General features: G+C 37.9%; 3 protein-coding genes and 2 pseudogenes across 5 annotated transcripts in view; 4 read left to right on the forward strand and 1 right to left on the reverse strand.

The window, feature by feature from the left end:
* The window catches only part of LOC120226111 (T-cell-specific guanine nucleotide triphosphate-binding protein 2-like), a 13,425-nt gene extending 8,729 nt beyond the window's left edge, over positions 1-4,696 (reverse strand). The window contains exon 1 of the mRNA XM_039224315.1: positions 4,409-4,696. The gene's annotated coding sequence lies outside the window, so the exon portion shown is untranslated. The remainder of the gene's footprint in view (positions 1-4,408) is intronic.
* Positions 4,697-20,240: 15,544 nt separating this feature from the next.
* Positions 20,241-20,959, forward strand: LOC120226113 (annotated as a pseudogene).
* Positions 20,960-39,827: 18,868 nt separating this feature from the next.
* LOC120226114 lies at positions 39,828-55,893 on the forward strand (annotated as a pseudogene).
* A 16,507-nt stretch (positions 55,894-72,400) lies between these two features.
* On the forward strand, positions 72,401-89,257 carry LOC120226115 (T-cell-specific guanine nucleotide triphosphate-binding protein 2-like). Its single transcript, XM_039224316.1, has 4 exons — positions 72,401-72,593; positions 85,629-85,754; positions 86,380-86,488; positions 87,588-89,257. Exon 4 carries the CDS (start codon positions 87,607-87,609, stop codon positions 88,927-88,929), a length of 1,323 nt encoding a protein of 440 aa, XP_039080247.1. The 5' UTR covers positions 72,401-72,593; positions 85,629-85,754; positions 86,380-86,488; positions 87,588-87,606; the 3' UTR covers positions 88,930-89,257.
* A 24,705-nt stretch (positions 89,258-113,962) lies between these two features.
* LOC120226116 (immunity-related GTPase family M protein 1-like) overlaps positions 113,963-128,198 on the forward strand; it is a 33,480-nt gene continuing 19,244 nt past the window's right edge. For 2 of the 3 annotated variants that reach the window (XM_039224317.1, XM_039224319.1), the window contains exon 1: positions 113,963-114,137. The gene's annotated coding sequence lies outside the window, so the exon portion shown is untranslated. Of the gene's footprint in view, positions 114,138-115,554; positions 115,630-128,198 lie in introns of all 3 variants that reach the window. The other variant, XM_039224318.1, reaches the window with a different exon arrangement.

The following is a 128,198-nucleotide window of genomic DNA, read 5'->3' on the forward strand; positions in this document are numbered from 1 at the left end:
GAGAGAGAGAGAGCGAGAGAGAGAGAGCGTGAGCAGGGGAGGGTCAGAGAGAGAGGGCGACACAGAATCTGAAGCAGGCTCCAGGCTCTGAGCTATCTGCCAGCGCAGAGCCCAACGCGGGGCTCGAACCCACTAACTGTGAGATCATGACCTGAGCCGAAGTCGGCTGCTCAACTGACTAAGCCACACAGGTGCCCCTATGGGCAATTAATCTTTGCCAAGCAGAAAAGGATATCCATTTTAAAAAGCTAGTCTCTTCAACAAATGTTGGGAAAACTGAACAGCTACATGCAAGAGTCACATTGGATCACTTTCTTATACCATAAACAAAAATAAACTCGAGATGGATTAAGGTAAAACCTGAAACCATCAAAATCCTAGAAGAAAGCACAGGCAGTAATGACTCTGACATCAACGATAGCAACACTTCTTTAAATAGCTCTCTTGTGGCAAGGGAAATAAAAGCAAAAATAAAGTATTGGGACTACATGAAAGTAAAAAGCCTCTGCACAGCAAAGAAAACTATCAACAAAACTAAAAGGCAACCTAGTGAATGGAAGAAGATATTTGCAAATGAAATGTCTAAGGAATTAGTATACTGGGCCACCTGGGTGGCTCAGTCAGTTAAGCATGTGACTTTGGCTCAGGTCATGATTTCATGGTTCATGAGTTCAAGCCCCACAGATTGTCTGTACTGACAGCTCAGAGCCTGGAGCCTGCTTCAAATCCTCTATACCCTCCCTCTCTCTGTCCCTCCCCCATTCATGCTTTCTTTCTCTCTCTCTCAAAAATAAACATTAACAAAATTTAAAAATAAAAAAGGTATTAGTGTACGAAATATATAAGGAAGTGATACAATTCAATACTCAAAATACAAATAACCCAATTTAAAAATGGTCAGAAGACATGAAATTTCACCAAAAAAGACATTCATATGGCCAACACATACATAAAAAGATATTTAACATCACTCATCAGCAGGGAAATGCAAATCAAAATTATGATGAGATACCACTTCACACATGTCGGAATGGTAAAATGAACAACACAAGAAACAAAAGTGTTAGTGAGAATGGAGATAGAGGAATCCTGGTGCACATTTAGTGGGAATAAAAACTAGTGCAGCCACTGTGGAAAGCAGTATGGGGATTCCTCCAAAAGTTAAAAATAGAACTATCCTATGATCCAGTAATTGGACTATTGGGTATTTACCCCCAAAATGCAAAAAAACTAATTTGAAGGGATACATGCATCCCTGTTTATTACAGCATTATTTACAATAGCCAAATTATAGAAACTGCTCAAGCAGCTATCAATGGACACTGGTAGATGAATGAGATATCTAGGATATATCACATATATAATTTAGCCACACAAAAGTGAAATTGCCATTTGAAATACATGAATGGAGCTTGAAAGAATAATGCTGAGTGAAATAAACCAGTCAGAGATAGACAATTACCTCATGATTTTGCTCAATGTGGAATTTATGAAACGAAGTTAATGAGCAAAGGGGGGAAAAGAGACAGAGAGAGTCAAACCAAGAAATAGACTGTTGACCATAGAGAACAAACTAATGGTTAACAGAAGAGAAGTGAGAAGGGGGGATGGGTTAAATAGAAGATGGAGTTTAAGGAGTTCACTTGTGATGAACAACAGGTATTGCATGGAATTTTTGTACACCTGAAATTAATATTACACTATGTTAACTACTGGCATTAAAATTAAAAACTTAATAAAAAATAAAAATATCTTGGGAGAATAATTGGCTTTGATTCCTTGTGATGTGTGATTATTGATGTTATGGGTAATCTAAGCATAACTGTTAAGAACAAGAATATTGAATAAATGTGTAAATAAAAGTTTTGAAAAATTTAGGTGAACTTCTAAGGACCCTTGTCTGGCTCACATGGTAGACCATGCAAGTCTTGATGTTGGAGTCATACATACAAACATAGAGCTTACTTAAGAAAAATAAATTATTAGGTAAACCTGAATTTTTTAAAATATTTTTGAGGAAAAGAGAGGCAGAGCGTGACTTAGAAAGGGCAGGGAGAGAATGGGAGACACAGAATCATAAGCAGAATCTAGGCTCTGAGCTGTCAGCACAGAGCCCAACTTGAGGCTTGAACCCATAAATCCCAAGATTATGACTTGAGCTAAAGTCTGATGCTTAACTGACTAAGCCATCCAGGCACTCCAGGTAAACTTTAGTTTCCAAAATCTTTGATAAACTGAAATCTTAAAGTTCCACTGAGTTAGAGTAAGTAATAATTTCAGTTAAATTTGTTAAATATCTAGATAATTTCCAAAGAAGTTAAAGTAATGAAACATTATTTTCATTAACATAGACTAACATTTCTAAGCATAGGCTTCTCTAATTTTGGCTTCTTTAATAAAGATAAATGTAGGTCTGTTGATAAGCTTTTTTTGGCGTTCTTTAGTGAAAGTTTGTAATATTAAAAAGCACATTTCTAGAAATTATAAAATGTAATTATAAATTTGCCAATCTAAAGAATGGTGGTATAACACACTTAAAAAGTACTTACTACTTAGTTTTCACTAAAAATTGAAGTCTAAGAGTTAAGAACTCTAATTAATGTATGTGGCCAGAGTTACTAAAAATAAAAAATGAAACATCTCTGCATGAAGGAAAAGTAAAAAAAAAAAAAGTGTGTGTACTGGAGATGCACATTTTTTTGAGGTTAAAAAATTGTAAGAAAGTTGTGAGAAAGGAATCTTTGATAAGGAATTTTATGCATGGTCAGATTTGACTCATATTGGAATGGACAAATTTTATTACAAAGGTAAGCTGATGCAAAATTAGAATTTGGTTTCCTGTTTGTTAAAAGCACAAATTCAGGTTTGTGTGTGTGTGTGTGTGTGTGTGTTTTAACATTTGATCTACTTTTGATAATGTTTGTGAAAGTTTCTTTACCATTTAAAAGATCTTCCTAAAATACAAAGATCTTGTATTTTGTTTTATTTGTATAGATATATGTGTTCTAGAAATTATGTGAAATTTCTGGAAATTTGATATCCCCTAGTATAATGTCATTGCTTGTAATTAGTCTCTTACTTTCTGAAATTGCTGTAATCAAAATTGAGGCTCACGTTAAAAGAAATACACCAGAGTATTGGGAAAATGCGCCAGCTGACTTTCATGCAAAGGCAGCTAGCAAAAAAACCTATAAAGACAATGGCACACGTGGATAAAATCAATTCTGCTGCTACAAAAATGTCCTCATATTGTGAGATCTTTGCCATTCTGATGTTAGAGTAACAGCAACACTCTGCTTTTCAGTCACAGAAAATAAGATGGGTAACCAATGGTTGTAAGTTGAACACTCATGGCGTTAGGAAACACAGGACAGCTGCTTGATTCTTTCTGACTTCTGGGTAAGCTCCATTGTTTTTGTTTTTTTTCATTCCCTCAACCATTATAAGTGCATTTAAGATGACTCAAACTATGGCTAGACATTACTCAGGAGACTTCTATAATATTGTGGGAATAATCTACCAGCAATGTCTGACTTCTCAGGTCCATTATTCCGGAAAAAATATTTTTGCACCTAGAGGCCTCACATCTATTCCCTATGGACTTTGAACACCTGCAGCTGGTCTTTAATCAATTGCCACCAAATTGGGATTACCAATATGTTTTTTATTATATATGTGTTTTACAATTAGGTTGAAGCTTTCCCCTGCAGCAAGGCTGAAACCTGCACAGTGCCAAAGTAACTGTTAATAATTTCTTTTTCTCCTCCTCTCTTACTTTGAAAATATTATTTTCCTACAGTACAATGAAGTTCCTCTCTATTTGCTAGATAAGATGCTGCCTAATTCATGAATCATTAAATAAAGCCAATCAGCTCTTTACAGTTTTTGATTCGAATTTTTTTTTAAAAAACATAATATACATTGTTTCCCTGGTAAAAGATATTTAGACGTGAGATGATGGGTGTCTGACGGCAGCAATTCTTGGGGAAAGTACCTATCCACTGACACTCCTGACGTTCACATGAACCTCTTTCAATTAACAGGAATAGTTTGTTCTCCAACCGCTTTCTGAATATTTCCAAATAGTTAAATTCTCTAAATGGCTTACACTCATCCACCAGCCATCCTTCCCCTCATCCTTTCAAGTCCACAGTACCCAAAATCGAGCATCTAGTCTTCCTCACATTTAGACCACCAGATCTCTAGTTCTATTTTTATTTTTTTAAATTTTTATTTATTTTTAATAGTTTATTGTCAAGTTGGTTTCCATGTAACACCCAGTGCTCATCCCCACAAGTGCCCTCCTCCATGTCCATCTCCTCCTTCGCCTCCCCCCCACCCCCATCAGCCCTCAGTTTGTTCTCAGCATTTTAGATCAGTACTCAATCCAAAGTGACTTGTTACTTACCAGCTCCTGAAAGAAAAGAGACTTGGTGTCAGCGTTGAGCTCTGAAAGTGTCCACTGGCAGTGCAGGAAATGCTGAGTCTGAAGTGCTCACCCAGGAACACTCCTGTTCACAGACCGTCCTTGCACTGGAACAAGTCCTGTGTGCTGGTGTGGTCCCTGCAGAGATTAAAGAACTTACTGGTTTCCAAACATCTAAACGATGTATGAGGAGCTGGCAGGATTTAAACAATCTCTGGTATCTGCTCCACCCTCACATGAACCTGGCCAATAATAAACAAACAGCCATCACAGTGCAGAACCCTGCATTTCCAAGAACAGAAAGTGAAATCAAAATTCTGAGGGCCCCTTTTCCGTGAAACACAGCCATTTCCAAGAAATGAAACTGAAAGTCACCATGTCCATAGATTTTGTGTATTTTTGGCATCATAAGTGAGAGGAGGGCAGAGACACCCAGGCAGAAGGCTTGTCAGTGACCCCTGAGAGGACACTCTAACCAGGCCCCAGACACCAGGTCAGGAAGAATCTGAATCCAGAATCAGAGAACACAGGCCTGAGTCCTGGGAAAATGACACTCAGTCCCCTTCATTACTCTTGGACAGCCCAGACTCTATGGAGAGTGAAGTCTAAAAAGAATATATCTAGTTCTTGTCCCTGGTTCCTGGCAAAGAGCACCAAAAAACCTGGACATTGCCTGAGTGAGTGAGAGGAGTTGACTTTGTTATGCTAATTAAATGATTCCAGACAATTTCCTAGATAGCTTCAGGTCAGTGGCAGGTCACCAGAAAGACCAAGCATGTGAATAGAGTGTGCAGACTTTGGACCAGCTGGAACTCTTGGGAGGAGAAGGGGGATGGAGATTAAGACCCTCCCCCCACCAAGTGCAGCAGCTAGTGTGTGACTTGAGGGCAGTCTTCTGAAGGACTGAGCCCTGAAACCTGGGGAGTCTGCTAACTCTGGATGGTAAGTACAGGAATTAAAAGGCAGTGTACCCAGTTGAGGTGGAAACTGAATAGGGAGTAGCCGTGTGTCCTGGGGAGCCATATTTTGGCTTTATTTTATGTTTTTTTCATTTCTTTGCCGAATAGAAATCCACTATATAGTTTCTAATTCAACAGTTATAAGATGTATGCACCAGAGGGACCATGCCATTTTTTCAGGTCTATTTTATGCATATATGAGCAAACATGCACAATCTATTTCCTCTTGTTTACAAAAATGATAGCATTCCTACACAATGTCCTGAGCCTTGATTTTTTATTTGATATTGGGTTCCAGATGAGCACACTCAAAGCTCCTCCTATTAAACTATTGTACCTCTAAAATAACATAACAGTATATGTTAACTAACTGGGATTAAAACAAGAACTTAATGTAAATAAATAAATAAAGTAAAAACAGTAAAATAAAAATATTTTTGTTAATGTTTTTTCAAACAGACATCTGTTTTACTGATAATTAGGTCAAGAAATAAGACCTATGTGAACTATATCTCAATAAAACTGACATTTTTAAAAAGAAGACAAAGAAATGGGACCTGCCATCGGCCGAGTAAACTCTGGTGATGCTTTGCAGGTAGCAAGCCCTCCTCCAATGTAGTTTCTTCCTTTCCTTTTTTTTTTAAATTGAGGAATAAAATGTCATGTTAGTTTTAGGTGCACAACTTATTTAAAATATTTTTTTATTCTTCAGTTTATTTATTTTGAGACAGAGACAGAGACAGAGAGAGTGTGCAGGAGAGCAGAAGAAAGAGGGACAGAGAGAATCCCGAGCAGACTCCACACTGTCAGCATGAAGCCCAATGAGGGGCTTGAACTCACAAACCATGATATCATGTCCTGACCTGAAGCCAAGAGTCAAATGCTTAACCAACGGAACCACCCAGGTGTCCCCGGGTGCACAACATATTAATTCAACAATTCTATATATTACTCAAAGTTCACCACAATAAGTGCAGTCACCATCTGTCACTGTACAACATTATTACAATATGTTCCCTCTGTTGCACTATTCATCTCTGTGGCTTTTGTATTTTATAACAGGAAGTTTGTACCTCTCATTTTCTCTTTTTTATTTTACTTTACTCCCACCTACTCCTCTTCTGGAAACTACCAGTTCATTCTTTGTATTTCATAGTCTGTTTTGTTGATGTTCATTTGTTTGTACAGATTTTACATATAAGTAAATTTATATGGTATTTGCCTTTCTCTGACATATTTCGCTTAGTATAATACCTTCTAAGTCCATCTATGTTGTTTCTGATGCCAAGAATTCATTCTTTATGATTGAGAAATATTCCATTTACACATCGTCTATATCCATCTATCTATCAATGCACACTTGCATTGCTTCCATATATTGACTATTGTAAACAATGCTGCAATAAACATAGAGGTGCATATGTCTTTTTGAATTAGTGTTTTCTTTCTTTAAGTAAATTCCCAGGAGTAGAATGACTGGCTTATAACTCCATACACATTTCTGCAGTAGTAGCACCAATGTACAATCCTACAACAATACTTGATAGTTCCTTTTGTCTCACATCCTCACTAACACTTATTATTTTTTATCTTTCTAATAGTAGCCATTCAGACTGGTTAAGATACTGTCTCATCGATGTTTTGATCTAAATTTTCCTGATGATTATTGATGTTGAACATCTTCTCATATCTCTTGGTCATCCATATATTTTTGTTTGTTGTGAGTTGTCTATTCAGGTCCTCTGCCTTTTGAAAATTTGATTTTGTTTTTTTTTTGGTGTTGAGTTGTACAATTTCTTTATAGGTTTTCTATATTATCCCCTTATCAGATTTCCAAATATCATCTCTTATTTACTGTGTTGCTTTTTTGATTTGTTAATGGTCTCCTTCCCTGTGCAAAAGATTTTTATTTTGTTGTATTCATAATAGGGTTTTTTCCCTTTTGTTATCCTGCCTGGAGAGACATATTCATAAATATGTTGCTAAGGGAGATGACTAAGAGATTACTGCATATATTTTTTTAGGAGTTTTATGGTTTCAGGTCTCACATTTAAGTCCTTAAACCATTTTGAGTTTTGTGTATGGTTTAAAAAGTGGTCCACTTTCATTCATTTGCACGTAGTTACCCATGGTTTTCCTAAAACCATTGTTGAAAAAGCTGTCTTCTTCCTGTGGGAGCCCGACAGTGACCACAAGAAAGCGTGGTTAGGGACGCGGGGATGTGCCTGCACACGGGGCTCCCTGCCTGGGCAAAGCCTGCCTGCAAACAGGATGCTCTGCCAGGAGGCCTCCAGACAATATCCAAGTTTAATGGTCCGCTCGCAAACGAGGGAACATGCCCTCCTTAGAAGTAAGAAGAAGGCTGGAATTGTGGGCAGGCCTCTTAGTAAACATGTTGTGGTCGCTTCCTCCCTTTGCTCCCCCCAATCCTTGAAATGTGTTTGGCTACTTGCCCTTAATTGGTAAAGGAATGCATCTTGTAGATTTCAGTTTGTATCCAGTTACCGGGGTATAAAATAAACCGCAAGAGGGGCTTGGGTAGAGTTGTTCCTCCGGCCGGAGTTGTGTCTGTGTCTGTCCTTTGTGTGTGTCCTGTCTTTGTGTCATTTCGTTCGCTACACTTCCTTTGCATATTCTTACCTCCTTTACATTAATGGACCACATACATGTGGGTTTATTTATGGACTTTCAATTCTGTTCCATTTATTTTTTTATTATTTTAGAGAGAGACTGCATGAGCAGTAGAGTGGGGAGAAGGACGGAGAGAATCTTAAGTACGCTACATGCTGATCAATGCAGGGCTCAATCCCACAACACTGGGATCATGATCTGAGTTGAAAGCAAAAGTCAGACTCACAAATGACTGAGCCACGCAGGCACCATTGATTTTGTGTCTACTTTTGTGCCAGTACCGTACTGTTTTAATCACTATAACTTTGAATATAACTTGAATTTCAGAACTGGGATGCCTCCAGCTTTGTTTTTCTTTTTCAAGACTTTGGCTATTTGGGGTCTTTTGTGGTTCCACACAAATTTTTGGATTGCTTTTACCAGTTCTGTGAAAAATGCTGTTGGTATTTTGATAGGGATTGCATTAAATCTCTACATCCTTATGCATTATATGGGCATTTTGACAGTATTTGTTCTCCAAATCCATGAGCATGAATATCTTTCCATTTGTTTGTGTCATCCTCACTGTTTTTCATCAATATTTTATAGTTTTCAGGGTACAAGTCTTTCGCCTCTTTGGTTGTTTATTCCTAGGTATTTTTTTCTAATCTTTGGCACAATGGTAAATGGGATTTTTTTCATAATTTCTTTTTCTGCTACTTCATTATTACTTTACAGATATGCAGTGAGTTTTTGTACACTGATTTTGTATCCTAAGATCTTACCTAATTCACTGATGAGTGCTAGTAGGTTTTGGGTGGAATATTACGGTTTTTTAAATATATTATTTCATCTGTAAATCTTGAAAGTTTTTATTTATTGTTTAAAATTTTTTAATGTTTTATTTATTTCTGAGAGAGAGATCGAGAGAGAGAGAGAGAAAACGCCTGAGCAGGGGAGGATCAGAGAGAGGGGGATACAGAATCTGAAACAGGCTACAGGCTCTGAGACAGTTGTCAGCACAGAGCCTGATGCGGGGCTAGAACCCACCAACTGTGAGATTATGACCTGAGCTAAAGTCAGAGGCTTAATCGACTAAGCCACCCAGGCTCCCCAATATTGAAATTAAAATTTTTTTTAATGTTTATTTACTTTTGACAGACAGAGTGAGCAGGGGACGGGCAGAGAGACAGGGAGACACAGAATACGAAGCAGGCAACAGGCTCCTCGCTGTCAGCACAGAGCCCTACACAGGCTCGAACTAAGGAACCATGGGATCATTACCTGAAGAAAAGTCAGCTGCTTAACTGACTGAGCCACCCAGGAATCCCTGTAAACAGTGAAAGTTTTACTTCTTCCTTACCACTTTGGATGCCTTTTATTCATTTTTTATGTCTGAATGCTGTGGCTAAGACTTCCATTATTAGGCTGAATAAGAGTGGCGGGAATGAACACCTTTCTCTTGACTCCTGTAGTTTTTCACATTGAATATGATGTTACTTATGGTGTTTTCACAGCTAACATCATTATGTTGAAGTTTGTTCCTTCTAAACTTACTTTGTTGAGGGTTTTTATCATGAATAAATGTTTTGCTTTGTCAAATACTTTTGCTGAACCTATAAAAATCATTATATGATTTTTACCTTTTCTCTTGATGTGAACATGATGTATCATGTTGATTGATTTGTCTGAGTGATATGCAAATATTGAAGTACACTTGCATGCAGAAATAAATCCCACTTGATCATGGTGAACGAATTTGTAATAGATTGTTGGATTTGTCTTGCTAATAATTTGTTGAAAATTTTTGCATCTATGTTCATTAGACATATTGATTAGTAGTTCTCAGTTTTTGTAGTGTATTTCTCTGGTTTTGGTATCAGGGTGATGCTGGCTTCATAGAATGAACTTGGAAGTTTTTTTGTTACTCTTCTGCTTTTGGAATTGTTTAAGAACAGGTATTAACCCTTCTTTAAGTGATTGCTATATTTCACCTGTGAATCTTTCTAACCCTGGATTTTTGTTTGTTTTGAGTTTTTTGGATTACTGATTCAATTTCATTTCTGATAACAGGTCACTTCAGATTTTCTATTTTTTCCTGATTCAGTTTTGGAAGGTTACATGTTTCTAAGAATTTACCCACTTCCATTGGATCCATTATCCTTTGGATTTAGGTTATCCAATCTGTTGTGATATAATTTTTCATAATATTCTCTCACAATCCTCTGTATTACTGATGTGTCAGTTTCTTGCATTTCTAATTTTATTTATTTGAGTCCCCCCCCACCTTCTCTCATGAGTGTGGCCAGAGTTTTATCAATTTTTAGAATCTTTTTAAAGCACCAGCTCCTGGTTTTACTGATCTATTCTATTCATTTTATAATGTATTTTTTAAGTTTATTTATTTATTGAAAGAGAAAAGAGAAAGTGTGTGAGGGAGGGAGGGAGGGACAGAGAGAGAGAGGGAGAGAGAGAGAATCCCAAGCAAGCTCTGTACTAGCAGTGGGAATCCAACAAGGGGCATGAACCACACTGGTCTTTTCTATTTGTTTTTTTAATTTCTATTTCTTTATTTCTTCTGTAATCTTTGTAATGCTTCTTTCCTTCTACTGTTTTGAGGTTTGGTTTGTTCTTTTTCTAACATCTTTAGGTGTATGCTTGGTTTGTTTATTTGAATTTTTTCTTGCCTCCTAAGGTAGACTTGCATTACTATAAACTTAAATCTTTGAAATGCTTCTGCTGCATCCCAAAGATTTTGGACCATTTTGCCTTTATTTTTATTTATTGTTTAAATTCAAGTTAGTTAACACATAGGTCAGTAATAGTTTCAGGAGTAGAATCCACTGATTTATCACTTATATATAACACCTAGTGCTCATCCCAAAAAGTGCCCTCCTTAATGCCCATTACTGATATAGCCAGTCCCCCCCTTCCAACCTACTATCCAGCAACCCTCAGTTTGTTCTCTGTATTTAAGAGTCTCTGTTTTTACCTTATATTTCCTTCCCTTCCCTATGTTTATTGGGTGAAATCATACGGTATTTGTCTGTCTCTGAATGACTTATTTCACTTAGCATAACACATTCTAGTTGCATACACTTTGTTGCGAATGGCAAGATTTTACTCTTTTTCATTGCCCAGTGCTATTCCATTGCATATGTATACTATATTTTCTTTATTCATTTATCAGTCAATGGACATTATTGTTGATATTGTTGATAGTGCTAATGTAAACACTAGGGTGCACGCACCCTTTCAAATCAGCATTTTTATGTCCTTTGGATAAATACATAGTAGTGCAATTGCTAAGTGATAGGGTAGCTCTACTTTTAAGTTTTTGAGAAAACTCCACACTGTTTTCCAGAGTGGCTGCACCAGTTTGCATTCCCAAAAACAATACAAAAGTGTTTCCCTTTCTCCACATCCTCGCCAGCATCTGTTTTTTCCTAAGTTGTTAATTTTAGCAATTTGGACGGATGTGAAGTGGTAGTATCATATTGTGATTTTGATTTGTATTTCTATGATGATGAGTATATGAGCATCTTTTCATGTTTCTGTTAGCTATCTGGATGTCTTCTTTGGAAAAGAATTAACAAAACTAAAATGCAAACAACAGAATGGGAGAAGATATTTGAAAATCATATATCAGATAAAGGATTAGTATCCAAAATTTATAAAGAACTTATCAAATTCAATATCCCATAAAACAAATAATCCAGGGAAGAAATAGGCAGAAGACATTTTGTATTTATTTTTATTTGTCTCCATGTATCTTTCTTATTTCCTCTTTGATTTCTTGGTTGACTCATTCATTGTGTAGTAGCATGTTATTTAACCTCCATGTATTTGTGGCCCTTACAGGTTTTTCTTGTGATTGATTTCTGTTTTCATAGAATTGTGTTAAGAAAAGATGCATGGTATGAGTTTGAGCTTTTAAATTTGTTAAGTCTTATTTTCTGGCCTAATACGTGGGCTGTTCTGGAGAATGTTCCATGTGTGCTAGAATAGAATGTGTATTCCACTGTTTAGTGATGGAATATTCTAAATGTATCAGTTAGTCCATCTGGCCCAATGTGTCATTCATGCCACAATTTTCTTTGTGGTTTCCTCTTTGGATGCTTTGTCCATTGAGGTAAGTGGTCATTAAAGTACTCTACTACTATTATATTATTATCAAATAATTTCTTTATGTTTGTTATTAACAGTTTAATGTATTAGGGTGCTCACATGTTGGGTGCATAAATATTTATAATCTTCATATCTCCTTCTTGGATTGTTTTATGATTATTTGTTGTCTTTTTGCTTCTTATTAGTCTTAGGTGAAAGGTCTATTTTGTCTGATATAAATGTTAATACATCCGCTTTCTCTTTGCATGATTTGCATTATAAATGCTTTTTCATCCCTTCACTTTCTTTTTTTTCCCTTAGTTTATTGTCAAATTGGTTTCCATATAACACACAGTGCACATCCCAGCAGTGCCCTCCTCCAACCCATTACCCCCCTTTCCCTCTCTCCCACCCCCATAAGCCTTCAGTTTGTTCTCAGCATTCAAGAGTCTCTCATGGTTTGCCTCTCACCCTTTCCCCAATGATTTTCCCCTTCTTCTCCCCTATGGTCCTCCATTAAGTTCCTCCTAATCCACCTATACGTGCAAACATATGGTATCTGTTCTTCTTTGCCTGACTTATTTTGCTCAGCAAAACACCCTCAAGTTCCATCCATGTTGCTACACATGGCCAAATTTCATTCTTTCTCATTGCCATGTGGTATTCCATTGTATAGATAAACCACATCTTCTTGTTCCATTCGTCCGTTGATGGACACTTAGGCTCTTTCCATGTTTTGGCTATTGTTGAGAGTGCTGCTATGAACATTGGGGTCCATGTGCTCCTATGCATCAGCACTCCTGTATCCCTTGGGTAAATTCCTAGCAGTGATTTCGCTGGGTCTTAGGAGAGTTCTATTGTTAATTTTTTGAGGAACCTCCACACCGTTTTCCAGTTTACATTCCCACCAACAGTGTAAGACAGTGCCCGTTTCTCCACATCCTCGCCAGCATCTAGAGTCTCCTAACTTATTCATTTTAGCCACTCTGACCGGCATGAGGTGGTATCTCAGTGTGGTTTTGATTTGTATTTCCCTGATGATAAGGGACGCTGAGCATCGTTTCATGTGTGTGTTGGCCATCTGGATGTCCTCTTTGGAGAAGTGTCTGTTCATGTCTTCTGCCCATTTCTTCACTGGATTATTTGTTTGTTGGGTGTGGAGTTTGGTGAGTTCCTTATAGATTTTGGATACTAGCCCTTTATCTGATATGTCATTTGCAACTATCTTTTCCCATTCTGTCAGTTGCCTATTATTTTTCTTGATTGTTTCCTTTGCCATTCAGAAGCTTTTTATCTTTTTTTAAAAATGTTTTTATTTATTTCTAGGAGAGAGAGAGAGAGACAGCGTGAGCAGGGGAGGGTCAGAGAGAGAGGGAGACACAGAATCTGAAACAGGCTCCAGGCTCTGAGCTGGCAGTCAACACAGAGCCCGATGCGGGGCTCGAACCCATGAACTGCTAGATCATGACCTAAGTGAAAGTCGGACGCTTAACCGACTAAGCCACCCAGGCGCCCCCAGAAGCTTTTTATCTTGATGAAGTCCCAATAGTTAATTTTTGCTCATGATTCCCTTGTCTTTGAGGATGTGTCAAGAAGCTGCTGTGGCAGAGGTCAAGGAGGTTGTTTCCTGCTTTTTCCTCTAGGGTTTTGATGGTTTCCTGTCTCACATTCAGGTCCTTTATCCATTTTGAGTTTATTTTTGTGTACGGTATGAGAAAATGGTCTAGTTTCATTCTTCTGCATGTTGCTGTCCAGTTCTCCCAGCACCATCTGTTAAAGAGGCTGTCTTTTTTTCCATTGGATACTCTTTCCTGCTTTGTCAAAGATTAATAGACCATACATTTGTGGGTCTAATTCTGAGTTCTCTCTTCTATTCCATTGGTTTATGTGTCTGTTTTTGTGCCAATACCATACTGTCTTGATGATGGCAGCTTTGTAGTAGAGGCTAAAGTCTGGGATGGTGATGCCTCCCGTTTTGGTTTTCTTCTTCACTATTACTTTGGCTATTCGGAATCTTTTGTGGTTCCATAGAAATGTTAGGATAGTTTGTTCTAGTTTAGAGAAGAATGCTGGTGCAATTTTGATTGGGATTGCATTGAATGTGTAGATTAATTTGGGAAATAATGACATTTTAACAATATTGATTTTTCTGATCCATGAGCATGGAATGTTTTCCCATTTCTTTGTGTTTTCTTCCATTTCCTTCATAAGTTTTCTATAGTTTTCATCATATAGATCTCTTATATCTTTGGCTAGACTTACTTGTAGGTATTTTATGTTTTTTTGTGTGCAATTGTGAATGGGATCAGTTTCTTGATTTCTTTTTCTGTTGCTTCATTACTGGTGTATAAAAATGCAACCGATTTCTGTACGTTGATTTTGTACCCAGTAACTTTGCTGAATTCATGGATCAGTTCTAGTAGGCTTCTGGTGGAGTCTGTCAGGTTTTCTATGTAAAGTATGATGTCAGCTGCGAAAAGTGAAAGTTTGACTTTTTTTTTTTTTGCTTATTCTGATGCTGTTTATTTGCTTTTGTTGTCTGATGGCTGATGGTAGGACTTCCAGCACTCTGTTAAACAGTGGTGAGAGTGGACATCGCTGCCATGTTCCTGATCTCAGGGGGAAAACTCTTAGTTTTTCCCCATTGAGGATTATGTTAGCTGAGGGATTCTCATAGATGGCTGTTATGACGTTTAAGTAAGTTCCTTCTATCCCGACTTTCTCGAGGGTCTTTATTAAGAAGGGATGCTATATTTTGTCAAATGCTTTTTCTGCATCTATGACAGGATCATATGGTTTTTATCTTTTCTTTTTTTGTTAATGTAATGTATCACATTGATTGATTTGAGAATATTGAATCAGCCCTGTAATCCAGGAATGAATCCCACTTGATCATGGTGGATAATTCTTTTCATGTAGTGTTGAATTTGATTTGCAAGTATCTTGTTGAGGATTTTTGCATCTGTATTCATCAAGGATGTTGGCCTGTAGTTTTCTTTTTTTTCTGGGTCTCTGTCTGGCTTGGGAATCAAAGTCATGCTGGCTTCATAGAATAAGTCCAGAAGTTTTCCTTCAATTTTTATTTTTTGGAATAGTTTGAGAAAAATGGGTACTAACTCTGTTTTAAATGTCTCATAGAATTCCCCAGGGAAGCCATCTGGCCCAGGGCTCTTATTTGTTGGGAGATTTTTGATCACTGATTCAATTTCTTCACTAATTATGTGTCTGTTTGGATTATCTATCTCTTCCCATGTGAATTTTGGTAGTGCGTGTGTGTTTAGGAATTTGTCCATTTATTCTAAGCTGTTCAGCTTGTTGGCATATAATTGTTCATAGTATTCCCTGACAATTGCTTGTATTTCTGAGGGGTTGGTTGTAATAAGTCCGTTTTCATTCATGATTTTGTCTATTTTTGTGCTCTCTCTTTTCTTTTTGAGAAGACTGGCAAGAGGTTTGTCAATTTGTTTATAATTTTAAAAAACCAACTCCTGGTCATTTATCTGTTCAACTTTTTTTGGGTTCTATATTGTTTATTTCTGTCCTGAGTTTTATTATTTCTCTTCTTCTACTGGGTTTGAGGTGCTCTTGTTGCTTACCTTCTCGTTCCTTTAGGTACACTGTTAGATTTTGTACTTGCTTTTTTTCTAATTTCTTGAAACAGGCTTGGAGTGCAGTGGACTTTCCTCTTAGGACTGCCTTTGCTGCATCCCATAGAGTTTGAATTTTTGCATTTTCATTTTCATTTGTTTCCATATATTTTTAAATTTCTTCTCTAATTGCCTGATTGGCCCATTCGGTCTTTAGTAGGGTGTTCTTTAACCTCCATGTTTTTGGAGGTTTTCCAGACTTCTTCCTGTCGTTGATTTCAAGTTTCATAGTATTGTGATCTGAAAGTATGCATGGTATGATCCGTATTCTTATATATCTATTGAGGGCTACTTTATGTCCCAGTATGTGATCCATCTTGGAAAATGTCCCATGCACACCTGAGAAGAAAGTGAATTCCATGGCCTCAGGATGTAGAGTTCCAAATATATCTGTCAAATCCATCTGGTGCAATGTGTCGTTCAAGTCCATTGTTTCTTTAGTCATTTTCTGTCTAGTTGATCTATCCATTGCTGTAAATGGAGTCTTAAAGTCTCCTGCTATTAGCACATTCTTATCCATAAGAATTTTTCTGCTTGTGATGAATTGTTTTATGTATTTGTACAGGTGCTGCTGTATTCAGTGAGTAGGCATTTATAATTGTTAGCTCTTCCTGATGGATAGACCCTGTAATTATTATATAATGCCCTTCTTCATCCCTTGTTACTGTTTTTACTTTAAAGTCCAGTTTGTCTAATATAAGTATAGCTACTCCAGCTTTCTTTTGACTTCCAGTAGCATGATAGATATTTCTCCATCCCCTTACTTTCAATCTGAATGTGTCCTCAGGTCTAAATTGAGTTTCTTGTTGACAGCAAATATATGGATTTTGTTTTCTTTATCCATTCTGCTACCCTATGTCTTTTCATTGGAGCATTCAGCCCATTACATTCAGTGTTATTATTGAAAAATATGGGTTTAGAGTGGATGTTGTGATGGGATTTAGACAAGCTGGGAAAAGAACTCAAGGTCTCTAGCCCAGGTCCTGTGTTCTGGATGGCCTGGGACCTACAGAACTACTGATACCAGCCTTCCCTATCTCATACTAGGGGCAAAATTATAGGCAAGCAGAATACATATTATGCTCAGAGGCAAAGGAAACCCTTTTGTACAATCAAGTCAGTAAGCCTGGAACTCACCCCGGAGATTGTCTCCCTGGAGGCAGGATGGCAGTTGAGGCTTCCAGGAACCTCCACGTCCTCCATAAATAAGAACTTGGGTTATTTTGGAGAATAATCAAGAGAGGTCTTAAAGAAGGCTTTGAGTATAAGGGAAAGAGAAGGCTCTTAGGTATTCACATCCAGAATGTTTCCTCAAACTGAATCAGGTAGGACTTCATCTTTCCGACATCTAGCCAGTTTTGCCCATGTGTGCTCTGCCCCACTACCAAGTGATTCACCCTCTCACTGAATTCAGGGCACCTCTACCCCCTGCAGGAGGAGGCACCATCCTCACTGACCAATTCTATGATCTCAGAAGAAGTATCTCAGCATCCAGAAATCCCTCATCCCTTGTGGCTGGAGATTCGGCACTAACTAGGATTGTCCTCCATTCCTGTCCAAGCAGAAACATAGAATCACACTGTGGATTTAACTATTGGATCCCCCATCATTTCTTTGTAATCCAAGACTTGTTTCTTGTCTGTGAGACACTATTTCTTCATCTGTAACCAGGAATAATAAGACCTACTAACAGAACTTGGTAAGATTAATCATGAGTAGGTATGCATTAGACCAAGCCAGATAGACTCACAGATCATAATCTTCACAGACTGTGGTTAGAGTTGGCAGAAGTAAGAAGAATCAGAGGAATGTCTACTTCAGAGACCAGAGAGGATTCACCAAGAGGTTGCTGGGAGTCCTGCCTAGAGCTTTGTATTGATCATACCATGCAAAACCCTCACTGGAGTCCTAAGAGATGGTTAGCATGGCTTCCTTGCTTAACAGAATAGAACACTAGGGCTCAGTTTTCAATGTGAAAATGTTACATTGCCCCAGGGCTGAGTTGTCTGAAAACTCAGTAGGTAATCTTAGCGATTTCATCATTGGGAGGGTGAATCCAGGCCTTCTGTTTGATAAAGACACACAGAGAAATCTGAGGTGCAGTGATGCAACCAGTACCCACCTGTAGAGAAGAAAGCAGGTAGGGGTGGTGGAGGAAGAGAACAATAAGATACCACACAGGACCTGCAGGTCAACATGAAATTTGTCCTACATATAGAACTCCAGTCCTTCTGAGGCAGAAATCTGAGCAGTTGGGTGTAAGGACTTGTCTCCAGCAGCCTGAGGAGAGTGTATTGATGGTCTGGAAGAAAAACCCTCATGGAATATAAGTCCTCATGGGTCTCACAGGGAAAGTCCTCAGCCAAGGAGACAGTCATAAATTATAACATGTTTTAAAATTTGCATCTGTACACATAAAGATAGTAGATGTCTTAAGAGAAATTGACACAGAAAGCAGTCATAACTTGTGGGATTGTGAAAGCTCACCAGCTAGCACTGTGTGTGTAGCCCCCAGAAGGAGATTTCACTAGGTAATCCCAACCATTTTCTTTTCCAATCCTGTCTCATAAAATGCTTGCTATTCTACCATGGGACTCAACTTACAAGAAAAATGTTCAAGGGAGAACTTAAATATTTATAATAATAATAACAATCACAGTGACAAAGATAAATAATCATGTACAAATTTAAGTGATGACTTAAAAAATCAGGAGGATATTATTTTGACAGTTGTGTAACTTAGATGTTGAAGTGAATGAGGGACAGGGATTCCTTAGGCATGCAATTATTGGTGAAAGATATGGAAGATGTCTTGAGAGGGAAGAAATTGCATTTTTCACTGTTGTTAATCAAATTATCCTTGACTCTGTAGACATAAGCAGTGAGGATGTATGGATCCTCAGGACTGAAGGACATGGGGAGTTGGTGCAAGCTTGCTTCTGCCCTATGGTCATTCCCAGCAGGACATTTGACTCCTCTGTTTGGGAGGAGGTGTATCTGTACCTGATTGCCTCCTGACTGAACAATTCTCATGATGTTGTGCTGCTCAAGTCCACTCATGTGTATAACTTGCTTTGGTGCTGACTACTGGAATTACAGCTGGAGAGAATGCCTCAGTGGTCTCCTCTGAGCCCCTAAAATGTGAACATCTCTTGGATGAGCACCTCCGCTACTTCTGTTTTATACAATTTTATTGGGGTATAATTTACACATTCTACAACTTGCCTCTTTTAAGTTTTCTGTAACTGTTAATATATTCAGAAAGTTGTACACCTGTCATAATAAAATTTAGAACATATTCATTATCCAAAAGATATCCTGTACCTCTTGATTGCTATCTTTCTTTTCCCTCATACCATTTGCCCTACATATCTAGAAAATCCCCAGTATATTTTCAGTGCCTATGAATTTGCCTTTTCTGAACATTCCATATGAATAGTATCATACAATATGTGGTATTGTATGGGCTGTCTTCTTTCACTGAGCATAATGTTCTGGCTCATCTATGTTGTGGCAGATATTAGTATTTATTTTTTCTCTTGCCCAGTGCTGATCTCTTGTATGGATAGACCACTTTTGTTTATACACCTAGCAGTTGGTGGACAACTGTGTTAATTCCACCTGAGGGTTATTATAAATAATGCTGCTATGAACATTTGAATACAGGTTTTTTGTGTATGTTGTCACCTCTCTGGGGTATGTATCTAGCTAAGAGTATAGTTGCTGGGTCATTTGGTGACTCTTCCTAAATAATTTTATCTGTTTTATTTAAAAATAATTGACATACATCACTACTTATGTCATAAGTTTAGGAGATATAGCATGATGAATTGATTTACATATATTGTGAAATGTTTACCACAATAGGTTCAGGTAACATCCATCATCTCAACAAAAAGAAAAGGAAGAAGAGAAAAGAGAAAAAATCCTCCTTGTGATGAGAACTCTCAGTACTTATTCCCTTAACAACATTCCTATAAATCATAAAGCAGTGTCATCTATAGTCATCAGGTTGTACACTATATCGTTAGTACTTACTTATCTTATAACTAAAACCTTGTACCTTTTGACCATATCCTCCAAAAGCCTGTCTTCTCTGCCTCTGCCTCTCCACGTGTGTGATTTTTTTCTGATGAATTTATTTTATTATATTTTATTTTTAGATTCCACACATCAGTTAGACAACACAGTATTTGTCTCTGATTTATTTTACTTAGCAAAATGGGTTCAAAGTCCGTCCATGTTGTCATAAATGGGAGGATTTCCTCATTCTATGATTGACTAATATGTTTAAATTTTTTACAAACTCTCAAAGATTTTTGCAGAGACTTGCTGTTTCTGTTCTAAATGTCTTTGCAGTGAGTTGGGTGTGGATCTGAAACCCTCAGTCTGGGATACCAAGTCTGATGAATCCTCTGCTGCCCTGTGCACCTGGACCTTCTAACTTCTTTGCTATTCTTATATTTATAAGTCAGTCCACTGTTCAGCAACATGACAGAGTTTTCCTCATCCCTTCACACTTCATTACCTACATCCTTCACTTCTTTTATGCAATACAATATGGGTCAAAATGTCTTATCTAAAGTGGGTGCCATGAACATAGAAAAGGCTTTGGGAGAAGTGAAGTGATCTCTGTGGTCAGGGGGACCCTGGAAACAGTAGCCAGTGCTCCAGTGAGCATTGCTGTGACTGGGGACTCTGGCAATGGCTAGTCCTCTTTCATCAACATACTGTGGGAAATTGGGCATGAGGAGGAGTCCTTTGCTCCCACTTGAGTGGTAAGGAGCACCAGATCCCACTTGCTACTCTCCCACATTCCCACTGTGGTGCTATGGGAACTGCCAGGCACAGGGACTGCCACACTAAGCCCGGAGAAGTATCTGGAGGAGAGGTTTAGCCAGTACGACCTTTTTATCATCATTGCATCTGAACAGTTCAGCGTGAATCTTGTGAAGCTTGCCAAAACCATACAAGGCCTGGATAAGAGGTTCTACATCATCTGGACCAGGTTGGATAGAGACCTCAGTGCAAATGTCCTCTCAGAGGAATGAGGCCTGCAGACTATTTGGGAGAATATCCAGAAAACTCTCCAGAAGGAGGAAGTGTGTGAACCCATCATATACCTGGTCTCCATACTAGGGAAAGTAGCAGAAGTAAATATGTTACCTGACCTGAGTATCCTAAGGCCAGTGGGAAGAAACAGACAATAGAAATTGGGCAAAACATGTAGAATAAGATTATCCAAAGCAAACTCTGCTGTTCAGGTGAGAAGTGTGTGTCTCTGGTAACAACTGTCCCAGGACTGATAGAATGTGCTGTATAGGGAATATGTGGCCAATGGTATTGTACTAGTGGTGTATGGTGACAGAAGGTAGCTACACTTATGCAGTATGTATAGCAGCATGTATAGAGTTGTGGGCTTACCGTGTTGTAACATTGTGTGTCAACAACACTGCAATTAGAAAAAATTGTATCCCAGAACTTTGGACACAGGATCTGAAGCAGGTTCCAGGCTCTGAGCTGTCAGCACAGAGCCTGATGTGGGGCTCAATCCCACAAACAGTGAGATCATAACCTTAGTTGAAGTCAGAAGCTTAACTGACTGAGCCACTCAGGTGCCCCAAGGACTACTTATTAAAAAGTAAAATGAGGGAAGATCTGACTGTAGGGACATGTGGGAGGCCAGATGAAGTCTGTTTCCTTCCCTGATCTCCACATTGATCAATCCATCAACTAATGCAGGATCTAGAGGCCTCCTGCTACCCTTTTCCCTTGCATCAGACTCTGGCTCAGCTCCACCACTGACCAGGGCAGTCTTAATAACACCCTGGACCTAATTCCGCATGCATAAAATAAGCAACTAAAGAACTAAGCTATTCAAGGAGCCATAATGCACAAATGGTTTTGGTTATGTGACTCCTGGACAATTTTCTTGCTCACCTAGGTGGAGACTTGCAGGTCTGCTAAAGCAGATTGAGCTCAATCAAGGGCTTCAGCTGCCCCTAGGAGCCTGAGAGTTTACAGTTGGAACATACAGAGCCTCAGGGACATGACCTGAGATTGGCTAATATGTGAGTCCAGAATTCTGTCTCACACAGAGCAACCTCCTTATTGAGAACAGCTCTAAGTGGGCCAGGATGATGACAACTTGCCCACCTTTTATTACAAGCACCACTGAGACCCCCAATTCCTTTCCTCTTTCCTCAGTTGACTTCAGAAATGATGCGTACATTGTGTGTGTGGTATCAGATACTTTTACTATTGCAAGCAGATTCACCTCAGCCTGATCACTAGTCACCAGCCATTGTGTTTTTGTCAATATTATTTCAATTACAAGAGCTTTGTCTACTCAGGCTGCCATAACAAAGTGCCACAGTTTGGGTATCTTAAACATCAGAAGTTGATTTTCTGTTTTTGGGTTAGAAGTCCTAGATCAACATGTCTTCAGGGTTGGTTTCTTTTGAGTCCTCTGTCCTTGGTTTGCAGAGAGCCACCTTAGCCCTCTGTTCACAAAGTTTTTCCCTGTGTGTCTGCATATCTGTGTCTGATTTACCTCTTCTTATAAAGAATGGACCTTAGGGACCATAATAAAAGTCTCAATTTATGTATGTATGTATGTATTATTTAAATTTATTTATTTATTTTGAGAGAGAGAGAGAGAATGTGTGCCTGAGCAGGTAGAGAAAGAAGTGAGACAGAGAATCCCAAGCAGGCTCCACATTTAACACACAGCCCAATGTGGGGCTCTATCCCACAAAAGTTAGATCATGACCTTGGCCAATATCAAGAGTCAGATGCTTAATGGACTGAGCCAACTAGGTGCTCAAAAATCTTATTTTAACTTAATTACTTATCTCCAAACATAGTTACATTGTGAGACATTGGGGGCTAGGACTTCATCATACAAATTGGGGTGGGAATCAGGGGACACAGCTCAGCCCCAAATAAGCTTTGAGTTATTCTACCAGCCTGGAACACTGGGGAGAAAATGGGGCTGCCTCATTGTCACCTTAGGGTTTTGTTTCCTTGGGTCAATAGAATCCCTTACCAGCCACTTATCTGCTTCCCAGTTTTCCTTAATGTCTTTTTGCAGTCTTCTTGCCTGGTCTCTCTCTCTCTCTCTCCCTCTCTCTCTCTCTCTGTGTGTGTGTGTGTGTGTGTGTGTGTGTGTGTGTGTGTTTGTATCACTATTTGGAAAAGAGGCACATGAGGGAGCAGGAGGAAAACAAACCTTTAATTAGTGTCAGAGAGATAAAAATTACTACACTATCCCCACACCTAGATAAATGTCTGGCACCTAGCAGCCACTCAGTGATTTTCTACCTTGTTGAAAATTGTGTGCACAAAAGTAGGGGGCCATAAATAAAGAAAATTCAGAGAATAAGAGAAACTTCTTTGAAATATAAAATGTGAAAATCAGGGGGAAATACAGTACAAGACTTGGAAAATAAAATAATCCTCAAGAAAGTAAAAATAAAATTTAAAGCTCTTCTTAAGTGGCCTAAAGTGATCTCTGAAAATGGCTCACTATTCACTTACCTAGAAATCCCTACAAAATCTTGCACGTCAAGAGGTCCAAGTCAGCCTCTTCAGCAAGTGGTGCTAGAAAAACTGGACAGGAACTTGCAGAAAAATCAACCTGGACCACTTTCTTCCACCATACACAAAAATAAACTCAAAATGGATGAAAGACCTAAATATAAGACAGGAAGCCATCAAAATCCTTGAGGAGAAAGCAGGCAAGAACCTCTTTGACGTTATTCGCAGCAACTTCTCACTCAACACGTCTCCAGAGGCAAGGGAAACAAAAGCAAAAATGAACTACTGGGACCTCATAAAAAAAAAAAAAAAAGCACAAACTTCTGCACAGAAAAGGAAACAATCATCAAAACTAAAAGGCAACCAATGGAATGGGAGAAGCTATTTGCAAATGGTATATCAGATAAAAGGTTAGTATCCAAAATCTATAAAGAACTTATCAAACTCAACACCCAAAAAACAAATAATCCAGTGAAGAAATGGGTTAAAGACATGAACAGACACTTCTCCAAAGAAGACATCCAGATGACCAACAGACACATGAAATGGTACTCAACATCACTCATCATTAGAGAAATACAAATCAAAACCATAATGAGATACCACCTCACACCTGTCAGAATGGTTAACATTAACAACTCAGGCAACAACAGATGTTGGCGAGGATGCAGAGAAAGAGGATCGCTTTTGCACTGTTGGTGGGAATGCAAACTGGTGCAGCTACTCTGGGAAACAGTATGGAGGTTCCTCACAAAATTTAAAATAAAACTATCCTATGACTCAGTAATTGCACTACTAGGTATTTGTCCAAGGGATACAGGTATGCTGTTTCAAAGGGACACATGCACCCCAATGTTTATAGCAGCACGGTCAACAATAGCTGCTGGGAGCCTCACGGGCCTCGCTGGATGAAAGTCACAGCAAGGAAATGGCAGCGTTTGCACAGCTCCTGCCATGAGAAACCAAAACTGTTATCTCCTTCTGCTACTACTGGCTCATGTTGGAAATGAGCCTGCTGGTATTGACCAGGCCTCACAATATTCCAGATCAGACCGATATTCCCCACACAGATTGCTCATAAGGAAAAGCATATTCCTGCCTTTTCAAAAGAGACTTCAGATGAAAGCATTGTAGATGATTGTCGAAAGGCTCTTCCTATGGGCCTTGCAGATCCAAGACTTAGATAATAAAGGGGGCAAAGAACACAAGAGTTACAATTGATCCTGGCCCTGAGACAAAGAGCCTAATTTAGAGTTAAGGACAGATATCCACCCCCACCCAATTGTTTCTGCTTGTAGCACTGGCCCCCCAAGGCATTTGTGAATGACTTATTCTGGTTTTGAATATGCTGATTGCTCCTTGTGAAGGAACCTATTGAGGAACTTCTTTTGTGATTATGGGAGGAAAGGTGTTTTCTGAAAGATCTGTTTTTCTTAATACTCGTTAAACAAGCTATTGACCCCTGCTCACAAAGAAGTAACTTCACCCTTTTTATGCTAAAAACATTGTCTTGTATGCTAAAGATACCTTCTTTCCCCATAGGATAAGCATCTAAATCACCTACCTCAATCACTATTGATAAAGGTTATGCAGGAGTCTTCTACAAATCTATGTTCTGGGAAATTCTTACATATCAAAGAAGTTTGTCATCAGAAATCATTGTCTAAGGCAAATGCCACTTCTGTGCCCTTCCCCAAACACTTAATTATAAAATAACGTTGAGCCCCAGTCAGAAAGTAGATGCCTGCCTGGTGACCAGAAAGATTCTCGTGGCTCTCTCACCCCTCCCTCGCCAACATCGTCCATCCTTCAGGGACCCCTGGACCTGGCTGGAGCCGGCCTCTGACAAATAGCCAAAGTATGGGAAGAGCCCAAATGCCCATCAATGGATGAATGAATAAAGAAGATGTGGCACACACACAATGTAGTATTACTCAACAATCAAAAACCATAGTTTTTGCCATTTGCAACTATGTGGATAGAACTAGAGGGATTATGCTAAATGAAATTAATCAGAGAAAGAAAAATATCATATGACTTCACTCATACGAGGACTTTAAGATACAAAACAGATGAACTTAAGGGAAGGGAAGCAATGATAATATTAAAACAGGGAAGGGGACAAAACATAAGAGACTGTTAGATATGGAGAACAGAGGGTTACTGGAAGGGTGGTGGGAGGGGGGGTGGGCTAAATGGGTAAAGGGCAGTAATAATCTATTCCTGAAATTATTGTTGCACTATATGCTAACAAACTTGGATATAAATTTTTAAAAAAGAAATAAATTATATAAAAAAGAGATTCAAATCTTTATTTTCACTTAATGAACACGTGAAAGTGTCCAAGCCATCAAGTAAATGCATGTCTGAAAACCACCACGTGTCTGAAGGATGTCACTTTGCAAAAGCAATTTGTGCCATTCTGTCACTACAGTGGTGGAGTTGGTAGGTGTCTGCAGGTCAAACAGAGCATGTGGACACGGGGTCAGTGGCCCATAATGAGTGCTGAATTATTACTCCACATGTTTACAAATCCAGAGACTAATGCTGACCTTAAAGTTTTGGATGTACAATCTCTGGTCATTAAGCACATCCAAATGAACAAAACCCCCAGGATGAGGCATAGAACTTATAGGCCACATGGTCAGATCACCCATGATCTGAGCTCTTCCTGCCACATTCAGATGATCCTTACTGAAAAAAAGCATATTGTTCCTGAAGCAGAAGATGAGGTTACACAAAAGAAAAGATATCTCAGAAGAAACTAAAGAAATAAAAAATTATTGATGAGGAGTAAATTCTGCAAAAATAAATGCAAGGAAAAGTTAAAAATAATCATAATAACTCAAGTTTATAAATATGTCATTTTCCAGGCCTACTAGGTCCTGGCTGTGACTTTAGAATGTTTCTTTGATAAATAATGTTGCAGTGATGGAACAACTTCTCTCCACACCTCTGGGGGCATTAAGTGGGGGTTTTCCATACACCCTTCTATGCACTGACCCACTCCCTACTCCGTCTATGGAAGGTTTGATGGGTGACAGCCATTGGTTCTACTTATCTATTTGTAGGAGCTTCGAATCTAAGAACTTGAGTTCCTGGGACACTAAGGTGTCTCTCTTTCTCCTTCACCCAGACCAGCAGGAGGGAGACCAAGCTTGAAGGCAGTGGATAGCAAATTCTTTTTAATTCTCACATAAAGTTACTTAGTCATTATCAGCAATTACTTCAATGACCTACTTCTGCAAAACAAACTACCCCCAAACTTGGTGGCCTTAAACATGGAACAATTCACTACATCTTATAATTTCATGGCTCAGGAACTAAAACAAGGCTAGGCTGCTCCATCAAGCAACAGCAGTCAGGATGTGTTTAGCTGCAAACATCTAGTATAGAGGGTCCAAGACGTCCTCACTCATGTGTCTAGTGCTTTGGCTAGCATGACCAGGCCATCCTCAGCTAGCCCTGCTAACTGAGGCACTTACATTGGCCTCTCCAAAACCTCCCACATGGCAGAGCAGGGCTCTTAAAGAGACTATGTGAGAGATGCAGGTGAAAACTGCAAGACTTTAACGCTCCAACTTCAGAATTCCTAGAACATCTGACAACAGAAGGCACGAATGTGAGGCCAGATTCAAGGTGGTGAAGGGGAGGAAGGGAGAAGCAAAGAGCTTGCTGCCATGACAATTGGACGGAAATTTGGATAGGGTAGTATTTTGACTTCCTCTTAGCCCTACCAGTAGGATAAATGGGATCTGATGCAAGTAACAAATTGTGCTATTTTGGAGAATTAAAAAATATATATTCCACTATGTTACAATGCAAATGTCAAGACATATCTGATTCTAGAAGAAAGGAATTTACATTCTGTGGTTTTTTTTCTTAAATAGTTTATTGTCAAGTTGGTTTCCATATAACACCCAGTGGTATATGGAAGTGACTGTGCTATAAACACATCTATTATTGTTAATTGTACAGCTTGAAGATGAGCCTAAGATTTAAGGAATTTCCTGATTACAAAGTTGATGTAGCTGTGATTACAATAAGCACAGAAGGTCACTCAATGTTCTTATCACAAAGCTTGGAAGAAAATGCGATTTTCTATCAAACATCAAGTATTGTTTTAAATAGATTATTGAAAATTATCCAAAACTTTAATTGATGCAAAATCATGATATCTTGTTCTTTCAATGACCTGTTATCTGACTTGAGAAAGTAACTTTGTACAGTTAATTAGGGCCTGATTATTGAATGATTCAGTGAAACTGATAGGAGGCCAGAAAAACAAAACAAAACAAAACAAAACAAAACAAAACAAAACAAAACAAAACAAAACAAAAACCTGACGAGGAATGCATTTACTTTACACCCAATAAAACAGAACTCCAGACTTCAAGCTATTTTACAAAGCTGTAGTAATCAAGATAGTATGGTGCTGGGACAGAAATAGAAACAGATCAATGGAACTGAATAGAAAACCCAGAAATAAAGACACAATTATATGGACAATTAATCTTTGCCAAATCAGGAAAGAATATCCAATGGGGAAAAAGACAGTCTCTTCAACAAACAGGGTTGATAAAACTGGGCAGCAACATGCAAAAGAATGAATTTGGACCAATTTCACGCATCAGACACAAAATAAACTTAAAATGAATTTAGGACTTAAATCCATAAAATCCTAAAACCCTAAAATTTAGGCACAGGCAGTTTAATGTCTCAGACATTGGCTATAGCAACATTTTTCTATATGTGTATGTCTTCTGAGGCAAAAGAAATAAAAGCACAAAAATAAACTATTGATACTACATCAGACTAAAGGCTTCTACATAACAAAGGAAATAATCAACAAAATTAAAAGGCAACCTATTGAATGGGAGAAGATACTGGCAAATGAAAATTCCAATAAAGTGTTATTATCCAAAATACATAAAAACTAATATAACTGAACACCTCAAAAACAAATAATCCATTTAAAATATGGGCAGAAGACATATAGGCAGTAGAATTTAGTGATTCATCATGTACATATAACACCCAGTGCTCATACCAACAAGTGCCCCCCTTAATACCCATCATCAATTTAAACATCCCCCTGCCCACATTCCTTCCAGTAACCTTCAGTTTTTACTCTATAGTAAGGGACTATTTTATGGTTTGTCCCTCTCTCTCTATTTTTTTCTTCATTATGTTCATCTATTTCATTTCTTAAATTCCACATATGAGTGAAATCATATGATATCTGTCTTTCTCTGACTGACTTACATCGCTTAGCATAATACACTCTGGTTCCAACCACGTTGTTGCAAATGGCAAGATTTCATTCTTTTTGAATGTGGAGTAATATTCCATTGTGTATGTATACCACATTTTCTTTATCCATTTATCTGTTGATGGACTTTTGTCCTTCCATAATTTGGCTCCTTCTATAATTTGGCTCCTTCATAATTTGGCTATTGTTGATAGTGCTGCTATAAACATTGAGGTGCATGTGTTCTTTCGAATCAGCATTTTTTTTTTCCCTTTGGATAAATACCTAATAGTTCAATTTTTGGACCATAAGGTAGTTCTATTTTTAGTTTTTAGAGGAACCTCCATACTGTTCTCCAGAGTGGTTGCACTAGTTTGCATTCCTTCTAACAGTTTAAGAGGGTTCCCCGTTCTCTGCATCTTTGCCAACATTTGTTGTCTCTTGAGTTGTTAATTTTAGCCATTCTGATAGGTATGAGGTGATACCTCAGAGTAGTTTTGCTTTGTATTTCTCTAATGATGAGTGATGTTGAGCATCTTTTCATGTGTCTGTTAGTCACCTGGATGTCTTCTTTGAAAAAATTCTATTCATGACTTTTGGTCATTTCTTCACTGGATTATTTGGGGGTTTTTTGGGGGGTGTTGAGTTTGATAAGTTCTTTATAGGTTTTGGATACTAACCCTTTATTAGATATGTCATTTGCTGACATCTTCTCCCATTCTGAAGGTTGACTTTTAGTTTTGTTGATTGTTTCTTCTACTGTGCAGGTTTTTATGTTGATGAAGTCCCAATAGTTTATTTTTTCTTTTGTTCCTTTGCCTCAGGAAACATATCTAATTAGAAATTGCTGCAACTGGGGCGCCTGGGTGGCTTAGTCGGTTAAGCGTCCGACTTTCCCTTAGGTCATGATCTCGCGGTTCGTGGGTTCGAGCCCCGCGTCGGGCTCTGTGCTGACTGCCAGCTCAGAGCCTGGAGCCTGTTTCAGTCTGTCACTCCCTCTCTTTCTGACCCTCCCCTGCTCACACTGTCTCTCTCTCTCTCCTAGAAATAAATAAAACATTAAAAAAAATAAAGAAATTGCTGCAACTGATGTCAAAAAGTTTACTGCCTATATTCACTTTTAGGAGTTTGATGGTTTCCACTTTCACATTTAGGACCTTCTTCTATTTTGAATTTATTTTTGTGTATGATGTAAGAAAGTGGTCCAGTTTCATTCTTCTCCATGTCACTCTCCAGTTTTCCCAAAGCCATTTGTGGAAGAGACTTTTTTCCCCAGTGGATATTCTTTTCTGCTTTGCCAAAGATTAGTTGACCATATAGTTGTGACCATATAATCCTTTTCTGGGATTTCTATTCTGCTCCATTGATCTATCTGTGTTTTGTTTTGTTTTTTTTTTTTTTTTTGCCAGCACAATACTGTCTTGGTCACTAAAGCTTTGGAATATAGCTTGAAGTCCAGAAATCGTGATAGCTCCAGCTTTGCTTTTTTTCTTCAAAATTACTTTGGTTATTTGGGGTCTTTTGTGGTTCCATACAAATTATCAGATTGTTCTAGCTCTGTGAAAAATGCTGATGGCGTTTTGGCAGGGATTACATTAAATGTGTAGATTGCTATGGGTAATATAGACATTTTACCAATATTTGTTCTTCCAGTCCATGAGTACAGAATATTTTTCTATTTCATTGTATCTTCAGTTCCTTCATAAGTGTTTTATAGTTTGCAGAGAACAGATCTTCTACCTCTGATTAGGTTTATTAATATTTTATGGTTTTTGTTGCAATTTTGAATGGGATATATTCCTTGATTCTTCTTTTTGCCATTTCATTATTGGTATATAGATATGCAAAAGATTTCTGCACAATGATTTTTTATTCTGTGACTTTGTTGAATCTGTATATCAGTCTAGCATTCTTTTTTTTTTTTTTTAAATGTTTTATTTATTTCTAGGAGAGAGAGAGAGAGACAGCGTGAGCAGGGGAGGGTCAAAGAGAGAGGGAGTCACAGACTGAAACAGGCTCCAGGCTCTGAGCTGGCAGTCAGCACAGAGCCCGAAGCGGGGCTCGAACCCACGAACCGCGAGAACATGACCTAAGCGAAAGTCGGACGCTTAACCGACTAAGCCACCCAGGCGCCCCAGTCTAGCATTCTTTTTGATGCAGTCTTCTGAGTTTTCTATATAAAGTATCTTTCATCTGCAAAGTGAAAATTTGACTTCTTCTTCGTTGATTTCAATATCTTTTATTTCTTTTTGTTGTCTTATGGTTGAGGTTAGGGCTTCCAGGGCTATATTAAATAACAGTGGTGAGAGTGGACAACTTGTCTTGTTCCTTACTACAGTAGCTGTGAGTTTTTCATATATGGCGTCTATGGTGATGAGGTTTGTTCCCTCTAGGCCTACTTTGTGAGGGTTTTTATCAAGAATGGATGCCGTCCTTTGTCAAATAGTTTTTCTGCACCTACTGAGAGGATCATATAGTTCTTATCCTCTCTTTTATTAGTGTGGTGTATTACATTGATTTATGAATATTAAGCCACTTTGAAATCCAGGAATAAGTCCAAGTTGATTGTGATGAATAATTCCTTTAATGTGCTTTTGGATTAGATTTGCTAGTATTTGTTGAGAATTTTTACATGGATTTTCATTAAGGATTTTGGTCTGTAGCTCTCCTTTGTAGTGGGATCTTTTAGACAAGCTAACTCTATAATTTTATAGAAAAGGCAAAGAAAATAGAATAGACTAAACAATTTTTATTTAAAAAAATAAGTTGGAAAGCTCAGTTTATTCTTATCTGTTTTAAGACTTACTGGAAATTTTTCATAATTGGGACATTGTGGTATTGAAGAAGGGATAGACACTCAAAACAATGGAACAGAATAGAGAGGACAGAAATTAACCTAAATATGATCAAACCATTTTTGACAACTTGCTGAAGCAATTGAATGGATAAAGAAATTTCTTTTCAAGAATGTTACTTGAACACATCAGTAAGGAGTGAGGGGGAAGGGGAATAAACAAATTAGCCTATGAACATGAAAATGGTGGCCTATAGGGGCGCCTGGGTGGCTCTGTTGGTTAAATGTCCGACTTCGGCTCAGGTCATGATCTCATGGTTAGTAGGTTTGAGCCCCGAATTGGGCTCTGTGCTGACAGCTAGCTTAGAGCCTGGAGGCTGCTTCGAATTCTGTGCCTCCCTCTCTCTCTGACCCTCCCCTGCTCACGCTGTCTCTCTCCCTCTCTCTAATAAATTAAAAAAAAAAAGAAAATGGTGGCCTATAAAAGGGAGTAGTAAGGGAAACTGATGGTAAATCTTACCTCTCACCTCACACATTTGCCTGCATTCCTTTCCCCATATGTTCCAAGGACAGTGAGTTTGTGATGACAAATGTCTCTCTCCCAAGTTAAATTATCTATGGTGTGACTTCTACTAATTCCAGTGTTTCCATGTAGAACTTTCACAGTAACATATTTCTTTTATGTTAAATTGCCTTTATTTAGGACTTTGTATCCCCAAAAGATCCTTATTTTGAGGATAAAGGGAAATGCTTTTGAGTGATAGACCATAGGTCAGACAGCTGGAAAGCAACATAGCCATGCTCTCTGCCCACCCTCAGGCAAATATCCACTTGTCTACACAGCATCTCTACTCTGAGTTCAAACAGGCACCTCAAGTCTTACATTTTGTTTCTGAGTTCTTGATTCTTGACCACTTTCTTGATTTTACCATCAGGGCTACTCTCCTAGAGCCTTCTCATCTCCTTGAATACACACCTCTTGAATCTGTTACTCAGGACAAAACCTTATATCCCCCCCTCTTATATCTTGCTACAGGTAGTCAACAAACCCAGAAGGCCTGTTTTCAAAATGCATCCTGAATGTAGTCTCTTTTCACACCTTTTGTCTCTCTCACTCTTGACAAATCCACCACCATTTCTCACATGAGCCACTACATAAGCACCTTTAGGCATTCCCATAAGCCCCAGGTTCATCTGTCTAACTCCTTTCACAGCCTAAATTAAAGCATTTTGTTCCTTTAGGGATTTCCATCATAGTTAGAATAAAATATGAAGCAAATATCATGCCCTCTGGTGTCCTAATGTCACCTGGTCCCTGATTACTTCTAAGTCTTTCTTTCCTACTCTCCCATTGTACACACTATTGCATACTGGACCCCAGGGGTCCCCCAGCCAGTCAACGGACATCCAAATTTCTTGCATTTTCATGGCCTTAGTATTTGTTATTCCCTCAACCCGAGACACTAATCCTACATATATGCACAGTTTGTGTCTCTGCTCAGGTCTTCTGACAGGCCTTCCCTGGCCACCAATTTGAAATATCCTCCCTTTCCCTTTACGTTTATTTATTCTTCTTCATAATACAAGCAATACCTGACTGTATGTCACCTTTTAATTGCTCCACTATTTCTTGTATTTTTCTCCAAAGAAGTAAAGCTCAGTATGGGTAGGAACTCTGTTCCATTTAATCTCTGCAATGTCTCTACTGTTCATTTGGAAAGTACTCTGGCAATGGCTGAAGGCTGCTGAAGGAGTCCAGGATCTTTACATGTGTCTATTCAAATAATGCTGAATGAGCAAGTGAGAAAGTAAATGAATGAAGAGGACAGTATCATGAACCAAAGCCCTTGGCCATAACAATCTCATTATCGTGTCCCTTGATAACTTTCTGTTCTTTATTGTGTAGTTACTATTCTTGTCTTTTCTCAGATTAACACACTCTTGATTATTATTAGGTACACTGTGATATTGACAAGCACTGTCAAATGTGGATGAGGTGTAACTGGGGCTTTGGTTAAGATACCCAAGGAAAAATCCAGGAAAAGCAAGTGGTACAAATGCAGTCTGGATATGGGAAACTAAAAATGGTCTTAAAGCCCTAAAACTGAAACCACAGAAAAACCTTGAATAGCCAAGGCAAATTTGAAAAAAAAAAAGAACAAAGCTGTAGATATCACATTACAGATTTAAAGATATACCAGAAAGCATAATAATCAAAATAATATGGTACTGGCACAAAATAAACACAAGATCAATAGAATGGAATACAGAGGCAGAAATAAATGCACAATTAATTATTGCTCAATTAATTTATGCAATGGGAAAAAGACAATGTCTTCAACAAATGGTGTTGGGAAGATTGGTTAGCTCCATGAAAAAAATGAAAATGGACTACTTTCTCCAAAAAAACCACCCCAAACAACCAAATAAACTAAAAATATATTAAATACCTAAATGTAAGAACCTGAAGCCATAAAAATCCTGTAAGAAAGTTTGGGCAGTAATGCCTCTGACATTGGCCATAGCAACATTCTTTTTAATAGGTCTCCTGAGGCAAGACAAAATAAGAGAAAAATAAACTATTGGGATCATATCAAACAAAGCTTGTCCATAGTAAAGGAAATAATCAACAAGACGAAAGGAAACCTATTGAATGGCAGAATATATTTACAACTGACATATCTGATAAAGGGTTAGTATCCAAAATATAAAAGGAACTGATACAACTCAACACTCCAAAACCAAATAATACAGCTAAAATCTGGGCAAAAGACATGAACAGCTATTTCTCCAAAGAAGACATCCAGATAACCTACAGACACATGAAAATATGATCAACATCATTCATCATCAGCCAAATTAAAATTTGGCTACAATGAGATATCACCTCACACCTGTCAGAATGGCTAAAATCAAAAACAGAAAAAAACATAAAGCACTGATAAAGATGTGGAGAAAAGGGAACCCTCTTGCACAGTTGGTGGGACTATAAACTGGTGCAGCCGTTCTGGAAAACAATATGGCGATTTCTCAAAAGTTAAATATAGAGCTACCCTATGGTCCAGTACTGGATAGTTATCTAAAAACTACAAAAACACTAATTCAAACTAATTCAAAACACTATTCAAGGGATACATACACACCATGTTTAGCAGCATTATATATAAGAGTCAAATTATGGAAGCAGCCCAAGTTTCCATTGATGAATGGATAAAAGAAGTAGGATATATGTATATGGATATAGATAAGTAGATAGATAGATATAGATTTATAGATATAAAGATAATATAGTCATGAAATCGTGCCATTTGCAGCTATATGGATCTAGTAGAGAGTATAATGATAAGAGAAATAAGCCAGTCAGAGAAAGAAATACCATATAATTTCAATCATAAGTAGAATTTAAGAAACAAAAAAGAACAAAGAGGAAAAAAGGAGAGAGACACAAACCAAAAAACAGACTCTTAATTACAGAGAACAAACAGACTGCTACCTGAGAGGAGGTGGGTAAGGGGATGGGTGAAATTGGTGATGGGCATCAAGTAGTCCCCTTATCATGATGAGCACTGGGTGATGTGTGTGATTGCTGAATTACTATATTGTACACCTGAAATTAATATAGCAGCATATGTTAACTGGAATTAAAATAATAATAATAATTTAATAATAATAATAAAGACATCTATGTCTTTGGCCTATATTTAATCAGAACAATACTTAGTTTACAATAAATTGGGCATGTATACTATTCTGCTACAAGAAGGACTTGGACTGAGTGACTTTTATCCATTATACTCTTCAGGTCACTGAATGTAAACATAACTGGATTTAATTTCTCTTATTTCATTGAGATATAACTTAGGACTGTACTCTGAATTCTCAAAGAGATTGTGTCATTAAAAGTTTATTCTATCCCAATGTTCTATTAAAGTAAATATTTTATTTTATGCTTTCAATCTTAACATTTAGCTGTGATTGTTTTTAAGATTGTACATTAATAATTCCATAGAAAGTATCACTGTTTCTTCTTCTTCTTTTTTTTTTTTACAAATAGTTTATTGTCAAATTAGTTTCTACATAACACTCAGTGCTCATCCCCACAAGTGCCCTCCTCCATGCCTATCCCTTTTCCCCCCCACGCCCATCAGTGTTTCTTCTAACTACAGGAACCCTGATCTTGTTCTAACATTTTCCCCCCACAAATATCACATAAGATGCATTTCATCACTCCCACCTAACCTAAAAAGACTATTTACTCCCCCTGGCTTCAACTGTGCAATTATCCCTGACTCTTTCCCCCAAATTTATTTTCTTCCTTCAATCTGGGGACATGTTGGTAGAGAGTCTCTCCACCTTCTCCTATCTTGAACACGAAACAGTTTCAGAGAGAAGGGCATCTTTTGGTAGCATGTCGGGAATGCAGTTCAAGAAACTTGTGCTGAGTGCTTTTGATTTGCCTATGTTGCATAGGCTCTGAGATATGGATATAAAAACAAACCAACAAACCCACATATTAACAACAGTTACAAATCTGAGGTCACATTCTAAGATATGTGAATCAGGTTGATCACTATTTTTTTTATTACCAAATTTAATTTCTATTCTGAGTCCACATTCCATAATGGAATTCTGAGTATTCTCAGCATTCTCAGGCTTTCTCCATTCCTAACCCTCAGGATTGGGTCCAAGTTTTCAGAGACTGTGTAATGCCATCATATCCCCACGTGTTGTTTCCTGTCCATGTCTGCATCTCCCAGAATGTACATTCTGACCACAGACAACACAGGATACAGCCCATCATCTCTCATTTCACAATGAAAGTTCCCATCGCAGCTATTAATGTACTTCTCTGGTGGGGCAGTCATCCTAGAACACTCCTGAATCTTGAACAAGACAATCCTAGGCTTTCTTCTCTGTTGCACTCTATCTTCGTTTCACGCTGTGGCACACTCCCAAATTCCCAACCTTCAATCTGGCCTTTCCTCAGGGATTGCCCACTTGGCTGGTATCACAAACTATTATGTCACACAAAAGTTTATTCTGATGCTGGGGTTCAAGCCAGAGCTCCATGGCCCACTCTGGGTTATCGTGAAAGGCTGTCATGGAATAAATGAAGTCTAAGTGAGGCTTGAAGGATTAGTTGAAATGGGCTGGGCAAATGGAAGAAGGAAAAGCCTTCCAGGTCAGAAGACGATCATGAACAAAGACACAAAAGAATGAAGCAGCTAGGTACATCTGGGGGAACTGCAAGTAGACCTGTTACCGGAAAAAGAGTGCAAGATCACTTGCATGAGTGAGGGGAGGGGTTCACTAACTGATTCTTGAATAATCCATAAAGCTAAAGGAACTGTGCCATCTAGGGGGCACTACGTAGGGGAGTGAAACCTATAAAGCCTATAAATGATGATGACAGTGTGGATAGAGAAAACTGGGACCATCCCAGCCCTACCAGAAAGTTTGGTCACCCTACCCAGATAAGGGTTAATTAAACCAGTCTGTCAGTGGAAAGGAAAATGGGTTGTAGGGATGAGAGGTGGCAAGTAACAGTCCAATTGAAAAATGGTGAGCAGGGGAGGTACATATGTGTGATATATGAAACAGTTTGAATTGCCAAGGCATGGATACTTTTGGATGTGGTAAGAATGAGAAGGAGGGAGAAATCTGCCTTTGTCTTGGTGCTTTGATCAATGAATTATCAGACATAGGGGCTGGCAAAGAATAAGGTTTGGGAGCTGAGAGTATATAGACGGTGATGCATAGTTTAGTTCTGAGCAATGGCATACCCATACCTAACTCAGGTATATGTCTGTAAAAGTGTATGAAATGAACAAACTAGGTGACAAGCGTTGCTTTGTACTTATAACTGTCCAGAATATTCATTTGGATCAGTCTTTTGCTAGTTCCTGTACTAATGGCATTGTCATACACTTGCTTTGCTATTATTTTCAATATAATCCAGTACTGATCATCTCTTTCCTCTCCAGATCCATTCTCTGCCCTTCTCCACCCTGTTAGGCATCCTAACTGCCAAACCTACATGGACTGTGTCTGTGGAGCCTCCCTCCCTCTGGATGCAGTTAACCTTTGGTCATTAGTCAACACTGGCAGCATATTGAAGGGGAGAAGAATGATGGCAGAATTTGATCCTCTCTGGTCTGCTAGGTGACCTCCCTGTACTGCAGTCACTGCTGTCAGACAGCACACTGTATACAGCTGCCATCTCCAGGGGCCAAAATTCTACCTGCTCTTTCAGGCTTTATGAGAGTTGCTTGCTCTCTCTTCCTTATGAGTTGTTACTTGCTGTGAAGTCAACACTTTCTCTTGGTGGTCTCCCTCCATCATACCCATACATTTGAAATCACTCTGCTTATTACATTTTCCTCAATTAACCACATGACATTCCAGGGCACCATCACTTTATTACCTAGATCTTGACTAATACAAAGCTATATGACCTTTTAAGTTATTGATTGTTCTCTGCACCTGGTGAAGAGTGCTGTTAAGATAATCATCTTTGAAGCAGGGAGGTCTGCCTGGGAGTCATGGCCAGTAGGGTTCACAAAACAGTTCCAACCACACTCTCCATCTACACCAAATCATGATATGTCACTCTGAGCCAGATGTATTGCCATGGGTTCAGTGAGAGGAGGGAGAATAAAGGGTTTAATGAAGAGGAATTAATTCTAATGCATTAAGGGGAAAAGGAATTGTTTCAGACATATATGAAAATTTGAAACTGAAAAAATGTTTATACTCTGAACTCAGAAAACTTATGTAATGATTTTAACAAATATTTATTCTTCAAAGGGATAGTGCATTTAGATTGGGGCTGGGAAGATATCAAACTTTTAAAATTGCTTTCAAGGGACTAACTAACACTCCTTAAAATAGAGGAAAGTTTGGTGTTACATCTATTCATTTCTAGTGGAGAAAAATTGTATCCTAATGGAGGAGGACTCCAATGCAGCCTGACTTCCATTCAGGAATGAGCCTATTGGACTATTACTACATCAGTTTTCACTGGAGTAAATGTTTTCCTGAGGGTTGTCTTCATTTCCTTGGCATCTTGTTCAAGGGTGCATGTTTCCTTCATCAACCGGAAACACAGAATGACATGGTTACTGGAGAATTCAATACAGCTATAAAGGCTGAGTAATGCTTCATGAAAGAAGAAGTCATGAAAGTCAATCTCCAGTTCACATTATGGAGAAGGTACAGATCCAGGGACTTCATAATGGATAACTCCTCCAGTTATCCTCTCATTCTGGATCATCTGATAGATTCGTCATCCTTCCAAAGAGTCAGTGGCAGACAGTCAGACAGTACTCCAAATTATCTTCATCTTGGATAGGGTGTCCTGAAAACACTGCATGGTTATTGTCTTCTGTAGAGAGACTGACTTGTCATTAATTATCTTCTCATTGGTGTGGACAGGTTTTCCAGAAGACCATATCTCCTGATGTCAGAGAGACTCTTGTTCAAGGTGTCCCTAAGTTCCATGAAGTCATGTAATAAAGTGGTCAAGTCTAGAGGCCCAGACTATGATGAATTCACACACACATTCTTCTGGAGAATTTCCCAGAAAGTCTCCAAGATATCCTGTAGGAGTCCATTCTCCCAGAGAGCATTTGTACTGAGGTCCCTGCTCAGTTTGATTCAGATGACGCAGAGCCTCCTTACCAGGCTCTGGATGGTTTTGGCAAGGTTCACAAGATTCATGCTGAACTATTAGTATGCAATGATGATGATGAGGTCATATTGGCTAAACTGCAGCTCTTTAAGATAGTTCTCCAGATTTTGTGTGGCTGACCTTGGGCTGGGCATGTTCCACACTACCACATTGGCAAAATGAGAAGAAGAGTGGCAAGTGTGAGTCTCAGTGGTCCTTACAACCCCAGTAGGAGCTGAGGCCTCCTCCTCATGCACAATTCCCTGCTGTGCATTGACGAAGGAGGACATGTTGCTGGAGCCCTGATGAAGGAATACATGTTATTGCTGGAGCTTTCAGGGAATACAAGGTTTACTTGGGCCTTGGATGCTTTCTCCAGGGTCCCTCTGACCACTGAGACCACCTACAGAAACTTCCCTTCTCTCAAGGCCTTTTCAAAGTTCATGAAACCTGCTTTATATAAACCCTCTAGCCCATATGGTATTCCTTATTAGAGGTGAAGAATGTAGATAATGAGGTATGAGGGGACAGGGCCAGCTACATCACATTGCTTATTAGTGGAATAACTTGAAGAATAAGGTGGAGTTCGGAGGATTGGGTGCACAGGGAAACAGAAGAATCTTAATACTTACCATCAATCCCAGGGAATTAGAACCACACCTAACCACATCCAGAACATCATCAAGAAAGATGTTTTGATTACAGAGTGAGCAAAACCCTCATTCAGGAATATGTACAGTATTGAGGATAAGAACACTTCAGGCACCATTGAGAAATGCTCTGTAGCTGTGGTGTCAATGGTCAGTGACAAAGCAAGTTATGGGCATGAGGGACCTTGAGCAACAGATCATCCTGTGTTTGACTCAGTCAGGACTCAAGAAGAAGCAGGTCAGTCACCACCCAGATGGGTAAGAAGGACCACCCATGGGGAAGTCTGCAGGGGAGTGGTGAGCTTGTGCCAGCTGTCCACATCTTTCAGCCCTTAAGGCCTACCTGTCTTCATTGTATTTGTCTTTGGAATCAAGAATATTATATTGTAATTAATATTGAAAAGTTTATTTTCTTTCCTCTCGACTTTTTTTTTCATAAAAAGTTTGATATCTTTCAACACTAAGTACATATTGAAAGAATGCCTGTGTCTCCGTACATGATTATACATGAGTGTTTATCATTGTTGCTGTTGTGATTATAAGTATTAAGATCTTCCATGAATGTAGGTTTCACTTGTAGAATTACCATGCAGTGAGATTGGAAGCATTTTATAAGGCAGGATTAGGAAGAAGAATTGACTGGGATTATCCAGTGTGTTCTCCTCCTGCTTGGTAGACACAGAGTGCTTTTGGCTGTTGGGCTATCACAATACCATAATGTGGTAGGAACTCCTCCCTAAGGAGAAAGAAAAAAATGAAGAAGAGAGGAGAGAAGACTTCAAGCCCACTGATCATCTCTTTCCTCTCCAGATCCATTCTCTGCCCTTCTCCACCCTGTTAGGCATCCTAACTGCCAAACCTACATGAACTGTGTCTGTGGAGCCTCCCTCCCTCTGGATGCAGTTAACCTTTGGTCATTAGTCTGCTAAAAGTGAAAGTTTTACTTCTTCCTTGCCTATATAGATGCCTTTTATTTCATTTTGTTGCCTTATTGCTGATGTATGTTAAACAACAGTGGTGAGAGTAGACATCCTTGCTGTGTTTCTGATCTCAGGGGGAAAACCCTCAGTTCTTCCCCATTGAGGATTATATTAACTGTGGGCTTTTGATAAATAGTTTTTATGATGGTTAAGTAAATTCCTTCTATCCCGACTTCCTCGAGGATGTTTATTAAGAAGGGATGCTGTATTTCGTCAAATGTTTTTTCTGCATCTATTGACAGGATCATATGGTTTTTATCTTTCTTTTGTTAATGTGATGTATCACATTGATTGATTTGCGAATATTGAACCAGCCCGCAACCCAGGAATGAATCCTACTTGATCATAGTGAATAATTCTTCTTAAATGTTGTTGAATTCGATATGCTAGTATCTTATTGAGAATTTTTGCATCCTTATTAATCAGGGATACTGACTTATAGTTCTTTTTTTTTTGCTGGGTCTGTGTCTGGTTTGGGAATCAAAGTAACTCTGGCTTCATAGAATGAGTCTGGAAGTTTTTCTTCCATTTCTATTTTTTGGAATAGCTTGAGAAGAATGGGTATTAACTCCGATTTAAATGTCTGGTAGAATTCCCCAGGGAAGCCATCTGGTCCACGACTCTTATTTGTTGGCAGATTTGTGATAACTGATTCAACTCTTCACTAGTTATGGGTTTGTTCAGATTTTCTATTTCTTCCCCTTTGAGCTTTGGTAGTGTGTGGGTATTTAGGAATTTGTCCATTTCTTCTAGGTTGTCCAGATTTTTGTCATATAATTTTTCATAGCATTCCCTGATAATTGCTTGTATTTCTGAGGGATTGGTTGTAATAAATCCATTTTCATTAGTGATTTTATCTATTCAGGTCCTCTCTCTTTCTCATTTATTTTTTTGAGAAGCCTGGCTAGAGGTTTGTCAATTTTCTTTATTTGTTCCAAAAAGCCAACTCTTGGTTTCATTGATATGTTCAACTCTTTTTTGGATTTTATATTGTTTATATCTGCCCTGGTCTTTATTATTTCTCTTCTTCTGCTTGGTTTAGGGGTGTCTGCTGGTCTGATTCTAGTTCCTTTAGGTGTGATATTAGATTTTGTATTTGGGATTTTTCTTGTTTCTTGAGAGAGTCCTGGATTGCAATGTATTTTCCTCCTACGACTGCCTTTGCTGCATCCCAATGGATTTGGATTGCTGTATTTTCATTTTTTTTGGTTCTATATATTTCTTAATTTCTTTTTTAATTGGTTGGTTAACCCATTAATTCTTTTTTTCCCTTTTTAAAGAATGTTTTATTTATTTCTGAGAGAGAGAGAGAGACAGTGTGAGCAAGGGAGGGTCAGAGAGAGAGGGAGACACAGAATCTGAAGTGGGCTCCAGGCTCTGAGCTAGCTGTAAGCACAAAGCCTGATGCAGGGCTCTATCCCATGAACTGTGAGATTATGACCTGAGCTGAAGTCGGACGCTTAACCGACAGAGCCACCCAAGTGCTCCTCACCCCCCCCCCCATTCATTCTTTAGTAGGGTTTTCTTTAACCTCCATGCATTTGGAGGTTTTCCAGAGTTTTTTCTGTGGTTATTTCCAGTTTCATAGCATTGTGATCTTTAAGTGTGCATGGTATGGTCTCAATTCTTTTATATTTATTGAGGTCTGCTTTATGACCCACTATGTGATCTATCTTAAAGAATGTTTCATGTGCACTTGATAAGAAAATGAATTCCACTGCCTTAAGATGCAATGTTCTAAATATATCTGTCAAGCCCATCTGGTCCAATGTGTCAATCAGGGCCATTGTTGCTTTAGTGAATTTCTGTCTAGTTGATCTATCCATTGCTTTAAGTGGAGTATTAAAGTTCCCTGAAATTAGTACATTCTTATCAATAAGATTGCTTCTGTTTGGGGGTGCCTTGGTGGCTCAGTTGGTTGAATGGCCACCTTTAGCTCAGGTCTTGATCTCATGGTTGTGGATTCGAGCCCCATGTTGGGCTCAGTGCTGACAGCTCAGAGCCTGGAGTCTGCTTCAGATTCTGTGTCTCCCTCTCTCTGCCCCTTCCCCACTTATGCTCTGTCTCTCTATGTCTCTCAAAAAAAATAAATGTAAAAAAATTTTTAAAAAGATTGCTTATGTTTGTGATTAATTGTCTTATATATTTGGGTGAATTCCAAATTTGGTGCATAGACATTTATAATCGTTAGTTCTTCCTGATGGATAGACCCTGTAATTATGATAGAATGCCCTTCTTTATCTCTTGTTACTGCCTTTACTTTAAAGTCCGGTTTGTCTGATATAAGTATGGCTACTCCAGCTTTCTTTTGACTTCCAGTAGCATGATAGAAAGTTCTCTATCCCCTTTTTTCAATCTGAAGATGTCCCAAGGTCTAAAACAAGTTTCTTGTAGACAGCAAATAGATTGATTTTGGTTCTTTTTGTCTATTCTGCTACCCTATGTCTTTTGATTGGAGCATTAAGTCCATTTACATTCGGTGTTATTATTGTAAAGTATGGGTTTAGAGTCACTGTGTTCTCTGTAAGTTTCATTCTTGTAGTGATGTCTCTAGTCCTTTGTGGTCCTTGCAACATTTCCTTAATAGAGTCCCCCTTTGGATCTCTTGTAGAGCTGTTTTAGTGATGATGAATTCCTTCAGTTTTTGTTTGTTTGGAAAAACCTTTCTCTCTCCTTCTATTCTGAAAGACAGGCTTGCTGGATAAGGGATTCTTGGCTGCAATTTTTCCTGTTTGTCACATTGAAGATTGCCCTCCATTCCTGTCTGGTCTGCCAAGTTTCAGTAGATAGTATGCTACTACCCTTCTGGGTCTACTTTTGTATGTTAAGGAATGTTAATCCCTAGCTGCTTTCAGAATTCTCTCTTTATCCTTGTATTTTCCCAGTTTCACTAAGATATGTAGTGCAGAAGATTGGTTCAAGTTACATCTGAGGAGAGTTCTCTGTGCCTCTTGGATTTCAATCTCTATTTCCTTCCCCAGGTTGGGGAAATTCTCAGCTACGATTTGTTCAAGTACCCCTTTGGCCCCTTTCTCTCTCTCTTTCTGGAATTCCTATGATAGGAGTATTGTTCTGTTTGATTGCATCCCTCAGTTCTTGAATTCTCTTTTTGTGCTCCTGGATCAATTTCTCTCTCTTTTTCTTAGCTTCCTTTTCCCAAAATTTTATCTTCTATTTCACGTATTCTCCACTCTGCCTTTTCAGTCCGTGCTGTGGCCACCTCCATTTTATTTTGCACATCATTTCTAGCATTTTAAAATTTCTCATGACTATTTTTAATACCTTGATCTTTGCAGTAATGGAGTCTCTGCTTTCTTCTGTGCCTTTTCAACTCAGAGATTAATATTATGACTATTATTCTAAATTCTTATTCAGTTATGTTGCTTATATCTGTTTTGATCAGTTCTTTAGCTGTCACTTCTCCCTGGAATTTCATTTGAGGAGAATTCTTCTCTTTCATCATTTTGGCAGCTTTTTGTCTCTTGTAAGCTTAAAAGCCTGTCATGTGCTCTGCACCTGAGAGTACTGCTATAGTAATGGTGGCTAATACATTGTCTAGGGCCTGGGTGTTCAGCAGGTGTTTTTTGGAGAGTGTTACTTGCTTTCTGTTTTTGTGACGTTGGTTATTTTATTTTCCTACTTGTAGTGATGTTTTGGAGTCCCCACCGTGTGTCCTTGTTCCTTGAAGTAGCCCTGGAAAGAAAAACAGACAGACAAACAAAGAAGAAACCAAAACACGCAATGCAAAAACAAAAAAAAAAACCAAACAAGCAAACAGAGAAAAACAAAGACAAAAAACAAAACAAAACAAAAAAGACTATCTAAAAGCATACAACCAGAAACACCAGCTACAAATGAAGAGCAGGATGGAGGGAGGCAGTGTTGATGGAAGAGCATATACAAAGAGAGAAATAACAGGGATGGGGACAAAGAGAAAGTGAACACTCACTGATCACGCAGAGACTAAAAGGTTTAAACAGGGAAAGGAGAATAAGGAAGGTGGCTAGGAGAAAGAAACTAAAATTATGTTGTCCAAAGAAACTATATGGCTTGATTATTTCAGAGAGAGAGAGAGAGAGTAAAGTAACGAAGGATGTGTAGAACATGCATCAAGAGGATGAATTAAATATGTCTGTTAAAGCAAACCAGTAACCAGAGTAACCAGCCTAGAGGAGTGGAGAGATAAGAAAGAGAAAAGGGATAATATATCTGAATAACAAGAATTGACCTAGAATTAATCTAAATAATGCACAATGCTGGTCTGGAGGAGGAGGCTGTCTGGTTCAAAGCATCTATCCAGCTCCAGTAGATAAGCTCCAGTAGATAAGTGATATCTAGCATGGAGGGACATGGCATGGTGTAAGTGGGTTCTACCTCCACTGTGGCCACTGTGGTTTATTCCTGAGGCCCTGCCTCGGTGATTGTGGGTAGAAAAATGGCAACCCCTCAGGCCCTTCTTCATGGACCAGGTATCCCAAGTCATTCCTTTGGATCTGTCCTCACTGTGATGCAGGTCCAGACTAGGCTGGCTATCTCACTCCGCCATCTCCTATGCCCCACGTTTAGCTGTGTTTAAGCTCCCATTCCATGCGTATTAATGATGCTGCCTCAAATGTAATCCCATGAGCCACAGCATTTCAGGGCAGGGGACTGGTTCCTCCTGCTCCCGAATTTGTCTGTCAGGTACTGCTGAACCCGGAGGTGACTCCCTTTTCACCTAGGTGCAGGAGCAGGGCAGCCAGCCCCAGTCCAAAGAAAGCCCTGCAGTTGGAAGTGAAAGCCCTGCAGTTAGAGATGGGATAATAGGATCCCTCTCCATCCCAGTCCGAGGTAGTTCTCCTTTCCAGACACAGTCCTATGTTTCCCCAGCCACTCTTTCTCTTCCCTTTGTCTCTCTACAGAAGGGGATCCCTCCCCTCTGTGCCTCCGTGCTCTGGCCTGCTTTTATCTCCCCCAGTTTACAATCATGCACCTATGAGTATGTCTTCCTCCCAGACTCTTTGGGTTCAGAGTCCTTTGGCTTTAGCCCTTCTTTGTTTGAGAGATGCAGGAAGTACGGAACTCCCTACTTCTTTGCCACGTTGGCCCTCTCAAACTACATCTTCTTTATCCATTCATAAGTTGATGGATAGTTAGGCTCTTTCCATAATTTGGCTATTGTTGAAAATGCTGATATAAACATTGGGGTATATGTGCACTTATGCATCAGTACTCTTATATCCCTCGGATAAATTCCTAGTAGTGCTATTGTGGGTCTTAGGATAGTTTCATGTTTAATTTTTTGAGGAACTGCCACATTGCCTTCCAGAGTGGCTGTACCAGTTTACATTCCCACCAACAGTGCAAGTGGGTTCCCATTTCTCCACATCCTTGCCAGCATCTGTAGTTTTCTGAGCCACTCTGACTGGTGTGAGGTAGCATCTCACTGTGGTTTCTGATTTGTGTTTCCCTGATGATGAGTGATGTTGATCGTCTTTTCATGTGTCATCTGGATGTTTTCTTTGGAAAAGTATCTATTCATGTCTTCTGCCCATTTCTTCACTGGACTATTTGTTTTTCAGGTGTGGAATTTGGTAAGTTCTTTATAGATTTTGGATACTAACCCTTTATCTAATATGTCATTTGCGAATATCTTTTCCCATTCTGTCAGTTGCCTTTTAGTTTTATTGATTGTTTCCTTTGCAGTGCAGAAGACTTTTAGCTTGATGAAGTCCCAATAGTTCATTGTTTGCTTTTAATTCCTTTGCCTTTGGAGATGTGTCATGTAAGAAATTGCTGCGGCTGAGGTCAAAGACGTTGTTTCTTGCTTTCCTGTAGGGTATTGATGTTTTCCTGTCTCACATTTAGGTCTTTCATCCGTTATGAGTTTATTGTTTTATTTATTTTTGAGAGACAGAGTATGAGTGGGGCAGGAACAGAGAGAAAGAAGGGACAGAGGATCTGAAGAAGACTCCACACTGACAACAGCAATCCTGATATGGGACTTGAATTCATGAATGTGAGATCATCACTTGAGCCCAATTCAGATGGACACTTAAGTGAATGGCCACCAGGTGACCCTATCACTCTTACATTTTAAATTCACCAATAAAGAGTGAAACCCCAAAACCCTACACATCCCACCTTTAACCCCAAGAGAAACAGTACCCTAATTCAACATTTTTTTCCTCTCAACCTCATTGTGTGGCTTCATGCATTACATTGCCCCTCCAGCACCTGTGAGTAATACACTTTAGTTTTCAATGTTCCCTGATGATTTTTGCTGCAGTATGTCTTGCAATCATAATAAGAATCACAAGGGGGCAGTCCAGCCACAGTCTTGGCTCTGACTGGGGAAATATCTATATTAGCTAGCCACAGTATTAGGGGACCAAGTGAGTGCCCCAGTCATTTCCAGACACTAGCATCACTATCAATAGGCTGAGGCTGACATAAAAGAAGGGGTTCAGGTGCCAGGAATTATTGCTGCATCTCATGAAATGCTTGGTATAAAAGTATAAATTCATTTCTTGGCACTTTTAACCAAATAATTCCACTAGATTCCTTGCCCAGTGACCCTAGTTGCCAGCAGATAAGCTTGGCACATTTTTGTTAGATGAATGAAGCACAATATACTTTTTGTATATCCTTAACTTACTGCTGACAAATACATTAACTTTTCATTCTAAAACCTATTACCTGAAATGCTAAAGTGAGTTCCTCCACATGCCTGAGGATAGCAAGTAATGGTTAGGACAGAATATGAGGACCCTGAGGTGGGTGTGGGATGTCAGCACAACCCTACACTTTTTCACACCATTTCTGTGACCATGTATGGCTTATCCATGGACTTTGCACCTGTATGCTCACCTGAGCATCTGTGTTGGGTCTTGTTAAAGAGGGTGTCAAGACCTCACAGTCCCCACTTCCTGCCCCCCACTTCCTGCTCTTCTGGTTCATACCTTGCATCCTGGTGCTCTTTAGACATTCACACAGCACCTGACCAAGCCCTAGCCCCAGTGCCTTCCAGTGCATTACTGCATGCATGTTTCCCCACCAGGCCAGTTTGGGGCTAAGCAAGTTTATGAGAAGTTTCAGGGTCCTTCAGGAGTGGCCAATGTGCAAGTGTTTGTGTAGGTGAGCCTCCAGGACACTGAGGCTAGAGCACTAACTCAGAGGCTGAGAGAAACCATTAAAGATCAACCTGGGTTACAAGTGGCCCTCCATTTTCCTTTCTTTGCAGACCCCTCTCATGTTATTCCTCTGGTATTCCGCTCTCAAGTGTAGATGAAGGTTCCTTTCAGAAAGCAAGGTAGGCCCTTATGGAGGGAGCCCAGGGAGCAGGTTCAGCTAGAGAGAGCAGGGGTGCTTAGACACAGAAACAGAACTGTGAGCACGTCTTCCAAAGTCTTCTCAATGAGACCAGCAGTAAGAGATGCATTTCTTACTTTCACACAAAAACTCAGTACACACTGGACACACACACACACACACACACACACACACACATCCCCCACACTCATTGGAAACAGTGTTTCAACACACAATTGGTGTTTGTTCCACTCTCATTTGTTCTAGTCAGTTAACTTTTTCAAAAATCATATTCATAAAACACATTTCACCACCTAAGACACAGAGCGAAGACACTTGTTAGTGGATTTCTCATGCAGGGTGATATGCAGGTCACACCTTGTCTAATTATCCTGAGCACAAATCAGAGAGACTCACAGAGAAGTGGGACCCACCTTGTACCATATGTGGAGCCTGAAGCGACAAGGACTTTTGTCAGCACAAAACCCAATGTGGGTCAAAGTCCCAGGTGTGTTATTCATCTGATCATCATAGGGAAAGGCTAAGGGGAAATCAATATCCTGATTTATTCCAGGAAAGTATAACCAACCTCACATGCTCAATGTACATGGTGCTGAACAGGCCAGAACTAACCTGGGAATATGATGAGAGACACATTGCTTCCACACTGGAGGGCTGGATGGGCTTGGAGCAGACATGGAGATTGCATTCTGAGTTCAGTCTCTGAAGAATGTCTGAGAGGGTCCCTGTTTCAAATACTCACTAAAATGGATAATCCAGTCCTCAACCTCTCCTGCTTTGGTGACAGGCAATACCTTTCATGTCTTTGTGCTAACAGGGTTATTAGGCAAGTTGGGTTGTGGCCTTCTCACTTACCTGCTTTTTATTAACCACAACAAAGATCCCCATTTCTTTTTTCTTTTTTCTTTTTTTAATGTTTTATTTACTTTTGAGAGAGAGATAGAGACAACATGAGCAGGAGAGGGTCAGAGAGAGAGGGAGACACAGAATCTGAAGACAGGCTCCAGGCTCTGAGCTAGCTGTCAGCACAGAGTCCGACGCGGGGCTCGAACCCACAAACCGTGAGATTATGACCTGAGCTGAAGTCGGACGCTTAACCGACTGAGCCACCCAGGCGCCCCCAAAGATCCCCATTTCTGCCAGGGTACCTGGGTCTTGGAGGTATTTTTTACCTTACTACTGAGGGCTGTAATTGGCTATTTGTGTGTGTTCATCTGCAGCCACAGCTAGTTGTCAAGCTCATGTGTGAGCTTGCATCTTTTTCCTGCAGTTGTTTTTACCTGGAAATTCAGTCTATCTTGTCCCCTTGCTTCCTCCCTGAATGATTCTCAGTCTTTCTACCATCATACCACTGATTGTCTCTCTATGTCAGATAGAGAATATTTCTCTGATGTCCTCAAAATATGGCAATGGCAGGAGGGAGACTCATGACTGACTACACACAAATGAATATATATAGCAACACTCTGAAAATGATTGAAATATTTCTCTTTTTAAAAATCTTTTACTTTCTAAAAATCTTTTACTTTCTTGTGTAATACAATGATCACCTACACACTGAACAATCATCCCAAGAAATAGAACATTCTTAACAATTTATCTTTCCTTCTTTGCTCCTATTCACTCCAGTTCTGTCCATAGGCCTCAGGTAACAATTTCATAAAGTACACATTTATGATTCCTTTCTTTTATTGTATTATCACTTACATATACATACCTTAAGAATATATGACTTTCTTTTTCTTTTTTGAGAGAGAGAGAGAGAGAGAGCATGAGAAAAGGGCATAGGGAGAAAGAGAGAGGATCCTAAGCCAGCTCCATTGCCCAGCATAGAGCCCAATGAGGGACCCAGTGAGGGTCCCAAAGAGGGGCTTGATCTCACAACTCATGACCTGAGCTGAAATCTAGAATCAGACGCTTAACTAGCTGAGCCAACCAGGCATGCCTATTTCTTTTTTTTTTTTCTTTCTTTCTTTCTTTCTTTCTTTCTTTTTTTTTTTTTTTTACCAATAGTTTATTGTCAAATTAGTTTCCACATAACACTCTGCTCATCCCCACAAGTGCCCTCCTCCATGCCCATCCCTCCTCCCCTCCACATCCATCAGTCCTCAGTTTTTGTCAGCATTCAAGAGTCTCTCATGGTTTGCCTCTCTCCCTTTCCCCCACCATTTCCGCCCTTCTTCTCCCCCTTGTTCCTCCGTCAAGTTCCTCCTAATCCTCCTATACGTGCAAACATATGATATTTGTCCTTCTCTGCCTGACTTATTTCGCTCAGCATAACACCCTCAAGGTCCATCCATGTAGCTACACATGGCCAGATTTCATTGTTTCTCATTGCCATGGAGTATTCCATGGTATAGATAAACCACATCTTCTTGATCCATTCATCTGTTGATGGACACTTAGGCTCTTTCCATGTTTTAGCTATTGTGGAGAGTGCTGCTATGAACATTGGGGTACATGTGCTCCTATGCCTCAGCATTTATGTATCCCTTGGGTAAATTCCTAGCAGTGCTATTGCTGGGTCATAGGGGAGTTCTACTGTTAGTTTCCTGAGGAACCTCCACACTGTTTTCCAGAGGGGCTGTACCAGTTTACATTCCCACCAACAGTGTAGGAGGGTGCCCGTTTCCCCACATCCTCGCCAGCATCTAGAGTTCTCTGATTTGCTCATTTTAGCCACTCTGACTGGCATGAGGTGGTATCTCAGTGTGGTTTTGATTTGTATTTCCCTGATGAGGAGGGATGCTGAGCATCGTTTCATGTGTCTGTTGGCCATCTGGATGTCCTCTTTGGAGAAGTGTCTGTTCATATCTTCTCAGGCATGCCTATTTCTTAAGCTTTATTTAAGGGGTATTTTACTGGTTCTTGGTATTTATTTTCAACACTATGCTAAAAGATTAATTCCTTTCTGTATAACTATGGTTCATTCCTTTCAGTTCTGTGTAGCTCAATCTGTTCTCTGTCAATGGCTATCCTCTCTTTTTTCACAGTTAAGACTGCTGCTAGGAACACATGTCCACATGTCTCCTGCACAATTTTTCAGAGTGACTCTTCTGTATCCTTGGGAGTAGAAACCTGAGTTCTGAGGCACATGGTGTACAATTTATAAGATTCAGTGATATTGTTTCTTCAAAGTGATTGTACTGAATTACATTCCCAGTAGCCGGTTTCAGAGATTATATCAATCTTGCCAATACCTGATTTTATCTAACTTTTAAAATTTTCCAATTGAATTAATTTACATTTCATTTCATAGTGCACAGATGTGCATTTGCCTCATTACTAGTTAATCTGTGGTACTTTATCTGTTTTGTTTTGGGGTTTTTTTTGCACAAACATGTTTCTTTTTCTGAAAAAGTTCTGTTCATGTCTTTTGCCCACTTCCATACTGGATTGTTTCATTTTTCTTAGTGACTTCTGGAATTTTTAAAATATTTTTCTTCCCATTGATCCTTAGTTGACTACATTTGTGCAAGTAGCTTCTCGAGATCTGTGGAAATTTTTAAACTTTATTTTCACATATATTTTCATGAAGAGAAGCTTTTCTTTTTAATACAGTCAAAGGTGTCAATTTGGTCAGTCTCTTTTATGCAGCTGTCATCTGGGTACCTTTATACAGGTATCATCTTGTTTAAGAAATATTTTTCTAGGAACAGCTATATTTTATTCTAGTGTTCATTTGAAATTTTGGTCTTTAATCCATCTGGAGTTGATTATTCTAAGTGATGGACAGTAACCCCTGTCCATATGGAGAAATGGTTTGTCAGCTTCACTTACTAAGTAGTTCTTCATACCCCCACTGACATCTCCTACACTTTTCCCATGCAACAGAATTCCACACATGCCTGAATCCTATACAGGGCTTGTGTTCCTTTCTGTGGGTCAGATAGTCTATCCCTGTGCCAGCATCCAACTATCTTATATACTGGAGCATGAAATAAGTCTTACCTGATACAGCAAGTCATCCCATGTTCTTCTTCTAAAGAAACTTTGGTATTTTGCTCTTGATTGTTCATATGAATCGTAGAATCCAGGCTCCTTTCTCCCTCTCTGCATTCTTCTCCTGGCTGTCTTGCCAAATTTCCCCAGAGCCCCTCCTATTAGTTTTTGTTGTTCGTGAGATGTGACCTTATGACATGCAAGGTCATGCATGCACAAGGTGACAATGTGGCAGCCAGCAACAGGGCTTCTAAAAATGAAAGAAACAGATACACAGAGAAATGTTATAGTCCCTCTCCTTTCTGATGGGAAATGCATTTCTCATTCACTGGAAGTTTTGGAAACTCACTTGCAGACTTCCTCCCTGTCCTCAATGCTCCCATGGGAGTCTTGACCTCACAGAGGTCATTGGAGACCTGACTGTCATGGCTCCTAGTGTCTCTCTGCTATTCTCCTACTCCCTGAGTCACGTGAAGTCACAACACTCTTGTTTTTTTTCCTGGAACTGCTTGTTCTGTGGAGAAATGATGGTTTCACTTTCATGTCCTGTAAATGTGGGCCTTCAACTATCAGCCAAATTTTCTTGAGGGGGTGGCTCAAGTCAGAGGCTGGCATCCTTCCTGTTGTCTTTGCCCAGGCAGGACAGGAGCTCTCCAGCCCCTTGCTTACTGCAGTGACCTTAGGAGCCCTCAGTGGCTGCATTTCTCAGGGAGGACAGATCTGTGGAGTGTTCCTGTGCCAGGGGCTTCAGAGAGCACTTCACTATACACAGAATTTTCTGCTGTGTCAGAGGAAATATTCATGGTCTCTGACATCTGAAACCATTTTTCTCTACACAGCTGCTGAATGAGCAAAATGCACCTGCAATGAAGGAATATTGGCTTTGTACCTGGAGAGTTGAGGGGTAGGGCTGGATGGTAGAGAGCAAAGATTTCATCCAGCTGCTCATGCCACTCTTTGGAGAATAGAGAGCCTTTGTCTGAACCTGACTCCTTTTCTTCTTCTTCTTCTTCTAATTAGATCATTGTAAAAAAATTTGGGGTAAGGATAATATTTACTGCACATCTCCTGTGGGAAACTATGCTGTGTTTTAATGCAACTTTCCTTTCAATACCTTACAACAATTACAAAACTCTATGAGTTTTGTAACTGATAGCAATGGAAAATAAATCTCTTGTTGTGTATATATTTCTTCTATTCAGGCTATAACAAAATACCACAGACTGGATGGCTTATGAGCACATATTTATTACTCATATTTCTTATTTCCAAATATTAGGAAGACCCAGGTCAAAACACTAGTAGATTCAGTGTTCGATGAGAGCCCACTTCAAAGGTGAACATTCTTCCTGTCACCTCACATGGTAGAAGGAGTAAGCTAGCTCCATAGGGTCTCTTAAGTGGCACCAATCCATTCTGCAATATGGCACTGTCCAAAAATCTATTAGTATCACCACTTTGAGCTTGCACTTCATCTATGAATTTTGTGGAGGACACATTCAGTCTATACCAGTTAAATAGATAAAATCTGTCTGTGGAGATGCAAATGGATTCCCATCATCTCCTTAGAATATGGCACTCTTACTCTATTTTAAAATGCATTTCCATATCTTTGAGCTATAAATATCTCTTCTTTGAGATTCTCCATTAAACTAGTAATATCATCTGCTTCCTTCCTTGATTAGCAATGAGTTAAATAAAATGCTTAACACATATTCTTATTATACGTGTTTGAAGGTCATGATTTTCCCTCTTTTGACAACTGTCCTTGTGAGACATGTAGTGTAGGGGTGAGCAATGAGCATGCTCCTACTGGTATGATCACTAGTAGTCCCTGAGACAGCCTTATGGGTACCAGAATTTTTAAAATCACAGTTCCCTCACTCATAGTGAATTATAAAAGGCCCAATCAATAATATGCTAATGATTTCCACGAATTGCCATGATTTTACCCTATGTTTAAAACTGCAAATCTAAAGTAGGAAAATCAGAACTCTTATTTAATTCCTCTGCCACTTCCTGTCACATGAACTAACTCCTACTCAAATTCTTCCACGAGACAAAGTAGATGGACATTAAGCTGCCATGGAGAAATTATTACCATAAAGACTATGTGCTTGGCTATCCTTATAGAACATATATCCTGGCAGGCTTTTCTCTGGCTCCTGCCTCCCCCACAAGACAAGTCCTGCCCCTATTTGCTGCAGTGTAAGGAAAGTGAAGTATTTCTGCAATTCTTCTGTGCTTACCAATGTTCTTCCTGACTGATTCTTCCTACAAAATGGGAAAGCTTTGGGCTTTGTATTGAGGTGTCAAGCAAATGTAGACTGTCTGCATCAGTTTCTCATTGCTGAATATCCTATTAATACATTACTAGCTTAAAGACAACAACCCAGATTTTTTCATGTATATATCTAGAAGAGCGTTGTGCATAATGAATCATAAGGAGCTAAAATCAAAGGTGTCATTAGGGCTAAATCCTTCCAGAGGATCCAGACAGACATTTCTTTGTCTTCTCCAGATTTCAGAAGCTGTCTGAATTCTTTAGTTGAGTCCTACCTATATCTTTCTGGACCTTCATTTCAATTTCTGATTCCATCATCTCACTTCCTTTTCTGCATTCATCCTTGCCCCTCTCTATAAGTTTTCCTTTAACTATATCACCACATTAATCAGTAATGCAAGGGGTTCTTCTCTTCAGAAAGCCGTGCTAGAATTCAAGCAGCTGTTCAAGAGGACAAGGTAAAAGATGCAGCTGACATAATTCAGAAATCCCTTTTAAAAGCAGAGAATGCTTACCTACATGTGGCTATAATTGGAGAATCTGGAACTTGGAAGTCCAGTTTCATCTAGTCAATGAAAATACTTACTCATGAAAAGGAAGGATCTGCTAGTGTTGAAGTTGTGGAGACTATCATGAAGAAAACACACAATCAATACCCAAAACATCCCAATGTGACCTTCTGGCACTTGCCTTGAGGTGAAACATCCAATCCCTCCACATAAAATCTAGAAATAGTGATATTTGCTAACCATTACTTCTTCATCATCATTTCTTCCTCATGGCTTAACTTCAAGGATTCTTAGCTGGCCTCAAAAAATCAAGGATACAGGCAAGAGTTTCTACTTTGTTAGAACCAAGGTGGACAATAATTTATATATGAAGACTAAATCAAACCGAGGTCCTTCAAAAGGGACAGTGCTTCAGCAGATATGAGACAACTGCCTGGCTAATTTCAGCAGCATCAGAGTGTCAGAGCCATGCATCTTCTTGATTTCCCAAGACTGGAGGAGATACTGCTGGAGCTTTCTGTTCATAAGCACTACATCTTTGTCCTCTTGTTGCCTAGTTTGTCTATGTTTCCACTGAGATAAAGAGAGCTTTATTAAAAGAAAAGATCTCCCTAGATTCCCTGAAATCATCTGCTTTCAACTTCATCCCGTTCATGTCCTGCTTCAGCAACTTTGACTTGCTCCAGCAGGAGAAGTGTGCTTGAACCTATATCAAAGCCATTTTGGTCTGGATGAGAAGTCAGTCAAAGAGATTGCCAACAACCTGGGTATGTTTGTGGAAGAGATCAAGAGTGTCATTAAATCACTGAATTTATGGTTACTTGTGAAAGATGACAGAATAGCAGTCAAGGTCATGAAATGTACTGAATGCTATTGATCAATAAGTGGATGTCTCCCATGTACCCACTTCTAGTTTCTGAAAATCTACTTCTACATTATAGGTTCATCAGTACAATGTCTGATGTTGCCAAAATTCTCTTGCATAAGTCTTTAGAAAGCTTAAATCAAAGCAGCTGTCACAGAGATGTGTCAAAATGCCTAACTGCATTACAAATGGGTCTCAGGTCTTGTGTTCTGTCTGTGGAGTTTGGGTCATCTTCCACCCACCACCAAGGCCAAATCTTCACTAAAGTGGAGAGAATGTCACTCCACTGGAGAAAAATTATTACTCCACATTGGTATTCCACTGCTATGTGGAAAGGATTTGACCATTGACTCCCTCTTCACTTCCGGCACTATTTTGCTTAAATTGTGACAGAAATGCACCCCATACTTTTCATTAATCTTCATGTATTATTAGGTAGTTATCATTAGCTTGATTTACTTGGATAATAATCACTTGGTAACAATCAAGATAACTATTGTCCATTAGATTTTCATGAAAGACTTTCCCCAGTCATCACAAAACTAATGAAAACCCATGATAATGGGAACATGTCTAGATGAATAATTTATTATGTACTCAGGCACTACAGCAGGGAAGAGGTAGTTGAAAGAGGATTTGGGAAATGTTATATGATGTCATATTTCCAAATAATGCAGGAGAACAGGGTGAAGGGAACAAAGTCAAGGTTTACATTTCCAAGGCTTCATCAATACTAGATGGGCCAAAAGACAAGTAAACAGCATACAATGAGGGACGTGAGATAAGAGAGACTGAAGGTGTATTATGAAGGAGACTGCAAAGCAAAGATGAATTTAACTAGACAAATTAGAAGAATACTGTTTTTTCCTTCCACTCAAATTTCTACATCAGTCTATAACAGGATCTGGCAAACATGAACAATATCTGCCTCAGATTCAAGGACTGTTATTCTTGCTGTCACTGTAATTGAGACTTTTTCTACTTTTTTCCCCCATCACTGGTATAAGGTAGATGCTGTAGGGTGTAAGAGGTATACATGGGGGAGGGAGCTATCCTTCAGATCCTCCACTACTCTGACAGGTCTCCCCAGAGAGTGGTTGGCACAGACATAGAGGAAAGCACACAATCCTTTGATAACTCCTTGCTCCACCACTGATCATAAAAAGTCTTCTGTAGGACACAAGGGTGTCAGTAAAGGAGAAAGAAAGTGATGGGTTGTGCTACCTCATCCATAAGAGATATGTGAAATATTCAAAGAGAAGGAACTCTTGACCCTCATGAATGGCCACATTGCATTTAAATTTTTTCTTCCTTAGATTTTGATATGCATGCCCAGGGCAGAATTTACACACACAGGATCCAGGCTGCTTGTCGTCTTGCCACCAGATCTCATCTATCCTTATAAAAAGCACGGACACGAAGGAAATCCTTTTTCATCTTATCAACCAGATGTGGCCAGCACTAGGACTTACACAACCTTTGCCTCCTCTAGAAGTCATGACCTTTTCACGATCCATGGGACTTTTCCTTCCAGTTCCGTGGCCTTCTATTAAGGCAGCAAAAGACAAATCTGGTAAGTCTGAGTATTGGCCCCTTTGGGAAGACATTTGTTATAAGACAAGAGTTAGCAAATACTTAAATCTGTGGGGTTTTGTCTAAAGTTCCCTCATTTCCACACGAGTGAGGCAAATGGATCTTTCCCTGTGGGAAGAAAGAAGTCAGAAGAAGGTGGAGATAGGGGAACAAGTTTTAGTGCTTTGATTTTATCAGCCTCGTCCAAGGTGAACAAGTGTTCATGTGTCTGGCTGGGATTTATGAAAGGCCCAAAAGATTCCTCTGGCAGTGCAAAGTGTGAAAGAGGGGGTTGTTAAGAAGGTACAGAGGTATTAGGGTCTGAAGGGAAGACCTGTGAGGTATCTCTGTACACCAAGACCTGTGAACTCAGCTGATCGATGATTGTGAGAAATTTTGGGTCTTTATTATGTTAGCTTTCAAGAATCAGTCAGTCTCCATCTGAGTGGCCTTTTGAAGCTCCTCCAGAAGGTACTGTAATAGGAGCAATCACTATGGGCATTTGGGGTGGGTGCTGTCATTCAGCAGCCCTCACTACCATCTCCCTTTGCTTTAACACTTTTGTTCCCCATAAGACCTCCCCTTGGACACAAAACTCCCTTTCATGATGTAACTTTCTGAATAGTGACTTCAACCACCAGAGAATTGGTGTTGGTGAGAAAGGAAACCCCTTACCGCTGTTCTCAGTGCTTTTGTCTGAAGGCATTCTTCCTTCAGTCTTCTCACCAGCTGGGTTAGTGGTAAAACAGACCCTTTCCTTATTTCTGTCCAGTTCAGAAGGTATGGGATGACTTATTGGTTCTCTGAAATAGGACATCATTGGAAAAGGTAATGTGAAAAGTTCAGCTCCCAGCTCAGCTGAGCTTCTGTCTCTTACTGCAGCATTCCTTAGTCAATATAACAAGGGAGAGTTGAAATCACTTTTTGGGAGTCATCATCAAGAAAGAAGGAGGTAAACTTTAGTAGTCTGTTTTGGGAAACCTTTTGTCTTGTATAATTATAGTGACAGAGACCTATTATTGAAAGATAATTGAGGGCCAAGGTAATGCTATCATGATGACTCTCATTACACGCTGAAATGTGGAAATTTTACACCCACTTTTTCCTTTTTTAAATTTATATTTTAGGTAGTTAATAAATAGTGTAATATTGGCTACAGAAGCAGAATTCAGTGACTTATCCTTTACATACAAGGCCCAGTGCTCATCACAAGTGACATTCTCACTACCTAGTTAGACCATCTCCTACCACCTTCCATCATCAACCCTCAGTTTGTTCGCTATTGTTAAAACTCTTATGGTCTGTTTCCCTTTCTTCTCTCTCTCCCTTCATATATGTTCATCTGTTTTGTTTCATAAATTCCTTATAAGTGAAATCATATGAAATTTGTCTTTTTCTGATTGACTGCTTCCCTTAACATAATATACTCCAGCTCCATCCATGTTGTTGTACATGACAAGATTCCATTTTTTTGATGCCTGAGTAATATTCCATTGTATTATATATACCACCTCTTCTTTCTCCATTCATCATTTGATAGACATTTGGGCTCTTTCCATAATTTGGTTGTTGTTTCTAGTGTTGTCATAAACATTGGGGTGCATGGACCACTTCATATCTGTATTTTTTGATCTATTGTGTAAATACCTAATAGTGCAATTGCTGGATCATAGAGTGGGTCTATTTTTAGTTTTATGAGGAATCTCCATACTGTTTTCCACAGTGGCTGTACCGGTTTGCATTCTCACCAGTAGTGAAAGAAAATTCCCCTTTCTCAATATCCTTGTCAACACTTGTTTCTTGTGTTCTGATGGGTGTGAGGTAGTATCTCACCATGGCTTTGATTTGTATTTCCCGAATGATGAGTGATATTGAGCATCTTTTTATGTGTGTGGTAGCCATCTGGATGTCTTCTTTGCAAAAGTGTCTGTTCGTGTCCTCTCCCATTTCTTCATTGGATTCTTTGTTTTTGGGTGTTGAGTTTGAAAAGTTCTTTATAGATTTTTGATACTAACCCTTTATCAGATATGTGATTTGGAAATATCTTCTCCCATTCAGTCAGTTGCTCTTTAGTGCAGCTGATTGCTTCCTTTGGTGTGCAGAAGCTTTTAACTTGATGAGGTCCCAGTAGTTCATGTTCCCTTTTTTGTTTCCCTTGCTTCTGGAGACATGTCTAGTAAGAAGTTGCTGTGGCCAAGGTTAAAGAAGTTGCTGCCTGTGTTCTCCTGTAGAATTTTTATGGTTTCAGGTATCACATTTAGGTGTTTCATCCATGTTGAATTTACTTTTGTGTATGGTGTAAGAAAGTAGTCCACTTTCAATCTGCTGCATGTCACTGTCCAGTTTTTCTAGTACTGTATTTGGTTAAGAGACTGTATTTTTTTTCATTGGACACTCTTTCCTGATTTTTCAAAGACCATATAGTTGTGGATCCATTTCTGGGTTCTTTATTCTGTTCTATTGCTTGCTCTGTGTGTCTATTTTTGTGCCAGTACCATGTTGTCTTGCTGATTACAGCTTAAAGAACATATCAAACTCAACACCCCAAAAACAATCCAGTGAAGAAATGGGAAAAAGACATGAATAGACACTTTTCTTAAGAAGACATCTAGGTGGCAAACAGACACATGAAAACATGTTCAACATTTCTCATCACCAGAGAAATACAGATCAAAACTACAATGAGATACTGCCTCATACTTGAATGTGAGAATGGCTAAAATTAAAAACTCTGGAAACAACAGATGTTGATGAGGATGTGGAAAAAGGGGAACACTTTTGCACAGTTGGTGAGAATGCAAACTGGTGCAGCCACTGTGGAAAACAGTGTAGGTGTTTCTCAAAAAATTAAAACTACCATATGCCCAGCCATTGCATTACTAGGTATTTATCCAAAGGATACAGGAGTACTGATTAGAAGGGAGACATGCATCCACAAATTTATAGCAGCATTTGCAACAATAGCCAAATTATGGAAAGAGCCCAAATGTCTATTGACTGATGAATGGATAAAGAAGATGTGGTGTGCGTGTGCGTGTGTGTGTGTGTGTGTGTGTAATGAAATGCTACTTGGCCATCAGAAAGAATGAAATTTTGCCATTTGCAACAATGTGAATTGAACTAGAGCATATTATGCTAAGTGAAATAAGCCAGTCAGAGAAAGACAAATGTCATAATTTCACTCATATGTGGAATTTAGGAAACAAAACAGATGGATGTAGAGGAAAGGGAGGAAAAATTAAATAAAAAGAGAGAGGGAGGCAAATCATAGGAGGCTCATAAATACAGAGAACAAACAGGGTTTCTTCAGGCGAGGTGGGTGAGGGAAGGGGCTAAATGGGTGATTGGCATTAAGGAGGGCATTAGCTGCGATGAGCACTGGGTGTTGTGGGTAAGTGATGAATCACTGGGCTCTATTTCTGAAACCACACTGTGTTAACTAACTTGAATTTAAATAAATAGATTATGTATTCAAAAAGAAAAGATCATGAACAATACAAATTTGTGTTTAATCAAACTGAATGATTATTCTAACAAACTTTATCTCAACAGTTATTATATTTTATAGTATTATTGGCTTAATTGTAAAATTTCAGCCTCTTTATGTAACTTAAAGCACTGATATTAAGTTGAGTTAATTATTGCATGAAAAAAGAGGGAAAAACAGAAATGTATTCTTATATTTGTTCCTGAAAACAACAAGAATTTGTCAATCAAAACAAAAACAAAAACAAAGCCTGTGCAGAGTTATGTATATTGAATTCATATCCTGTGACTTTGCTGAATTCATGTCTTAGTTCTAGCAACTTTTTGGTGGTGCCTCCTGGGTTTTCATGACATAGAATATCATGTCATCTGCCAATATGAAAGTTTGACTTCTTCTTTGCCAATTTGTGTGCCTTTTATTTCATTTTGTTGTCTGATTATTGAGATTAAGACTTCCAGTACTATATTAAATAGTAATGGTGAGAGTGTGCATCCTTGTCTTGTTCCTGACTAAAGGGGAAAGGGTCTCAGTTTTTCCCCAATGAAGATAATATTAGTGTGGGTCTTTCATATATGGGCTTTATGATATTAATACATATCCCATCTATCTGTATTTGTTGAGGATTTTTATCAAGAATGCATGTTGAATAAGAACCATATGATCCTGGCAATAGATGTAGACATGGCAATAGATGCAGAAAAAATATTTGACAAAATATCACCAACTGTTTTCAAATACAGCGCAGATTGTTGAGTCATTTACTTAAAGTCACAGACCTGGGTAATGAGAGAGATGATGTTAGATTCCAGACTTTATTTTTGACTTTTTGTTTGAGCATCCAAACTAAAGCCACAGTTAAACCCCTATTCACATTTGAAGGTACCTATTTGGATCAAAATGTACTGAATACCTTAACTTCAGCTTAGATGCTGCACAGCCTAGGTGCCTCCCTGAGAACAGTAAGAATTTGTCAAAAACAAAAACAAAATAACACAATAAACCTCAAGAGTATACTAATCTGAGAAAAGTTAGAATATCTACACAATCAAGAATAGAAAACTTATGAAGGGCCAATATGTTGAGATTGTTATGGTCAAGGGCTTTGGCTCACAATCCAGTCCTCTTCATTCATTCACTTTTTCACTTTCCCATTTAGCATTAATTGAAAAGTCACAACATATAGATTCTGGGCTCCTTCAGGAGGCTTGAGCCACTATCTGAGTCTTTTCCAAATGAGTAGTAAGCGGGGCGCCTGGGTGGCTCAGTTGGTTAAGCATCGACTTTGGCTCAGGTCATGATCTCACAGTTCGTGGGTTCGAGCCCTGCATCAGGCTTTGTACTAACAGCTAGCTCAGACCCTGGAGCTTGTCTTCGGATTCTGTATCTCTCTGACCCTCCCCTGCTCATGCTGTATCTCTCTGACTCTCAAAAATAAAATTTAAAAACCCATAAAAAACAAATGAGCAGTAAGGATATTGCAGAGATTAAATGGAACAAAGGCCCTGCCCACACTGAGCTTTACTTGAGAGGGGTGAAATATAAGGAATAGTGGAGAAACGAAAAGATGACATAGAGTCAAGTTGTGCTGGTATGAAGAAGAGTAAAGCAGTGTATGTGGAAAGGAAAGATATTTCAAATTGATGGTCAGGGAAGACAGTTGAGCAGAGACACAAAATGTACATATGTGGAGGATTAGTGTTCCAGGTGGAGTGAACAGCAAATGCTAAGGCCATGAGAATTCAAGGAGCTTGCCATGTCCATTGACTGGCTGGGGGTGGTGGTCCTAGAGTGCAGAATGCAGTAGTGTGCACAATGGGAGAGTGATAAAAAAAAAGCTTAGAAGTAACCTGGGATCAAATGATGTAGGACACTGGAAGGCATGGTATTTGTCTCAAAATTTATTCTAATTGTGATGGAAACCACTGAAGGGAGAACATGCCCTAATTTAGGCTTTGGAAGGAGTTTGGCGGTAGATAATAATAGGGGCCAGTTGGGCAGGTCCAAAGAAGCTAATGGTGCTTATGTAGTTGTTCAAGTGAGAGATGGTGGTAGATTGGGCAAGAGCAAGAGAGACAGAGGATGTGAGAAGAGATTGGATTCATGATGCATTTTGAAACAGACCTGCCAGACTTCTTGACTAGCTGGGGGAAGATATGAGAGGTGGGGTATAAAAATCCTGCTGGGTTTTTCCTGAGCAATTGAGCAAAGAGAAATGCTATTCAAGGAGATGAGGAAGACTATAGGGGAGTACCCCTGGGGGTAAGGGTGAAGAGAGGAGTTAAGAATCAAGAACTCAGAAACAACTATAAGACTTGAGGTATCTGAACTTAGAGCAGAGATGCTGTGTGGACAGGTGGATATTTGTCTGAGGGTGAACAGAGAACATAGTTATGCTAATTTCTAGCTATGGGACTTTTGGCAAATCACTCCAAAGAATTTCACTTTATCTTCAGAATAGGGAGTGACTCACTCACTCAAGAACTTTGTGATAGAAAGTCTTAAATAAAGGCAATTTAACATTTACATAAAAGAAATATGGTACAGTGAAAGTGCACCATGAAGAGACTGGAATTATTAGGAGACACACCACAGGTAAATTAACTTGAGAGAGATAAATTGTCATTATAAAATTTCTTTCCATGGTATGTATAGGGAATGGAATGCAGGCACACCTGTGAGGCAAGATTTACCATCATTTCCCTTACTTTCCCCTTTTACTGGATACCTTTTTCCTGTCTATGGGCCAATTCGTACATTCTTTTTCTTCAGGCACACATTGGTGTCCACTTGTTCCAGCAAAAATTTTTAAACAAATTCCTTTCTCCATTCGACTTGCTGCAGCAAGTTGTCAAAAATGGTTTGATCACATTCAAGTCAATTTCTGTCCTCTCTATTCTGTTACATTGATGTGTATATCTATATTTTCTTCAATAACACAATGTTCCAATTACAGAGATTTTTTTATACATGTTAGAATAGAGTAAGAATAAGGTGTGAGCCTTCAAACTTTTTCTTTTTTTAAATTCTTTTGTCTATTCTGTTTTCCTTTCCTTTCCTATACAATTGTAGAATTAGCTTCTTTATATCTCTGAACAAAATTTAATCGGACTCTGATTGGGACTGTTTATAATATATAGATCACATTGGAGAAAATTGATCTCATCACATTATTGATGAACATCTATAGGATTTCCTTGTATTTGAATCTTCTTTTATATTTTCATCAGTGGTTTGTAATTTTCAGTATATAGCTCCTACTAATTTTTTGTTGTTTATGCCTAAGTATTTTATTTACTTAATGCTATTCATTTTTTTTAAATGTTTTATTTATTTCTAGGAGAGAGACAGAGAGAGACAGCGTGAGCAGGGGAGGGTCAGAAAGAGAGGGAGTCACAGATTCTGAAACAGGCTCCAGGTTCTGAGCTGGCAGTCAGCACAGAGCCCGAAGCGGGGCTTGAACCCACGAACCGCGAGATCATGACCTAAACGAAAGTCGGACGCTTAACCGACTAAGCCACCCAGGCGCCCCTACTTAATGCTATTCAATTATTAAAAGATCATCTTTACTCCATTGTATACTCTCCTCTCCTTTGTCATAAATAAAGTGCCTATATATACTTGGGTTTATTTCTGGGTACTTTATTATATTCCATAGGTCTATGTGTCTCCCATTATGCCAATACCATACTGTGTTGATTACTACAGCTTTGTAATATAGTTTGAAATCAGGAATTGTGATGTCTCCAGTTCATTCTTTGTCCAGATTGCTTTCACTACTCAAGTTCTTATGTGGTCTCTTACAAATCTTAGGATCATTTGTTCTGATTCTGTAGAAAATGCTAGTATTGAATTGAACCCATAGATTGCTTTGGGTAGTATGGACACTTTAACAATATCATTCTTTAAATGCATGAGCACAGAATATGTTACATTTATTTGTGTTTTCTTCACTTTCTTACATCAATGTCTTAGAGTTTTCACTGGACATGTCTTTCACCTTCTTGGTTAAAATTTTTTCTAGCTGTTTTGTTCTTTTTTTTTTTTTTTAAAGAAACCCAATACCTTTTGCTACTGTAACAGATGTATGATATTTATATTGAAGTGTAATTAACATATGGTGTTATATTAGTTTCAAGTGTACAATATAATGAGTCAACAATTCTATTCATTTCTCAGTACTCTCCACCATAGGTATCCTCCTACTCTTCTTTACCTATTTTACCAATCACGGAACTCATCTGCCTTCTGGCAACCAATAGTTGTTTTCTATATTTAGGAATTTCTCTTTTTTAAAATATATTTATTTTTTTGGTTTGTTTTCTTTGTTTAATTCCACATATGAGTGAAATCATATGGTGTTTGTTTTCCTCTAACTGATTTATTTCACTTTACCCTTTAGGTACATCCATGTTGTTCAAATGGCAAGATATCCTTCTTTGTGTGGCTCAGTAATAATCCAGTGTATGTGTTTGTGTGTGTGTGTGTTTGTGTGTTTGTGTGTGTGTGTGTGTGTGTTTTAAGAATGGTATTTTTGGGGCGCCTGGGTGGCTTAGTCGGTTAAGCGTCCGACTTTTGCTTAGGTCATGATCTCGCAGTTAGTGGGTTCGAGCCCCGCGTCAGGCTCTGTGCTGACTGCCAGCTCAGAGCCTGGAGCCTGTTTCAGAGTCTGTGACTCCCTCTCTCTCTGACCCTCCTCTGCTCATGCTCTCTCTCTCTCTCTCTCTTCTAGAAATAAATAAAACATTAAAAAAAAAGAATGATTTTTTTTGGACACAATTATAATTGGGATTGTGTTCTTAATTTGTCTTTCAATCAATTCATTTTTAGTGTACTTAAATGCAACAGATTTTTGTATACTCATTTTGTATATTGAAACTTTACTAAATTTGTGTATTGGTTCTAATAGTTTTTGGTGGTCCTTTTAGGGTTTACTTCTTCCTTTGTAATTTGGATGCCTGGTATAACTTCTTGCCTGATTGCTATGGCCAGAACTTCCAGTACTGTTTTGAATAGAATTGGTGTTAGTAGGCATCTTTGTCTTGCTCCTGGTATTATAGGATTTTGTATTTTCTCTGTTGAGTATAAAGCTAGTTGTGGGCTTGTCCTATATGGCTTTTATTATATTGAGTTCCCTTCCTTCTAAGCATAATTTGTAAAACACTATTATCATTAAAAGGCTGTTAATATCGTCAAATGCTTTTTTTGCTTCAATTGAGATTTTTTTGTTTTTATTACCATTATTATTTAATTCAAAAATTTAATCCAAAACAATTAGGCTAGAGAAATATATCAAAAGGCATAAAAATTGGAAAGGAGGAGATAAAGTTATCATTATTCATGGATAATATGATATCTTTTGGTAGAAAACCGAACAGAATGAATAAAAAATCTGTTACAAATGATACAGAATTTTAGTTTATTTCTGGTTATAAAATCAACATACAAAAAATAATTGCTTTTATTCAAATAAACAACAACCAATTACAATCCTACTTGAACAGTTATGACAAAACATGCTAATAAGGTGAAAATATTTATTATCTGATTTTCATAGAAAAAATTTCTTGACTCTTATTTTAGGTGATGGGGAAACATTAGAAAACAAAACACTTGAAACAAAATAAAACGAAACCAAAAAAAATCCTTGCCCTCATGGGAACATACATACCAGTGGATTCTAGAGGATGGCAACTATCTATTAGACAAAGAAAAAAAATTAAAAACCTACTTATCTATACAAAGTCTATGAAACCTAAAACAAAGTTTAAAAAAGGTATTCTAAGTATTCAGTACTACACAAAGAAAAGGTATTTGATCAATTTTCAAATTCCTGTCAGTCCTTAAGGAAATATCACCTTTTCATGATTAATTTCTGTGTGAAATCATTAATTACTTCCTATCAAAGGCCTCATTCCATTAATACTATTTATCTTATGCTAATCTCTTATGTTAATGTTAGTAATAGTTCCTTAATTTCAAGTTTGTCATCCATTAACTTTAAAAATGTACTTCTACCTTGTATTCCTGAATTCCCTTTCTCAATGAAACAAATTAGGACACTGATTAAATAAGTCATTGGAATATAGTCAATAATAAAAAAATCAAGCCATTTAAAATATCCATGATGTTTATAGTAATAAAATTTAAGTAAAACTTAAATATTTCCCCCTCTGATCTCCATAAATTAGATTTAAACTATGAGCAAGTTTTTTCAATCTTGACACTATTGACGTACTGGTCCAGATGTTTTCCTTTGCTGTGGGACCTTAACCATATGATTTTTATCCTTTATTCTGTTTATGTGGTATATTCTACACATTCATTTGCTCATGTGAAATTATACTTGCACCCTGGGGATAAATCTCACTTGATCCTGATGTATTATCCTGTTGATATACTGTTATATGTTCTTTTCTAGCAATTTGTTGAAAAAAATTGCATCTAAACTAATTAAGGGTACTGGCCTGTAATTTTGTTTTTTTAATTCTTGTAGTGTTACTGTCTGGCTTTAGTTCAAAGAATAAGTTTGAATGTGCTTCCTGCTATAAATTTTTTAGAAGAGTTTGAGAAAAGTTGGTATTCGTTATTTAAATGTTTGCTAGAACTATTCTTTATTTATTTAAAAACACTTTTTTAATGTTTATTCATTTTTGAGAGAGAGAGAGACAGACAGACAGACAGAGTGTGAGTAGGGCAGGAGCAGAGAGAGACGGAGACACAGAACTCGAAACGGGCTCCAGGCTTAGCACAGAGCCCGACGTGGGGCCTGAACTCTCAAACTATGAGATCATGACCTGAGCCAAAGCCAGATGCTTAACTGACTGAGCCCCCCTTCAACTATATTGAACTTCTATATTATTCAGTAAAGAACTATTCTTTATTTTGAGTCTTGAGTACTGATTCAATCTCCTTCATCATTATCTACATGTACATATCATTTTATTTGTCCCTGGGTTAGTCTTAATAGTTGTATGTTTCCAGGAATTTTGCTATTTCTTCTAGAAATTCCAATCTTCGGGCATATAAAATCCTTGGTATTTTTGTTTATCACTTGTTTCCAATTTATTTATTTACATATGCCTTATCTTTTTCCCTCAGTCTCACTTAAGATTTGTCAATTTTGTATACCTTTTTTTCAAAAGTAGCTCTTAGTTTATCAATAATTTCTATTGTTTTTATTGACTTTAATTCATTTCTTTCTGTTCTGATGTTGATTGCCTTCCTTTTTCTTGCTTGATTTTGGATTAGTACTATTTTTTTCTTTTTCTATTTCTTTGAGGTGTAAAGAAAGGATTTTTGGATACTTATTTTTTCTTAATATAAGGATTTATCATTCTACACTTCTGTCCTTGAATGGGTTCTTCTGCAACACATACATTTTGGTATGTTGTGTGTTATGTTTATTGAAGACATTTTTCATTTCCCTTTTAAGTTCCTGTTGGCCCATTGGTTGTTTAGGAGCATGTTGTTTAATATCCACATATCTGTGAATTTTCTTTTCAAAAACCTTCCTCTTGGTTTCATTGGTTACTTTGAATGTAAGCAGGTTAATGCTTCAATCATAGACACAGGATAAGAGAATGGATAAAAAACAAGACATCTATACACTGCCTAGAAGAGACTCATTTTATACTAAATACAGATAGAGATTGAAAGTGAGAAATGGAGGGGCGCCTGGGTGGCTCAGTCGGTTAAGCAGCCCACTTTGGCTCAGGTCATGATCTCACAGTTCATGGGTTTGAGCCCCACTTCGGACTCTGTGCTGACAGCTAGCTCAGAGCTTGGAAGCTGCTTCAGATTCTGTATCTCCCTCTCTCTGACCCTCCCCTGCTCACACTGTCTCTCTCTCTCTCAAAAAAAAAAAAAAAAAAACATTAAAAAAAAAAAAGAAAGTGAGAAATGGAGAGGCACCTGAGTGGCTCAGTCAGTTAAGCATCTAACTCTTGAATTTGGCTCAGGTCACGATCTCACGGTTTATGACCTCGAACCCTGCATTGGGCTTTGTGCTGACAGAGCAGAGCTTGCTTGGGATTCTCTCTCTCTCTCCCTTTCTCTTTGCCCTTTCCCCTCTAATGCTATCTCTCTCACACAAAATAAATAAATAAACATGTAAATAATTATTTAAAAAATGAAATTAACTCAGAAAGAGAAAGACACATATTATGTAATTTTACTTATATGTGGAATCTGAACAAGCACACAAACAGCAACAAAACAGACTGAAATATAGAGCACAAACTTGCAGAGGAGAGGTGGATGGGAGGCAAGGTAAAATAAATAAAGGAAATAAAAAAGGTACAAACTTGCATATATAAAGTACATAAGTCACAGAGATGAATAGTACAACAGAGAGAATATAGTCAATAATATTGTAACAGTGTTGTATGGTGACAGATGGTGACTACAGTTAATGTGGTGAGCTTCAAATAATGTGTAATTGTTGAATCAAAATGTTGTGCACCTGAAACTAATAAAACATTTTATGTTAATTATTCTTCAATCAAAAAAACATGGTGTGTGTGTGGGACAAATTTCATGTTGGAGGAGAGAGTTGCTACTTGTAGGGCATCACCAGAATTTACTTGTAGGGCATCTTCTTTTTTATTTTTTTTTTTAAATTTTTTTTTTAATGTTTTATTTATTTCTAGGAAAGAGAGAGAGAGACAGCGTGAGCAGGGGAGGGTCAGAGAGAGAGGGAGACACAGACTGAAACAGGCTCCAGGCTCTGAGCTGGCAGTCAGCACAGAGCCTGACGCGGGGCTCGAACCCACGAACCGCGAGATCATGACCCAAGTGAAAGTTGGACGCTTAACCGACTAAGCCACCCAGGCGCCCCTACATAAAAATATTTTAAACAGGAGGAGCTTTGAGTGTACTCCTCTGGAACAATTACCAAGTAGCAAATGGAGAACCCAGGGTGCAGGACATTGTATAGGAAATGTTCCCATTTTTGGGAAAAGGAGAAAACATATTGTTCAAATTGGCTCATACATTCATAACATGGACCTGTGAGGATGGCATGGACCCTTCCTGTACAGACACTTGAAATAGCCAATCTGTATGGAGGGACATATTATTGTATACATTTTATCCTTCTAGAGTTATAAACTATATAGCAGATTTATTTTCAAACAATAAGTGAAACAAATAAAAATTAAAGCCAGAATAAGACTGTCAAGGAGACAGGGCTACACCCTATTCAGTTTCTACTCCAACTGGGTATATTACCTTTTAGTTCCTGTACTAACTACCCAGAGTTAGCAGACCCCCCAGGGCTCTGTCCTTAGGAAGACTAACGTCACTTCAGACACCAGCTGTACTTGGGCAGATTCCCTAAATCACCTGACTACAGATTTGAAGTTTCCTATAATCCTCTCAGACTTGATGTTTATTTAAAATAATTCACAGAAGTAAGGAAAGCTTTATACTTACAAATATAGTTTTATTTAAAAGGATACACATAGGGTGAGTTCTGGGAGGGTGTACATAGCTTTCATGCCTCTCCTGCTGGAGGCCGAGCCGGCTCCAGCAGGTCCAGGGGTCCCTGAAGGATGGACGGTGTTGGCGAGAGAGAGAGTGAGAGAGCCCCGAGATTCTGATCACCAAGCAGGCATCTCTGTCCTCTCGGTTTTGGCGTCTTTATTTATAGGTTAAATGATAACATGACATCAGAAAAAGGAACTTTTACAATGGATAACTCTTTGTGATAAGATGCTTTGTAAAGTGTACAGAAGCAGGTTTTACAGAAATATTCTTGCAGAACTATTCCAATTATAGTGAGGTTAAGTAAATCTTACAATTAAAGAATTAGCAGGGTATTCTTAGTAAAAGACAGGATACATATTTGTTCTAAGTTAATAACGCTAAAGTTAGGTCATAGGTTAAATGTATAAGTGGGCTAAGAGTCATTCTGTCTAGCTCTCAAATGAATATTTTTGAGTTGGTTAATAAGTTGTTTCTGGAAACCTATTTGATGCTGAATGTGTGAACACCATGGAGGCCCTAAATGTGTCAGCCTCTTGTTTGTGGGTAATGTTTTAGCTACTCTTATCTATCCTCATCCTAGCCACCTGTGAGGGAGGGTGTTTGCAGAAAGTAGGCCTTGGGGAAGGGACTGCCATACATCACCAATTAGGAGAAGGTGTAAGTATTAAGTTCTGACCTTATCTGTACCTTAACTCTAAATTAGGCTCTTTGTCTCGGGGCCAGGCTCAATTGTAATTCTTGTGTTCTTTTTTTTTTTTTAATGTTTTATTTATTTCTAGGAGAGAGAGAGACAGCATGAGCAGGGGAGGGTCAGAGAGAGAGGGAGTCACAGACTGAAACAGGCTCCAGGCTCTGAGCTGGCAGTCAGCACAGCCCGACGCAGGGCCCGAACTCACGAACCACGAGATCATGACCTAAGCGAAAGTCAGACGCTTAACCGACTAAGCCACCCAGGCGCCCCGTAATTCTTGTGTTCTTAACCCCCTAAGTCTTGGATCTGCAAGGCCCGTAGGAGGAGCCCTTTGACAATCATCCATAGAGCTTTCATCTAAAATCTCTCTTGCAAAGGCAGGAATATGCTTTTCTTTATGAGGTATCTGTGTTCAGAATATTGGTCTGATATGGAATATTGTGAGGCCTGGTCAATACCAGCACAACATGAGCCAGTAGTAGCGGGAGATACCAGTTTTCATTTCTCATGGCAGGAGCTATGCAATCACTGCCATTTCCTTGCTGTGACTGCCATCCAGAGAGGCCGGTGCAGCTCCCGGCACTCTCCCCAAGGAATTAGGGCACATCACCATCCCAGAACTGTAATTAAGAAGCCCACTTGAGCATTGGTGTCCAGGGTTTTGATTGAGGTTTCATAATACGGACATGAATGATCAAATCATTGGCCACTTTTGTCACATTGATTGAACTCAATCTCCACCCCAGAGGTCCAGCTGGCCCAAAGTCCCCACTTTCTATTCACTTGGTTGGCCTTTCTGGTGACCAGACACTGAATTGAAGCTATCTAGGAACCTGCCAGGAGATATCATAATAATTAGCATAACAAAGTCAACTTCTATCACTCAGGGAATTCGCTGGTTTTTGAAACTCTGTGCCAAGAACCAGGGATAAAGACCAGATATAGTCTTTTTTAAAAATGTTTATTCATTTTGAGAGAAAGAGAGACCCACACACAGAGCATGAGTGGAGAAGGGGCAGAGAGAGAGGGAGACACAGAATCTGAAGCAGGCTCCAGGCTCTGAGCTGTCAGCATAGAGCCTGATGCGAGTCTCAAACTTACAAACCATGAGACCATGACCTGAGCTGATGTTGGATGCTTAACTGACTGAACCACCCAGGTGCCACTAGATGTAGTCTTTATTGGTCTTCAATACTCTAGAGTTTGGGCTGTCCATGGTTAAGAGGGGCCATGAGTATCATGTTCCCAGGACTCAGCTTGTATTCTGTGACTCTGAATTCAGATTCTGTCTGGCCTGGTGCCTGGGGTCTGGTTAGGGTGGCTTGCTGGGGTCACTGAGAAGCCTCCTGCCTGGGGTCATGTACTCTCCTTTCATTTGTCAGACCAAAAAATACACAAACCTGGTGGCCATGTTGTCTTCAATTTCACTTCCTAGCAATGGCTGTGTTTCTCAGAAGAGGAGCCTTCAGAATTTGATTTCACTTTCTGTTCCTGGAAATTCAGGGCTAATATGATGCTGCTTCTTTACTATTGGCCAGGTTCATGAGAGGGTGGAACAGAGACCAGGGACTATTTCAGTCCTGACAGCAACTCACACACAGTTCAGACCTTTTGGGGGACAGTCAGCTCTTTAATTTCTGCAGTGATTACACCAGCACACAGGTCCTCTTCCAGTGCAAGCCCAGTCTGTGCACAAGTGTTTCTGCTGTGGCCCGCAGGGAGCACTTCAACAGGACTCAACATTTCCTGCGCTGCCAGTGGACACATTCAGAGCTCAACACTGACACCAGGAGTTTCTTTTCTTTCAGAAGCTGGTAAGCAAGAAATCACTTTGCATTGAGAACAGACCTAAAAATAAAATTATAGACCTGTAGGACTAAGTGTGGGAGAGCCTGGATGCTCAGTTTTGGGTGCTGTGGACTTGAAAGTCTGAGGAGCAGGATGTCTGATGGATGACTATAAGCCATTGAGATAATTTAACTATTTGGACATATTCAGAGGGTGTTTGGAGAACAAACTTTATTCCTGTGAACTGCAGAAGGATTGTATGAATGTCAGGCATGTCAGTATAGATAGGGGCTTTCCCCAAGAGCTTCTGCCATCAGATACCCCTCATCTCATGCTAAATACCTTTTACTGGGTGAGAATGCATACTATCTGTCCGAAAAAACTATTCATTTTTTTTTTTTTCTGATGGTCCAGTCTCAGGGAGATTATTTACTTGATGGTCAGCATCTGTGAACATGCATTTAAACTTTTGAGAGGATTCAATGTATCAAGCATGTTATTTTTTTATAAGCAGCATAATTTTCAATGGTTAGAGTGCACTTTGAAGCCATGGTTCTCAAGACCCAAATAATCAAGCCACGGGATACTCTTGAATGCTGAGAACAAATTGAGGACTGATCGGAGGGAGGGGGGGGGTGTGAGAGGAGAGATGGGCATGGAGGAGGGCACTTGTGGGGATGAGCACTGGGTGTTATATGGAAACCAACTTGACAATAAACTATTTGTAAAAAAATAAAAATAAAAAATAAACATCTCCTACAGTGAAAAAAAAAAAGACCCAAATAATCAAAATCAAAGAAGTCAAAGAAAGACCCCACTGTAGGAGTCATCTTTTGAAGCCAAGTGGCTTGCTCAGTGACCTTATGTAGTTGTGTCTCAACTTCCCCAGAAGTGTTAATCCATATGCCCCATGTATGGACCCCTGGGTGGCTCAGTCAGTTAAGCATCTGGCTCTTGAATTGCCTTGAGGTCATGATCTCATAGTTCATGGCATAAGCCCTCATCTGGCTCTACATTGGCAGCTCTCTCTCTCTCAAAATAAATACATAAACATTAAAAAAATGATGAACATCATAGTATAGACAGCTGTTGCTCAGCTAAAAGATAATCAGAGGCTATTTATTGTCAATAAAATCTTTGGCCAGAGAGTCTAAGGATCTTTGTTGGGAACCTATTGTCTTAGCAATGAATTCTGCAATATCTTTAAGAGTTAAGGAAAGGTTTTGATCAAATTGTCATGTATGTGACTTAACTAGGGAAGTTTGGAACTGGCAAAGATAACAAATCCTGAGTCATGAATGTCTGCTGGTTGGTCTTTTCTAACTCAATAATCCAAGGGAGTTGAGCAATAGATATCTCACTTTTCTCTTAGACTAAAATAAAAGTCTATTTTACATTCTGGAGGTTAACCCCTTGTGAGCAAAGGGATCAGACATACAATTGAAGGCATTATATTTCCAGGATTATGACAGAGTAAAGGAAAGGAAAAGGAGAATATTTTTCACATTTAAAGTATGAACACTTGACCTGTTGTCTTGGGTGAAAGCAGTGTACCGTGATGTTAGATGTCACTACCTTGATGTTACTTATCTTCCTCATCAATTTGCTTTAGAGGTCTCTAGCATCTGTCCAGAACCAGGTGTCAAGGAAATCCTTCTTTAGTTGTGAGATGTGTACCCAAGACTCAGCACATTTTACTTTTGTAGCAATGTCAGTGGTTGGGAACATTTGGTGTGATCTCTTTCAATGGGGTTCAAAAGCTGTATTCTTCTGATGACATTTCCAGAATACCCAGTAACCATGATCTAGAATATAACCAACAGAATACTTTGAATTGGGATCTGGGAAGGCTTCTTTAACTTATTGATGTTAGTCTTGAGTGTAAAAATATTAGAGACTTTGCCATAGTTGATCATACTAGCATGAGACAACAAGAGATCAGCAGAAAGTTTCATTCCAGTAGATTGGTCTGTCAGTGCCTAATAGGGTACTGCAAACAGTCAGCAAGTCCAAAGGCAATAAATTAGGCTAGAGAAGTCCAGTAGGTTTGGCTATTTTAAGTTTTAAGTTTGAGGATCCCATTAGATCTCTCAACCTTGCCTGATGATTAAGGGTGATGGGTCCAGTGATCATTTCAAGAAGTTTGCAAGGTTTTTGTTGAGGTTGGTATGATTTGTCCAATGAAATTGCTGCCTCAATCACTGAAAATTGTGGAAGGTATATTCCAAGTAGAAAATACATTTTATAACAGTTTCTATGCCAGTGTGAGGGTATTAGCATTGCTGCAGGGGAAAGTTTGAACCAAACTGAAAAACATACATACAATAACAAGAACATATTAATGTTCCATACTAGGTGGCACTTAAATAAAACCAGCTACAGGTGTTAAAATCCAGAAGGAATAGGTATGATATCTCTGAGGGCAAAATTTATTTTTCCCATGATTCTAGACCTGACAGTCAGACATTGCTGGCAGACTGTTTAGACAATTTTATAGAAGTCTCTCCATTAATGTCTAGTCATAGTTTGACTTATTTTAAATGCACTATGATGAGTGAAGTAATGAAAAAACAAAAACAATGGAGTCCCTGGTAAAATCCCAGGAAACCAAATTATAATTTTGCACCCCTGGTAAACTCCCAGGGACTCAGGAAAAATCAAGTAGCTATCCTGTGCTTCCCAAAGCCCTGACTGTTCAATGTACAGCCATTTGTTTACCCATCTTCTCTGATTCATAAGGAGAGTGTTGCCATGTTACCTGACATCAGAATGGCAAAAATCTCACAATGAGGGGAATTTTTTGAGCAACAGAATGGATATTATCCACATATGCCACAACCTTTATAGATTCTGTTGTTGGATGCCTTTACATAAAAGTTGGATGGGGCATTTTCCTGATACTCTTCTTCAGTCCTTTTAGTGTGAACCTCTGTTTTGATGACAGCAATTTCAGAAGATAAGAGAGTAATTACAAGTGATAACATTAAACTAGGATACATCAAATTTCCAAGAATTTCACATAATTTATAGAACATTTATATACCTATACAAATACAACATAAAATACAAGATCCTTGTTTTCTATGACGATCTCTTAAATGTTACAGAATCTTTCATAATGTATTACCAAAACTAGATCAAATGTTCAAAAAGCAAAAGCTTTGTTTTTTTTTAACAGATAGGAAACCAAATTATAATTTTGCATCAGCTTACTTTTGTATTAGAATGTATTCATTCCAATATTAGTTCTGACGATGCACAAAATTATTTTCCAAAGATTCATTATTCAGTGTTTCTACAACTTCTTTTGCCTTTTTTAAAAAGTACATCTCTAGTCCACATATTTTTTTTTTGCCAAAAGCACATTTCCTACTTTTCTTTCATTCAGAGATGTTTCCATTTTTCTTAAAAAGAAAAGCTTTAACCACATACGTTAATTACAGTTCTGAACCCTTAGAAACTTTCTAGGAAAAGCAACTAGTAAGTACTTGTTAACTATGTTTATATCAGTATTTTTTAGATTGCAAAATTATGAATACATTTCATAATTTCTGGAAATGTGTTTTTTTATAGTACAATCTTTCATTAAGGCATACCAAAAGATTTAAATGAACCTACATTTTTTCTTAAGTTTTCCTGTAATAAAGAAGTCAAAGTAAAGGAAACCAATGTTTAGCAATTAATGTTTCATTATTTTATCTTACTTGGAAATGATCTTGATATTTAATGAATTTAACAAATTATTACTTAATTTAATTTATCAAAACTTTAAGGTTGTAATTAAACAAAAATATTTTTCAAACTCTATAAAATTTTGCCTAAAATATTGATAAAATTTATGTAAACATCTATTCAATATTAGATCTGTTCTTAACAATTAGCCTTAGATTACTCACAAAATAAGTAGACACCATGAGAAGTCAGTCATTTATTCTCCCAAACTATTTTTATTTTGTTATTTTAATTTTTAAAAAATTTAATTCCAGTATAGTTAACATAGAATATTGTATTAGTTTCAAGCATGCAATATAGTGATTCAACACTTTCATACAGCACCTGGTGCTCATCACAAGAAGTTCACTCCTTAGTACCCATCCACTAACCCACCTCCTCTCTGGTAACTATCAGTTTATTCTCTATAGTATAGTATAGTCTGTTAGTTTATGTCTCTCTCCTTTTTTTTCTTTGTTCATTTGTTTTGTTTATTAAATTCCACATATGATTTAAATCACATGGTTTTTGTGTTTCTCTGACTGGCTTGGCATTATACTTTCTTGCCCCATTGATGCCTTTACAAAACGCAAGATTTCATTCTTTTTTATGGTCAAATAACATTCCATTATATATATCTTGATATATGACTATATCTTCTTTATCCATCTATTTACCAATGGACTTTTAGTCAGTTTCCGTAATTTGGCTTTTTTTTTTTTTAATATTTTTTTATTTATTTCTAGAAGAGAGAGAAAGAGAGACGGCGTGAGCAGGTGAGGGTCAGAGAGAGAGGGAGACACAGACTCCGAAATTAGCTCCAGGCTCCGAGCTGGCAGTCAGCACAGAGCCCGATGCGGGGCTCGAACCCATGAACCGCGAGATCATGACCTAAACGAAAGTCAGACGCTTAACCGACTAAGCCACCCAGGCGCCCCCGTAATTTAGCTTTTAAAAGTAATGTTACAAAAACACAGGGGTGCATGTATCTCTTTGAATTAATGTTTCTGTATTTGTTGGGTAATACCCAGTAGTGCAATTACGAGATTGTAGGATAATTCTACTTTTAACTTTTTGAGAATTTTCCATATTGTTTTCCACTGTGCCTGGGCCAGTTTGCATTCCTATCAAGAGCACACCAGGGTTCCTTTTCGTACACATCCTCTCCCCAATTTTTTCCCTTGCATTTTTAATTTTAGCCTTTCTGACATGCATGGCATAGTATTTCATTGTGGTTTTGATCTTCATTTCTCAGATGATGAGTGATATTGAGCATCTTTTCATATCTCTGTAGGACATCTGGGTTTCTTCTTTTGAGAAACAGCTGTTCATATCTTCTGCTCATTTTTTAATTGGGATATTTGTCTTTTGTGTTTTCACTTGTATTAATTCCTTACATATTTGGGTAGTAATTCTTTATCACATACATGATGTCCAAATATCTTCTTAGTTGTCTTAAAGTTTTGTTAATTGTTTTCTTTGCTGTGCACAAGTTTTTAACTTTGATGTGGTCCCAATAGTTTATTTTCCTTTTGTTTCCTTTGCCTCAGGAAACCTCTCTGGAAAATGTTGCCATGGCTGGTGTCAGAGATGTTACTCCCTGTGCACTCTTCCATGGTTTCAGGCCTCACAGTTAGGTCCTTAATCCATTTTGAGTTTAATTTGTGTATGGCGTAAGAAAATGATCCAGTTTAATTCTTGGACATGTAGCTGTCCAGATTTCCCCACATCATTTGTTAAAGAGTCTGCCTCTTGGCTACTGTATATTCCTTCCTGTTTTGTTAAATATTAATTAATGATATAATTGTGGGTTTATTCCTGGGATTTCTTTTATGTTTCACTGATCTATATGTCTACTTTTATGCCAGTATCATACAGCTTTGATTGCTACAACTATGTAATATAATTAGAAGCCTGGAATTGTGATGCTTCTAGTTTCATTTTTCTCTCTCAAGATTCCTTTTGCTATTCTGGGTCTTTTGTTCCAAACAAATTTTAAAATTATTCATTCCATTTCTGTGAAAAACTGTTGGCATGTTTGTAGATATTGCATTGAACCTATAGTTTTCTTTGGGTAATAGAGACATTTAACAATATTAGTTATTCCAAACTATCAACATGGAATGGCTTTCCATTTCCTTGCTTCACCTTGAGTTTCTTTTATCCATATTTTATAGTTTTCAGAGTACAGGTGAAGTTTATTAACTATATTATTGTTTTCACTGCAATTGTAAATGGGATTGTTTTCCTAATTTCTCTTTCTGCTACTTTATTATTAGTGTATAGTAATGCAACAAAATTCTGTACATTGTTTTTTGTATCCTGTGACTTCACTGAATTCATGTATCTGTTCTAGTAGTTTTTGGTAGAGCTTTTAGGGTTTTCTGCAAATAGTATCATGTCATATCATCTGCAAAATAATGAAATTTGTACTTCTTCAATATTTATTCACAATTGGGATGTCTTTCATTTCTTTATATTGTCTACTGTGCTGAATAAAAGTGGTGAGAGTGGACATCCTTGCCTTGTTCCTGACCTTAGGAGAAATGTTCTCTTTTTCTCTCCAATGAATATGATGTTCACTAAGAGTTTTTCATATATGGTCTTTATTATGTTGAGGTATGATCCCTTTAGACCTTCTTTGTTGAGGATTTTGATGTTATACTTTGTCAATTTTTTTACATTTATTAACATGATCACATGGGTTGATTTATCCTTTACCTTAGCGATGTGATGTGTCACATTGATTGTTTTGTGAATATTGAAGTAATCTTGCGTCCTAGAAATAAATTCCACTTGATGGTTCTCCTAATCTATTAAAAAAACATTTTGTAGCAGAGATGACATCACCTTATTTATTTACTTTAGGTAAACACAAGCAGAATAAAAATGTTAATTTTAGTGCTCATAACTCTAAAGAAAATGTTTATTTTAATTAAACCAACAGCCTTAACATATCTTCAATATTGAATATTATTCCAGATTATATGAACTTAAAAAAAACACTTAGGTAAACTTGTTGGGATGAGCCACTGAGTGTTATATGTAAACAACTTGACAATAAGCTATTAAAAAAATAAATAAAACATTTAGGTAAGTTTCTATCTTTCTAAGAATTTTAGAGTGCTCAATCCTTACAAGTGCTTGCTTCAAATCAACTAAATAGAGCTCTATTACAACAAAACCCTCAGGAGGTAGAAAAGTATCACACATTTTATTACATATATATAGAAACACACTATGTTGAGTAACAGTAGCAAGAGTGGACATCCCTGTCATGTTTCTGGCCTTAGGGGGAAACTCTGTTTTTCCCCATAGAGGATGATATTAGCAGTGGGTCTTTCATATATGGCTTTTATGATCTTGAGGTATAATCTTTCTATTCCCACTTTTTAAAGGATTTTTATTAAGAAGGTGTGCTGTATTTTGTCAAATACTTTCTCTCCATCTTTGAGAGGGTCATGTGGTTCTTGTCCTTTCTTTTATTACTGTGATATATTACTTTGTTTCTTTTGTGGATATCGAACTGGCCCTGTATCCAAAGTGTAAACCCCACTTGATCTTGGTGAATAAGTCTTTTAATGTATAGTTGGATCTGTTTGGCTCATATCTTGTTGGGTATTTTTGCTTCCGTGTTCAGGAAAATTGGTCTGTAGTTATCCTTTTTAGTGGGGTCTTTGTCTGGTTTTGGAGTCAAGGTAATGCTGGCTTCAAAGAATGAGTTTGGAAGTTTTCCTTCCATCTCTACTTTTTGGAACAGCTTCAAAAGAATAGGTGTTAACTCTTCCTTAAATGTTTGGTAGAATTCTTCTGGAAAGCCATCTAGCTCTGGACTCTTGTTTTTGGGAGATTACTAATTTGACTTCTTTACTGGTTATAAGTCTGTTCAGATTTTCTATTTCTTTTTGTTTTAGATTTGGGAGTTTATGTTTCTAGGAATTTGTCCACTTCATTCATATTCCCCATTTTATTGGTGTATAATTGTTTATAATATTCTCTTATTATTGTTTGTATTTCTGCAATGTTGGTCATAATATCTCTTTCATTTTTTATTTTATTTATTTGGGTCCTTTCTTTTTTATTTTTGATCACACTGGCTAGGGGTTTATCAATTTTGTTAATTTGTTCAAAGAATCAGTTTCTGGCTTTTCACTGATCTGTTCTACTCTTTGTGGTTGTTGTTGGTTGGTTGGTTTTTGTTTGTTTTTTGTTGCTTTGGTTTGGTTTGGTTTAGATAGCATTGATTTCTACTTTAATCTTTATCATTTCCTTTCTTCTGCTAGGTTTGAGTTTTATTTGCTGTTCTTTTTCCCACTCTTTAAGGTGTAAGTTTAGGTTGTGTTTCTGAGAACTTTCTGGATTTCTATATACTTCCCTATTTATAACCACCTTTGATGTGTCCCAGAGGAGAGTTTTGATTACTGATTCAACTTCTTTACTGGTTATGGGTCTGTTCAAGTTTTTTATTTCTTCCTGTTTGAGTTTTCATAGTTTATATGTTTCTAGGAATTGGTCCATTTTTTTTTCCAGATTGCTCAATTTGTTGGCATATAAATGCTCATAATATTCTCTTATTATTTTTTGTATTTCTGTGGTGTTGGTTGTGATCTCCCCTCTTTCACTTGTGATTTTATTTATTTGAATCCTTTCCTTTTTCTTGTTGATCAATCCGGTTTATCAACTTTGTGAATTCTTCCAAAGAGGCAGCTCCTGATTTCCTTGATCTGTTCTACTTTTTAAAAATGTCTATATCATTGATTTCTGCTCTAATCATTGTTAATTCCCATCTTCTGTTTGTTTTTGGCTTTATTTGCTGTTATTTTCCCAGCTCTTTAAGGTATAAGGTAGGTTGTGTATTTGAGGTCTTTCTTCCTTCTTTAAGAAGGTCTGGATTGCTATATCCTTCACTATTATGCCTTTACTGCATCTCAGATGGTTTGGACTATCATGTTTTTATTTTCATTGGCTTCCATGTGTTTTTTAATTTCCTCTTTATTTTCTTTCTTAACCATTCATTCATTAGTAGGATGTTCTTTAATCTACATGTGTTTATGGTCTTTACAAACTTTTTCTTGTGGTTGATTTCTGGTTTCATAGCATTGTGGTCTGAAAATATGCAAGGTATGATCTCGATCCTTTTTGTACTTGTTGAGGGCTGATATGTGATATGTGATGCATTCTGGAGAATGTTCCATGTGCACTCGAGAAGAATGTGTATTTTGCTGCTTTAGGTTGAAATGTTTTTAATATATCTATTAAGGCCATCTGGTCCAGTGTGTCATTCAAAGCCATTGTTTCCTTATTGATTTTCTATCCATTGCTTTAAGTGGGGAGTTGAAGTCCCCTACTATTATGGTATTATTATCAATGGGTTTCTTTATGTTTGTGATTAATTGATTTATATATTTGGGTATTCCATGTGGGGCCATAAATATTTACAACTGTTAGATCTTCTTGGTGGGTAGATCCCTTAATTATGATATAATCCCCTTCTTCATGTCTTGTTACAATCTTTGTTTTAAAATCTAGTTTGTCTATATAAGTGTGACCACCCAGCCTTCCTTTGATAACACTTAGTGTGATAGATGGTTCTCCATCTCCTAACTTTCAATCTGCATGCGTTTTTAAGTCTTTAGAGGAGATTTTTAAGATTTGTGTTTATCCCTGGAATTTATCTTAAGGAAACTGTTCCAGAGTTTAGGCACAGCACCCATTTCTTGGCAGTATAATACTACATTTTTTGCAGTATAATAGACCTCTTTCCCTTTTCTCCCTTTACCTTCCAGCTATTTTGGGTGTGTTTATATTTTGAAGACAAGATAAGATGTGTAGCTTTAGAGAGAAGAGAAAAGATGCAGATTCCTCCAATAACTATTTCGGTTTCCTAAGATAAATAACTCACAAGCCCTTCAAGATAAGCAGGGGAAATTGGGGGGCTGGCAAAGGAATAATTGAACTTTGAATTGACTCTACAGCTGACTTCTGTTTATGGTTTCTGTCAAGGCATTTCAAACAAAGTATAACTTAGAGTGAGTATTCAAATAAAGGAGGATAGTAGAAAGCAAATAAGAATGACATCAGTCCTGTAGTCTTCTGTACTAGGTATTTCTTTTGTTGTTTTTTTCCGTTTCTTTTTTTACCAGCTTTTTGCAATGACACTTTCAGTGAAGTGAGTTTTGGAATTTTGACGCTTTGCTTTTAAGTGCACTTCTTAAATGATCTTATTTAGTTGTATGTTCCCTATAAAGGCCACTGTAATTCTATGTTGTAATTCCCCTGAGGGCTGGCAGCAGTTTGGAAGGACCCTAGCCATAAATGGAGTTAAACACTTCTGTCCAACCATATCTAGTTGCAAATAAGAGGCAACTCACACGTGTGTGTGTGTGTGTGTGTGGCCTTATTTTGTGATGCCCAACCTGAAAGTTACCAAGCCAACTTATTTGAGACACAAAACAAGCTTGTAGATTTTTATGGCTTCCAGAACCAAAATTCTTTTTTTTAAGTTTTTGCTTATATTCTAGTTATTTAAAAAACAGTGTAGTATTAGTGTACAATTTAGTGATTCAAAACTTGCATACAATACCCATTGCTCTTCACAAATGCACTCCTTAATCCCCATCCCTTTACCCACCTCCCCTCTGGTAACCATAAGTTTGTTCTCTATAGTTAGGAGTCTTTACTTGGTCTGCCTCTCTTTTTTGTCCCTGTGATCATTTGTTTTGTTTCTTAAGTTCTACAAATGATTGAAATCATATGGTATGTTTCTATATCTGACTGACCTATTTCTTGTAGCATAATACTCTCTATATCCCCATCCATGTCATTGCAAATGACATTGCAAGGGCTCTTTCCATAATTTGGCAATTATAGATAATGCTGCTATAAACATTGAGGTGAATGTATCCTTTGGAATTCAGATTTTTTAATTCCTTGAGTAATTAGCTAACACTGCCATTGCTGGATCATAGGGTAGTTCTTTTTTTTAACTTTGTGAGTAACCTCCATATTGTTTTCTAGAGTGTCTACACCAGTTTTCATTCTCACCAACAGAGTAAGAGGCAGAACCATAGATCTTAGAAATAACATACACAATGTGCTGGAGGTAAACCACTTAACATTTTAGAGTTTAAAGGATCTCATTTATTTTTGTTTGCTTATTTATTAATTTGTTTATTTACTACTTTACTTTAAGAGAATCCTTTACCACATGTACTTATTAACAGAAAACAACAGTACTGAGTTATTGAATTATAAACATAGCCAGTAGCCAAATAACTAGGGATTAGGGCAAGGATTGAAATAACAGACTTTAAAGAATGGAGACTGCAGACTGATTTCACATACATGGAGATCTGTAGCTACAACCAACAGTTCCCAACTTGGAATATAAGTTCAGACCAAAAAGGCAAGGGTTTAGAAGTTTACTGTGGACTATTCAATAAAATGCCCTCTACTCCTCACCATCAATTTCCATCATGGAATGGACTAAACCAGCAGATTCCATTAATAGAGACAGCAGATAAGAAATAGGTAACAGACAGAAAACAGTGGTAAATGGAGACTGTGGACTGTAAATTGGGGAAGAGATTCCAATGTGGACTTGTGGACTGAACCAAAGGCTAAGAACTGGTGCTCTGTCAGAACCTTCTGTAAGTGACATAGTGATCCTTCATCTGGGCTGGAAATCTCATTTGATCGAGCTATAATGCAAAAAAATAAAAAAATAAAAATACAAAACAAAACAAAAACCCAGAACTCAAACCAAGATAGTGTTACCAATGGTCCTTGAAAGAGATGAGAAAATCAGTGAACTTGAAAGAATTCATGGACTCCACACCTATGTTTCTCGTTGTCCACAAACCCAGTCAGAAGTTTGCTTTGGATCTAGACACTGTCGCCAAATCTATTGAAAAAAAATTCAACTAAGCAAATTCTAAAGACCTCATTAGGTCTTTATTAAATGATTTTGAATTGGGCAGTATGCCATAAGCAAATAGAAAGGAGTTCCATTATACTGCAGAAATGGAAAGTTGAAAAAAAAATTTTTAAGGTTAATTTATTTTTGAGAGAAGAAGGAAGAGAGAGAGAGAGAGAGAGAGAGAAGCTATTAGTAGGGAGGGGAAGGGCAGAGAGAGAGGGAGGCACAGAATTTGAAGCAGGCTCCAGGCTCTGAGCCATCAGCACAGAGCCTGATGCAGGGCTCAAACCCAGAAACTGGGAGATCATGAGCTGAGCCAGGACCTCATGACTCAAGCCGAATTTGGACCCTTAACTCACTGAGCCACCCAGGCGCCCCAGAAATGAAAAGATTTTTAAGAGAAGAGAGAAAACAGAAAAACAATTATTTGCAAAGAAACCATCGTCATAGGCAAGATTGCCTCTCTAAGGGGATAGAAGGGGATTTTTCAGTACAGTTTTCAGTGCTGACCAGGAAATTGCCCTGTTAACTTGTGAACGATTACATTACCAGGGATTGAAACTGCTGTTAAATATTAAGGCTTGGTTTGCTTCTTTGGGGCTTAGACTTAAGTGGCTCTACTATGGCCCTGTGGCTTTCATTTTAACACAACACTCCATCGAAATATGAATCTTATATATTTATACTGACTTCATTTTGAGTCCTAGTCACACCTCTCCCTACCAATTGTGTGTTCCGTCTTTGCTTCATCAGGCAGAGATCTGCCCTTGGATGAGGGCCCTCACCTTGAATCCTTTGCTAATAGTGGGTTTTCTTTCATCTATCTCTCAACTTCATCATTTACTTGATTTTTTTCTTCAAGCTCCATTTTTTCTATCTCTTTTAAAATATATTTTATTTAAAATTTGGTTAGTTAACATACAATGTAATATTGGTTTCAGGAATAGGATTCAGTGATTCAACACTTACATACAACACCTAGTGCTCATCACAAGTGCCATCCTTAGTACCCATCACTCATCTAGCCTACCCCCCCCACCTCCCTCCATAAGCCCTCAGTTTTTTCTCTATCATTAAGAGCCTATTGTGGTTTGTTTCCCTCTATCTCTTTTTTCTTCCCATATGTTCATTTGCTTATTTGGGTTTTTTTTAATGTTTATTTATTTTTAAGAGAGAGATGGACATGGATATTTGGACTCTTTCCATAGTTTGCTATTGTTGATAATTCTTCTACAAACTTTGGAGTGCATGTACCTCTTTGAATATTTATTTTTTATATTTTGTGTAAATACTTAATTTGAAAGTGGAAATGATTATAATGTCCTTGAAGTGTTGTTAAGAGGATAAGATGAGAAATATGTGTACAGAGGCACATCTAAAGTTTATTAGCATGGATTTCTCACATTCTTTTCCATTTATTCTTCAACTGCAGAAGACACACTTTTAGGTTGGAATACAAGCTCCTACGGATATCATAAAAAATACTCTACCCCTGCTACCCCTGCATTGCTGTTGCAACAGAATATACTAGAAAACAGAACTTCACATACAACATCAGGTGAGGTTTGGAACCTTAACAATAGGGCATGCCTTTTGTGTTGTTGAAATGTGATCAACACAGAGAATTTTGCTATCCACATCTGTTTGCCCTCACGACTCTGTCATTTAGTTCCCTTTTACTACATTTGTTCTTTGCCTCAATCAAGGATTGCCTCACCCTCCTGTGTATTTTTCCCCACATCCTTTGAGAATGCACAGGCATGAGACCACACCTGATAGCGTTAACTCTCACCTCAATGGCTCCTCCTTGAGACCTGGTTTGTAACATCTTCCACATTCAGTATTGCTCATTCTGCTTTGTGTGCTGCTTACTTCCCAAAGGGGTGGTGGGGTGATTTGTTCTCCACACAGCGAGGGGTTGACCTTGTACATGCCACACACTTAAGATTTCCATTCTTATGCATGTGACGAATATTCCTGCTGGGCAGTCAGAAGTTTTGGTGTCATCCTTTTTTAGTTGCTTAATAGCTGTCCCTTTCACCCTAGACAAGCTAGATTTCCACACTCCTCTCTTCTAAGAAGTATGTTTGCACTCCTCATTCGTATGTATACCAGTCTGTAGTTGGTGCACTTGCTCTGAATAATTTCCTCCCAAATTTGTTTTTGCCATCTTCTGTCCTCAGCTCCAGGCTGTGGCTCCCAGGAAGCCCCTGGAGAATGTGTCTGAGCCCTAACATTTAACCAAAGGACACCTCTGCAACACCACTGCCCAGACATCAGTGATGACCTAAGGTGACTTCTTTCCTGATCTAAATCTTCTGCTCTCAATCTCTGGGGGGGACAGTATACATATCTTTCACATTACCTTTAGTGCCGTGTATATGATTTCCTCTGATACCATATCTCCAAGTATAAGTCTCCAGTGATCACATAGGTCCGGGACTCCAGATCCAGCTCAGTTTAATTGGCATTAGAGAAGGTGGCAGAGAGACTTCTTTGTCATGGCTGACCTACATCCCATTCAGCTCCTGCTTCACTCCTTGCTACCATCATCTTTTCCATCAATGACACTCTATTGCAGTCAGTCTCCCAGTTCTCTCCTTGACTTGATTTCTGTCCTCTCTTCTACAAAGGCATGAAGAAGATGAAGGTTGGGGTCTCAGAACAATTGGGATGGTTCAAAGTAAGCCCCAGGTGGATAATTCAACATGGTTTTTTAGAACATGGGAATCCATACCACATACTATTTATGTTCCAGGAAAATCAGAGAGTGCTTTCAACTCCTTGTTTCATGAGTCACCATACCTTCTCGGTAAAAAACAAAACAAAAGAAAACAAAAAACACATTTGTAATCATTACAAGTTTCTATTTCCTAATGAAGATATAGAGTATATTTTCTGAGAAGTAAGGATGCGCTAATCCTTATTTAGCTGCCTTATATGAAAACCAAGGTCTATTACATGGTGATATTCGAGGTTATAAGAGGTGGGTTTTCTGGAGGGTCTTACAGCACAGTGAGAAAGGTATGGGGGCAAATCTGGTGAAGTCTTATTAGATTTAACATCATGAAAAAGTATTATTTTCATTACATTACACTTAAAGAAAGATGAGGTGAAACAAATAAAGAATAATGTGGGAAGGAAAGGTCAAATAGAAGAATCAGGCTTTGAAATTAGTCTGGAAAATGAAAAGAGTATTAAAGAAAAAGGATTTTTCAAGATAAGAAAAGAGCCTGAACAAGGGCAAACTTTACATCCAGGTGGACAGAGAAGGGCTCCTGGATGCAATGTGGTGGCCAGCACTGAGGTTCTCCCTGCCCATAATAGTACACCCCAAGTCACCTCTTGTTGTACTAACTCTTTTACTTTCCCTCCTCTCTCCTTCCTCTAGTGCCCTCTACTGTTCAGCAATGGGTCAGTCCTCCTCTATTACACCCTCTCCTAAAAACTGTGGTGATTTGGCCTCCAGCTTTGACAAGTTTTTTAAGGAATTCAAGACAGAAAGCAAAATCCTCTCTCAGGAAACCATCACATCGATTCAATCACACCTAAAGGAAGGCGACCTTCAGAGAGCAGTTTCTGCAATTAATGATGCATTGAGAGATATTGACAATGCTCCACTGAGCATTGCTGTGACTGGGGAGTCTGGGACAGGGAAGTCCAGCTTCATCAATGCCTTGCGGGGAGTGGGGCATGAGGATGAATTGGCTGCCCCCACTGGGGCAGTGGAGACAACCTTGAACAGAATTTCATACAGACACCCAAAGTTTCCCAATGTGACATTATGGGATCTGCCTGGCATGATGTCTATTAACTTAAAGCCACAGAAGTATCTGAAACAAATGAAATTTGGTGAGTATGACTTCTTTATTATCATCTCTTCTACACGCTTCACAATCAATGATGAGCATCTGGCTATGGCAATTAAAAAAATGAAGAAAAATTTCTACTTTGTCCGAACTAAAGTGGACAGCGATTTACATAATCTAAAACTGAGTAAACCCACCACATTCAATGAGCATGAAATCCTGCAAAAGATCCGCAATGACTGTGTGACACAGCTGCAGAATGCCAATATGGGTACAACTCAGGTCTTCTTGATCTCCAACTTTGATTTGTCGAGCTATGATTTCCAAAGCCTAGAGACTACCCTTCTGAGGGAGCTCCCAGCCCACAAGCGCCATATCTTCATGCAATATATGCCCAATGTCACTGAGGCTGCTATTGACAAGAAGAAGGATTCTCTGAAACAGAAGGTATGGCTGGAGGCCCTGAAGGCTGGAGCATCAGCCACCATCCCTTTAGTGGGCTTGATCAATGATAAAGACATGGAAAAGCTGGAGGAAACTTTAACCCTCTATAGGTCTTACTTTGGGCTGGATGATGCATCCTTGAAAACTGTGGCCAAGGACTTGAATGTGTCAGTGGAGAAACTCAAAGCAAACCTTGTGTCTCCCCATTTGCTGTCAATTGAGAAGGATGATGAATCCTTAGGGGGCAAACTGTTGAGATATGTGGAAATATTCTGTGCTGTTAGCGGAGGATTTATTGCCACTGGTATTTATTTTAAAAAGAGTTTCTACTTGCAAAATTATTTCCTTGAGACTGTAGCAAGTGATGCAAAAATTCTTCTTAAAAAAGAAATTTTTAAGGACTTGGAGGACTCTGGGAAAGCCTATCTACATCAGTATGTTGGGGATGAAAATGGGAAAAGTGAGGCAGCCATCTCCTGAATTATTATCAGTGTTGGTATGACACTTGTGCCTAAAAAGTTGACTTAGTGCCTCCCTGAAGCAATCCTGATCCATTGCCCTCAGGGAGTTCACAGACATTTCCATAACTCATTCTTGAACCAACTACCAACTTAATGACTATTATTTGATAGTGTGAGAAACCAGCTCTCAAGAATCCTTCTTTTACATGATCCTTCTTGGGAAAATGAAGGGCAAGAATCTGAAATTTTCTGTTTAGCAGAAAGAATAACTCTTTTTGTGGTGGTTACTTCATATTCAGCCCTGGTCTTTCTATTGACATAGTTTAAAAAAATAGCTGTGCACACAGTAGGTCCTTGTAAATGATTTTTTAAAATAAATGCATATAGAGGAGTCTGGGTGCTCAGTCAGTTAAGCTTCTGACTCTTGATTTTGGTTCAGGCCATGATCTCATGGTCATGAGATTGAGCCTGGTATCAGGCTCCATGCTGAGTGTAGATACTGCTTAAGATTATTTCTCCCTCTCTTTGCCTCATCTCTGTTCACCTGTATCTCTCTCCAAAAAATTAAATATTTTTTTAAAAAATGAAAATATTTTTTCTAAAATAAATAGATGATAAATAGATAGATAGATGCATACATACTCTATTTTGGTGTTTCTGACATTCTGTTATGAATGCATAAATTCTAATTGTTAAATATTATAAATGTTGACTAAAATCCTCCTTTCTAGGATTTTATTTAATTTATTTAAAAGCATAAAACATAATGAGCTGAACATGTGTCACAGCAATGAAAAAGGAACATTAGCTAAGGGAAACTTTTATCTGAGGTACTCTGTGAGAGGGATAAATGCTTAAGATGGGAACATAGTCCAAGTGTTTGCATACTGCAGGTCTAGATGCTCCTTGATTGTTAACATATATCTTTTGCCTGAATTTGAGAGGTTAGGAAATAAAAGACAAGATGATTGTGATAAAGGTAAGTAGAAATAATTTTTTAACCTATATGGTCCTTAAACATATCTAATTTCTCATTCTAGTAAGGGAAATGCTAATTAGAAATGGCATCTACACTAAGATATCAGTTAACCCCTATTAGACTATTAGGAGAAATTGCAAAGTTTGACATTCTGTGGGTGAAAGTGAAGAAAAATAGCTGCTGTCACACAATGTTAGTGAGTCCACAAAATGTTATGCCTACAATTTGGCAAATTAGGCCATCTTTAGGAAAATTATACACACATTACACTTTGCCCTAGTGATCCCACCTTGATGAGTCTGGGTCATAAAAACTGAGAATAGACTGGTGATTAGCAGAGGTTAGAAAGTGGGGTAAATGTATAATGCTGGTGAAAGAGTACATGCTTTCAGTTACAAGATGAATGTGTAAGTTAAAAATACTGTGTAGTCATGAAACGATGCTCAGCATCCCTCCTCATCAGGGAAATACAAATCAAAACCACACTGAGATACCACCTCACACCAGTCAGAGTGGCTAAAATGAGCAAATCAGAGAACTCGAGATGCTGGCGAGGATGTGGAGAAACGGGCACCCTCCTACACTGTTGGTGGGAATGTAAACTGGTACAGCCCCTCTGGAAAACAGTGTGGAGGTTCCTCAGGAAACTAACAATAGAACTCCCCTATGACCCAGCAATAGCACTGCTAGGAATTTACCCAAGGGATACAGAAATGCTGAGGCATAGGAGCACATGTACCCCAATGTTCATAGCAGCACTCTCCACAATAGCTAAAACATGGAAAGAGCCTAAGTGTCCATCAACAGATGAATGGATCAAGAAGATGTGGTTTATCTATACCATGGAATACTACATGGCAATGAGAAACAATGAAATCTGGCCATGTGTAGCAACATGGATGGACCTTGAGGGTGTTATGCTGAGCGAAATAAGTCAGGCAGAGAAGGACAAATATCATATGTTTGCACGTATAGGAGGATTAGGAGGAACTTGACGGAGGAACAAGGGGGAGAAGAAGGGCGGAAATGGTGGGGGAAAGGGAGAGAGGCAAACCATGAGAGACTCTTGAATGCTGACAAAAACTGAGGACTGATGGATGTGGGGGGGAGGGGGGGATGGGCATGGAGGAGGGCACTTTGGGGATGAGCACTGAGTGTTATGTGGAAACTAATTTGACAATAAACTATTTGTAAAAAAATAATAATAAAATAAAATAAAATAAAATGTTATTTAAAAAAATACTGTGTAGTAATGCTATACAATAATAATATTTGAAATTTGCTGAGAGTAGATCCTAAGCCTGGTCACCACACACATGCACAAAAGGTAAATATGTGAGGTGATGAGTGTATTAATTAACTTGATTGTGGTAATCATGTCACAAAATGTACAAATATATCAAATCATCACATTGTATACATTAAAGATGTATGGGTTTATTTGTCAATTTTATCTAAATAAAGCTGTGGGTCAAAGGAACAAAAAATCTGGAATATTACTAAAAGATATATACTTAGAATTATTAACAGCAGCACAATTTGAGATGATAATACATGAAATTCAAATATTCTTCAATAGAAAATGTTACAGCCACAAAATAGATGACTTGACAACTACACAAAGAAATGAGTAATATCCTATGTATTGCTATGCTGTCACCTCCAGGATATATTGTTCAATGCAAAAAGTAAGATGGAGAAGTATGTGTATAATGTTACTGATGATCTAAGACAGTTTAAAATATGAATATATATTTACACATACTCTTCAATTAAATATGAGAAAAGTTTGGAAATAAAATTTAATTATGTATAGAAGAAGTGATGGTCCTGGGTGGAGAGGCAGTGGTAAGGGCAAGATTTTACTTAATGCAAATTAATTTAGTTTAGGACACGCAAATGTTTTACAAAGATATATAATGCTACACTTAAATAAAAAAACCCAACATTTATAGAAACACAAAGTGAATCAAAACAAATTAATCTAAGTTTCTTGTTGGTATAATAAAGCAGAATTATTTTAAGATTTTATTTATTCATTTTTAAATTAAATAATTCCGCTATAATTAATATAATCTATTATATTAGTTTTGGTGTACAGTGTGAGGATTCAATGTCCTAGACTCTGGGTCTGGAGTTCTCACTTTTCCAGCGAGAGAGTGGATGTAGAATTAAAATGTGAGAAAGGCTAATGTCTGGGAGGAGACAAGAGCCCCAAGTAAGGGTCCTTGCTTTGTTCTTATTAGGATCAGAAGGCTTACAAACATTATGGACATGCAGAAAGAGACAATGAAACAGTGAATGTTAACTCATGTGTGTGAGGGAAAGGGGGTTTCAAAGATATCTGATGTTAAGGGTTTAGGTCTAATACAAAACAAAAACCGAGCCGGGCAGATGGCTGCTTATGGCAGGTGTGAGGCACCACATATGTTTATCTTGGCTTGTCTAGGGGTAAGACATATAGAGCATGCTACCTCAGGGTCAACAAGCCACTTTTCTTGTGCTAATAAGCTCTGCTCAGGACAACTTCTCCCTACTCCAGTGTATAGCCCTGTTTACCTGTTTAGCTATTCTGGTCCTTCCCTCCTGTGAAAGAAGCTCTCTGCTTTTGTGCTATGTTGGGGCGCTTCTGCCCTGATTACCACTCTTGAATGATTTCATCCTAAACCTTGTTAACCCATGTTAACCCATTGGTGCCAACTCAGAGAATTCCTAAGCTTATTCCCCACAATTCAACACTTCTGATCATTACTCAGTGCTTGTCACAGTAAGTGTTCTCTTATTCCCCATCACCTTTTTCACTCATCCACCCACCTCTTCTCTGGTGACTATCTGTTTGTTCTCTATAGTTAACAGTTTTTTGTTTGGCTCTCTCTCTCTCTCTCTTTTTTCCCCTATGATCATTTGTTTTGATTCTTAAATTCCACATGAGTGAAATCATATATTTGTCTTTCTACGACTGACTTATTCCTGTCTTGTTAATTTTAGCCATTCTGAATGGTGTATGGTGATATCTCATTGTAGTTTTGATTTGCATTTTCCTGATAATGAGTGATGGTGAGCATCTTTTCATATTTCTGTGTAATATTCCATTTTATATATACAGCAAATCTTCTTTGTCCATTCATCTTTGGATAGATACCTGAGCAGCTTCCATATATTGGCTTTTATAAATAATGACACAATAAAATAAGTGTGCATAAATCTTTTTGAATTAGAGTTTTCATTTTGTTTGGGTAAATACTTAGTAATGGAGCTATGGGATTGTATAATAATTCTTTTTTCTTAATGTTTTATTTATTTTGAGAGAGACAGAGAGTGTGAGCAGAGGAGGGGCAGAGAGGGTGAGAGAGAGAGAATCCCAAACAGGTTCCATGCTCAGTGTGGAGTCCAACGCAGAGCTTGATCTCACAGTCTGTGAGATCATGACCTGACCAACCAAAATCAAGAGTCGATTCCTTAACCAACAGAGCCACCTGGGCACCCCTGGATTGTATAATAATTCTGGGTACAATTTTTTAAGAACCTCCATACTGTGTTCCAGAGTAGCTGCACCAGCTTGCATTCCCACCATCTGTGTAAGAGTGTTCATTTCCTCCACATCCTCACCAACACTTGTTTGCTGTGTTTTTTATTTTAGCTCTTCTGAAAGGTGTGGGGTGATATCTACTTGTGGTTTTGATTACATTTCCTGATAATGAGTGATGTTGAGCATCTTTTCATGTGTCTGTTGGCTATCTGTATGTCTTCTTTGGAAAAATGTCTGTTCAAGTCTTCTGGTCATTTTTAAATTGTATTATTTGGGGTTTTATTTTGGTGATGAATTGAATCAGTTCCTTTTGTGTTCAGATATTATCACCTCATTGGATATGTCATTCGCAAATATCTTTAATACAGTAGATCATCTTTTTGTTTTGTTATTGTTTCCTTCAATGTAAAACTCTTTTTATTTTGATGTGGTTCCAATAGTTTATTTTTGCTTTCGATTCCCCTACCTCAGGAGCATATCTAGAAAAGTGTTGCTATGGCTAATGTCAGAAACATTACTGACTGTGATGTCTTCTAGGATATTTACGGTTTCAGGTCTCACATTTAGGTCTTTAATCCATTTTGGATTTACCTTTGTGTATTCCATAAATGGTCCAGTTTCATTCTTTTGCATGTTGTTATCCAGATTTCCCAGAACCATTGGTTGAAGAGATTGTCTTTCTCCCATTATATAAATTAACTGAAGATATAATTTTGGGTTTCTTTCTGGGCTATCTATTTTGTTCTATTGATCTTGTTTCTATTTTTGTGCCAGTACCATATTGTTTTGATTACTATACTTTCTAGTATATCTTAAAACCTGGAACTATGATATTTTCTTCTCTGTTCATTTTTTTTTTCACATTTGCTTTGGCTCTTCAGGGTCTTTTGTGGTTTAGGATTTTAGGATTATTTTAGATTTTTTTTTAAGAATTGTTTGTTGGAGGGTACCTGTGTGGCTCAGTTGTTTGGGCATTTGACTTCAGCTCAAGTCATGATCTCACAACTTGTGAGTTCGAGCCCGCATCAGGCTCTGTGCTGACAGCTCAGAGCCTGGAGCCTGTCTCTCTTTCTCTCTGCCCCATCCTCACTCACATTCTGTCTCTCTCTCTCTCTCTCAAAAATAAACAAATATTTAAAAAATTTAGAATTATTTGTTGGGATTTGGAATGGTCTTGCTTTGAATCTGTAGATTGCTTTGGGTAGTATCATTGTTTTAATTTTATAAAAATTTTCCAATCTATGAGGGGGGTATATCTTTCCATTTGTGTCATCTTCAATTTCTTTCATTGGTATTTTAAGTTTTCACATTATAAATCTTTAGCCTCCTTGGTTAAGCTTATTTATAGTTATTTTATTGTTTTTGGTGTAATGTAAATGGGATTTTTCCCCTAATTTCTCTTTCTGCTACTTTATTATCAGTGTATAGAAATGGGACAGCTTTCTGTATATTAATTTTGTATCTTGTGGCTTTACTGAATTAACAACCAGCTTCAGTAGATTTGGGTGGACTCTTTGGGTTGCTTTTTATACAATATCATGCCATCTGTACATTGTGAAAGTTTTACTACTTCTTTACCAATTTGGATGACTTTTTATTTTTTTCTGGTCTAATTGCTGTGGCTAGGACTTCCAGTAATATGTTGAATTAAAGTGCTTAGCATGGTTATCTTTGTTTGGTGTCTAATCTTAAGGGAAAAGCTCTCCATTTTTCAACATTCAGTATGAAGTTAGCTCTGGGGTTTTTTGATGCTCTTTATTATGTTGAGATATGTTCCCTCTAAACCTACTTTGTTGACGGTTTTTATCATGAATCGATGTTATATTTGGTCAAATGCCTTATCTGCATCTATTGACAAGATCCTATGGTTTTAATCCTTTCTTTTGTACACATGAAGTAACACATGATTGACCTGCGAATATTGAACCATTTCTGCATCTCCGGAATAAATCCCACTTATTATGGTAATTTAGTTTTCAATGCATTTTTGGATTGGGTTTGCCGATATTTCACATCTATATTCATCAGTGATATTGGCCTATAGTTTTATTTTCTTACGGTGTCTTTCTCTGTTTTTGCTTTCAGGGTAATGCTGCTTCATAGAATGAATTTGCAAGTTTTTCTTCCTCTTCTATTTTTTGGGAATTGTTTCCTAAGAATAGGTATTAACTCTTTTTAAAATATTTAATAGAATTCACCTGTGAAGGCACTTGGTCCTGGACTTTGTTGGGAATTTTTTGATTACTTATTCCATTTCATTGCTAGTAATCAGTCTGTTCAAATTTCCTTTTCATCCTGGATCAGTTTTGGGAGGTTATATGTTACTAGGAATTTATCCACTTCTGTTAAGTTGTCCTATCTGTTGGTCCATAATTTTCATAATATTATCTTACAATCCTTTGTGTTATGTGGTGTTGGTTGTTATTCCTCTTCTTTCATCTCTGATAGTGATCGTTTGAATATTTTCTGTATCTCTCTCTTTCTCTCTGAGGAGTCTAGCTAAATGTTTATCAATTTTGTTGATCTTTTCAAAGAACTAGCTTCTGGTTTCATTGATGTTTTCTATTGTTTATTGTTTTCTGTGTACTTTTTGTTTCTTTTTTTGTTTGTTTTTACTCTAATAATCATTTATTTTAAAATACATTTTAAAATATTATTTTCTAAATAATTGTTATTTCCTTCCTTATACTAGTGTTGAGTTTTGCTTGTTGTTCTTTTTCTAGCTTCTTTAGGTGTAAGATTAGGTTATCTATTTGAGATGTTTTTTGGTTCTTGACATACAATTATGTGGGAAATAAGTTAAAGAATTGTGAACATTTGTACCAATAGGTTAACACGGCTTAGGGTAGAAAGCAACCACAGGGCCAATGTGCCCAAGGATAGTCACTAAGTAAAACAAAGCAGAAAGCTGCCTCCACAGGACAAAAGCGCCCAAGGTTAGTTAGTGAAAAGGGTATCTTGTTAGCGTTGAGACAGCATGCTCCAGCAATCTTAAACTTTGGATATGACAGCTACTCAATTGTACAGAGAAACACTGTCCATCTGGCCTCTGGTGCCAGGATATCATTGTGCTTTAATCTCAAATTCAAATGCCACTTGCCCCCCAAGCCCTTTGCTTCTTACATACACAAGTTAATGGTCACTATCTTACTGTTTAATTCTGTATTTTCACCACGTATGTAAAACCTTGCGAGCTCAATAAATACAGACATTAAACCCCCGTTCTGGGCTCTTTTCTCCTCCTGGACATTAGTCTTTCTCGTTTTCATTTCTGTGTTCACTCTCTTGCTAGACAAAAGAGAGCTCCAGAGTCACAGTCTGTGCCACAACTGTATTGCTATAATCTTCCCTCTTAGAACAGATTTTGTTTCAGGGAGCTTGGGGGGCTCAGTCGGTTAAGCGTCCGACTTAGGCTCAGGTCATGATCTCACAGTTCATGGGGGTTCAAGCCCCACGTCGGGCTCTGTGCTGACAGCCAGCCAGAGCCTGGAGCCCGTTTCAGATTCTGTGTCTCCCTCTCTCTCTGACCCTCCCCTATTCACGCTCTCTCTCTCTCTGTCTCTCTGTTTCTCTCAGAAATAAATAAAACATTTTTTAAAAATTAAAAAAAAGGCCAGTTTTTGTTTCATCCCAAAGATTTTGGATCACTTTTTTTTTTTCATTTTCACTTCTCTCTGTGCATTTTTTGATTTTCTCTTTGATTTTTTTGGTTGACCCATCCACTGTTTAGTAGCTTGTTATTTAACCTCATTGTATTTGTATTCTTTCTAGATTGTTTTTCTCATAGTTGATTTCTAGTTACATAGTTTTGTGGTCAGAAAAGGTGGATGGTATAACTTCAGCCTTTTTGAATATGTTGAGAGTGTTTCATTGCCTAATATGTGATCTATTCAGGATAATGTTCCTTGTAAACTTGAAAAAAGTGTGTGTTTCTCTCCTTTAGGATGGAATCTCCTGAATATACCTGTTAAGTCCAACTGGTCCAGTGTGTCATTCAAAGCCATTGTTTCCTTGTTGTTTTTCCTGCTTAAATGATCTGCCTGTTGATGTCAGGGGATTGTTAAAGTCCCCCGCTATTATTGTATTGCCTTTGATTATTTTCTTTATGTGAATTAATAACTGCTTTACATATTTGGGTGCTTCCATTCTTGGGATTCTCTTTCTCTCTCTTTTTGTCTCTCCTCTGCTCTCCCTCTTTCTCAAAATAAACAAACATCAAAGAAATAAAGTAGTTGGTGTAAAGCATCACTGATTGTAAAAACTCATGAAGTTAAGCCATATTGGTTTTCAAAGCCAAGTGTTATGGGACTTGTCTTCCTAGTGCAGGTTTCCCATGTCTGGAGTGCCTGGTGTGGGGTCGGTTCCTCTTCTTTCCCTGTGTTTGTGGGGTCCTTCCAGCTTGTGGGTAACCTTACTGAGAGTTTTGTTCATGACTGCCTCTTTCCCCTTCCTACCATTTTCGATGTGCCCTCCTCTCTCTGATTAACTGTGAAGAGTCCTTGGGTCACTTTCTGAGTTACTTGCAATTAGGTGGCTGATATCTAGGTGTATCCATGGGAGGAAGTGAGCTTAGGATCCTCCCACAACATCACCTTCCCAGGCTCCTTGAGATGTTTTAAAGCAACAACAACAAAGCACTATAGAAATATAAAAAACTTTCAAGGAAGTGAAAGAAGAAAAATACAGAGGAGAGAAAAAATTGATGGCTAGTGAAAGAGGAAATAAAAGATAGCCAGCCATTCATGTAAAGACTGGCCCATGGATCCTACTGATTGGGTCAGATTGGAGTTCACAATTGAATAGTCTAGGAACTTTACTAGCTGCCTTATTACAAGCAGTTCCTTAACTCTTAAATATCAGTTCAGTTTTGTCTATAAACATGGTCATATTAATGAACACAGACTAGAAAGAGGGCATGGGAAAAGCTCCGTAAAAATAAGATATTATTTTGCTTCCTTTCAGAGATAGATGCAATTCAGGGGGTGGATGGGGAGATATGAAAAAAGCAAGTGAGTTACTTTAGGCCATCCTCATCTGTCAGGAATTTGTGAACTCTTATGGCTAGGGTTACCTTGGTGGTGATATGGGGACCGGGTGAGAAAAAGTAATAAATGGTGGAAGCAGTTAGGAATGTGTGATCATCAGTCAGGGATACCTCCAAATGTACCTTTCAGTAAGATGCCTTATTATGGGCTTCTGGAAAGTCAGGGAAAACAGGCCACTGTGACTTGTAGAACTGCAAGTGTTTATTGTTGTTGTGACATTGATATAGTTTTGATAAGACCTAGGCAATAAGTTATTGCCCTCTGAATTATGATTTCAGTGGGAACGAGAAAACTCTCTCCTCTCATTACATGAGTTCACCAAGCCTTTTAGGCTAAATTTACATCTTGTGAAAGCTAAATAAAAAATGTCAAATGATGAGTTGTCACATTGTATGTGTGAATTGATCCTTAATTCAGTTTCAGTTTATTCATTCTCTTAAGAAATATTTACTGAGTGTCTAGGTGGCAGATGTTAATTGTGTGGGAGACAGGTTAGCAAGAGAATGTTTTTGACCTCAAGGGGCTTCCATTCTTATAAGAGAGGGGGACTGTAAGTAAGGAACAAAAAGTGCATACTTCCAGACAGTGATAATGCTATAATTCTATCAGCAGATATGTAAGTAAAAACCTTGCAGACCAAAAGGAAGAGGGATGATATTAGAACACTGTCAAACAAAAATGTATTATAAGGCAAAGCTGTCCTTCAGAAATGAAGGAAAAATACTTTCCCAGACAGACTAAAGCTGAGAGAATTCATCACCAATGACCTTCCTTGTAAGAAATGCTAATAATTATCAAGATTCAATGAAAGGATGTTAATTGGAAACACAAAAATAAATTATAAATGTTACTGGCAAAGGTAATTATAATAAAATTTGGAAACTCTAATACTTAAATGGGAGTGTGTAATTACCTAACTCAAGTACAAAAATTAAAAGACAAAAATATTAAAATAACTAGAGCTAAAATAACTTATTAATGGATACACAATGTAAAAAGATATAAATAGTGAGATAAGAATATAAAATAGCAGAGGAGGAAAAAGTAGTTTTTTTTAAGACTAAAGGTAGTTCTTTCAGTTTAAAATAGATTATTATACATGTTTTATGTAAGCCTCAATGTAACACAAACAAAAGCCTATAGTAGACAAGTCTGGGAAGATGGCTGAAATGGAGAACCCTAAGCTCAACCTGTTTCACATTTATAATTATATATTACTCACATCCAATCAAGTAAACTAGAGAGCAACCCAAAGACTGGCAGAACAAACTGCACAAACAAATGTAAGAAGAAACTTCAAAGGAGTTTTCATAACAGGCAGAAATAGCAGCCATCAGCATCTGCAGGAGGCAGGGAACTGGGGGTGGGGAGAGGCAAAAGCAACAGGGCACCTACACAGAGAAAACGAATCTCCATAACATCTGGTCTTGAGAACAGAGGGGCTGAATTCCTTGAGTTTGTATGCGTAGCAGGACTTAGAACATTGAGTTTTAAAAATCAACTGACTCAGCACTAGCCAGGTTCCTGCTCTTAAAGAGTCAACAGTGACTCCAGAGGCAACACAGAATCAGCACTTTGCACAAGGCTTGGGGCAAAGGGAAGGGAGATCTGTTTATAAGTATTTTGGAACCTATTGGGGGACTTCTTCAGAAACAAAGGTGCTGACAGTTGCGATTTTCCTCCCCTGCTCCCCAGCATAGGCGCAGGGCCACCTGCCTGAGGAGTCACTGATCAAGCACTTGCCATCTAACCTGCTGGCAACGTGCACCACCAGGCCTAGAAAAGTGGCTCAATGCAAATTTCGCTAATGCCACATGTGCCCCACTGAGTCACTGCACACAAAGATGTGGCATGCCCTTGGCACCTGCTGTTGTCAAGCACCATGTCCCTGGGAGCTGCCACTAATGCAACTGCAACCTCATTCATCATTGCACTTGAGGATTCTAGCCTAGGACTAGCAGCTCTGTGCAAATTTAGTCAAATGTGGATGTCTAGCTGTCATTTGCCCCCAGACACTGCCTTGCTCCATGCCAGCTTCTGCATGCCTAGCCATGGCACACACGTTTATGCCACTACCCCCCTCACTGACCCCACAACTGCCCTGCTAAGGCATGCCATGATCTTAGCTGCTGCCCTGTTTAGGGAGGATCAAACCTGGAATTAGTCGTTCACTACAAATTTTGCTAAAACAACAGCCTCGACACTTAGTCTCCAGCATTATACTCCTTCAGAGTAGTCCTGCCTGGGTCTCTGTAACAGCACAGAAAGCAAGAACAGATCACAGAAGGCAGAAGTCTGAACTGAAAGGAAAAGTGACTCAGATTTAATCAAGATGCAAGCAACACACATAGGAAATTCCCATAATGTGCGATGTTCTGATGAACAGGGGTCACGGCATTGCAGGGTACTACAGGACCTCTTTTGCATAAAGCCACTACTTTCAAGAGCAAAGGATAATAGCTGAATTTCCTAATACAGAGAAACAGAGAGACAGACAAAATGAAGAAAAGGATAAATATGTTCCAAATGAAAAAAACAGGACAAAAATCACAGCAGGAGATCTAAGTGAAACTGAAATAAGTAGTACACTTGACAGAATTTAAACTAATGATTATATAGATATTCGTGGCTACAGGAAAGCGTGAAGGGCATGAGTGAGACTCTTGACAAAAAATATAAAAAATAACATATCAGAGATGAAGAACTTAATAAATGAAATTAAAAATACAATAGATGTCATAAATAGTAGGCAACATGAAACAGAGGAATGTATTAGTGACCTGAATAACAGAGTCATGGAAAGCAATCAAGCTGGACAGATGAGACTGAGATTAGACTTAGAAAACTGTGACTCCATTAAGCATAATAACATTTGTATTATAGGGATTCTAGAAGGAGAAGAGAGAGAAAGGGTGGCAGAAAATGTATTTGAAGAAATAATAGTTGAAAACTTTCCAAATCTGGGGAGGAAACAGAGAACCAAATTCAGGGAGCACAAAATTCCCTCAATAAAATGAAGCCAAGGTAACCCATACCAAGACACATAGTAACTAAGATGGAAAAAAAAAAAAAAAGATAAACAAATAATTCTTAAGGTATAAGAGAAAAGAAGACAATTACATTCAGAAGAAACCCCATAAGTCTATCACCTGATTTTTTCAGCAGAAACTGTCCATGCTAGAAGAGAGTTGCATGATGCTTTCAAAGGCTGAAAATTAAAAAAAATGCAGCCAATAATACATAGCAAGATTTCATTCAGAATAGAAAGATTAAGCATTTCTCAAACAAAAATTAAAAGTTCATGATCACTAAGGCAGCCCCACAAATAATATTAGAGAGGATGATTTGAGTGACAAGGAGAGATCATAAGTGAGAGTAAGAAGAGTAAAACAAAAACAAAAAAAGAAAACAAAACAGTAGTAAAAGTATTTCTGTAAAAATCAACCAGAGGACTCACAAGTAAAAGGTATATAATGTATGTGTAATGTCTTTCTCTGTGTGTGTAATGTATGTCTTCTCTTACTGACTTACTTTGCTTAGCATAATACCCTCTAGATCCATCCACAATGTTGCAAATGCCAAGATTACATTATTTTTGATTGCCAAGTAGTTTTCCATTGTGTGTGTGTGTGTGTGTGTGTGTGTGTGTGTGTGTGTGTGTGTGACATCTTCTTTATCCATTCATCTATTGTCAAGAGTCTCCTCTGGTTTGTTTCCTTCTCTTCTCCTATCCTCCCTTTCACATATGTTCGTCTGATTTGTTTCTTAAATTCCACATATGAGTGAAATCATATGGTATTTTTCTTTCACTGATTGCCTTATTTCACTTAACAGAATACATTCTAGCTCCATCACAAAATGGCAAGATTTCATGTTTTAAAAGCTGAGTAATATATATATACAGCATCCTCTTTATCCATTAATCAATCAACAGGCATTTGGGCTCTTGCCAAATATTGGCTATTGTTCATAATACTGCTATAAACATAGAATGCACTTACCTTTTCAAATCTTTATTTTTGAATTTTTTTGAGTAAATACTTAACAGTGTAAGTGCTGGATCATAGGGTAGTTCTATTTTTAATCTTTTGAGGCGTCTCTATAGGTTTCCTGGGTAGATGCACCAGTTTGGATTTTTAGTCTTTTAAGGAGCTTCTATACTGTTTTCCAGAGTAGATGCACCAGTTTGGATTCCCTCTAGTGGTGGGAGAGGGTTCTGCTTTCTCCACACACTCCAACACCTGCTGTTTTTTGTGTTGTTGACTTTAGTCATTCTGAGAGGTGTGGGGTGGTTTCTTATCATGGTTTTGATTTGTATTCTCTGAATGATGAGTGACGTTGAGCATCTTTTCATGTGTCTGTTAGCTATCTAGATGTCTTCTTTGGAAAAGTGTCTAGTCATGTTGTCTGCCCATTTCTTCAATGGGTTGTTTGATTTTTGGGTGTTGAGCCTGTTAAGATTATATTATAGATTTTAGATACTAACCCTTTATTATATACACACACACACACACACACATATATAAACAAATATTCTTTTATTCTGCCTCTCAGTTTTGTTATTTCCTTCATTCTGTAAAAAAGCTTTTTTTTCCATCTTAATGAAGTCGCAATAGTTCATGTTTGCTTTCATTTCCACTGCCTTCGGTGACGTGTTTAGTAAGAAGTTGCTGCGGCCAAAGTAAAATAATTTGCTGCCTCTGTTTTCCTCTAGGATTTTGATAGTTTCCTATCTCACATTAAAGTCTTTCATCCATTTTGAACTTATTTTTGTGTATAGCATAAGAATATGGTTCAGTGTCATTCTTCTGCATGACACTATCCAATTTTCCCAACACCATTTGCTAAAGAGACTGCCTTTTTTCTATTGGATATTCTTTGTTGTTTTGTCAAGGATTAGTTGATAATATGGACAGGGTTCCATTTCTGGGTTTTCTATTCTAATCCATTGATCTATGTGTCTGGTTTTGTGCCAGTATCACAGTCTTGATGATTACAGATTTTGTAGTATAGCTTGAAACCTGGAATTGCAGTTTTCAGGTTTTTTTTTTTTTCTTTTTCAGGATTGCTTTGGCTTTTTGGGCTCTTCTGTGGTTCCATGCAAATTTTAGGATTATTTATTCTAGCTCTGTGAAAAATACTGGTTTTAGTTTGGCAAAGATTGCATTAGATATCTAGATTGCTTTGGATACGATAGACATTTTAACAATGTTTGTTCTTCCAATCCATGAGCATGGAATATTTTCTCATTTCTTTACGTTTTCTTCAATTTCTTTCATAAGCATTCTATCATAACTTTTCAGCATACAGATCTCTTACCTCTATGGTTAGGTTTATTCCTAGGTATCTTATGATTTTTAGTGCAATTGTAAATGGGTTAGATTCCTTGATTTCTTTTTCTGTTACTTCATTATTGGTGTTTAGAAAAGCAACAGATTTCTGTGCATTGATATTATATCCTTTAGCTTCACTGAATTCATGTATCAATTCCAGAAAATTTTTGGTAGAGTCTTTTGGATTTTCCATGTAGAGTATCATGTCATCTGGGAAGAATGAATGTTTGCCAATTTGCTATGTTAAATAGTAATGGTGAGAGGGGACATCCTTGTCTTATTCCTGCTCTCCGTTTTTCCCTATTGAGGATGGTATTAGCTGTGGGTATTTCGTATGTGGTTTTTATGATGTTGAGGTATGTTCCATCTATCCCTACTCTGTTGAGGGTTTTTATCAAGAAGTCATGCTATATTTTGTCAAATGCTTTTTCTGCATTTATTAAAAGTATCATATGGTTCCTATCCTTTATTTTTTAAATGTAATGTATCACATTGATTGATTTGTGAATTTTGAACCAGCCCTGTAGCAAAGGAATAAATCCCACTTGATTGTGGTGAATTATTCTTGTAATGTACTGTTGAAATCAAATTGCTTCTATCTTATTGAAAATTTTTGCAACTGTGTTCATCAGGGTTATTGGCCTGTAATTCCCCTTTTCAGTGGGGTATTTATCTGAATCAAGATAATGTTGGCCTTATAGTATAAGTTTGGACTTTTTCCTTCTATTTCAATTTTTTTTAACAGATTGAGAAAAATAGTTATTAAGTCTTCTGTAAATTTCTGGTAGAATTCCCCTGGAAAGTCATCTGGCCAAGATTCCTCCATTCTTGGGAAATTTTTGATAACTTATTATGTTTACTTTTTGGTTATGGGTCTGTAAAAATATTCTATTTCTTCCTGATTCAGTGTTGGTAGTGTGTTTCTAGAAATATGTCTTTTTCTTCTGGATTGCCCAGTTTATTGGCGTATAAATTTTATAGTATTCTCTTGTAATTGTTTGTATTTCTGTAGTGTTGCCTGTGATCTCTCCTCTTTTATTTGTGATTTTAGCTGTTTTGTCCTTTCTTTTTTCTTTGTAATAAGTATGGCTAGGAATTTATCAATTTTTTCTTCTTTCAAGAACCAGCACTTAGTTACTCGATCTCTTCTGCTATTGTTGTTGTTGTTGTTGTTTCTATATAGTTTATTTCTTTTCTAATCATTATTATTTCCCTTCTTCTGCTAGTTTTAGGCTTTAATGTCTGTTCCTTTTCTAGCTCGTTTAGGTGTAAAGTTAGGTTGTATATTTGGGACTTTTCTTGCTTCTTGAGAAAGGCCTGAATTGCAATATACTTTCCTCTTAGGACTACTTTTGCTGCATCCCACAGTGTTTGGACTGTCATGCCTTCATTTTCATTGTCTTCCATATATTTTTTAAATTTCTTTTTTAATTTTCTGATTAACACATTCATTCTTTTATTTCCTTAAATAGTTTATTATCAAATTGGTTTGCATATAACACCAAGTGCTCATCCCAACAAGTGACCTCCTCCATGCCCATCATCCCCCTTCCCCTCTCCCCTACCCCCATGAACCCTCAGTTTGTTCTCAGCATTCAAGAGTCTCTCATGGTTTGACTCCCTCCCTCTCCCCCACTATTTTTCCCCTTCTTCTCCTGCATCGTCTTCTGTTAACTTCCTCCTAATCCACGTATATTGCAAACATATGGTATTTGTCCTTCTCTTCCTGACTTATTTCGCTCAACATAACACCCTCAAGTTCCATCCATGTTGCTACAAATGGCCAGATTTCATTATTTCTAATTGCCATGTAGTATTCCATTGTATAAATAAACCACATATTATTGATCCATTCGTCCGTTGATGGACACTTAGGCTCTTTCCATGTTTTGGCTATTGTAGAGAGTGCTGCTATGAACATTGGGGTCCATGTGCCCCTATGCATCAGCACTCCTGCATCCTTTGGGTAAATTCCTAGCAGTGCTATTGCTGGGTCATAGGGGAGTTCTATTGTGAATTTTTTGAGGAACCTCCACACTGTTTTCCAGAGGGGTTGCACCAGCTTACATTCCCACCAACAGTGTAGGAGAGTGCCCATTTCTCCACATCCTCGCCAGCATCTAGAGTTCTCTGATTTGTTCATTTTAGCCACTCTGACCGGCCAGAGGTGGTATCTCAGTATGGTTTTGATTTGTATTTCCCTGATGAGGAGGGATGCTGAGCATCGTTTCATGTGTCTGTTGGCCATCTGGATTTCTTCTTTGGAGAAATAGCTATTCATGTCCTCTGCCATTTTTTAAAATGGATTATTTGTTTTGGGGAATTCAGTTTTATAACTTATTTATATATTTTGAATACTAACCCTTTATCAGATATGTCACTTGGAAATATCTTCTCTCATTAAGTAGGTTGCCTTTTAGTCTTGTTGACTCTTTCCTTTGCTGTGCAGAAGCTTTTTATTTTGATGTAGTCCCAGTAGTTTATTTTTGCTTTAGTTTCTTTTGCCTCAGGAGACCAAAAAAAAGAAAAAAAAAGAAAAAAAGAAAAAACAATAAAATGTTGCTATGGCTGATGTCAGAAACCTTACTCTCTGATCTTTATTCTAGGATTTTTATGGTTTGAGGTTCTTAAATTTAGTTCTTTAATACATTTTGAGTTTATTTTTGTGTATGATGTGAGAAGGTGGTACAGTTTCATTCTTTTGCATGGAGCTAACCAAATTTCTCAACACCACTTATTGAAGAGTGTCTTTTTCCCATTACATAGATAAATAGACCATATAATTGTGAGTTTGTTTATATGCTCTTTATTCTGTTTCATTGATCTGTGTCTATTTTTGTGCCTGTACCATATTGTTTTGATTATTACGCTTTCTAGTTTATCTTGAAAGCTGGGATTGTAATATTTCCAGGTTTCTTCTTATTTTTTAAAGTGTCTTTGGCCATTTAGGGACTTTTGTGGTTCCAATTTTAGGATTTTAGGGCTATTTAGGATTTCCTTTAGTTCCCTATATCCAGACTCTATTTTTATCACTTGCTTTTCCTGTGTTTTTCTTTGGGTGTCCTAACCAAAGCCCCAGTAACACCCCATCCACATTTGACATTGCCTGTCTGGACTGCAGTATTTTGTGATACTTTGACCTCAGCTTAGATGCTGCACAGTTTAGATACTTTACCCAGAGTGATAAGAATTTAGCGATTAAAACAAAACAAAACAAAACAAAAAACCCTAAGAGTGTGCTAATTTATTGAAAAGGTAAGAAGAATACCTATCCAATAAAGAATAGAAAGCTTACTAATGGGAGTATAGTGAGATTGTTTTGTTCAAGGACCTTGGTTCATGATCCAGTCCTCTTAACTCATTTAGTTTTTCACTTGTTCATTTGGCATTAATTGACTAGTCACAACATATGAAGATCTAGGGCTCCTTCAGCAGCCCTCACCCATTGCCTGAATACTTTGAAATAGCCCTAACGATATTGTAGAGAATAAAAAGAACCAAGTCCCTGTCCACATTGAACTTTACTTCTTAGTGGAGAAATACAAGAAATAAGGGAGAAATTAAAAACTGACATAGAGTCAGGTGGTGCTGGTGTTATGAAGAATAGAGAACTGTACATGGAAAAGAAGGATATTTCAAATTGGTGGTCAGGAGAAGCCTCTCTGAAGACCTGACAATTGAGCAGGCACAAAGTGTGAAAATATAGAAGAAGAGTGTCCCACGTGGACGGAATGGCAAATGCTAAGACCGTGAAAAATGCGAGAGCTTGCCCTGTCCATTGACTAACTTATGGACCTCTGGGGCGCAGTAGAGTGATCAATGGGAGAATAGTAGGAAAGAAAAGCTTAAAAGTAATCAGGGACCACGTGATGTAGGACACTAAGGGCATGGTATTTGCTACAGAATTTATTCTAAGTATGATGGAAAAGAAGGAAGGAAAGAAGAAATGGGGGAAGGGGAAAGAGGAAAGAAAGAAAGAAAAAAGAAAGAAAGAAAGAAAGATAGAAAGAAAGAAAGAGAGAGAGAGAAAGAAAGGAAGAAAGAAAGAAAGAAAATTGAAAATTCCAGGCCCATATTTTTTCACTAGTAAATTATACCAAACATTTAAGGAAGCAATAATACGAGTTCTACAAAAGCTCTTCCAGTAGAGAAAGGCACTCCTTCCAGCTCATTTCATGAGACCAATATACTCCATACCAAACCAAAGAAATAAAACGCAATTACAACAAAAGACTAAAGAAGCAACCCCAGTAATAATATTCAACAAACTGTTAACAATTCAATTACAGAAATATATGAAAAGATGATTCATCTTTACAATCAAGTAAAATTGTCTCCAAGAATGCAAAGCTCTTCGAACACTGAAAAAAATCAATTACTATAATTCATAGCAGATGCAGTAAGAAAAAAATCCTGTGGCAATTTCAATAGATATAGGAAAACATTTCATAATACTTACCATCCATTTACTATAAAAATAAATTCATCAAACCAGGAATAGAACTTCCTTAACTTAATTAAATACAATTCATACTGACAAAGAAAATTAATATCATTCTTAATCATGAAAGACAAATGCTTTCCCCAAACATCAAGAACATCCTCTTTCACCACTCTATAATACGTGCTACTTTAAGTCCTAGTGAATTAGTTAAGAATTTTGAAAGGGATATTTACTAGAACAGAAGAAATAGAATTATCTCTGTTTACAGGAGACATAATTTTTCACATTAAAAAAATCCCAATAAATCCACAGAAAACCTCTAAACAAATAAGTGAGTGCAAATGTCACAAAATATAAGATCATATTACAAACATATTCCTGAATTCCAGAAATGGAAAATAGGAATTTGAATTTCATAAAAAAATTATAATAGCACTAAATAAATAAAATATTTGGTTGTATAAACAACAAAATAAGAGGACGAGCACTACACTGAAAACTAAAAACACTGATAAAAGAAATAAAAGAAGATTCAAATACAAGGAAATCCCAATTGTGTTCATAGGTGAAAGCATCAGTAATGTGATAAGGTCAATTTTTTCCAATTATATCTATAATTCTAACTAATCCCAATCAAAATTCCAGCAAGCTTTGATCATAGATATAGATAAGCTAATTCTAAAATTATATAGGGAAGGGAAAAAAACACAGAAGAGACGAAACAATTTTAAAAGAAATAAATTTTGAAGGCTCACACCATATTCTTAATTATTTCTACTACTTACTAAAATTTTTACATAATTGGGACATTGTGGGATTGAGGAAAGGATAGATATGCACAATAATGGAACAGAATAAAGAGGACAGAAATTGACCTATATAAACATGTCTCACATTTTCTTTATCCATTTATCCATTGATGAACACTCAGTTGTTTTCATGTCTTTTTTTTTTAATTTTTTTATTTTTTTACAAATAGTTTATTGTCAAATTAGTTTCCACATAACACTCAGTGCTCATCCCCATAAGTGTCCTCCTCTATGCCCATCCCCCCCTCCCCCCCCCATCCATCAGTCCTCAGTTTTTGTCAGCATTCAAGAGTCTCTCATGGTGTGCCTCTCTCCCTTTCCCTCACCATTTCCGCCCTTCTTCTCCCCCTTGTTCCTCCGTCAAGTTCCTCCTAATCCTCCTATACGTGCAAACATATGATATTTGTCCTTCTCTGCCTGACTTATTTCACTCAGCATAACACCCTCAAGGTCCATCCATGTTGCTACACATGGCCAGATTTCATTGTTTCTCATTGCCATGTAGTATTCCATGGTATAGATAAACCACATCTTCTTGATCCATTCATCTGTTGACTGTTGTAAATTATGATGCGATGATCATGAGGATGCATATATCTCTTCAACTTAATGTTTTTCATTATTTTTGGTTGAATACCCAGAAGGGGAGTTCCTGGATCATATGGTCGTTCAATTTTTACTTTTTGAGAAAGCTCCATATATTTTCCATAGTAGCTGCATCAATTCAGATTCCCACCACCAGTGCACAACATTTACTTTTTCTGCACTTTTTCTATGTCAAAGCTTATTATTTCTAGTTTTTTTGAAATAGCCATTCTAAAAGATGTGTGGTACTCTTTCATTGTGGTTTTATTTTCAGTTCCTTGGAGAGTAGTGATCTTAAGGATCGTTTTATATTCTGTAGGCCATCTATATAAGTCTTTGGAGAAATCCAGATTCTCTGCATATATTTTAATTAGATTTTTTTGTTGTTATTGGTTGAGTTGTATGAAATTTAAAAAAATATATTTTGGATATTAACCTCTTATACAATTTACAAATATGTTCTCATTTTCAGTAAGTTGCTTTTTCATTTTGTTTATTTCCTTTGCTATGCTGATGCTCTTTAATTTGATATAAGTGGGGTGTTAAAATAAACCCAAATTAAGACAAGAATATGCAAAGGGAAAAAGCAGTGTTTTAACAAACAGTTTTAGGAAAACTGGGCAGTGACATGCAAAAGAATGAAACTGGATCACTTTTAACACCATACACAAAAATAAACTCAAAATCGATTAAAGATCTAAATGTGATTCCTGAAACAATAAAACTTCTAAATATTAGGGGTGTCTGGGTGGCTCAGTCTATTAAGCCGCTTACTCTTGATTTCAGCTCAGATCGTGATCGCATGTTTATGAGATCGATCCTGGCATCAGGCTCTGTGTTGGCAGCATGGAACCTGTTTGGGATTCTCTCTCTCCCTCTCTCTCTGCCTCTCCCCTGCTTATGCTGTCTCTGCTTCTCAAAATAAATAAATAAACATTAAAAAACTCCTAAAAATGTATGCACCAATCTCTTGGACATCTCCCTTAGTAGCATATTTATGAACCTGTCTCTACATGCAAGGCAAGCAAAAGCAAAGATAAACTATTGTGACTACAACAAAATAAAAAGCTTTTGGGGTGCCTGGGTAGCTCAGCTTCCTGAGTGTCAGAGTTTGGCTCAGGTCATGATCTCCTGGTCTGTGAGTTTTAGCCCCACATGAGGCTCACTGATGTCTGTGCAGAGCCTGTTTAAGATCCTCTGTTTCCCTCTCTCTCTGTCCCTCCCTGCTCATGCTCTCTCTCTCCCTCTCTCTCTCTCTCTCTCTCTCTGTATCTCTCTAGAAAATAAATAAACTTAGAAAAAGCTTTTGCACAGGGAGGGACCCACTATAAAAATCCACTATAAAAATGGGCAGATGACATGAATAGACATTACTTCCCCCTCAAAAAAATCAAACAAAAACATACAAATGACCAAAAGATAAGATGTTCAACATTACTACTCCTCAGAGAAATACATATCAAAACCATAAAAACATCTTACACCAATCAGAAAGGCTAGTATCAAAAAGATAATAATCAAGTATTGGTGAAGATGTGGAAAGAAGGGAACTACCATGCATTGTTGCAGAAATGTAAAATGGTGCAACTAGTGTAGAAAACTTTATGGAGTTTCCTCAAAAGACTAAAAATATATATACTTTTTGATCTAGTAATTCCACTATTGGCATTTAAACACTAATTCAAAAGACATGTGCACCGCTATGTTTATTGCAGCATTGCTTACAACAGTAAAAATATGGAAACAATCTAAGTGTGCATTGATAGATGAATAGGTATAGAAAATGTAGTGTGTGTAATATACATTCATCCACACACACACAATGGAATATTACCCATAAAAATGATAGCTTGTGATTTTATGACAAAATGGATGGAAATAGAAGGTATTATATGAAGTGAAATTAAGCCAGAGAGGGAAAGGCAACTATTATATAGTATTACCTATAGGTAGAATCTAAGGAAATAAACAAACAAACAAACAAAAACACCCCAAAAGAACAACAAAATACACTGTGAAATATAGAGAATAAATCGGTAGTTTCCAGAGAGGACGTGGGTAGTGGGAAAGGTAAAATAAATAAAGGAGATTAAGAATCACAAATTTCCAGTTATAAAATAAAAAAGTCAGAGAAATGAATAGCACACCATAGGAAATACAGCCAATACAATAATAATGTTGTATAACGACAGATAGTGACTGCACTTATTGTGGTAAGCTTTGAGTAATGTATAGAATTGTTGAATCAATATGTTGTGTACCAGAATCTAGCATAACATTTTATGTTAATTGTTCTTCAATCAAAATATGGTGTTGGGGGGGCAGATAAATTCCACGTTAGAAGAGGGAGTTCCACTTTGCAGGGGCTCACCAGAGTATACTAGGCTGATAGAATGTTCCATTTCATTTGTGTGTTTTTTTTTTTTTTAAATGACAGCTTTGGGGCACCTGGATTGCTTATTTGGTTAAGCAACTGACTCTTGATTTTGGCTCAGGTCATGATCTTGGAGTCATGAGATGGAGCCCCACTTTGGACTCCGTGCTGAATATGGAGCCTGCCTGAGATTCTCCTTCTCCCTCTGCTCATCCTCTGCTCTCTCTCTCTCTCTCTCTTTCTCTCTGTGTGTCTCTCCTCAAAAATAAGTAAGTAGACATTTTTAAAAAAATGAAATGACAGCTTTATTGAGCTATCATTCTTATTTCTTAAATATTTATCAACGGAAGACATGTTTGCTTGAACATACATTTATAAAAATATTTTTCATAGGAGGAACTTTGGGAGAGATAACTAAAGAAAATAAAAACACTAATTCAAAAAGATATGTACACTTCTATTTTTATTGCAGCATTGTTTACAAGAGTGAAAATATGGAATATTGCTCATCTAGAACAATTAAATAACAAATGAAGAACCCAAGATGCTGGACATTGTGCAGGAAATGCTGCCATTTTTTTAAAAAGTAGAAAATAGTGCATATTTTCTCATGTGTTTATTAAATGGACCCATAAGGATGACACAATCCCTCTAGTACAGAAACTTGATGAATAGCTATTATGTGTAGAGGGACATATTATTGCACACATCTTATTGGTCTTGAATAATAAACTATCTACTGTACTTCTATTCAACAAATAAATGAAAAAACTAAAATTAAAGCCAAAATGTGGCTGCCAAAGACACAGGGTTACTCCCTATTCAGTTTACACCACAACTGGGTATTACCTTTCGATTTCTGCACTAACCACCCAGAATAAGCAAAGACTCCCCAAGTTTCAGGGCTCAGTCCTTCAGAAGACTACCCTCCCTTCAAACACTAGCTTCACGTTGGTGGATTCACTAGGTCACTTGGAAATCCAACTGTCTACCGATTTGAGGGTTTCTATAACCCCCTTGGCCTTGATAACTGATTAGAATGATTTTCAGAAGTCAGGAAAGTTTTATACTGACAAGTACAGCTTTATTTAAAAGGATACATATAGGATGAAATCTGGGAGGGAGTACACGGCTTCCATGCCTCTCCCCATGAAATCAGGGCACGTCAGCTTCCCAGAGCATTAGCGCAAACATCAAAAATCTTTTAGCCTTGTTTCTAGAGATATTTTTATTAGGTTTTCATTACATAGACATAATTGATCAAATTATTGGCCACTTAATTGAACTCAATCTCCATCCCCTTTCTTCTCCCCAGAGGTATAGTTGCCCTAAAGTCCCCACCCTCTATTCATATGCTTGGTATTCCTGCTGATCAGCCACTGACCTAAAACTATCTAGGAACCTGACAACAATAATTTCATTAGCATAACAAAGTCATATCCTATCACTTGGGAAATTTCTAGGAGTTTTGAAGCTCTGTGGCAGGAACCAGGGACAATGACTAGATATACACTTTATTAGACTTCACTCCCCATAGAGTTTGGGCTGTCAAGGTTAACAGGGGAACCATGAGTGTCGTTTTCCCAGGACCCAGGCTTTGTTCTCTGATTCTGGATTCAGATTCTGCCTGACCTGGTGCCTGGAGCCTGGTTAGGGTGTCTCAGGGGTCACTGAGAAGTCTCCTGCCTGGGATCTGTGCCCTCCTCTCACTCATGATGCCAAAAGCAAACAAAATCAGTGTCCATGGTGCCTTTCAATTTCACTTCCTGGCAAAAGCTGTATTTCTCGGAAAAGGAGACCTCAGAACTTTGATTTCACTTTCTGTTCTTGGAAATAACAGGACTCTGCAATGTGATAGCTGCTTCTTTTCTATTGGCCAGAATCCTGTGAGGGTGGGGCAGAGAACAGAGATTATTTCTGTTTTGCCAGCTCGTTAGACATTTGGGTGACAGTCAGCTCTTTAATCTCTGCAGGGACCACACCAGCACACAGGACCTGTTCCAGTGCAAGGACGATCTGTGGACAGGAGTGTTCCTGGGTGAGCACTTCAGACTCAGCATTTCCTGCATTGCCAGTGGACACTTTCAGAGCTCAACGCTGACACCAAGTCTCCTTTCTTTCAGAAGCTGGTAAGCAAGAAATCACTTTGGATTGAGTGCGGGTCTAAAAATAGAATTACAGACCTATAGGTCCAAGTGTGGTAGGGGCTGGATGCTCAGTTTTGGATCCTGTGGACTTGAAAGACTGAGGAGCAGGATGACTGGTTGATGGCTGTGAGACGTTTAGAAAATTTAACTATTTGGGACATTTTTAGAGAGTGTTTGCAGAACAAATGTTATTCCTGTGAACTGTAGAAGGATCATGTGAATATTAGGGGTGTAAGTGGATAGGGGCTTTTCCCAAGAGCTACTGCCATCAGACACCCCTCATCTCATGGTAATACTTTTCCCTGGGGAGACAATGCTTATTATCTGTTTAAAAACAGATTCAAATTCAACTGAAAATGTTAAAGCTGACTTGCTTTGTTTAATGATTCATGAATTAGACAGCATCTTATCTAACAAATAGAAAGGAGCTCCACTGAACCATAGGAAAGAGTTTTTAAAGGAAGGGAGAAGGAGAAAAAGAAAGAAATCATTAGCCAGGAGTCCACTGTTTTAGTCAAAGTCACTCTCCTAAGGAGAAGAGAAAGGATCTACTGGCAAATCCCCAGTGTTAACCAGGAAATTCTTATGTTGACTGGTTAAAGGAGATATTCCTGGGGGAATGAAACTGTAATTAGGTTACGTATTAGGTCTTAGTTTACTGAATTGAGGCCTTAACTTATGTGGCTTCCTATGGCCCTGTGGCCCTTCTTTTCCACGAGATCAGACTTTCAGCTTAACTTAGAGATTTTATCAAAATATAAGGTATTGGTGTCACTTTCAGCTACTGCTCAGAGGTTCTTACAGTTTGTTGGTCCTTTGCATGGTTTCACATGTTATGATGTTGTTGCTTAATTTCTGTGATATTCACAGCTGATAACTTCAGGTTCACAATTTTTTTAATGTTTTATTTATTTTTGAGATAGAGACAGCGTGAGCAGGAGAGGGGCAGAGAGAAAGGGAGACACAGAATGTGAAGCAGCTCCAGGATCTGGGCTGTCAGCACAGAGCCCAATGTGGGGCTCGAACCCACGAACCGTGAGATCATGACCTGAGCTGAAATCAGACGCTTAACCAACTGAGCCGCCCAGGCGCCCCAGGGTCACAATTTTTTAATCAGCCATCCTCTATCTTTCTTTTATGATGGTCCAGTCACAGTGACATTATTTACTTTATGTGAACATACATTCAAAACTTTTGAGAACATGCAGTGTTATGATTATTATGATTTTTATGAGCAGGATAATTTTTAATGGATAGAATGCATTCTAAAGCCATGGTTCTATGACCCAAACAATAAAATTTAAGTAAGGTAAAAAAAAGAAAAAAAAAGTCCTCACTGAAGGAGTAATCTTTTAAAGCCAAGTGGCTTGCTCAGTGATCTTATGTAGTTGTGTTTCAGCTTCCCCAGAAATGTTAATCCAGATGCAGTAGGTGGTGGTGTTCACAGTATAGACACCTGTTGCTCCATTATAAGGTAAGTAAAGACTATTTATTGTCAAGAAAATCTTTGGCCAGAGGATCTAAGAATCTTTTTTGGGTAGCTATTGTCTTAGCAATGGATTCTGCAATATAATTAGGATTTAAAGAAAGATTTTGGATCAGATTGCCATGTACATTTACTCTTGGCCAGGGAAACATAGCCCTGCCAAAGGAAGCAACTCCTGAGCCTGGTTAATCTTTTAAACTCAATGATGTGAATCCAATGGAGTTGACCAATGAAATATCTTATTATGCTTGAGAAAAGTTATGGACAGTTAGATTTCCACTGAGTCTAAAATAAAAGATTGTTTTAAATGTTGGCATTTACTCCCCTTCATAGCAAAGGTCTGGGACGTATAGCTGAGGGCATTATATTTCTAAGATTATGTCATAATAAAGGAAAGAGAAAGAAGGAGAAAGGGTTTCAAATTTAATTAAAGTATGAAGACTTGATCTATTGTCTTATGGGCATGTAGTCTACCTCAATGTCAGCTACCTATCTTCCTCATCAATTTGACTTAGAGGTCTCTAGCATCTTCTTAGGATCAGGTGTCAAGTAAAGCTTTCTTTAGCTGTGAGATGTGTACCCAAGAATCAACACCTTCTAGTTTTATACCAATGTCAGTGGTTGGGAGCACTTGGTAAGATTCCTTTCAATAAGTGTTCAAATGCTGTATTCCTTTGATGACATTTCTAGAATACCCAGTCACCAGGTTTTAGATTGTGACCAACAGGATCCTTTGAATTGGGACCTAGGAAGATTTCTTTAACCTATTGATGATAGGACTGAGCATAAAACATTGGAGACTTTGTCATAGTTGGTCATAGTAGCATGAGACAACAAGGAATCAACAGAAAGTTGTGTACCAAGAGACAATGGTCTGCCAGTGATTATGTCATGTGAGGTGAGTTTAATTTATCCAAAGAGAGTACTGCAAACGGTCAGCAAGGCCAAAACTGATCTTAGGACAGGGACATTCAGTATTTTGGGCTAGTTTAAAATTTTTAAGTTTGAGGATCTCATTAATTTTCTTAATCTTCTTTGAAGCTTGAGTGTGATAGGTATTGTGATGATTCCAAGAAGTGTGCAGATTTTTCGTAAGGCTGATAAGATTTGTCTCCAAAATGCCTATCTCAATCACTGGGAGATTGTGGAAGGTGTATTCCAAGTGGGAAACACATTTTCTAACAGTTCCTTTGCCACTCTGAAGGCATCAGTCAACTAACTAAAAAAAAAAACAAAAAACAAAAACAAAAAAACAAAAAGACCACACACACATAAAGTAAGAGGAACATAATGATAACCCACACTAGGTGGCAATTGAATAATGAGCAGCTGCAGGTGTACCAAAATTCCACTGGGAATAGCTCTGAGTTTCCTGGGGGCAAAGATAATTTTTCCAGGATAATGGACCTGAGAAGTTAGATTGCTGGTAGACTGTTTTCACAATTTTATACAAGTCTCTCCTTGAATGTCTAGTCATAGTTTGAGTCATCTTAAAAGCATACTATGGTGGGTGAATAATGAAAAAACAAACAAAAAAGGGGGTTTACCAGGAGGTCAGGAAGAAATCAAGAGCTGTCCTGTATTACCCAAAGTCCTGATAGTTCAATGTATAGCCATTGTATCCCCATCTTATTTTCTCTGATTTAGAAGTCAAGCGTTGCCATGTTACCCTGACATCAGAATGGCAAAGTCTCACAGTGAGGGGATATTTTTGTGGCAGCAGAATGGGTTTTATCCACATGTGCCACAATTATTATAAATTTTTTGTTGTCTGCCTTTGTATGTAAATCAGCAGGGGTATTTTCCTGTTACTGTGGTTCAGTCCTTTTAGTGTGAGCCTGTTTTGATGACAGCAATTTCAGAATATAAGAGAGTAATTATAACTGATAACTTTAGAACATATTAAATTTCAAGGAATTTCACACAATTTATAGAACATTTATATGCCTATACAAATATAACATAAAACAGAAGATCTTTGTTTTCTAAGGCCATTTAAATGGTAAGAAAACTTTCTCAACCTATTACCAAAGGTAGATCAAGTGTTTTAAATAAAAGAAACAATGTTTCTTTTAACAGATAGGAAACCAAATGCTAATTTTGTACCAGTTTACTTTTGTATTAAAATATATTCACTCCACTGTTAGTTCTGATCATGCATAAAATTCTTTTTCAAAAATTTCTTTTTACAAGCTTTCTACAACTTTCCTTTACTTCAAATAAAAGTGTTTCTCTAGTCCATATTCATTTCTTTTTTTACCAAAAGCACATATCCTACTTTTCTTTCACTGAGATGTTTCCTTTAAAAAAAAAAATTAGTAGCTTTAACCACACACATTAATTAGAGTTCTTAACCTTTAGAAAATTTAATATCTAGTGAAAACTAAGTAGTAAGCATGAGTTAACTGTGTGTTAAACCAGTGTTCCTTAGATTGGTAAATTTATAAATACACTTTATAACTTCTAGAAGCATGTGCTTTATTTATAGTACAATCTTTCTACACAGTGTGCCAAAAAATTTTACTGTCAGATTTACATTAATATTTAGTTTTTCACTAATAAGGAAGCCAAAATTAGAGGCATCTATGTTTAATAATTAATGTTTCATTATTTTTTTGGATATGATCTAGACAGTTAATGAATCTAATTTAAATCATTATTTAATCTAACTCAACAAAGTTTTAAGGTTTTAATTTATCAAACATATTTCAGAAATGATTTAAAAGTTTACCTAAATTTTTAAAAAATTTAATTTATATCTAAAAATTAACTTACATCTATTTAATTTTCATTGTTCTTAAACAGTTAGGCTTAGACTACCCATGAATAATCAATGGTCATAAGACATCAAAGTCAATCTAATGATTTTTACTTGGATTTTTAAAACCTAAGCTATTTTTATTTTTATTTATTTTTAAAAGTGTTTAATGTTTATTCATCTTTGAGAGACAGAGAGAGACAGAGCATGAGTGGGGAAAGGTGAGAGAGAGAGGGAGACAAAGAACATGAAGCAGGCTCCAAAGCTGAAGCTGTCAGCACAGAGCCCAATCCAGGGCTGGAACTCACAAGCCCTGAAATCATGACTTGAGCTGCAGTAGAATGCCTAACCGACTGAGCCACCCAGGTGCCCCTTATTTTTTATTTTTAAGCTTTTTATTTTAATTCCATTATAGTTAACATACAGTGTTATATTAGTTTCAGGTGTACAATATAGTGATTCTATACATGAATCAGTGTGCATCCTGTTAACTTGTACTCTTTAATCCCCATCACTTGTTCCCCTTTCCCCCCACTCACTTCCCCTCTGGTAACTGTCCATTTGTTCTCTATAGTTAAGAGTTTGTTTCTTGGTCTCTCCCTCTCTCTCTTTCTCTCTCTCTCTATTATTCCCATTTCTCATTTGTTTCATTTCTTAGATTCCACATATGAGTGAAATAATATAATATGCTGTTTGTTTTTTACTAAGTGACTTATTTCCCTTAGCATTAAACTCTTCAGCTCCATCCAAATCATTGCAAATGACGATTTAATTTCTTTTAGTCTGAATAATATCCCATTGTGTATATATATATGTGTATATATATATATATACCACATCTTTTTTACCCATTCATTTAGTGATGGACACTTGGGTCTGACTCCATTACTTGGCTCTTGTAAATAATGCTGCTAGAAACAGAGTGCATGTATCCCTTAAATTAGTGTTTTTGTATTTGGGGGGTAAATACCCAGTAGTCTAATTACTGGGTCATGGGGTAGTTCTATTTTTAACTTTTTGAGGAATCTCATACTGTCTTCCATTGTAGCTGCAATAGTTTGCACTTCTGCCAACAGTGCAAGAGGGTTCCCTTTTCTCCACATCCTTACAAACACTTCTTCTTTCTTGTGTTTTTGATTTTAGCCATTCTGACAGGTGTGAGGTGATATCTCATTGTAGTTTTGAGTTGCATTTCCCTAGTAATGAGTGGTATTGAGCATCCTTTCCTGTGTCTATTGGCCATCTGGATGTCTTCTTTGGAGAAATGTCTGTTCATGTCTTCTGCCTATTTTTTAATTGGATTGTTTGTATCAGTTTTTTATGTACCTTTGATATTAATCCTTTACTGGAAATGTCAATTGTTGGTATCACCTCCCATTGAGTAGGCTGCTTTTAGTTTTGTTGAGAGTTTCCTTCATTGTGCACAAGTTTTTATTATTATGTAGTCTCAATAGTTTTTTTTATTTTATTTCTTTTGCCTCATAAAACATGTATAGATAAATGTGCTACAGCCAATGTCAGAGACTTTACTGCCTGTACTTTCTTCTAGGATACTTAGGGTTTTAGGATTTTATGGATTTAGCCTTTAATCTATTTTGAGTTTATTTTTGGGGATGGTGTAAAAAAGTGGTTCATTTCATTCTTTTGCATATTGCTGTCCAGTTTTCCCAACCACATTTGTTGAAAAGACTGTCTTTATCCAGTGGATATTCCTTTCTGCTTTGGAAAAGATTAATCAGCCATAGATTGTGGGTTTCTTTCTGGGTTTTCTAATCTGTTCCACTGATCCATGTGTCTATTTTTGTGCCAGTACAGTACTGTCTTGATTACTACAGCTTTGGAATATAACTTGATGTCCAAAATGTAACATTCTGGTCATGCTGACCAAACAACCAGACACATTAGGTGATGATATCTTGGACCTTCTATTCCAGGTGTTTGCAGCTAAACACCTTGTGGCTGTTATTGATGCTGAATGAAGCAGCTCAGCCTTATTTGAGTTCCTGACCCATGAAATTCTAAGATGTAGTGAACTGTTCCTAGTTTTAAGACACCAAGTTTTGGGGTAGTTTGTTTTGCAAAAATAGGTCATTGAAGTAATTGTAGATGCTGATTAGGTTGTAGATGTTAATTTTATGAGAAAATTAAAAACAACTTGCTATCCGTTGACTCCCAGTCTATAATTGGAAAAGTCTTCTTTGGCACAAGACAGACATTTAGATCAATGCAACAGAACAGAGAACCCAGAAGTGGACACACAAACGTATGGTCAACTAATCTTTGACAAAGCAGGAAAGAATATCCAAATCGAAAACAGTCTCTTCAGCAAGTGGTGCTGGGAGAACTGGACGGCAACATGCAGAAAAATAAATCTGGACCACTTTCCTACACCATACACAAAAATAAGCTCAAAATGGATGAAAGATCTAAATGTAACACAGGAAGCCATCAATATCACAGAGGAGAAAGCAGGCAAAAATCCCTTTGACCTTGGCTGCAGCAACTTCTTTCTCAGCATGTCTCTTGAGGGAAGGGAAACAAAAGCAAAAATGAACTATTGGGGCCTCATCAAGATAAAACCTTCTACACAGCAAAGAAAAGAATCAGCAAATCTAAAAGGCAACTGATGGAATGAGAGAAGATATCTGCAAATGACATATAGGATAAAAGGTTAGTATCCAAAATCTATAAAAAACTTATCAAACTCGACACCCAAAAAACAAATAATCTAGTAAAGAAATGGGTAAAAGACATGAATAGGCACTTCTCCAAAGAAGACATCCAGATGGCTAACAGACACATGAAAAAATGTTCAACATCACTCATCATCAGGGAAATACAAGTCAAAACAACAGTGAGATACCACCTTACACCTGTCAAAATTGCTAAAATTAAGAACACAAGAAAAAACAGATGTTGGGAGGATGTGGAGAAAGAGGATTTCCTACTGCTGGTAGGAATGAAAACTGGTGTAGCCACTCTGGAAAACAGTATGGAGGTTCCTCAAAAAATTAAAAATAGAACTACCCTATGACCCAGCAACTGCACTACTAGGTATTTATTCAAGTGATAGAGGTATGCTGTTTCGAAGGGGCACATGCATCCCAATGTTTATAGCAGCACGACCAACAATAGCCAAAGTACGGAAAGAGCCCAAATGTCCATCTATGGATTTATAGATAAAGAAGATGTGGTATACATAGACAATGGAGTATTACTCAGCAATCAAAAAGAATGAAATCTTGCCATTTGCAACTACATGGATGAACTAGAGGGTATTATGCTAAGCGAAATTAGTCAGTGAGAGAAAGACAAATATTATATGACTTAACTCATATGAGGACTTTAAGATACAAAACAGATGGACATAAGGGAAGGGAAGCAAAAATAATTTAAAAACAGGGAAGGGGACAAAACATGAGAGGCTCTTAAATATATAAAACAAACAGAGGGTTGCTGGAAGGGTTGTGGGAGGGGGGTATGTGATCAATGGGTAAGGGACATTAAGGAATCTACTCCTGAAATCATTGTTGCACTATATGCTAACTAACTTGGATGTAAATTTAAAAGTTAATTAATTATTTTTTTTTTTTTTTTAAAAAGAAGAGTCTTCTTTAGTTCAAAGCCTGCCTCCAGCTGGTCTAGATGAAGGAGAAAGAAGAGAGACTCAAAGTCCTATGAACTCAAGTCCCTCCAAATAGAGAGTTCAAACTCCTCCAAATAGAAAACTAGAACCAATGGCTGTCACCCTCCAAACATCTTCCATGGAAGGAGGAAGGAGTGGGTCAGTGCATAGAAGGGTGTATGGAAAATTGCACTTCAAGTGACCAGAGGTGTGGGGAGAAGTTATCCTATCACTGTGATCTTATTTAGCAACAAAATGTTCTGAAGGCACAGTCTGGACCTGGCAGGCCTAGAAAATGACATATTTTTAAAGTTTATTACTTTTTTTTACTTTCGTTTGCATTTAATTTATGCAGAATTTACTCCTCATCCATAAGTTTTGTTTCTTCAGTTTCTTTGGTGACATCTTTCTCTTCTGTGCAATCTCTCCTTGTGCTTTAGGAACAATCTATTTTGGGAGAACCTGCATGTCTCAGTTGATTAAGCCTCTGATTCTTGGTTTCAGCTCAGGTAACAATCTTATGGTTTGTGAGTTCAAGCCCTGCATCAGGCTCTGTGTTGTCAGCACAGAAGCTTCTTTGGGATTTTCTTCCTCCCTCTCTCTCTCTCTCACAGTCTCTCTCTCTCTCAAATAAATAAATAAACGTTATTTATTCTTTTAAATTTATTTCAAGAGAAAGCACGAACAGGGGAGGGGCAGAGAGAGGGGGACACAGGATTTAAAATGGGGTCAGTGTTGACAGGCTGACAGCAGTGAGCCCAATGCTGAGCTCAATCTCATGAAGCACAAGATCATGACCTAAGCCGAAGTCAGATGCTCAACCAACTGAGCCACTCAAGTGCCACGATAAATAAGCTTTTTTAAAACAAGGAACAATCTGGTCTTTATTTCAGTAAGGATCATCTCAATGTGACAGGGAGAGCTTATGTACGGGTGATCTGACCATGAGGCCTATAAGACCTATGCCTCATCCTGGGGCTTTGTTCATTGGATGTGCTCAAGGACAAGAGATTACACATTTAAAACATTAAGTTCAGCATTACTCTCTGCGTTTGTAAACATGTAGAGTAAAAATTCAACACTCTTTAAGGGCCACTGACCTTGTGTCCAGATGCTCGTTTGACCTGCGCACACCTACCAACTCCACCACTGTAGTGACAGAATGGCACAAATTGCATCTGCAAAGTGACATCCTACAGACATTTGGTAGTTTTTTAACATGCATACACTTGATGGCCTGAGCAGTTTCATGTGTGTTCTTTAAGTAAAACTGAAGATTTGAACCTCTTGATGTGCAAGATTTTGTAGAGATTTCTGGGTAAGTGATTAGTGAACTATCTTCAGAGATCACCTCAGACCACTCACAAGGAGCTTTAAACTTAATTTTTATCTTCAGGAGGATTTTTTCACTCCAATTCTCACATTTCATACTTCCAAGAGGTTTTTCTTGTTCTTTGAATTTTCCTTATTTACAGCCTCCTACTTCCGTGCATACAATTTTCAACCAGTTACTATTTACTGAGTGGCTGCTATGTGCCAGACATTGATTTAGGTGTGAAAATAGTGCAGTCATTTTTATCTCTTTGAGACTAATTAGAGGTTTGTTTTCCTCCTGCTCCCTCACTTGCCTCTGTTACCTCTGAGCTACTCCAGTGTTGCAGCTACCACCCTTAGGGGCTTTAACTTAAGGCTGTGATCCTTGACTGCCTTTTCTTATATACACGTACAAAGTTTTCCAAATAAATAGCCACACACACACACACACACACACACACACACACACACGACACACCAGGGAAGAAAACAGCAAAAAGACAATAAGGGAAGCTGGGAGCAGGTGATTAAGTGGTAAGGGATTTGGTTGACCCAAGAAAACAAAGTTATAAGATGACAAGAAAGCAGCCCCATTTGTTCCTCAGTGCTCCAGACTGGTGTAGTTACTTGAAGTCCATTCAAGGTTGATTTGTGTGCCCCCAACTCCCACCCTCAATTCCTATGATGAAGTCCTAACCCCCAATGCTTCACAATATAACTCTCAATGCCTCACAATATAACTATGTTTGGAAGTAAAGTCTTCAAAGAAGCAATGAAGTTAAGAAGAGGCATTTAGGACAGTACCTAACCCAATATGACTACTTACAAGAAGAACAAAACTGGATACAGACATGCAGGCACACAGGGAAAGATCACATATACAGAGAGATAATGTGGTTCTCTGCAAATCAAGGATAGAGGCCTCAGAAGAAACCAACCCTGAAAACACATTGATTTAGGACTTCCAGCCCCAAAACTGTGAGAAAATCAACTTCTGGTGTTTAAGACACTCATACTGTTGCACTTTGTTATGGCAGCCTGAGCAGACAAAGCTCTTGTAACTGAAATTATATTGATGAAAGCACTAGTGCTGGTGACTGGTAATCAGACCAAAATGAATCCATTTGTAATAGTAAAAGTACCTAATACCATGCATAAAATGCACACAGCAGTTTTAGAGACAACCGAAGAAGGAAGAAAGGAATTGGGGGTCTTGGTACTACTTGTAACAGAAGAGGACAGTTGTCATTGTTCCTGGTCCACTTAGAGCTGATCTAAGGAAGGAAGGTGTTCTGTGTGAAGCAGGCCTCTGGATCCAAGACTTGAGAGGAAATCTCAGGTCAAATCCTTGAGGCTCTGTATGTTCCAACTGTAAAGTCTTAGGCTCCTAAAGGCAGCTGAAGCCCTTGACTGAGTCCAACCTGCTGTTAGTACATCTGCAAGTCTATATCTAGGTGGGCAGGGAAACTGTCCTCTTGTGCTTCCAAGAGCCACAGAACCAAAAACATTGGTACAGAAGGAATCCTTGAATTACTCAGTTTTCTTGTTCCTTGTTTTATGCATGAGGAATGAGGTCCATGGTGATGTGACTTGCCTGGTCAGTTGTGGAGCTGAGCCACAGTCTGGTGCTAGAGGAGAGTAAAAGGAAACTGCTGTGGGATAGCCAGGAGGCCTCTAGGTCCTTCATTAATTAATGGATTGATAAGTGTGGAGAGCAGGGGAGGAGACAGGCTTAATCTGTACTCCACATATTACCACAGTCAAGTCTTCCCTCATTTTTCTCTTCAATTAGAAGTTCTGGGATATTCTTTTTTTTGAATTAAAGTATAAATGATACAAAATGTTAAATTAGCTTTATGTACACAACATAATGAGTCTACGACTATGCATTCTGCTACACTCATCACAAGTATAGCTACCTACTGTCACCTACTGTCACCATACACCACTACTACAATACCATTAACCATATTCCCTACACTACACCTTATATTAGCCCTGGTACAGTGTTAACCAGAGACACATTCCTCCCCTGCACAGCAGTGTTTGCTTTTGGTAATCTAATCCTAAATGTTTTTTTTTTTTTAATTTTTTTTTAATGTTTTTTATTTATTTCTAGGAGAGAGAGAGAGACAGCATGAGCAGGGGAGGGTCAGAGAGAGAGGGAGTCACAGACTGAAACAGGCTCCAGGCTCTGAGCTGACAGTCAGCACAGAGCCCGACGCGGGGCTCGAACCCACGAACCGCGAGATCATGACCTAAGCGAAAGTCGGACGCTTAACCGACTAAGCCACCCAGGCGCCCCAGTCTAATCCTAAATGTTTTATCTACATTTATTGTCTTCTTCTACTGAAAATTCTGAGGGCAGAAAAAATTTCCACTGCCACCACTTTCTCTAATATGAAGATGCTGAGGATAACAGTCAAATGCTGGTTTTTGAAATGAAGGCAAATGTGGTGGTATCAAAGGAAGTTCCACCCAGAGCTTACTCAAGATGGGAAACATTTCTACTCCAGAACTCCCATCTTGCAACCAGACAGCCTGAATTTCTTAGTCTCCAATTGATGATATTAGAAGCAGTGTCAACGTTTGTTTTTATGGGCTTCTTGAGTCATTTAAATTCCTTCTCAGATAACACACTAATTTTCCTATATCTGACTTCTTGAGATTTTTCACTGTGTGCTTAAATTTGAAAATAGCCCTAAATAAGAGATAATGTCATGTATTTTGGGGAGTTCCCTTTTGATCCTCCCAAGTTGGTATAAAACAAAAGGCAGAAAGTATCTTTTGCTGTTCATGAACACAAAATATCTCTCTGGTCAAATCCAGTGAGTGGAGCCATTGTGAGAGAAGTCTGCATTCTCAGTGTTCCCAGGGAAGGCCTGGGACATGAACCCAGCCCTCTGGCCTCAACATTCAGAGTATTTTCAGGGTCTCAGAACAACTCTGGCTCTGTCACACAGGACCCCAATCTGTGTTGTGTGGTGATGGTGCAAGAATGAAGGTAGACTCTGTGGGATGGCAGGTGGAGACCAGCCAGGTTCCTCTTGGGTCAATGCACCCAAGTAAGCAGCTCCCCAGGGCTGGCCATGGTGCTAGCAGGAAGAGAATGAGAATTTTCAAGACTTCAGTGACAAGGGAATAGGGAGTTAGTTTTTTGAAGCCCTCTTCAAATTTGACTAATAGCATATTACCACTGAAATTGACAAGCTGAGGCACTGGACTGGAATAAAAACCTATTGAAAACCAGACTGTATTCTAGAAATTGCTCTTAGTGTCAAGAGGTTGGTTTGCTAGAGTTGCCATAACTAAATACCATGGACTTAAACAACAGAAATTTATTCTCTCACTCTTCTGGAGGCTGGAAGTCTAATATCGATGGGCCAGTAGGCATTGTTTCTCCCGAAGCCTTTCTCCTTGACTTGCAGATGGTCACCTTCCTGCTATGTGTGTGTGCATCCCTTGTGTCTCTTCCCCTTCTTCTAAGGACACCAGTCCTATTGGATCAGGGCCCCACTTATCTGACCTCAGTCAACCTTCATTGCCTCCTTAAAGAAGATTTTACAAATACAGTCATAATGGAGGTTAGAATTTCAACATAGGAACTTGGAGATCTATAGTTAAGTTCAGAACAAACCCCCTAAGTCTGAAAAAAGTTTCAGTAGCAGTATTCTTTGTGTAGTGTTACAGTTGTACTAGAGAATGGTGTGGGTGTGTCGAAGAACCCCAGCAGGGGGATGAGCCAACAGCCCCTGCAGAGATTAAAGGACATGACTCAGGAAGCTACTTCAGATGCAAATGTGGTCTGACATCATGTAAAGTCCTCAAGACAGAATTGGGTGGTCAGAGCCACCAAATTATGAGTATACTCTACATTTGAGATACAAAAGTAGGCAGATCCTCCTCAACTGTCCAATAATAATAAAAATATAGAAAATATCTCACTGATGGGAAAATTGAGCCTCCTTGGTAAGCAATGCATTCTCTTCTTTTGGTGCAATGTGTAAGAATCCATATGTTATAACCCAGAAATTCCACACCTACTTCTGGAGAAGATTCTACACAGATGTACCAGAAACATGTGCAAAACATTTAGAGCTGAAATGTGTTAACAAGAAACAACTGTAAAGAACTTCAAACTTAAATTTTTGTTGACAGTGATTGGGTAGATAATATGTGCTATCTTCACAAAACGGAAAACATGTGTGATAGAAACAATTTTAAATGAAAAACAACTTGCAGAAGATGGCACACAAAATAATTCCATTTTTCCAAAGCACCCCAACAAACAAAACTAAATGGTATAGTATCTGACAAAACACACATCTATGGTAAAAACCAAAGAAAGCAAAAAAAAAAAAAAAGTTAAACACAAAATTCAAAGAAGCTGGATATCTGAGAAGAGATGTAGGGAGATAGGATATGAGGTGAACCTTGTGGGAATATTCAATGATACAAGAAACATTCTAGCTCTTAATTTGGACGTTGAGTTCACAAGTATTTATATTTATATCTTTCTTTATATTGTGTGTATGTATATAATGTCATATATATCCTGTGTAGCTGCTGAACACATATTTCACTTAGGAAACACAACAAAGGAAGATGCTAAAGCTGGTGAACATTGTCCCCAGCCCTTTTCATCCTCAGTAGGTTATATTTTAAAGAAGTTTGTTCTGTTTACCCATCACATTTATTAAAGAGACTGTCTTTACCTTTTGTATAGTTTTGCATCCTTTGTCATAAATTGACTTGAGTTTATTTCTGGGTACTCTATAATATTCCATAGGTGTATGTGTTTTTGGTATGCCAATACCATACTGTTTTTTTTTGTTTGTTTGTTTTTGTTTTTTTTTTTTT

The sequence above is a fragment of the Hyaena hyaena genome, unplaced genomic scaffold (assembly GCF_003009895.1).
Source record: "Hyaena hyaena isolate Hyena2069 unplaced genomic scaffold, ASM300989v1 scaffold_1593, whole genome shotgun sequence".
Lineage (NCBI taxonomy): Eukaryota > Metazoa > Chordata > Mammalia > Carnivora > Hyaenidae > Hyaena > Hyaena hyaena.

Coding starts and splice junctions, on each gene's coding strand:
- LOC120226115 (XM_039224316.1), top strand. CDS start 87,607: ATGGGTCAGTCCTCCTCTATTACACCCTCTCCTAAAAACTGTGGTGAT.